This window comes from Amborella trichopoda, chromosome 3, assembly GCF_054954075.1.
Source record: "Amborella trichopoda isolate Santa Cruz 75 chromosome 3, AtrichopodaSantaCruz75HAP2 v2.0, whole genome shotgun sequence".
NCBI lineage: Eukaryota > Viridiplantae > Streptophyta > Magnoliopsida > Amborellales > Amborellaceae > Amborella > Amborella trichopoda.
Window position 1 is genome coordinate 7,766,887 of NC_142338.1, and position 121,896 is coordinate 7,888,782.

Sequence of the window (121,896 nt, forward strand, 5' to 3'; positions counted from 1 at the left end):
TATCTTAGATCCGACGTCTCAAAGTATTTTATTTTTAGGGTTTTTTATACAAATTGTATGAATATGAAATTTGGTACTTGTCATCTTCTCATTCGGACGCATCTATAAAAAATATTAAAAATAATTTTTCGATAAAATATAATGACCAAAATACCTCTTGAAACTTTCAAAAGTACTTTGATCATTTTATTTTATTGAAGATATTTTTTTTATATATTTTTCGCTAGAGTGAGCTTAAATACTAACTTGTTATTCTACAAAATTCAATTTCTTGGAATTTCACCCACCCCTACCTAATTTAGAATTTCGATCATTCGTAACACACACTTTCATCCTATTCTTAACACAAAGGCCCGGTTGTTGACTAGGAAAACATAAGAAAGTGATCTAGTTTCTTAGTTACCACATTTTCCCCTATTTGAGAACAAGAAAAAGTGTGAAAATACAGAGCCAAACAACTCTCCTTGATTTTCCACTTTTCCCCATTTTAGGGAAAACCGCAATGCAACCCAAGGGGTGTATTGCCGATTTCTCAAGAAAATGGGAAAACACAAAACCTCCCCGAGCTTCCTCTGGTTTTCACAGACATGTTACCAAACAAGATTCTCAGCTTCCCGCCAGAGTTTTCTACTTCTACTTTTTTCTCAGGCTTCTAGTTTCTTATAGATTCTCCAGAAAGACAACGTTCTCAATTACCAAACATACCCTAAGTCATTCTCCTGAAAATGTATCGAGCAAAAGATAGCATAAGGGCCATTGTAATAATAAACGGAGAAAATATTACAAAGGGTTTTATTAAAAGTAGGGGTGGCAATGGACCCAAATCAGACCCGAGACCCACCGGGTATACCCAACACGGATCCAGGTATGGGTCCAACATTTGCACCCAACAGAGCAAGTCTAGGCCCAAGTTTTACCCAAACACTATTCAAGTCTGGGTCCGGTTGGACCCGACCCATACCCGTAAACTGTTTGAGATAAAATACTTCAAAGCCTATTCATTTGGATCGTATACAATAAGAACTCTTAATCATCTTTATCTATTAAATGTCAAATCAAACGGTTTGAAATCTAATGGTAGATGATTATGACTTTATTGCCAATAATATGGGTATATGATGATAAAAAAAAAAGGCAAAAAAAAAAACTCATAGTGAGGGTGCCAATGGACTCAACCAAATCCGGAACCTGACTGGTACGAGTATAGGTCCAAGTTTTGGACCCGGCAGGTAGGGTCCAAGTCCAAAACTTAGAGCTGAATGCTATTTGGATACGAGTCCAGATCCAACCAAACCCGACCCATACCCAACCCGTTGCCACTCCTAATTAAAAAGGGTCAAAAGATTACAACTTTCATTTAAAGGTATGCTTTAAAATTTGTATGCTAATCAAATACTTGCTCTAAATCAATTTTGAAAAATTTTCAAATTGCCCTTATTCAACAGTGGGAAAGCTAAAGAATAAAGGTTATTTTTGGTAATTTTACCTTGTTTCATTAGAATTAGGTGCGATTTTAATGAAAAAAACAAAATTACCACAATACCTCTTATCGTTCAGGTTTCCCATTGCTGAACAAAGCAATTTGATAATTTTTCGAAGTTGATTTTGAGGAAGTATTTGATTGATTTAGAACTTTGAGAGCATACCCTTAAATGAAAGTTGTAATCTTTTTTACCACTTTTATGCAATTACAAGGGGTTTCAACCCCTTCTTTCATATTTTCCCTAGTAATAAAGATCAGAGCCACAAGATCAAATAACTTTCTTTTAATTTAGGATTGTTTTTATCCCAAGATGGAGGTGTTCTTCCTTTTCTTTTCTTTTTTTTTTTTTTTTATTTTTTTTCTTTTTAATGTTAACTTATGACTTTTCATTAAAAAAACAAATATATGCATGAGAATGTCCAAAAATCACTATCCAGCAATAATAATTCCAAAAACTCGGAAACTCAAAATCTAACAACAGACAAAATTTTGGGTACACACACCATTGGCCTCTTAAAAAGTACCACTATTGCCAAGACCCAGGGGACTTCGCACCATCTAATAACGTTTAATGAGTCCCCTTCTACAAGAAAGTTTCTTTGGCTGAGAAGGCACTACAACAGCTCCTTAAGTTCAGTTCAGCCGCATTCGCGTAGCTACCCCACATGGACCTGAAAGATAACAGAAGAGCCCTATTGTGATCTTTAACTATGCCCCAAACACCAGCAGGGCCTGGATTACTGGAAGAACACCCGTCAAAGTTTAGCTTGATGGAATCTCGAGTGGTGCAAACCATTTTGCACATCTCTTCGACCTCTTCTTTGAGGTTACATTATATATCTGATCTTGAAATCCCCAAGCATACTACCCGAAACCCATTCCACATATCAGACCAAATTTTTCCTTCGATGTCCAGCAGATTAGAGATTGTTCCTTTAAATCTTCCATGGTTCATTTCCAAGCATAGTAGCCACAAAATAACAAGTATTAAGCAGTTATGTAACAGATATAGGAATAGCCCAACGTACGTCGGCCATAAAAAAAGAGCTACCCAGCCAGCAAGTGGATCACAATATAGAAAAAGATATTCAATATTCTCCTCTTCAATTCATGCAGATCAAACATATATTAGTTGTTATCATACCCCTCCTCAAGCTATCAATAGTACTTTCCCCACATAGGAACCCCTAGAAAAGCCTGGACTTTGTATCGAGCCGGGATTTTCCAAATATGAATTCATGGTAATAAGCTGATTTCAGGGTGAACAGGCCATCTGTGGTGCACCCAAATTAATTCGTCCTCAAAAAGGGCATGCAAATATACACCTTGGAGGTTAGTCAACAAACTCGTGATATTTGCATAATCCATTGATCACTCATTCTTGGGTATCTACAAATAATTTATCTCTCTCCCAAGATGGATGTGTTATACCGGTGCTAAAAAGAGGCGTGACCGTGATTCATTTTGTAATCTCATGATGAGTACATGCTCAATGTCACGAATCCATGACATCACCATTCACAGGTTCAAGGACTACCCATGTACCAAGCACTTTACATTACATGAAAAGTACAACTTAAAGATGAAAATGGTAATCACTTTATCTACATTTTTACAATTTTATTTGGCTGCATATGAATATGTTGGCATTATCTGTCCATCCACTCAAACAGAATCCATGGCTTTAAAAAATTATAGTTTTGGCTAAAATCAATATGTCTGGATCCATGACTAAACGAGTTCAATGAATATCATAAATTTTTGGCGACGCAGGTATTTTTTGGGTAAATTCAGCTGTACAGATCATTAAAAGAAAATATCCATCAAATAACCAAAGAAAAAGAAAAAATAACATGGAAAACAACCGAAGAGCATATGATTTACAACACTTTACGAACTTTCCAAGTGACCACAATTGGTTTGGATGTTTACATGGAGAGGGATATCATAAGCAGTGTGAGACACGAAACATATATAACCCATTATTAGCTCTGGAAAAAAAATATATAGAAAGGACAATTTGCATAATATAAACCATTGAGGAAGAAGGCATAAATTGTGCTCCAGCACCTCATTATAAATGCCCCATAAACTCTACCTAAGAAACCAATATCAAACCAATTTTCACCCCATTAACCAATCTTCTCAGTGTTGCTATCATCGGAGGGCCATTTCACTGTTTCTATGAGCCGTTCCCTCATCAATTCTAAGTTCTGATCAGAGATTGCTTGATACGTTTCAGCATGGTTGTACTTCTGAGAAATAAATAAATCCGGGAAACAAAATGATTGTAGTTATTGAACATACCGAAGGACCATAAGTATTGTAGAAAATGATACTCCTCTGCCAAGTTCACCATCCAAATAAAATGGGTAATGGAATGAGAGTGGACCACATTTGTTTCATGTCCTGTTCCAGTGGACCCACTCTATCTCCACTCCATCACCCTCATTTCATTCGTGGATGGTGATGAGCCCAATAGATAGGTTTCCATAATCCATATGATAAAAGCATACTTCTCATTAGTATCAGAGTAGGGGAAATAAATTGCAAAGTAGTATGCACAAAAAAACTGAAACTAGTATTCAGCAATAAAAATAAATAATTGTTAAATATATTGTAATGAAGAAAATAAGAGAGGGACAGGAAGCAGCTCATTTGCATGTACCTTGACCCATTTACCATAAAGGTGAAGACGTGTAACCATCACTCTTTCTGCCAGCTCTTGTTGCTCCTGCACATGTGACATTCTTAATATAACAGTTTTTAAAAAAAATTTGAGATAGCAGTGTTTTTGGTCAATAAAAGACTACCCTACTCAATAGCAAGATTTGAAACTTTTGATTAAGGAATGACCAGGGTCCAATTCAATGTTTCATATATTGCCCCAAATCAGTTTTATTTCTCAAAAATGTTATGAGTTATGACTAGAAAATTTTGCAGAAATTCAGTTGAATCTCATATTTTAATGTTAAAAAAACACACCATATGTATATTTTTCTTCCGAAAAGAAAAAGAATTAGAAATTCCATTTGAACATCAAAATAAATTGTGCTAAAGAATATCCCCAATTTCAACCAAAAAAAGAAACAAGGGTGAAAGTTACAAAATTGACATGTTGGCTGAGTTTCTACCTATGGCTGTGAAATTGAAAGAGGATAGAGATCATAGACTCTCAAACTTTACCTTTCCAAGGGAACGGATGAAACGCTTTCCATCACCAGGCTTGTTTGTTGCAACAAAACTGAAAAAACATAAACATGGAGATCAGGAAACATGAAAATAAACATTCCACGTGCGTGCAGCTTTTAAAAGATAGAAGTTTTGATGACAGAGAAATGTGTTACTTGCCAAAAAATTAGAGGTAGAAAAATGACGGTACACCTCCAATAACCAGGTGATGAGCACTTAAAAGCTAAAAACTTAGTTATAAATGCTTCTGTGAGAAATCAGGACCAATGGGTGCCTACAGCTAATAACATTGGAAATATTTTTCTTCGATGGATTTCCATATTTAGCATACCATAAATACTTCTACAATATATTTGATCATATTAAGCCTCTGTGCAAAAACCTACAGGCTGTTTTTAATTTTGACCAAGTTCCCTTGACGCATGGATCGTGAAGAAGACAAAAAACCACGTTGAAATCAAATGACGTGAAGAAGACAAAAAACCACGTTGAAATCAAATGGCAAGAGAAAGCATGAGAAAACCTGCAGAAATTTTTATTGATAAAAAATCCATATAACCCCCCCCCCGCCCTCCCTCTCTCTCTCTCTCTCTCTCTCTCTCTCTCTCTCTCTCTCTCTCTCTCTCTCTCTCCCTGCTGATTAAAAATCCATATAACCCCCTCTCTCTCTCTCTCACAAAGAGCCAAAACAAAAAGAAGCACCGCACGTGCCACCCTCCTTTTCTCACTTAAACTGAAGAGCAAAAGGAACAAAACAAGGAAACCCAATGTCTCTCCCATATGGTACAACTCAAGTCCAAAAAGTCCAATCACAATAAAAACCTAAGCAAAACAAGATCTCTCCCAAAAAAGGCTCAAAACCTATTCACCATCAAAATCATTTTAGCGATGGTTTTAATCCAATCTTCATAACGCTGACTACCTTTTGAACATTTGACAGGGAAAGCAACACTGCTTTTTCTCAATGTGCACCGTCGAAGCCATGGACACAAGATCAATAATGGTTCTTTGTCCAACATGTTGCACCAAAATACAACAACAAAGCCCAGAAAAATAGTTGATAATCCCAATCACTGTTCCTTTCAGGACTTGACTTGCTCCATGGCCACACACAATAGACATCCAGATGACACTTATTATATTCAAGGATTGACTTTTGATTTTCCAAGGTTTTTTCTCCCTGCTTTGGCCTCTTGGAATTAGTGTTAATGGCTAGGGCTAAACTGGTCATATTTTCTTATTTGGTTTAGATTTCCTAGAAGAAATTATGTTCCATGTCTTGGGTCGATAATCCATGAGGATTATGTCCCATGTCTTGGGTCAATAATCCATGAGAATGGAGAGATTGAGAAAGATGTCACGCATAGAATTAGAACTAGGTGGACAAAATAGAGATGTGCATCAGGAGCCTTATGTGATTGTCGCACACCAATGAAACTGAATGAGAAGTTCTATAGGACAGCCATAAGACCAGTCATGTTTTACAAAATGAATGTTGGGCGGTCAAGAACAACATATTCATAGGATGAGTGCAACTGAGATGAGGATGAATGACAAGACAAGAAATGATAGAATTCAGAATGAATATATCAGAAGGAACTTAAGGGTGGCTCCAATAGGCGATAAGATGAGGGAAAGTAGACTTCGATGATCTGCCCATATGCAGCGGTGACATAAAATAGCACTAGATAGGAGGGGCGATTTGGTTCAAGTGGAAGGCTCTAAAAAGGTATGGGAAAGGCTAACAAAAAGATAGATGGAAGTAGTGAGAAGATATATGATGACTTATTGTCTGACTGAAACTATGGCCATCGATAGAGCAGAATAGTGGAATAGGATTCGTGTAGCCATCCGCAAATAGTTGGGAGAAAGCTCAATAATGATGATGGTTTAGATTTCCTAATTTCATCGTTGTTGCATATTTATCAACATAAGTTCGTGTCTTCTACACATCTAAAGCATCTAGTAGTACAGAAAAACGTATCCATACAAGCACTATTTAGAAAAACATAGAAATGGCTTTCTATATATATTACAATAAGTAATACATAATTTCTTTGATAGCTACACAAATACTAGGCTGCGGAGTAGTAGTTGCGTCACTCTCATGCAATAGATCCCTAGTTCGAACTCCTTTCAAAGCCTTTCACAACATGTTTTGTTTGTTTTGTTCATTTATTACGTTTAAGACTCCTTTATAAAACAATTTCTTCATTTCATATACCTAACATTATGTGGTGGAGTGGAAGATTCTACCATTCATGTGCATTAGGCCCAAGTTCGAACTCTCTGAGAGACATCCTTATTTTGTCCTTTATCTATGGCCTTAGGCAGAGAAAACGCAGGTGGTACTAGTGGTGATTTAGGCTGAGCTTTTGGTTTGGCTCTTTGGGCTTCGAGAGAGAAAAGTTGTATGTGCTTTTCATGGTAGAGAAAATTTTGAGAAGTTAATAAAATTTTATCATGCTCTTCTCCATTGACTGATTTTCATTTGGCTATTTGCTTTCTTCTTCAACATCCAGGTGTCATGCCAAATCTATCTTACCAAATTGGAAGGTTACTTGATAGATAAAGAAAACAGCTATTGGGTTTTCTGACATGGAATCAAAGCAAAATTTCCTAACCACCCTCACTGCGTTGGCAGGATTCAAACACAAGGGGTTAAATTCCTAACATCCCACCATCAAGACTAAACTACCTTGGGACAAACCAGAAAATAAATTCTCTATTAAATAACTAAACAGATATGCCATTGCAGAAAGCAAACTACCTAACACAAATCAGAAACCAACTTTTTTTTTTTTGGGTGGATAGAAACCAACTTTTTTATAAACAAAATAACTGAAGAAACATCTACCAAGCCGCATCAGAGCTCTGATTACCTCCAGTTATGCTTAAAAGAGCTTAAAATACTCCCCTTGGTATGGTATGGAACAACTTACGAAAAGCTAGACCAGCCAGATTACCAAATAACTAAACCTAATATTGAATTGAACGTAAAATAGAAATCATACTTCTAACAAATTCACTTCAACTTGACTTTTATGAACTCCCATTTCCAACTGTTCTCAAAGCTGTTGGAAGTCTTGATCTTCTGGGCTTCAAATTCTTGGATCTCAATCTCTCGAAATCACTAACGTTTTCACAGCAACTTGTGTATTCCAGAAACTTTGCTTATCACATAGCATGCCTTAGGTGACAAATCTTGCTACACTCTGCAGTACACAAATATTCTGGCCTTTGTTGTGTTATCTTTCAAACTCAGGACTTAGCACTCAACCGATTCTAATTTGAAATTGTGCTATGCTGAATATTGATTAGAATCCCCACCATGAGCATGAACACTTGAAGTAGGGCATATACTGAGTAGCAGCCTTCATGGGGTCCATCGAAATTTCTGCTCTTTTTCAGATCTGTCTATGTAATATCTTTATCAAGCATGAATCTTTCTGGGTGTCGCCCTCAACTTTAGGCAAGTCAATATTCTGCACCAAGCATCCAAACACTAACACATTATTGGCCCACTCCATGCTCAACCTAGACCTTCAACCTTCCACATGCATCAACACACAACCACAGTGATACCGAACATAATCAAATGATTCCCTCCCTGAATCATAGTTCCCAAAAAACCAGTAAAACAAGAACACATGACTTACCAAGAACTAAGACTTAAGGCTATTGGACTCACCATGTTTCTATTGCACATCTCAAACACCAACCAAGACAAACTCCGATAATGGCTGGCTAAGAAAACCACAATATTTCCGGAAAGAAATAAAGATAGGTCCCACTCTTTCACGCCATATCACCAAACAACATCAACAAGCGATCCTTAAGGCAACACAATCGATTAAACAGAAACAACTTCCACAAAACCAATCTTAATCCATACCATATAACTCAGAAACAAAGTAAAACTGAACATCGAATCTTCAAAAAATAATTGTTCTTCAATGACCTTAATCTGGCTTATCGTTTCTAGTTTTGGTACCATGTTACCAACATGCAGCGGAAGCAAACAAACCTAGCTCAAATCATAAACTATTGCCCTAGTAATTAATTAACCAGAAAACAATAATGGGAGTTGCTACGGCATCTATGAAACTGTAGCAGATCTCTGGTTCTCTCCCATGGTGCTCAAAATAGCCAAAAATAGCCTCCCTAGGTATGGTATAGGACCTCCCTTAAGTTGAAGAAAGAAACCTCAAAACAAGGAGAAACTTTCCTCTTATTATAAATGCAGGATTACAATACTTATGTATAGGCATCGGAAGGGACTTTCCTATCTCCTTTAAGTTCTATCTCCTAAACCTATCCCAATCACATATGAACTTCCTAGCTTACCAAAATGTAGACCACCTAGATTACCAAATAACCAAATCTATCCTACTAGATAAGTTTTCCAATAAAAATCAAATCTGCCACATAAATCAAGTTAAATTTCCAACATAAAAATGGGTAGCTATTAAGAAAAATTTGGTAAATGATCTACAGAGAGTTGAGTGTAAGAGTGCCACGAGTAAACACATCAGCACAATTGAAATTTGATATCTGAGAGGATCATACTCAGATATCTAAATCATGCACCATGCTTTTCCACTAAGGCTGGAGCTCTGTTTTACATTTTCTCCTTATTGTTTTGAGTAGGATAAAAGCAAAGTTGTTTTAATCCTTTCTGTTACATCCGTTATAAGTAACCATGTCAATGTTAGTGATAAAACCCCGTGTATGCACCCAAATGAAAGCATAGACTTACTTGTAGAACCACTTGTACTGTGTGGGATTCATCTCGTAAAGTTGATTGAGCACAGTCCTCACTGCCTTGTATGTAAAATAGTTGAGTATTTGCTGAAAGAAGAGAAGGTAGGAAGTCAGAATCTAAAAAGTTGATCTATTGCATAACTAAGCTTTCTAAGGAACAGCATTCCTTAGAAGGTTTCCAGTTGAAACTTTCTCCGAATCTTCTTTTCTTTTTGACCTTGTGTTTATTAAGTGCAGAGAAACTGTCCTAAAGTTATCCATCCAGATTATCAATGGTATTAGCACATGCTATAAGATAATAAGATAACAAGATTTTAGGAAAACAGCAAGTAAATGAATTTGCATCAAATATATATAATCACATCAAAGAAAATCTGCAGTTAAGTGTGTTCTCAAGATCAAGCAATGGTTTTCACTGTTACATTGGCAGAATGAACAATGTTTCTTTTTATACAAATGGATATCTGCACAAGAAAGGAAGCAATCAGGTAGGTTCCAAACACAATCCCAACTATAGTGTCCAGAAGGTATTTGTTTTGGTGATCCCCTAGGGAAAATATGAACTGAAATTGAAGGCAACTAGTTTCGAGTTTCAAATAGTTCTTGGCCAGTCAATACAGTAGGGAATATGGGGTTAGTAGCTCTACGAAAGCATACAATATCAGTTAGTCAAGACAGTTATAGAAGGCGAGGCAAAAAGACATCTCAATAACTGAGGCATGATAAAAAGTGGAAAATCCTATTGAATTGGGAAAGCATACTTGGCTAGTAGGGTTGCAAGGTGTGGACAATGAATTAGGACAAGTTCACAGCAATTGTAAAACTCGGTACTTGCCCTTAGCAAGATCTAGGAAGTAGCTTTCCACAAAAAGACACACCCAAAGCCAAACAATTAAGCAAAGCAATATATCCTCTTTCCTAAGAGTACTTATAATCCGGATTCCCCTTCTAGCGCAACAACCAGCAAGATTTTCTTTTCCAAAAATGACAATCAATTATAACAAGTGTCCTAACACTGGGTATCTCATAATAATTTTGTAACTTGTTAAGACTTTTCCAGGGAGCATTGAACATTCATTCATGTGTGATGTCCAAAAACAAAGTTAAAATTAATTAATGCCCAAAATCATAGAAAGAATCTAAAGAATATCCAAAATAAGAGGCTATCCTAGACAAGTTCTCAACCCTTCAGCAGAACAGGCATGTGAGGTAGGTTCCTCGACCATATGATAAAATATTGCAGGATACATCCTAAAGGCCAACACATATTACACTGTTTCAAATGATTAAAATTTAGCAGTTCAAATGATAAAGCAGATATGGATTGTTAAAGGTTCCAAAGTATGGCAAGGACTCCAAGTCTAAGTTGAAATTACTGATCCATGCAAAATAAAGGGATACTTCAGCCATAAGTAAATTTCGTCCATTTCCAGGATCAAGCCATATGAGATTTGGCGACAACAAAAAAAAGGCACAGAGAGAGAGAGAGGAAAATTGTCAATAAATAATTGCTTGTATCACCAACAATAATCAAACAAAAGCCACCAGTTCCGAATAAAAAGGTAACTTAGCTTGTTTCTAATCAAGTCACATAAGATTCACAAAAGATCATAACAACCGAAAGACAAAAAAAAGAAAAAGAAAGATTTCTTCATTTTCATCCAAACAAACCAAACTACTATAGATACAATCAATTCCTATTGATTATGATAATTTGGAGTGAGAATTGATAAGATGGATGGACTTTTACCTTCTTCACATCGTCGAAATTGTCTTCATACTGGCCTCCTAACTCATCAACAATCAACGGGAACTGGGTTCTTCTCTGCTTTCGAGAATGGCCCCGAACTAGCCCTGAAAGGAACTTGGCATTAAGACGCCACTCTTGCCATGCATCAGTAAAAGAGCTGCTAAGTTCCAATCCTTGCCTCTTGTTAAGCTTCTTCCCCAACAAATTCACCCCATTAATCCCTAATTCCAAAGAACCCCTACTATAGCCTCCACTAACACATGGGCAAATATGCGAATCCAAAGCTGTAGAACCCAGAATTGGTAGCGCCCCAACCATCCTATACACCAAAAAGGGACCCCCAAAAAACCCTAATTCTTCTGAAAATCCCCCAAAACTACAAATAAAGAAAGAAAATAAAGATTACTTGGAAAGAAAAAGAAAAACAATAAGGGGGTTGGATGGTTATTGAATACTGGGTAATCAGATTCAGAGGGGAGGGGGGGGAGAATTGAGAGAAAAATGTGAATTGTGATTTTTATTTGTTTAATGGGGAGGTCTGAAGAAGATGAATTCTAGGGTTTTTTTACTCACTGTTTCTAGGGTTTTGGTTTCTCCAGTATTGCTAGGCTTTCTTCTTCATTTGATGAATACAATTATCAGAGGGTTTTTTTTTGAGGCTTACATTTCTTTGCAGCCTCCACTTCCACCCTTTTGATTTTCAACGGTCCAATTTTTTTGCGGGGAATTTTTTGATGCCACGTTGCCGTCCGACACGGCACGTGCTCCAAGGATCTTGATCTTTTTGCCGCACGTGTTATTCATGGAAGCCCGAAGAAATATGGGGATTTCAAAGTGCCGCCATACAGGAGCAAGAGGCAAACAATCAGTTGACGCCACTTACGTCACCGTTGTTCACGACTATCTAATGCAAAATTTGGTAGCTGGGCTATGTCATAAAGTTTAAACAAAAAAATTTTAAAGTTTGAGCTAAATCAATAGGATAAATCTAACCATCCAATTTCACATCCAAATGTCAAGATTAATGGGCTCATTGCATACTTTTCCATTATTTATAGAAATATTTTGGAAAAGTATAAGAGAGCATTGAATTTTTATAAGAGAGCATTGAATTTTTCAAAAGAAAAAGTTTATACAAGGGTGAGGCTCTAAACAATCAAAGCACCTAAAAAAGTCACTCAAAGAGGTTGTTTCGATGCCCAGGTACCCTCAAAACGATCATCTCAACCTCAAGATGTATAGACATAAAAAAAAAGGATTTCACATCTTGAAAATAATTGATCTTATAATGTATTTTTTGGACCACCAATTTTCAAGATCTAGTGTTCATAAATAAATCAGCTCGATCTAAGCTTTAAATTTTATAATTAGAGTTGAAAATAAATTTTAGAGAAATTTACGTAGAAATCTGTTATAGTTTACGTTATTATGGTTATACCAAATAGTTTCTGTTATTTATTATAGAAGTGTCTGTTTTTTATCTTCCATAACGCGATTTTTTAAAAAGACAAGTTTGCCCTTTTTCGGATGTTCAACATCTGAATTTCTAGGATTTTCGGATGTTTAACATCCGAAATTAGCCGCAACTGAAACAATGTTTTTTCCTATTTTCGGATGTTCAACATCCAAATTTTAACTTCGGCCAGTCTGTTTTCTACGTATTTCAACATTGGTTTAGTGTTCTTGATCTGTGAGTTCTTTTGTTTGCCTATTTGATATCTCATTAGTAAATATTAGTAAATAGTTCATAGATTTTGATTTTCAACCGTGTACGTCTTTGACAGACAGTATTTCTTGGATTTTTAAGCCATTTCACAGAGTGAAGGTATGTGGGTTGATTTTTTATATTTAGATTGCCTCCTAATTTTTTGTTAGGGTTTATACTCAAGCATTGTATTTATTTCTTGTGAATTTAGTATAGACTGAATTAATTTGTGGCTTAGATTTTTAGAATTTGTGGGTTTTGAGAACTTGAAATTTTGTGGTCACTATAGAACTGTAAATATTTTTTAAATTTGGGGGTTTATACTCTTAATAGCACAAAATAATTGGGTCTATGCTTATTGGGTGTGTTTCTTGCAGATTGTGGTTTTGCTCATGTTTTCTGTTATAATTTGGGGGTTTTGCTCCTGTTTATAAGTAGCATGATAGGTGACCATATCATTGGATTTAATCTGTTTCTTGTATTATAAGTAGCATTGTTTTCTGTTATTGCTTGAAATTGTTGCTTGAAATTAAATTGAATTTTTCCTTTTTTGATGGAGTCATTTGTCTATCTGTAAATCGAATTATTCAGTTTTTTATTGAATTGTTTGGTTTTTTTAATGGTTTGGTTACTGAGCTAACATGAATTCTTTGTTTTTGATGAGATGATTTAGTTGCTTATGAAAATTGGATTCTTGTCTTTACAATGAAATGATTAATTGCTTATCAATGTCAAATTCTGTTGAAATGATTTAGTTACTCATTAAAGTTGAATTCTTTAGCTTTTAGACGATGATGATTATTGGGAATGGGACTACAATGTTTTTATATGTTTATCCATCTAGGGTTTGGTTATTGTTTAGCTGAGTTCCATTGAATTAGACTCAGTGTAGTGTTTCATGTGGTTTTGAATTTGTTACTGATAAAAGAAGTAGATGAGGATTGTGCATTTCTGGTTAATTACGGGGTCTGTGTACTAGTTCTTCAAGTAGAGATATTAAATTGGATTTAAGAACTGGATAGAGGACTGCTTTTTCGCTTTAGCTAATTACGGATGTTGTTTAGTGGTTTTTTAAGAACTCTTTGAATTCTTCTTAGTTACCTAGTTTACTCAAAGAATCAATTCATTTTTTGGCAGCCATGTTCATTGATTGATTTCGATTTTCAAGTATATGATCCTGAGTTGGACTTGCATAGCAGTTTCATTTTAGCATTGTTCTTCTTTCATCAATGGATTGTAGCATTGTTCTTCTTCATCAATAGGGATGTTATTATTATTTTTTTGTTATCTTGTTAAGTTTTACATATGTAACCTTATGATTAACATGGTGACCCTAGTTTTGTTATCTGATGGAGGATATCCAGGAGGCCCTCAGGACCCTAGTTTGTTGCAACTTCATCCACATGCGTCATATTTCATATGGGAAGGACATGTATATGCATATATTCATCTGCCCATTCTATTAATTTGTTATTTTGTAATAAATTGTAGTCAGGTTCAAACATCCTATGAGAAGTACATGTATATATATTGGGACTAATATGTTGTCTATTTGTTGTATTTCAAGAGAAACAAGAAATTAGAATTGATGAAAAGACTTATCAATTAAATGAATGGCATCTAACAGAAGAGCAAGTTCAATTAGTAAACGCGCCTGGGTTGGGTGCGCTATCTATTATTTGGTCAGGCCGAATTGATCATCTTTTGGTCGCAGCCAATGTAGAGAAGTGGCATTCTGAGACCAATACATTCCATTACAATATCCATTGGTGAGATGACACCAACGCTTTTTTATGCATATGAGATATTAGGACTAACTGTCGATGGCGAGTCAGTTACTTGTCTTCCTATCAATGACTTGCGACAGTATATATATATATATAAGGTAATTTGGGTATAGTTCCTGATGGCAACATGACAAGCCTGAGGCATACATGGTTGAAGGTAAATTTTAGGGAATTGCCATCTAATGCAACCCTTTTTCAATTTTATAGATATACTAGAGCATATATGCTCTTCCTCGTCAGTATCACCATATTCGCTGAAGCATCAGTTTCAACAACGCCAACAAGGTACTTCTAGTTTTTTGAAGATATTGAGGGAGCCAGCAGATATGCTTGGGATGTTGCTATCCTTGCATTCCTCTATCGCTCACTTGGAAGAACACTTTCAAGCGAAGACATTTTAGTGGTTCAGCCACTCTCATGTAAGTCACCTTTTTTTTTTGTATTTGACATAAGCGTATCAGTTTAGACTGTTTTCTTAAAATATTTAATATTATCATACGTTAATTTATTACAGTGCTGGTCATATAAGCATATTATGCATATGAGGCCCATATCGCATAGTATCTCTCCAAATATGCCTAGGGCCAAAAGATGGGAGCCATCGAAAAAATATCATGCAATCCACATAACCTAATGCCTCCCATCAGACAAGAATTTCATAACCTCCACCCTAATGAGCTTAGTGCATAATTTGATATTAATTACTTTCAAATGTATTTAAGTATTTGTAATTATTTTTATTGATTGATTGCATATCATATAAGAGGTAATATGGAATCATTATTTCAAGTCTGATGAGGTCATTTCATATGATAGGCAACAGGCATATGAAACTGCAATGTGTATAACAACGCTCATATTTGACAATATTGCCGTGCCGTACATGCCAGATCGAGTACACCGACAATTTGGAACTAAACAGGGCATTCCTAAAAATCCCTTGGTTGTTGGTAAGAGGGTTAGCAGATAAGGTGGACAACAAGATTGACGAACTATGAATGCAGACAAAATCCAACACTGGGAAACTCGTCATGACTGCATAATGTTGCTAACCCACCCTCAGAGGAGTATAATGCCTAGTACAACCTAGTGTCTCATCTTCTAGTACATAATGTTGCTAACTCACCCAAAGACATATTGCAACCTCATAACCAAGACGAAGAAGATGTGGTTCATGCTCATGAACCATAGTATATAATGAGACCTCGAGGTTATGAGGACTAGTTGATATGTTTATATTAACCTACAAATTCTTATAGTTTTGTACTTACCTATTAGTTCCATGAAATTGTTTAAACATATTGATTAGGTAATCTTGTTTGTGCAGGTTAGTGCAGTTCAGGCATCTACAATCATATTAGTAGAGGCCCTGAATTGCAATCATGTTAGAAGAGGTACTTACACTTAGACATAAGTGGAATCCTAAAGTGTATAATCGCGTTAACAACGTGTTTGAAACATTGTCTAAGTTTGGGCCTTTGGATATAGATGACATAGAGGCCAGGATGGAAAATTTACAACGTGAATATCATGACATATGTGTACCTGACGAGGCCGAACATGATGGAGTGGGTGAAAGTAGTCGGGTTGTAAAAGACCTAGCTCCATCCACACAACCAACAGTTGATGAACGCAGAAGATATAACACACTAAAGAAACAGTATCAGCTTAAAAGAAGGCGACCAATGTAGTGCTTGACCCTTGTAATTTTGTTCATTTGTTCATTTTGAATGTATTGGAACAGTTAATTTGTTCATTTTGAGCGATGTAATGTATTGGTCATTTTGACCGACCCAATTTGTTCAATGAATTTTGTTAAGTACAATTTGGTTAAGTCTTTCTACTTTCTTACTTGCGAAGTTCAAATGATATTATATGAGGTGCCGATGTTGTAATAATGTTTAAAGATAGAAATAGTAACAATGTTTAACGTACCGAAGTTGTAAAATATGAATTAGTGGCTATTGGTTAAGTCACTACTTTGCATATTGGTTCAAAATTAATAGTCATCCTAGTGATGGTCCTCCCTAGTTCTCACTAAAATTTGCTGCTAAATTAATCTCTCTGCTACTTGCTTGAGTCTAGAGTCGATCATTTAAAAAGGTATGTTTAAGTGACCAGTGAGACCAAACTGAGACCAACTGATACTTCACATGTATTAGTGACCAGTGACATTGAGACCAAAACTTCATAATGAGCATTGAGACCAACTGATCCTTCACATGTATAAATGATCAGTGACATTTTCGAATGTACAACATTCGAAAATGTCAAGTTTTCTGATGTTGGACATCCGAAAATAATTTCGGATGTCCAACATCCGAAATTATAACATTTTCTGATGTTGTACGTCCGAAAATATCATTGCGAACATCCAGGGACTCCCTATGACAGCCCGTCAAGCTTGCATGTAGGAAAGCATGACCCCATTATCACGTTGAACATCCTTTACAATGTCGTTTGCTTAAATTTTTTGTTGGTCAATAAGGCGGCCTTTAATCTTGTTTGTCACCCAATCACTACGAGCTAATGACTGATGGACCCTCCCCATTGGACCACTACATATGTCATCCTTAACCATAGACTTCACTTTAAAGTATGCGGTACTACCAAATCGTAAGCACCGCACTTGCCATGTGCATCCCTCTGCCTTGCAACTTGCCCATACCCCTCCTAATTTACTTTTGTCAAACTTTAGAACAAAATTGTTGTGGATTGCAAAATCAACTAGATGATGTCGGCATTCATTAAAATTTTCAGAAAATTGTCTAACATTCAATTAAACCTCGTTACCAACTCCTCTACATGGACTCTCTAATGGTTCAATATCCTCCATATCACGCTCTGGTACGAGCTCAGGGTTGAGCACCACTTGGATGTTTTGATCTTGCTCAAGTAAAGCGTTACACCGACTGTTCACAAAAGATAGAGTGTAAGATGAAACAATAATTTCTGCACATATAAGATTAAAATAAAGCAATTTACAGATGAAAAAATAAATTGTAGATATACCTATTCCTTGAAGATGGTTTCTCAACAACAAATTCTTGTTGTGGCTCCATTGTAGCGGCAATATATATTACAATTCTCGAAGACTCCCCTCCCAACATTAAAGATACATCTATATCATCACTTACATCAATCAAATTAAGCCTACTAGATAGACTTGTGTTGTGATGCATAATAGCTAATTTGCTTGGATCACACTTGGTTAAATTTCCAAAATGACTTTTTAGTTCCTCCAATGAACTATTCACATTATACTTGGTGACTTTCAATTTTCCTCCTTTATAAATAACATGTCTGTCATCTGCATTCGTCTCAAATGACCCTCTATATCGGAATACCAGTTGCACTCCTCAGTAGTCATCATCAATACTACTGTATATTAAATGAATAGAAAAACTTCTGTTACAAAAAATCAATGCAAAAAAATTACCATAAATTAGGATATTTCTAACGACGTTAGGGTTCATAAAATTTGAGTATTGCATAATAGATTGAAATAGTGTACTACTAAAATTGTAACTAATAAACATTAAACAAAAGAAAACAACAAATACTCACATAAACACAAAAGAAACAACAAATTTTAATACAAACAAACAAATTTAACAATTATTTAGCCAAAACAAAGAATACAATGTATCAATATGATACAAACCACAAATAATTATATAAAACATACAACTTCATCAATATAAAACAAATTTCATTTAATAATAAAAAAATACACAACAAATATTGATAACAAAATATAATATCCTATAAAATAACTGATAATAAACATCAATTAATCAACAGTATAAGGCAAGAGTAAGAACAGTACCAATCGCGTTCAACTAGTGAGTCAATCTCTTCAACTTTGTGGATTACTGTATTAGGGAACAATATTAGGGAACAGTAAAAGGGGTATGATGCGTTTTTCCCAACTTTATAAAAAGGAAATAAATAACTTTCCGCCAATAAGCAGGAAAACTTGGTGCACAAAATTTAGGATGTTCAACATCCTAAAATCCAAAAATTCGGATGTTGTACATCCGAAAATGGGAAAATACACTGTTGGAGCTGCAGCTATTTTCGGATGTTCAACATCCAAAAATTTTAGAAATTCGGATGTTGAACATCGAAAAAGGAGCAAACTTGTCTCTTTTAAAAAAATATAGAAGATAAAAAACAAATATTTTTGTAATAACGAAAACTATTTGGTGTAACTGTAATAACGCAAAATATAACGAATTTCTACATAATTTTCTCTAAATTTTAAGTCCATCTCAAAGATTTTTAGTACTAAAACAACGTCTTTTGATACTATTTGAGGGTGTGCCTCACTTTAATTGTTAGGGCCTTAGCCTTATAGAAACCACACCTTTTTTTTAATTTGAAATTTTGATAACCACCTTAGAAACACTAGATGATTCTTCTTAAAAAAAAATATTGAATTTTTAATATATCTCGCCCTCTAAAATTAGGATGGCTTCCATTCAATCTTGAGACATTATTTTTTTGGGAAAATATCTTCGTACCCCCTATTTTTAGCTTCCATTTTTCAAGAGACCCAAAAATTGAAATTATTTCTTGCGGCATAAAGTCTCTATGTTTTCTATCTTCTTACCCTCTAGACCCCTTTGACCATACATTAATGATCTAAACATTTTATAACATGACTCCATCTATATATCTCTCAAAACCTTGTATCTTTCCCCTCTCTCTCTCTCTCTCTCTCTCTCTCTAAAAACTCCATCTCTCACCTCTCATTCTCTCTTTCTCTATGTTTAATCTTTTTAATACAAAACTAACCAGCACTAAACCTTCCTTCCAATTCAATCCAGTCTCTCTCTCCTGACCGACTATTTTTTTTTCTCTCTTTCTCTGCAACATCCATAAGCCAACGTTGAGGTGGATGGCGCCTGAAATTTTTAAAAGGAGGGAACAGGTCACAACGTCTCATATATGGTCTCATGGAGATGGCCATAGGGAATGTGTTAGAATTACAGAAAAAAATCAGTGGAATTTCATATTCTGGCTTTGATTTTTTATAAGTGTTTCAGGCGAGCGCCATCACAAAGGTTGGTCGACGGCTTCTCAATTGCTTCACCACACCTTTTTGGCTTTACATCCTCCAACCAAACCCTTTTTTCGCCAAGGATTGTCTTCAGCAAATCATCAAATTTTGATTTTTCGAACGACCTTAAGCATGATTCTATCATTCTCAACTCAAATCAGGGGATTAAAACCTTCTCAATTTGCTGAGGCCTTGACGAAAAGCAGTGGACTGAAACCCTGACAAGTTGATGTGCCTTTGACTAACATGTGAGAGAAATAAAATCCTAACAAGTTGCAGTGACTTTGATGAAGAACAAACAATTGACACCCTAAAAAGTCACAGAGCTTCAGAACCAAAGCGGAGGATCAAAACCCTAACAAGTTTCAGAGGTTTCAACCACGAGAGGTGGGAAAGCAACGACTGGATAACAATGAGGTCGTCAATGACAGGAGAACTTCAAACGCTTCATTTTCTTTCTCTGAATTCTCACCACAAAACCCAAATAAAAGCATGTAGTTTTCAGAGAGAGAGAGAGAGAGAGAAAGAGAGAGAGAGGAGAGGAGAGGAGAGAGATACAGAGTTTTGAGAGAGATAGAGATGGAGTGATTTTACAAAATGTTTAGGTCAATAATGTATAGTCAAATAGGTCTAGGGGATAGGAAAATAGAAAAGATAGAGACTTTATGCCATAAGAAATAGCTTAAATCCTTGGGTCTTTTGAGAAATGGAAGCCAAAAATAAGGGATACAGAGATATTTTCCCTATTTTTCCAGCTTAGAAGGTGTAATTAAGATTTTTTTTTTTTTTTTTTGTGGTTAATCTATATGTTAAAGAAGTTATATCCCCAAAATCTGGGAACCTAAAATTATTTCTAGGTTGGATTTTACTTGAGGGAGTAAATGGACAACATCCAAATGGGATTCAATACGTCATTGGACCTATTCCTTTCGAGAATTGCACGTCAGAAACTTAAAACTATACTCTATGAAACCCATTATATCACTTCTACAATATGTTGGATTATTTAAATCGTCACACAAAAGTGTTATAGATGAGGAAGACAATCTCTGCAATTTTTCTTCATTTTTTTTTTTTTCAAAAGCTAGATTCAATCACCAATTTTGGCCAATCTAGTTTGCTCAATACGACATACCATCATTGCTACAGTGGAGCCACTGGGGTGGTAATGGGCCGCGTAGCCTGGTCAACCCGATCCTAAAATACTAGGGCCTAGGCAACAACATGTAACCTAAGGGCACCTGGGCCAAGCCAAGACAGGTCCGGTGCGGCCCAGCCCTTGTTTCTTCATCTTTTTTGCATTGTTTTCTTTGAATTGAAATGATAGTTCCCGTTCGAGAAGGAATAGGATCCAAGGACTAGGATAGCTTGCCCGCATTCTAAATGTGTGTAACTGTGTATCATTTCTACAGAGTCGCCCCCTTTTACTTTACTTTATCTGATCTTAGCTGTACGAAATACTTACCAAGAATATTTTCGGTTTGATGTCAATGTTGCATATCTACCAACAATGTGAGGACAAGGCCATATCGCAAATGATTATGCTTCACCCTTTTCTTGCCACTTGGTTTTAAGAAGACGTACAGTAAATTCAAGATAAATTTCACCATATATCCCATGTAAATACCCTAATTACGAAAATATTTTTTATTTTTTTATATTATGTGCATGTCCACTTTACCTTTTTGATTTTTTCAATTTTACCCTTGGAGTTTGAAAATCCAAAGTCTCGGATGACTTCAAATTTTTTTAAAAAATATTTCAAGGAAAACAAGATGACTATGGATATTGAAAAACCAAAGCCATCAACTGCCGAGATGATGTCAATTTTTTAATCTCTAAGGCTAAGATGAAACTATAATAGAAAATCCAATGACAAAAGGGGTACGTACCTAATATACAAAAATTAGGGAAGATTTTGTAATTATAGTAATAAGGGCACGGTTTCTATGAGTCAATGTAGAAATGAGTCGACTCTTAAAAATCTATTTTTGACCCAATTTTTTGAGGACATGTAATCTTCAACATGGAGATTATAAATATAAATAAATAAATAAATTTTAAGAAATAAAAATAATGATTTTACAAAAAAAACATTGGACCGTTAGTTTCAATTGTTTTTAGATGAGCCACCTATTTGCATCCATCTTTAAAATGGATGCCAGATTGGATATTGTAGAAATGCAATCTATGCCAAATAAAACAATTTTCCTAGTAATAATACGGGGGATAAGTCATTTGTCTAAATTTGAACCTCACTAACTCATATTTTTACCTTTTTAATTGGTTATTCAAAATGCCACTTATTAATCGCATTATATTTGCAACATTTCTTGTTCTTTTTAGTCGTGATCCATGTTTCAAAACCCTTATCGTTCCGTGGATATTCCACCCCATACATCCATGTCTAATTGCAAGTCATTGATTTGGGCCGTTTTAAATTGGAGATCTTAAAAATATTAAAATAAACAAATAAAAAATAGAAAATAAGGATTTATAGGGGGAGATTTAGTGAGGATCTAAAAAAATACTAGAAAAAGGGGCTTTTGCAAAAATATTGTGCCAGGCCATTACCTTTTTAAGACCAACTTGGTCCATATCGGCCATTCCCAATCCAGATTGCTAGGTTTTAAAACACTACTTATGATGCAAAAGTCGGCAACGTAGGCTGGCTAGCCCTAGTCACTTAGATCGAAAAGGTTCCTAGGATGATTAACCTAAAATGGGCCGTACATGAACAATATAAAAAATTTATATCTATACTAAATTATTAAGTCACAATTAAAGAGTAGACAGTCATAACAATTAATACAAATACTGTCACCACAGAAGACATATGAAATTATGATATAAAAAAAGAGGAGTGAGCACTGTGTTAGTTATATCTTTTCTTTATCCTGGTTATTAAGGAGGCTTTAACTAAAAATAGGATAGAGGACTTGCACGCACATATTTTTAGAGTGAAGCAAAACATTCCTCAAAATCTTAGGAGGTAGAAACTAGAGAATAGGAAACTCAATATTCTATATTTAAAACTTCACATTTTAGTTATGGGATTGTATATTATAGTACTTTTTATTTTTTTATACAAAGAGGTCACAACGAGTTTTAGCTATTAAATGTGAAATCGAATAGATGAAATCGTGCCACAATATTCGAGAATTTTTGTTTTAGACTTTGTATCTAAACAATGATACACCCTTAACCACCTAATTTCAAATCTAATAGTCGATGATGATTCAAAAGTAAACTATCCCATTGTGTATATTTTCTTTAGTTATTTAGGGATGCATAAAAAAATTTTCAAGATTTTAGGAGACAGAAACTAAAAAATAGGAAGCCGAAAATTCCTTATGTGTGCTTGACAGAGTTTGTGCACACATATTTGAGTAACCATATGTAAATTGTACATTATCTATTTTCCTATTCATAATTTAAATATTATAAATATAATCTAAAAAGTGAATAAACAAAGGGTGGGGTTTGTATAGAGCCGAGGCTCTATTTGGGACCGAATGTGACAGTTTCACATTATTATTGTTATCATGGTTGTTTACTATCCAAGTATCAACAATGTCTAGGGTGCGGTTTGCATAGAGCCTATGGTCTAAACAATCAAATTAGAGCCTACCTTCAAATAGTATCGAGAAATATGGTTTTAATATTGAAAATTTTTGTGATAGCCTTAGAATATATTTTTATTTTATTTTATAAAGTAGATTGACCGATCTATGAAAACTTGAAAATCTTGAAAATTGACGGTCCAAAAATGTATTACAAAATACACTATTTTCAAAACTTGAAATCCATTTTTTTCTCATGTCCATGCATACCGATGTCGAGATGATCAATTTGAAAATATTTGGGTAGGCTCTAATTTGATTGTTTAGAGCCTCGGCTCCCTATAAACTTTTCCCATCGCCCCACGTTTGAAACTGGGCAGGTGCAACGGCTACATCTCATAATTTGAAAAGAACATCTTCAACGGCTCTATGTATAAGAACCCGATCTTTTTGGCCTGGCGATCAAGCATCTCTCTTTCTCCTGGCAAATAAGCATCTCTCTCTCGCTGCACGCCCACAGAAAATATCCAGGTAAAATGCTTCATCTCCGGATTGGTCCATCTTCTTCCCTTTCTTTTCATCTGTTTTTTTTCAAACTCTTTACTTTTCCATTTTACATTTGTTTCAATAACTTCTTCAAGAGTATGAATTGCTTTTTTTTCCATCCTTCATTTCAGCATGAAATTCTAATACTTGAAATTGAAATTTGAACCTATTTTCTTGGATTAGAAAAACAGACCCTGCTCCAACAAGAAAATATTGAAATCAAGAAATTCAATCGAGCATCTCTCTCTCTGCACGCCACATAACACTCTCTAGGTAAAATGTTTGAACTCTGGATTGTTGGTTCATCTTCTTAATTTTTTTTTTATCTGTTATTTTTTCTTTCTAACTCTTTACTTTTCCATTTTTCATTTGTTCCAACATCTTATTTTAAGAGTATGAATAGCTTTTTTGAAGTTCAAATACTTGGCATTGAAATTTGAGCCTGTTTTGTTGGATTTTGGAATAACAGACCCTGCTACAAAAAGAAAATAAAGGCGACAAAATGAATGATTTGATGACCAAATCGTTCACTAGCTATGTGGACCTCAAGAAAGAGGCCCTCAAAGACCTGGAAGCCGGTCCTGATCTTGAAATGGAAGCTCAATTCAGCAGCACAGATCAAAACCTAATCCCCTTCTTCAAAGAAGTTGGAGCCATCAAGGATGAGATGGAGGCCATCGAGCTTCTCCTGGAGAAGTTGAAGGAATCCAACGAAGAAACAAAGAGAATCCACAAACCAGAAGCCCTCAAATCTCTCAGAAATAGGATCAACAGCGATGTTGTCAATGTTCTAAAGAAGGCAAAAACCATCAAAATCATGCTCGAAGAGCTGGATAGGCAGAACTTGGCAAACAGGAGACTCTCAGGATTCAAAGAGGGTACCCCACTTGACAGGACAAGGAGCTCAGTGACAAATGGCCTAAGAAAGAAGCTGAAAGAGTTGATGATGGATTTTCAGGCTCTCAGGCAAAAGATAATGGTAGAGTACAAAGAGACAGTAGAGAGAAGATATTTTACTGTAACAGGGGACTATGCGAGCGAAGAGATGATAGAGAATATCATATCGAGTGGACAGAGTGAGAGCTTCTTGCAAAAAGCCATTGCAGAACAGGGGAGAGGTAAGATATTAGAGACCGTAAATGAGATACAGGACAGGCATGATGCGGCGAAGGAGATAGAGAGGAGCTTGCTGGAGCTTCATCAGGTGTTTCTGGACATGGCTGTTATGGTGGAGGCTCAGGGTGAGAAGATGGACGACATCGAGCACCATGTTATGAATGCGGCGACCTATGTCAAGGATGGCACCAAGAACCTCAAGGCTGCAAAGGAATACCAGAGGAGCAGTAGGAGGTGGATGTGTATTGGGTTGACTCTGCTCCTTGCTCTCATCTTCTTTGTTATAGTTACTATCATCACCAGCTTGAGCAACTCCTAGAGTTATTTATTTTATTTTTCGTTATTTATTTATTTTTGGGGTGGGGGATAGTTATGTGTGTGAATCTGGTTTGGGGTAAGACTTGGTTTGTAATTTGCTGTAAACTGGGTTTAAGTGGGGATCATGGATTTCATAGGGATTGGAGTTCTGCTCAAGCTCCAGCTTTACGAGGAAATATAAGGGTTTCCTTTTCAACTCCCAGCTTTATGAGGAGATATAAGGGTTTCCTTTTCAGGTGTTATTTCTACTTCATGGTGGTGGTTGAATTTTGTTGCAGATCACTAGCAATGGTTTGATTTCATAATGAAATTATTTGTAAGTTTTATCCTTGTTCATTGAATTTGGAGTACAAATCATTTTCTCGATAATGTAGAAGCACTTTTTTTAGGCCCCTAAATTTTTGAGATGGAACGTCTTCTGCTCAAGGATCAATCACATACTGTGTATGTTAGATAAAAAAAATAGATTTCAAGTCCTAGAAATAGGGCATCTTGTTATGCATTATATGAATCGTCCATTTTCAAAATTTTGAAATGTTTATAGATCTGCTAGATCTATGCTGTTTTTGAAACTTTTCTATGCTGTTTTTGAAACTTTTCTATGCTGTTTTTGAAACTTTAATTTTCATAATTAAAGATGAAAATAGAATTTAGACTATCACACGTATTTTCATCATGGAAACAACATCTTTCAGCATCATTTTGAAGCATGCATTATTATTTAGTCAACCTTATACAAACCTCACCTTTTAAAAAAAAGCTTTCCACACCATGTCCCGTTCTAATTGCCCAATGAAATAATTTATAGGTCATAAGAACATGATAGAAAAACAACTTAACTAGGGTGAATGAGAGAATTCAAACAACTTAACTAGGGTGAATGAGAGAATTCAGTACTTTCTTCAACATATTGGCAATAATTTTACTAATTATTTTATAAAGGATATTACATACACCAATAGGATATAAGTGTTTCGGAAGAGAACTGAGCCGATTTGATGGTCACGACCTCAATCTCCTTGAGAAATTTCCTTTTTTTTTAAAAAGTATGATATGGCCAAAAAAAAAAAAAACAAGTCCTTTGAATAATGTCCCAACCCGATATGAAAAACTCAACGTTGAAACCATTTTTGCGAGAAGCATTCTCCTTTTCATATCCCCTATGGTTTCTTTTAAACTCCTCGAAAGTGACATTTTTTATGAGTAGATCTACTTGGCCCATTGCAAGCCTCTCATGGGGTAGGAAACCATCAACTGGGCGGATGAATAGTTCTTGAGAATCGGGGCCACGAGATCCCCATAAAAATTCAGCTTATCATCCTCCACAGTTACATTAACATGTTCCCGAACTCAGTTTTTCCTATTTATTTTATTAAATGTTTCTATATATATCTATTCTGCATTATCAAGCAACAGTTCAAAGATAGATAGATATCGCAAGAATAAGAAAGGACTCTATGGTGTGAAAAAAAGTAAGAAAGATATCATAGAGTTTAGGGCAAATCTTACAATCCACTTCCTAAATAATAATAAAAAATATCCGCATATGGTTCCAGAAGAGATAGAAAGAAGCGGAATCTTATGCATGCACAAATTTTAAGAGGACCTACATTTTCTAATTTGGTAAGATAAATATGAAAGAGAAGATTGAAAATAAAGCCATATGAACCAAGAAATTACAGCGAGAAGGGAGTTTCAAAGAAAAGTTGTGGAATGAAAGAAAATATAGGATGGTATTAAAGAGAAGATAAATTAATAATAATAGGGTATTTTAAAGTGTTGTGTTCTAAATTTTTAATACAAACTTAAGGGCCCTAAAACGTATGCTCTACAGAGCTATTAGCTAAAGCTAATGGTACTAATAGCTTAGGTGATGGCATATAGCCATTTTCCATAAATTTTTATTTAGATTTAAATTGTAATATTTGATTATTTATTGACAAAATTAAAGTTGGAAATGCTTTTTATGTGACCAACCACATATAAATGATATGTTACCCTATTTCGTAGCCATTCGATCAGAATTGATGGCTAGGATTGCTTCTGTCACAATGCCATAACAAAATATTGTTAGATTTTTAACTTGTTTTCGATAAAACTTTTTTGACTTTTTTGGCTGAAATTTGGGACATCCCATGTACTTCATTAGGAGCACCTAGCAAAAATTTATATATATATATATATATATATGAAAATAATTAAATTCCCTCCAAAAGTTTTACAAGTATTCTAGTAATTTTCATCACAATAAATATTTTTTATTAGTATTTTATCACTAGTGCCTCTCTCATATATATGCATGCCCCAAGTTTTGTTGCAAAATGATTTATAGAATAAAAATAAAAAATAAAATAATTTGAGTCATCATATTAAGGTTTGATGCTCAAGAGCCAGCTTGTGACATTATGACTCAAGTCATCTCAACTATTTACTCAAATCCGACGGTTGAGATCAAGGTCACATATATAACATATGTGGCTGGGGTCACATGAAAAGCTTTCACACTAAAATTTTTATATTTTAACATTTCTTAGTTTCCTATTTTTTAATTTAAATGTCTGGTTTTAAGGATATTGTATGCCTTTAAAATTTATTATTCTCAATTTTCTGAGTTTCAATACCATAATTATTTATTACAACTTTTAAGTCATAAAATAATTAATATTGTAATTAAATCAAAATAATCCTTATTTTCAAAATTTTAAGAATTTTAAATTTTGTTGTATGAAATATTTGTTGTTAATATTCTACCTTAAATTTTATTAGAAGATAATTAATATAAAAAATTAAAAGTAAAACAGTGCTAGACATTAGACATGACATTATGACTGAAGACATCCATATATTTAGACTACTTGTTTAGGAATCACAGTCACATATGTTTTATAAGTAAGCAGCCCCACATGTAAAGGTTTCTTCATATTTAATGGAAGTATTGGGTGGATTATTAAAAAATTGTCTGGCTGCAGAATCTCCTCCCATTGACCGGCTATGAATATTTTTTGAAGTTTCAAAATTTGAAAGCATGCTTTGCATACAAATGACACTTCAGTTTGCTAAATTTTTTTTAGATATTGGCATATTGTCATGAAATTATGCCCTTTTCTTTCTTTCATTTTTTCTTTCTTGTGGTTCTTCAATGTCATGACATATTAATGACATTCAGGTAGTTATATTTTAAGGCTTGTGGCACTTACATGCATTTGCAATGGCTCTCATGAATATGTAGTGAATCCTACATCTAACCTGGTAATATATATTAGTTTCGAGATGAAAATAGTTCATCATATAGTAAAAAAAAATTGAATCAATTAAATTACGGGATTGGAGGAGACTAATTGGAATCGATAAGTGTAAAATTCAGTTTGTATTAAATTAGGGGATCGGAGGAGACTAAATAGGTAATTGGATAGCATTATGCATATATCCATATCATTATAAATTACATTTACTTAAAAAATATATATATAATTATTAGTTGCGTGTATCTATGTCGTTTATAAATTGGAAAAAGTTTATATAAGGTTGCAACCTTAAAATGTAAAAATAAAAATGCACTTCAAAAATTCATTGAAATATATTGTTTTAATGTTGAAAAACAATCTAATTGATCGACTTCAAGAAGTATGAATATGGTATATATATATATATATATATTGAGTCCCAAAAATAGTACGTCTTACAATACTTTGTCTAGACCGTCCATTTTCAAGATTTTTATATATTTATAGATCTATTTAGCTTTAACCATTTTTTAAGTTTAATTTTTTATAATTAGATATGAAAATAGATTTTCAGATAACCTTAATAATTTTTTAAACCAAAATTAGAGAAAAAATTTGGAGGTGCACTTTAATTGGATTGTTTAAGGTTGCAACTTTAAAGAAACCACACTCGTATAAATTACATCTACATACCAAAAATATATAGTTATTACTTCACTGCTCATTAAAATTACCGTTATAATTATTACCTCTCTTAGTGCTCATTAAAACTTATTTATGGCAAAATAAATTCCTAAGGTTAAAGAACCGAACATGCTCACAGAAAGTAGCCTATTCATCGAATCAAATGGCTAATAGTGATTGTGCTTCTCAACCCCTGTTTTCCTTGTTCGGAAAAACAGAGGTACAAATCAGTTTCTCCATTAATAAAATAGAGTAGCTTCATTACATAAGCCTAAAATTCAATTTTTCAGCATGTAGACTAACTACAATGTGCAATTGGAGAGTCCATTATGATCTAAACTAACTACAATATGCAATTAGAAAACTAAATATAATGGAAAGACTGAATGAATGACATGATTACAGTTTTTATAGATTAGTATGCTTTTATTTTATGCTTTGCATCGACGTTTTTTTTTTGTTTTTTATTTTTTATTTTTTATTTTTTTTTTTGTAAATTACAACCATTTTATATGCTAGAATACTATTAAGAACCATGCTTTACATCCAGTTACAACCCTGCTTTGATCCATTATAATTTTAGTAAAATGATTTAAATTATTAGTTCATTGTAAACTTGGTAAAATGAATGATTCAAGTTACTATTTAGGGAGATTTGCATAAAAGCATACTTTATTATAGATATTTATAACTATCCTCTTATGTGGTTTAAGTCCTACTTTTCGAGAGCACATGTAGTTTAAATTTATTTTTTCCATTTATTGGATTCTCAAATTTTGCATAATATTTAATATTATATATTATATATGGAAAAAGTTTATATAAGGTTGTAAACTTAAAATGTAGAATTACATATATGCGCTTCAAAAATCCATCATAAAAGGTTATTTTAATGTTGAAAACCCCTCTAATTGATCATCTAGACATCTAGATTAATGAATATGAAAAAAAAAAAAAGATTTTCAGTTGCATAAATAATGTGTTGCAAGTCATTTTTAATCTTTTCATATGTTTATAGATGTACTTGACTTTAACTATTTTTGAAGTTTAAAATTTTATAATTAGATATGAAAATAGATTTTTTCAGATAATCCTATGAATATTTTACTCCAAAATTATATGTTATGATAAAATTTGGAGGTGTGTTTTAATTGGATTGTTTAAGGTTGCAATCTTATAAAACCCACACCCATTATATATTGATAAGAACTGCCAATAGTTTCACTATGTAATATAATGTTATATATTTCTTATGGAAAAAGTTTATATAAGGTTGCAACTTTAAAATGTAGAATTGCATATGCACCTCAAAAATCCATCAAAAAAGGTTGTTTTAATGTTGAAAAAACCTCTAATTGATCATCTCAACATCGAGATGTATTAATATAAAAAAAAAAAAGATTTTGAGTTCAAGAAATAATACATCTTGCAATACATTATCTAGAATGTTCATTTTCAAGATTTTCTTATGTTTATAGATCTACTTGATTTTAACCATTTTTAGAGTTTAAAATTTTATAATTAAATACGAAGATAATTTTTGAAATAATCCTAAGAATATTTTTCACCAAAATTACATGTTATGATACAATGTGGAGGTGCGTCTTAATTAGATTGTTTAAGGTTGCAACCTTATAGAAACCACACCCATTTACCCATTTCTTATTTATGATAGATCCAAGAGGGATTTGTAATTAAATCTCAAGACCTACTAAATACCTGCTTCAATGCGTTATAACTTTAGTAGAATGATTTAAATTATAATTTTGTGAAGTCGATAAAAATGATTTAAATTAGTACTTAGGGAGATTTAAGGGAAAATTTTCAAGGCTCACTAATTCCTGCTTTGATGCATTATAACTTTAGTAGAATGATTTAAATTATTATTCCATAAACTTGGTAAAAAATGATTTAAATTAGTATTTAGGGAGATTTACAGAAAAATAATATTTTGTTATATATATTTATTAATAGCCAGATATATTTTATATTTTACACTTAAATCCCACTTTTCGAGAGCAAATGTATTTTAATTCTATTTTTCCTATCTGTTGGATCCTCAAATTTTGCATAATATTTAATATCATATATTAATTAAACGATAGTAGTTTCACTCTTATTTATGATAGAGGTAAGATGGAGTTTGAAACTTTAAATCCAAGACCTAATAATACTAGTTTCTATTAAGTTATTGTAATTTAAACTAATTATTGTCCAACTAGATACTTGAAACCATCAGTGAGAAAATTATGGAAATACAGATTTGAAAGAGATTGCCATCCTCCAAGAACCATCACTAGAAAAGTTTGTTGGGCTCAAAGATAGGATAAATGTACTTTTAATTCGGGAAAATTTATAGGTCATTTTAATATTTTTAGTTTCATTAGAATTTAAAACTTTTATATCTTAAATTTTTGTTTTAATTTCTTCTAATCCAAACAAATTATTCTATAAATGCAGATTTGAAACCAGTAGAAAGTATTATCCAAATATAAAGTTGAAAGCAATAGTAGAAAAGTATTGTATAAAATACATATTTGAAATCATCTGCATCAATCAAAAGTGTTATTCAAATACTTATTTAAATCTATTGGGTTTTCCTTCAAAAGGGTGGCCACCTATTTCGGATCCTTCAAAGCGTTGCCGCCTATTTCGGATTATGAAATAAATCCAATGAGCTTATTTCATATTACGAAATATCATATTCATCAGATAAATTTCTTTTTTGCTTTGGAGAAAAATTATTATTTGATTTTTTAATTTGTATATCTTGTTATTTCTTTTAATTTCTTTGAACTTTTTTTTAATATATAGGTTTCTTAAATGTTATACTTTTTATCTCCCACATCTCACCTACCTCTCACCTTATTAATTAATCCTTAGGTTTAATTGAATCACATTAATGATTTTGAGTTCTAATTGGATCACATTAATTTTGTGCATCTTGGTATTGGAGAAAAAAAAAAAGATTTAATGATTTTGGGTTCTAATTTGATCACATTAATGTTTTATTATAAGGAGATTATAATTAACTATCAAGCCTTTGTTTGTGTATAAGTGCTACTTTTTATTTTAATGTGATTTGACTGTTTATTATTCACCTTTGATACAATAATAAAGACTCTTATTGTGTAGAAGTGCTATGCCTTATTTTATTATGACATAAAACTCAACAATCGGAAAACTCAGCTGGTAGTGAAAACTAGGTCAATTTTTTCTTATATCTCTTTTCTTTATTTTTTTTATTTTAAAAAGAATATTGCCATTGTATTCATATAGTTCAATTTATGATAGTGATAAGATTTTCTTCACTTATTTTTATTCGTGTTTTCTTCGTTGATAGATGATGAAACTGGTTTTAGATTTTAGGGTTAAGAGAACGGTTAAGTTTATAGTTAAAAATTAGTAAAAGGTTTTAAGTGGACCTACTTAGCCGTATTTTGGGATAAGATATGTAAATTTCTAGAAACCAAGTTAAAGAAACTTTGATCCCTATCATCTCGTTAGGATACCTGACTTTCAGGTTTCAAATCTCATCAGCGGAAAATTTTATTACTTTTATTTGTGTTTATAATGTGTGTTTACAATATACTTCGTGTTTAAAATACTCTTATTAATGTGTGTTTATAATATGTTTTGTGTTTAAAATACTCTTATTCAATCCAATCCCGATGCATTTTTATCTTGAAACATGATTTTCCTAATTTGTAACAGTCGCTTGTTTTAATATACATTATTTTTTCTCATATATAATTTGCCTTTAGTTGTGTTTAGGATATGGTTTGTACAAGGTTGAGGCCTAAATAAATTAAGGTTATCCCTGAATAGTGTCGAAATATAATTTTTCACTAGCAAAAATCATTATAATAGCTTAAAATTTTATTTTTATATCAAATATAAAATTTAAAGCTTCAAATATTGAAAAAAGTGTAGATCGAGCATATCTATAAACACTTGAAAATATTAAAAATTAACGGCACAAATAATACATTACAAGATGCACTATTTTTCATACTTGAAATCCTTTTTTTTTTTTCACATCTATACTCTCGTGCTTAAGATGATCGATTTGATGGTTTATCGACATCAAAACAACCTTTCTAGTGAATTTTTTAGGTGTACCTTAATTTGATTGCTTCGGTCCTCAACTCTATACAAATTTTTTCCTTGTATTTAAAATGTGCGTATTTAAAGTATGTGAAAATTGCGCAGCACGTATTGGAGTATATATTCTAGCGACTACTCTTAAGAATAAGGGGGACAAAACGGCAAACTCTTTGTCTTTGTTTAATATTAACCATTTACTTCTGTTCAAAAATCACGAGTACAAAGGGGAAAGAACAAAGTAGCAACGCATTAAAGGAGACAGGTAACCACTATATTCTTGCCTCACTTTTGTATAGAAATTTTATACGGTAGAGGAAGCATAAAAGCTTGCCCTTAGTTCCACTCAGTCGAGTTCCGTAATCTTTGGCCGAGGCGAGTTACTCAGATATAACAATACTCATATATTACCTATATTCATATATTACCTATGAGGGGTGTACACTTGTTTTGGGTGAAACTCACATCACCCTAAGGGCTAATTTGAGTAACCCATATGAGTGTCACAAAATACTGAATTCAATTGTCCAAAAAAATTAGACAGTTTTTGTTCAATTTTAGAATATTATTGGTCTTTAGGAAGAGGTTACGTTCCAAAGTGTAAAAACCAGTGATTAAAAGATGTTGGGTCAGCACAGAATCGTCAGGTCCGATCCAAGAATCAGTCATCCCGTATCGATTTTGTCAATTTACGGTTCTAAAAGAGCCAGAAATTTCATACAACAGTAAAAACCTTATTCACCAATTCGGACCGATTTTTGACCAATTCATTATTTTTGTACTTATTTTTTTTGTCAATTCACTATTTTTTTCATATAGTAAAACAACGATCGAGACAGCTGATTCTCCCATCAAAGCTGGTTTTTATGACCCCAATCCCAATCACCGATGTGTTTTTAAAATCCTGGTAACGACCTAAAAGCAAACAACATTGGCTTTCACATTGGAGTGACCAGATAAAATAACCAGCGGGAGCACAAAGCATCACATGTCGTTTTATTTGCGCGAAAGACAGCAATCACGATCTTTGGATTCTAGGCACCAAAAAGACACAAGTAGGATTGCGTAGACTATGATGAGGGTAAAGACAAACGCTACAACAAACGCAGAAAGGCGGTTCGAATCCCTAGCTTACGTGGATGCTTTAGGGACTCCACGTGTTGTCGCCTCTCTTTATTTTATTTTATTTTTCTTTTTTTGTGTTAATATTAGTTCGATTGAAATTAAAAAAGAACATAGAGTATCCAAGGTCATTTAAGTTCAACATTTATCCAAGGATATCATAACTTATTTGGACCATGGATGTGCTCCACCGCCACTGTTCGCAAACTCGATCGGTTTAATTGGTCAGTCAAAATTGAATCGTTAATCAATTTAGTTTAGTTTGTATTAATAATTTAATTAATTATTTAAAATAAAAAAATATATATATATTCAATTCTAAACATATTAAAGATTTATTTATAATATGTTTTTTAATGTTTTTATTATTTTTCTAAATAATAGAAAGTGTTTTAGCTATGAATATTTATTTTTACATATATTTTTAAAAAAAATAAAAAAATACCTTTCGATACAAATCAATTTTTTAAAATCTATTTTTTTACTACTTTTCAACTTCATTTGGATGTGTTGTTTAATCATGCTTAAATATACTGCCCATTTTTTTTTATATTTTTTATTTTTAATACATTTTTTATCAGCCGGGACCTATTCGATTAAGCCGATTGAACCGGCTGGTTTAGCTATTACTCGAACCCAGACATTAGCTGGTTTTGAGGCCGGTTAGATTTTTCGAACACTAGTTCCATCAAGTAGATTAATGGTCAACAAAAACTTATCAAACTTACTTACAATTTAAATTGTTGGATTTTATTTGTTGTCTAAATTTTTTTATTTTAAGATTATTTTTGCCATAAATACATGAAAATGTGGCGTTCTGCATCGAAGTGATATCATTGATCGCATTAAACACTTCTATCCTTTTGGTCCACCAAATCACATTTGAACTGTTCAGTTTTCATGGTCCCTGAGGAGGGTGATTCCTTATAAGAATATTCGAGGCTCTGCTTTATTAGTGGTGAGTTTACCTACCATCAAACTTCACTTTTATTGCGACAAATTAGAGAGAGGTCCATCTGATGTAACCGTGCCCTACGAAATGTGAGTGGACTGTAAAACGAGTTGCAATTGACTCGGGCCGGGCCCAACCCGATTAGGTTTGTGTTAGATCAATAGCCAGTCAGGACAAGCCAATTTAACCAATACTTGACCTGCCGACTTGTTTCCATGTCGAGATATAAAAGAACTAACATATCATATTTACGTAATTATACATACCTTATGGACGTAGTTTCGATAAGGCTTGGGCATTAAAAAGTAAAACCTCATATCAAAATCTCGTTTGGAAAACACTTTAAGGCATAAAAAATCTTTAACATGGCTCTAAAATCTATTTCCACCGTAGATTATAAATTTTTTAGCTCAAAAAATAGTATAGATATTGTGGATTTGTAAACACTTGAAAATAGACGTTCTAGATTAAGTATTTTAATATACAGTCTTTTCAAGAGTTGAAGTCCTTTTTTTTTTTTTCATATCCATAATAATCAAGGTTGATATGATTAATTTGAAGGTTTTCTTATATCCGAGCTATAATTTTCGACGAGCTTTGAGCTGGGGCTCTACGTTTTTCCATACAGCCTTGGCCTTATTTTAACCTTTTCTATGAATATATATGGGTTCACGGTTGATCTACCACTATACTAACCCAAACCTGGCCCGATTTGATCCCAAATAAACTTGAATGACTCAGGTCGAGTTTAGATCAGAGACTCAAGCCCACCAAGTAGACCCAAATTGTTACCACATTCACAATATATTTGTTTAGCATAAGGTATGGCTTCATAAGCCAAACCTTCTAAACTTTTTGGCTCCTGAGAAAAAAACCTTCCATTTTTTTCCCCATTTTTTAATATGGTGGTTCCAAAAGGCTAAGCCCCCCTTCTATGCCTCCCATGCAGCCCAAAAAATTTGGAAGCCAAACCGTCCGTCAAACAAACACACCCGTATGAATGGACAAAATTTTCTATGCCACCCCTCGATAACCCGTTGTGCCTACCTCTTGCCACAAAAGCTAGAGGATAGCGCTTGTATTCCCCACTTAATTACCTTAAAAAAATAAAAAGTGTTATTTTTCTCATAGAAAAAGTTTATATACAGTCGATGCTCAAAACAATCAAATTAGAGCCCATATCAAAAACTTCATTGGAAGAGGTTGTTTTGATGCCCAAATGTCCTCAAATTTATTATATCGACCTCAATATGCATAGACATGAGAAAAAAATATATTTTAAGTTTTGGAAATAGTGCATCTTGTAAACCATTTTTTGACCATCAATTTTCAAGATTTTTTAGTTTTCGTAGATCTACGTGATCTGTACTATTTTAAAACTTTTAAATTTTATAATTAAAGATGAAAATATATTTTAAGGCTATCACAAATATTTCCAATATTTAAACCTTTCTTGACACTATTTGAATGTGCACTTTTGATTGTTTAGAGCCGCGCTCGACACCCATGTTGGAAAAATCAGGCAATCTAATCAGTAACTGCCTGGTTAGATCGGAACTAGTCGGTTCCAATTTTGGGTGGTTTTGATGATCGACAGGTATTTTAACAAAAAAAATTCAAAAAAATGTATATAAAATCCCAAAAATAAGGAATTTAATTTGTAATATATTTTATTTTATTTTTTATATTTTGGTAAAGATTAAAATTTGTTTTTGTCATTAATACTCACTTTTATATTTTTCGATTGTTTCAAAAAAAATAAAAAATACCCCTAAGTATAAATCAAAATCCAATGTTTTCATTAATTTTCAACTTCACTTGGAATGTATTTTGTTTTAATCATTATTGATATTTTAATAAAAAAAAATTACCTTTTTTAATTTTTGCAAGAATTTTTTGTCTGCTTGGAACTTACCCGATTAAAACGATTGAATCAACCAGTTTACCGGTTAAACCGCTTCCGGCCCATGTCCTGTTCGATTTTGCACAAACCCCACCCTTTCCTCATTTGCAGATCATCAAAAGAATTTGTACAAGTTCCGTAACCACAAATCCCACCCTTTCCTCATTTGCGGATCATCAAAAGAATTTGTACAAGTTCCGTAACCATGTGTCTTGAAACAATGAATTTAAGGCATCAAAACCTGCTCAAAATGTTTTCTAAATATTTCCCAAAATGTAAACCTCTTCGTCTTGTTTTCTTGTTTAATTAATGAAAAAATGAACGAATATCGAGGAAGTGTGTCACTTTTCCCTCGTCTATGCTCCACAAAACAAGATCCCCAGTGGACCCACTCCTCATGAAACATTCCACTAGACCGTTGGACCTCTCAAATTGCCAAAGCTAACCTTGCAACGCTGAATGACCAAACTACCCATCATATTTTTGTTAATCTCAAATTGTGCTTGGCTTTCAAATTTCACATTGAGAATCCTCTACACTTGAAATCGCCCAAATGACCCCATTTTCACCTATTTTATTATTTATTATTTTTTAAATTTAAAATGTTTTTTTTAGGGGATAATTGATTCTCACACCTGATAATCAACCTGGTTTGCAAAAGATCATCAATTTGTCAATCTAAACTAGATTTCCAGATGGCCGATTCGCCCAAGCGATCTAGCTTTTGAATTATTGCTTTCGGGTTTTCCCCCTAATAGAGAGTTCAATGGCCAAAAAACTGCTGCAAATTGCTTCCAAAGTTCCAATGTGGCAAGTACTGGATAATTCAAGCAATTTTTGATAGAGATGTGCAGAAAATGTATGAACTATGTTCAAAAGAAACTAAAAAAATTATATTAATATTTCAACATTCGCCTTGGGCCAGGTACTCGGAGTCTGGCCTAAGGCGAGTTACTCGGGCAAGTCGGAGTGGACTCGCCTAAGTATATTGTAAGGGCCCAAAGGCCCATTGATTTTTTATTTAAAAAAACTATCAAAAATTAAATAAATTTATAAAAGGTCAATTAAACCAAAAAATAACCTAAAAAGTCCAAATAAGCTTTATATATATATATATGAAGATGGATTTTTTAAAAAATGTTTTTTGGTTGGGGATTATTCAAGAATCTAAAAAAATATGGAATATGGCAAAAAAAGTCATCAATCTTTGCAAATAACATCTAAAGATGCAACATTAAAAGTGTTTTCGGTTTCTACTTCGATCTAGGCTTCTAAATCTGACTTTCATTTGCTACACAATAGCTAGAATCTACATGTACTTTTTCTTTGAATCTGAACTCCTGTATATAGGTACCAATCATTTATGGAAGAAAGTAGATTATCTAAGGGTAAGGCCCTAAATAATCAAATTAAGACATATCTCAAAAATTCATGGGAAGATGTTGTTTTGATGTTCAAATATCTTCAAATCGATCATCTCAACCCCAAGATAGATTGAGGTGAGAAAAAATGGATTTCAAGCCTTGGAAATAGTGCATCTTGTGATGTATTTTTTAGACCATCAATTTTCAAGGCTTTCAAGTTTTCACATATCCGCTTGATCTACGCTATTTTTTAAGCTTTAAATTTTATAATTAGATATGAAAATAAATTTTCAGGCCAATCACAAAGATTTCTAGTACTAAAACATCTTGTGCCTTGCTTTGATTGTTTAGGGCCTCAACCTTATAAAAACCATACCCTTTATGGAAATGATTAAAATGATAGAAAATATCATTAATATCTATACATTTTGTATTTTTATCGCCATATATATTACCTATTGGTTTTTCATTTCCCACTGTTACATTTGATGCTCAACTCCAGTACCCTAGATATCGTATGAATTTTTATTTTGGGATTATTTGGGAAAAATATCAAATTCCTTTACAGTAACGTAAGGGCTTGAGTTCTCCATTCTCCAAGCTCTTAAAAATTGCCAATCCCAATTGAGAAATGACAATCTGGATTCAGAGACTCATTGGGCCGATTCCTTCCTAAAATTGATAATCAAAATCCCATCTAATTTGTGTTATCCTCTTAAGTGACTTATGCAATTTATTCTATAAAAGTATATAATGAGATCATTTATCTTTGGAGCAAGGTGTCTACAATTAATCTTGATCATTTGATGTGAAATTAGATGGTTGCATTTATTTCTTTGACCAAGTTCAAACTACATAAAAATATTTCTCAAACTTTTCGACACAACCAAGCTGTCAGATTTCACATCAAATAGTTGAAGGTAATTGTGCCCTTCTTTTATCAAAGGTAAATGGAAAAAGTTTATATAAGATTGCAACCTTCAAATATAAAACGACGGATGCACCTCAAAAAACTAATGGAAATAGTTGTTTTAATGTTGAAAAGCTCTTTAATTGATCATCTCAACATCGACAAGTATGATTATGGAAAAAAAAGGATTTTGAGTCCCAAAAGTACTATATCTTACAGCACATTATCTAGACCCTTCATTTTCAAGATTTTCATATATTTAAGATCTACTTGATTTTAACCTTTTGGACTTTAAAATTTCATAATTAGATATAAAAATAGATTTTGAGATAATTATTAAAACATTACATCAAAATTATATGTCATGACAAAATTTGAAAGTGCGCCTGAATTGGATTGTTTAATGTGGCAACCTTATGAAAACCATACCCAAGGTAAATACTCTCATTGTATGGGGTTTCATTTTTGGAAAATTGTTTCATGGGGGCTAGACCGCATTTCTACATATGTGGTCCAAAAAGTGTAAAGCAACCATCGTAAAGACGGATGCAAGTAGGCATTTAATCTAAAAACAATGAAGACTAACAATCTAAATGTTTTCTTATTAGAATTATTATTTTTAATTTTAAAAATTTATTTATTTTTTCATATTCATGATCTCTATATTAGATATTGCATGTCCTTAAACATCAAGTCTTAAAATCCATCTCAAAAATAGATTTATTAAGAGGCCTGCATTTCTACATATGCAGGTTTGGCCGCCTAGAAACTAGGTCCTTCATTTATTTTTATTTTTTGTTATTATTTTTATATTTTGTTATTATTTTTATTTTTTTTTGGAAAGAGTTATATAAGGTTGCAACCCTAAAATGTAAAATTACAAATGCACCTAAAAAATCCATCGGAAAAGGTCGTTTTATTGTTGAAAAACTCTCCAATTGATTATCTGGACATCCATATGTATGAATATGAAAAAAGAAAAAGCTTTTGAATCCAAAAAATAGTGCATTTTACAATATGTCATTCAATTTTCAAGATTTTCATATGTTTATAGATCTACCTAATTTTTACTATTTTTAAAGTTTAAAATTTTATAAGTAGATATGAAAATAGAGTTTTTGGTGATCCTAATAATTTTTTAAATAAAATTACATGTTGTGATAAATTTTGGAGGTACATTTTAATTGGATTGGATTGGATTGTTTAAGGGTACGACTTAATACAAACCGCACCTTTTTTTTAAAAAAAAAAAAATTTATTTTTTAATTTTTTATATCTCTCGAATGGGGGCAAAATAGTCTTTTTATTTGATTGAAAAAATTTGACTGGACTGCTAGGCCTGTCCCTTGCGGATGCCCCTGGGAATAAAAGCCCATAATTTTCGGCCCTGCCCTTTCCCTTCTCACATGACTGCCTAAAATACAGCAAGCTCTCTCTCCCACTCCTTTCCTTTTGCTGAAACAGAGCACTCTTTCTCTATCTCTAGACCCAAAACAGTGCTCTTTCTTTCTCTGGAATCTGCAAATCTTATCTCTCTCCTCAGCAAAGTCTCTGTAAAACAAATCTCTCTCTCAAACCAGAGAAAATCTTCTCTCTCTCCTCAGCAAAGTCTCTGTAAAACAAATCTCTCTCTCAAACCTGAAATAAGTTCATTTTTGCTTCTGCATAATCTGTCTCTCTCTCTCTCTCACTATCAATGTCTAGAGGCTCAGTTTCTTTATGGGAACCACCACCCCCTCCACCACCACAGCCTCCCCATTCGAGTGGCACCACCCATGGCTCCATACAGACGCTGGTGGTGGTGCTGGCTGTCATCACCATTGCCGGCGTCCTGGCCGGGATATTCGCAAGGGTCTGCGGCGGTCGCCATTTGGCCGGAAACTCCGACCACGATTACGAGGGCTGGATCGAGAGGAGGTGCCGAAGTTGCCTAGACAGTGGGGTTGCACTTACCAAAGAGAAAGAAGAGAAGAAAGAGGAGAAGAAGGAGGAGGCGCCACCAGCTAAGGAGGTCGAGAAAGGAGACCAGAAAGTCTGAGCTTCTTGTTTCTCACTCTAAAAATATTCTCTCCCTCTCTCTAAATATATATTATATTGTAAATTTTAGAGCTTTTCTCCTGATTTATGAGGGGAAAAATCGTGTTTTGGGGTTTGGTATGTTGCGAAATGTATGTTCTGTTTGCCTTCGATCAACTTTATTAGTTGATCTGTTATTTATCTCCCACTTTTATGTTGCATTGAAGGCGTTTTAAAATGCCCCAACTCTCTTTGGGTTTTTTATGTTGCATTGAAGAAGGCGATTTAAAATGCCCCAACTCTCTCTCGCTACAGTGGGATTTCTTATTTTTTGGGTTTTTTATGTTGCATTGAAGGCGTTTTAAAATGCCCCAACTCTCTCTCTCTACAGTGGGATTTCTTATTTTTTGGGTTTTTTATGTTGCATTGAAGGCGATTTAAAATGCCCCAACTCTCTCTCTCTACAGTGGGATTTCTTATTTTTTGGGTTTGTTATGTTCATTTTCTACTTATGATTTCCTGATGTTGCTTGGAATGGAAAGCGAGTATAGACTGTCTCTCTCCACTGCGAAATTCAAAGTATTTTTCCGCTTTTTTCGTTTTTGTGGTATGGGGAATTCATTTTATTTTTCTCGTGAAAAATCCATCTGTTATTGTTCTCTGTATATGTTAGTCTCGTTACTGCAGGAGTTACCCTACTACAAAGTATCCGTTAAAAAAGCCCACCAACGGTACGATAACTCTCCCCTCTCTTCTCTCTGCCTCTCTTTGCTTGACTTATGATTCTATAGAAACCTAGAGTAATTCACGTACGGATAAAAAATAAAAAATCAAATAAACCCAAAATGGATTAAGTTTGAGTGAAAATTTCGAGGAAGGTTGTCTGACTCGTGTTTTTTTTTATAAAAAAATTGCCCTTATGACTATTTTTTTAAGTTTTTTTTACAACGAGTTGTCCATCCGAAGTTGGCATTTTCGTACCGTTTTATTTTTTAATAAATTAACCAGTTAATACGGTATCAGGATGCCATCCTCATACCACCTCGAAAAGGCAGTCTAGGAATGGGTTGCTCGAAGCGTCTCTGAGTGCTTAACAAAACCAGTCTTTACTGTTTGAGGCTGCCCGCTTCGGATCGCTTTGAAGAGCAAACCAAAGTGCAGTCCGATAACCTGGTACAGACTGGGTACTGCCCTAAACATTAGGGCACCACCTTACTATTGAAAAAACTCAGAAAAATAATAAAAAACTCTAATTTGTAATTTTAATTCAAAATTAACTCATTTTATATTTTACTTTGCACTATTTTATATTTTATTTTACACTTGCGAGACGCAGGACAACATCCGTTTTTTGTATTATTGTGTTAAGTGCCTGCTCTGAGAAATGTGGTACGGAGAAGAGTGTCGTTTTTTCTAGTGCATTCGCCATTTATTTTACGATTCTTTTCCTTTATAATTTATGAAAGGTTAAGTTTGTATAGAGCCGAGGCTCTAAACAATCAAAATAGAGCGCGCCTTCAAACAGCATCGAAAACTGTGATTTTATTACTGGAAAACTTTGTGATAGCCTTAAAATATGTTTTCATCTCTAATTATAAACTTGAAAGCGTAAAAAACAATGTAGATCGAGTAGATCTATGAAAACTTGAAAATTGACGGTCAAAAAATGCTTTACAAGATGCACTATTTTCAAAACTTGTAATCCATTTTTTTTCTGATGTCAATGCATCTTGATGTCAAGATAATCAATTTGAGAATATTTGAGCATCAAAATAACCTTTTCTAGTAAAACTTTTGTGGTGTGCTCTAATTTGATTGTTTAGGGCCTCCGCTCTATATAAAGTTTTTCCATTTATGAATATTGCAATTTATGCTAGGAGCCCCAGTTTAAAGGTCTAACTTGGGAAACACAGAATTTGAACGAGCATTGTTTGTCCATGGTGAAGCAATAATTCATGTAGAAAATGGTTTGAGAGCAAAATTGTTTATGATCCTAGAAAAAGATTATTAGGTAAATGTTTTTTTAAGGAGATTTGTATCTCTGCCATTTGGATCCCAAATTTGAAAGGAAAATTGATGCAGGAAGAAAATAATAAATAATTAAAAAATAAATAAATAGTCAAGATATTATACTTTTTCGTAAGGTCGGTGAGAGAGTCCACAATCAAATAAAACTTTATTCTCATTCCAAAAAATCCTTAGAGGTTGTCACATGTCATTTGTGTGGAGGCCTTTGGATAGTTTGAGCCTTAGGGTGTATGGATTAGAATTCTTGGGGTTTTAGGTCACTCCAGGGTTTTTGGCCTATGAATTAGGGTTAGGGTTTTGTAGGACTCTGGAAGGCAAAGGAGAGGTTAGGATTAGAGGAAAGGGGGGCCTAAAGTGACGGAGTTTTGATCCTAGACATATCCGTTGAGGGGGTATACATAGACCTGAGAGCTTGTAACTCCTACGGCCAGGTCGTGGCTCAATCTTAGCCGCCCTCTCTATAACGTGATATGCATCATGAGCCATCTTCTGTGGTGTCAACCACATTTGCTCGACATTCGGAGTGTTTTTTATCGGTTTGGGATTTTTGAAGTGTATTTTCTCCTAGTTTTAATGGTTCTATTTAATTTTTATTTTGCATTTATTTAAAATATTTCTTTTTAAAGTTTTATAATGGATTATGGATTACTTGTTTTCAGTGGTCCCTAGTGAGGTTTTAAGTAGGACAAGGGTATCTTGGTGGGATGAAATTTAGGTCTTAGGTTTAGGATTACTTAGCGAAGGTAATTGGAGACATGGGGCCGTACAGTTACAGGGTTTGAGTAGTGGAATTCCCTTAGCTAAAATAGAGTGTCTACAATATGTTATATGAAAAAGTTTAAGATTGTAGTAGCATGTATTTTGATTGGATGCCGTGAATTTTACATTGTTTTAAAAGACATGATAGATTTTGACACTATCTTAAAAGACATGTCAAATCTATACTGTTCCAATAAATTGTGAACGGTGTATAACAATGCAACTTTTACTTTTACAATTAAGATTGCCATCTTTTATAAGCCACACCCTGTGTTATATCTTTTATCTTATGTCAAGTCCTTTTGAACTGGAACATGCCTAAGAACCAAACATAACATAGGTGAAAGACGAGCCTTGGAGTTGTTGGCCCATCTCTCCCCCATACCTTGCACTCTATATAAGTCGATTCCAAAGAAGATGAGGTAGAAGAGAGTTAGGGTGCCTTAGTGATCCCCGACGACACCGATTACTAAATTGGATGAAGAACTGTGCAAAAGTATGCTCTCACATGTAACTGAAATTTCATAGACCCTTAAAAATAGTTTATCTTGAAACACTTTTTCTGGACCATCTGTTATCAAAATCCATGATATCGAACTCAAAATTCCCTATCAAGAGAGAAAATGGAGTTGTTGGTCATCACATCGTTTTCCTCTCCCAATCCATACGGTGTCATCATTGCATGGACATTCTTCTACTCAGACTTAGAGCGAAGCGATCATCAAATCTGATGGCCTAGATAGTGCTTTTGTACTAAATTCAAGTGCTCTCCTACTTATAGCTCTCTTGTAATTCTTTAGGATAAACTATCACATACACTTAGTTTGTACAAGATGCTCACCTTCTACTATACAACTAAGGCACACTTCAAATTTTTGCCGGAAGATGTAGTTTCGGTGTTGGAAACAATATGATATTGAAAATTTATAGTCAACCTTAATTATGAAATTTAAAATTCTAAAACTGGTACAGATCAAGCAGATCTATAAACACCCGAAAATATTGAGAATAGACGGTCAAAATAACTTGTTACAGGATGCACTATTTGTATGACTTGAAATTCTTTTTTCTTTTTATATATTGGTATAAAGTCGTGATGGTCAATTAGGCGGTTTTCTAACTTTAGAACGATATTTTCTACTAAATTTTTGAAATACACCTTACTTTTACAGTATAAGGTTGAAAACTTAGATAAATTTTTTCCTTTAAAATCATGTAGGTAACTAGGTTCAAAATCTATGGCCTGAAATTGGAAAATTGTTTGATAGGATTGCATCCCAATCAAAATAATTAATGCCACACCTCAAAATTCATCGAAAATTGTAGCTCTGACATAAAAAAATATTCAAATCAATCACCTCAGCTTTGATTATAGTTGTGAAATCAAATTAAAAATTTAAACGCTAGAAAATAGTGTATACGTAACACCTTATTTAGACCGTCGATTTCGCCTTAAAGATGAGTCCTCAAGATCTTTATTAGTTTTGAGCATCAAATTTAAAGTACTTTTGGGACGAGGATTCAAGGTGAGGCTTTAGACCTGCGTGACCGCATCCTTTGTGATTTAGTGGTACTTCGAAATTACATAAAAGGCGATGTCTGAGGTGTTAACTAGTCGAACTCGATTCGATAAATTTCAAATTCTCTGGAGTGGTCTTGGGGTTTTGAGGCTCTCGTTTTTTCTGTCTGGCTTTTAAGCATTTGTGACAGGAGGAAAAAAGGCTTTATCCTTCCTGTCTCATTTTGCATGGCTTCTACTCTTCCCATCTTACAATCACACTGTAACTTCTCTAACCCTTCCTTTTCTCATTTATGCTCTCTTTCTCTGGTTTTCCTAGTGATTTTTTTTTTGTCAAATATGTTTTGAAAATATGATTCTCTCATTCTAAGACGCGTTATGCAGATATGACTCTCTCTCTCTCTCTCTCTCTCTCTCTCTAATCCTGCCACATCACCGATGGGCTTTGTTTATAATAGAAATATTTATACTGGGTACATTTTTGTAGGACTAATGATGTATGTAATGTGAGGTTATCGACGTTTTCGTGTATGATGTAAGCCTATCTGAGAAGTTTATGTTCCTTTCTTGGGGTGTGGATGCAGAGACTATATGCGTGTTTCCACTGTAGTTTGATGTGTACCTGATTAGCATGTTCTATATCGATTTTTTTCCGAATTTATGTTTTATTTAACGAGAATGTACGATATTTGATATTTTGTATCCCTTCCATGGACCTGCATTCCAGATTAGTGAAAACCACTGGTTTAAGCTTTGAAATGTGTTCCTTTCGATGAAGAGTTGATATTTATTCAAATTTAAACCTGATGCTTAGTGGAAGGAAAATATTTGCCCATTTGTTTTGTTGTAATTGAACATTTATCCTTCCAATTATTTTTGGCCGGAACTTGGTCTGTGTTCCAATGTTTTGCTTGTGTTCTTTAGGGATACCATTCTGGTATTTGAAATTAGGGAACTACTTTTGAAAATTGTAGGAAGGGCACATTATTGGTTAACTGTGATCACTTCTACTGAGGTGATGCTGTCACTTATGTATCCTTTTGTTTATATCAAAGATTTTAGTTTCCTTTTAACACCTTCCTTATCAAGTCCCTGAGATTCTTGAAATCAACTATTTATTTTGTATGGAAACTTAAAATTTTCTTTGTGGCCAGGCTTCATTTTCTAGATCGATTGAGGACCTTTGGAGACATGATGAAATGTGCTGTCAATGTATTACTTGTTTCATCGACCCCAAGTCATTCTTTTGGGCTTAAAAGACACAGACGATCTTATATCATGCTAAACTGGAAGAGTTTGAAACATGGAATCAGTAGTATCTCAGGAAGGAAATATCTTCCTCCTTGGTTCAGGTGGGCATTTTAAAAGGCTTGATAGATATCAATAACATATATTATAAAAATAGTGGAAAATAAAGATTTACTGATAAAAAGAAAATGTGATAGATGAAGATTATGCCGTGATATGAACTATGAAGCTGGGTCATTTTGCAGCGTCGCTCCGATGATGGACTGGACGGATAATCACTACAGGACGCTTGCACGACTTATCTCAAAACATGCATGGCTCTATACAGAAATGATTGTTGCTGAAACAATTGTCCATCAAAAGGAAAATTTGGTGAGGATGATGCATGCTCCCCCTTTGTTTTGTTGTTGTTCTGATCATCCATAAGTCACATGCATTTATACACACATATACCTGCATATATAAGGTATATAACTTTGAGGCATTGTACATTATGGTGCTGTGAATTCTTTATCTAAACTATGTTACTTTCTTGGAGTTGCATATTTGCGAATCATTATGCTAGTATGGTTTATTTTGGGAATCTCTGCGTATAAACTCCACTAGCACAAATACACATTATCTAAGCTGGTATTTGGCGTTGTGAAGTTTGCCGTAGTGTGCTGTGTTTCATTTTAAAGGAAAGCCTAACATTTATTAGTAAATCTTGAGCTTCCAATGTTAACAGGTTAAGTCTGATAACAAATGTTGATCTGTCAGATTTAACGTGGTCATTTGTCTCTCGCCATGAGTGCTTGAAGGAAACTTGCATTGCTCTACAAATCACATAGTGATGTAGGAGAACTTGAAGAAACCAAGGAAAATCAGCAAGAAGCACACAATTTTGGAGAAACCCTAGGGTTTTCTCCCACGTAGAGCTCAATCCTTAAGCTTCTTTTACGAGGCAAAGTCTTTCTTTTCTTAAAGAGGAATACTTGAATGACTCTCCAGCCCATCCATCTCTCCAGCCCATCCATACCCTTATTTATATTGAAAAATAATTGTTTTGGACAATATTTGTCCATACAATTTAACTTTTGACCAATAGGTCATAACTTAAATATAGTTTGACATTAAACTCCCTAACTTTAATAAAAATAACTCAAAAGTTTCTAACTGGTCCAACAATGAAATAAATAAATAAATAAATCTAAAATAGCCTTAAAAACTAAAAAAAAACCAGAACTATTTCTTGCTCTTCTTGTTCTTCTTGGAAGCCCTCCTAGGGTTTTCATCCTCTAAATATGAGTGAAAATTAGGAGGAATCTTTCGCTCCCATAGAAGATACTCATGGTTACTTATGCTCTAATCTCCATCATTCTCCCCTGGTTGAGGAGAACTCACCTTCGAGTTCACATCTTCATCTTCATGCACTTCCATACCATGATACTCTGACATATCAACAATGTTGAAGATGTCTGAAGTCTCCATGTGTGAAGGCAAAACAACCTTGTAAGCATTGCTGCTCATCTTCTTCAAAATCCCGAATGGTCATGCCTTGCGATCATTTAGCTTGTTGTATTTTCCCACTAGATGTCGTTCTTTCCTGAGATACACCATTACCCCGTCTCCCACATTAAACTCCTTGAAATGGCGATGCTTGTCCGCTGCTTCCTTGTATTTGGGTGTATTGGCTTCTAGACTAGCACGCACTTGTTCATGCACTCCTTTCATTTGTTCAACCAAGTCCTCAACAGTAGCATGACTCTCCCCATTGGCCTGGACAGAAACCAAGTCAAGTGAATGAGTAAGGTTTTTCCCATATACCACCTCAAAAGGACTCTTACCAGTAGATCTACTGCAAACACTATTATAGGCAAACTTAGCTTGAGGCAGTGCTAGGTCCCACTGTTTCTTCTTTTCCCTCACAATACTTCTCAAAAGATTGCTAAGAGTACGGTTTACCACTTCAGTTTGGCCGTCTGTTTGCGGATGATAAGCGTTACTAAACTGTAACTGAGTGCCCAATTACTTCCACAAAGTTCTCCAAAAATGCCTGAGAAACTCTGTATCCCAATCTGAAGTTATCGTCTTTGGAACACCATCCAACCTCACCACCTCTTTGAAGTACAAGTTAGCAACTTGTGTGGCATGAATGACTCTCCAAATTTGTGTTGAACTCTATGGATAAGGGCTGACCTTGTAGCCCGGCTTATGACGTTCTTTGAGTCTCCTTCGATCGGATTTTTTATTTTTTTTTGGAGGGGAGGGGGTGGGGGTTCACCTTCTGTCAATAAGTCTAAGGCCTTCCAGTAGAACTTTTGCATAAGCAAGTGGAGTTTGTGGTACCTACGAAACCAAGTAGCGCAGTAGCAATTTTGCACTATTTCTCGATATGCCTTAGACAACTGGTGGACCAGGGTTGCCAAGGCAGCAGCCATCAAAATTGACTCTGATGACCCTGGGTTTAGGCGGTATCTAGAGATTAGCTTGGGAACAATCATCGCCTTGGTCCTTAAAATGAGACTCTAGTATTGAGCAAGGTTGACTATTGAAAAAGCTGAAACCTCCGTATTGGATTTCAGCCCCAAAAAGTCACAATGGATTTGATACTATCTTTAATGGCTCCTAATGGGGATTCCCAGGCCTCGAATATATGCTTATTGCTTTCCAATTAGATGGCTAGAGTTGAAGCCATAATGGGTGGTCTATGAGTCACCCTTTAAATTACTAACATTTTGATGGAGAAAGGAAAGGTGGGAAATGAAATCCCCCTTCTTTTTGATCCTCAAACAAGCAAATATCAAGAAAGAAGCAGAAGAAGTCCCCCTTTTTAATACAAGATCTCCAAGAATAATAAAATAAATAAACAAAATTTCAAAGATATTCTCCCCCAAACTCATTCACCTCCCTGTAATTTAGGACTTTAGACCCAATAACTTTGGACTCTAAAAGATACCTCTTCTCTCTCTAGTTTCATGCATCTCTGACCCTGGGTTTGCATCAGGGTTCAGCCCATAGCTCTTCATCTTAATTATAGACAACTTAACTAGGCACTTACAAGATGAGGTAGTGAGGTGCATGCTGTTTGCATATGACGGAGTTTTGATTGAGGACACCTGAAGTAACGTCAACACTAAGTTAGAACTTTGGAGGGATGATCTAGAATCTAAAGGTTTTAAAATTAGCCGGACTAAGACAAAGTATATCGAATGCAAGTTTAATAATAATAAAAGTAGAGCCGAGGAAGTAGTTAAGATTGACAGCTAATAAATACAAAAAGAGCGACTTTGATATCTCGGGTCGATAATCCTAGAAAATGGAAAGATTGAGGAAGATGTTGCACTTAGAATTAGCGCTAGGTGGGCGAAGTGGAGATGTACAACTTGAGTTTTATGTGATCGCTGCATACCAATGAAACTGAAGCAAGTTTTCAAAAATGATAGGAGGCCGGCCTAGCGCTCAGTGGCCAACGTCCAAGCGGGCGCCCAGAACCTTGGGCCCCCTGTAGTAGAAGTTCGATATATATATATTTTATATACATATATTTATATCGAATTTGTAATTTATTGCATTTGAAAATGTTTTATTATTGTAACATTGTTTCTTATATACAAGCATATGAAATATCGCATATTGAGAATAAAATTGTTCAAAATTTCAAAATTCAAGCCATAAAAAATTTAAAAGTTTAATAGGATATGTATTATTAATAGTCTCCAACTCTCTATATTACATAATATGTGAAAAAGTTTAGGATGCTTCTTCAAACCACAAAAAATACTTTTGATTCTCAGAAATAGGTATAGCTAAGACATTAAGGATTTATAGAATTGTTCTTTTAACTTTAGGGGTTGAAAATAATCCCCATAAACCGTTTTTGGGGTCAAAATTGCCCCCTTTCCCTTTTGGGTATCTTAAAAAAAAAAAAAAAAAAAAAAAAGCCCACGTTCCAGGGTGCCCCGCCTAGGCACCCGCCTGGACACCCGCTTGGGCGCCTGTCCAGGTACATCCGCCCGTGTTGGGCGGCATGGGTCTGGACTTACGGTATTTTGGTCCAAGGCGGCGAACCGTTTGTTGAAACATGAACTGAAGGGGAAGTTTTATAGGACAGCTATGAAGCCAATTTTGCACCCGACCCCAAATAGTTGGGAAAAGGCTCTGATGATGATGGTGATGATATAATCTATTGTTCTCTTGGGCAATATGCCCTGAAATTGATCTAATCCACATTACATAGATCACATTGCTCAAAATATATTAACTCGAACAAGTTAGTCAATTTGACTAAATAAATTCCATTTACTGTCAACTTTCGAGAATAACAATACTGTGAATTCTTCCTCTTTGATTTTTGTAGCAGTGAGCTGCAAGGTTGATCAGAATATGATCAAAATGTTGAATCTCATATCTAGATTTAAATTAGTGGTAAGATATTGCCAATTTAGATGAAAATTGAAAGAGCTGGACTTGCGGTTTAAATATTCGTAACTGCAGTCAAAAGTCAAAACTGATACTCAGTATGCATCTTGAAATCCAAATTTGATTTTAACGAAATTGAGAAAATATACCTGCTAACATAACCCCTCAATACAAAATGCGTTATGGCACTGGTTCCAATCAAGATATGTGTGAGTAAAAAGGTCATAAATATACATTAAATGCCCATGAAATACAACCTCCTTCTACCTATTTCCAATAAAAAATTGCAGAAGGATTATTTAATAGCTAGCAACAAGTACGTTGTACTGGTCAATAAGCCCATTTAGTGCATTTTCTTTTCTTTTTCTGTGATTTAATCTCCTTCAATGTCAATGTAAATGATTAAATAGAGGTGTTGAATTTCAATCATTGCAATAAGATGTAATTAACATGGTATTTATGGGTACCTGGGACTGATTTTGCCATAAATAAAACAAAATCGCAAAAAATGGGTGAATTTAATTCATTTGATGACATTTTTTCTTTGTTTAATTCTTTAAAGTTAGATTTTACATACCTTCTGAACAAATGGTGGCTTCCTATAGTAACAATGCTAGAAAAGGGTATCGGGGTGAGAAATAGACCACGAAAAGCTGTTGAATAATTTCCGGTGGAACCCAAGCCCACTTGAAATGGTGAAGAATGAAAGACCAAATTTTGACCAGCTATAGGGCAGTGGATAAACATATGATCTATGGTTCCTTGGACTGTTTGCGGACGATGCAGCAATTGGTTGGATGAACTCTTCTCCTGTAGATTTGTTCTACCTTGGGGGTATTTTTTGAAATAACTAACCAATTGTATGCCTGGACCTTAGGCAGGGCCATAGTTATGGGGCTCGGGAGCAGGGGATGTTGCTTCTTAGAAGTTCCTTAGTTTGGAAGCACCCTTTTGGTAGATATTTAAAGTGGCAGTGCTAAAATTTTTAATCTTCTTGATGCCTAATCCTACTAACCTTCTACTTGCACATAGTGAAGTTATGTGTCACTCGAGTTCCTAACAAGAGGAAGTCTTTCACCAGGTGCTTTAGTCTATTGCAGATAGGCACTGGCATCCTGGAGAGGAACATATGAAGCACCGGTATATTGGTAAGACCGAAAAAGTGGCTTTCACTAAGAGTGATTCTGGCCTCAAGAGACATAAATCTGGAATTTCATGCTGCTATTCTACACTCGAACCTTTCGACTACACCATCCCATAGTTCGTTGCTTGGTTTGCCTACTCATAAGTTATGATACTTATTGAATTTTGGATCTAAAAATGACTTGGGCCTGGAACATTTTAACAAAATTCTTCCTTTGATGCTCATGATCCATTCATGTCTAATGGCATTCATGATTATGTTTTCATTTGTGGTTAATTTATTGGTCATACGTCCTTGCTGACTTTTCAGGATAGATTCTTGGCTTTTTCCCCATCTCAACACCCTATCGTACTTCAAATCGGTGGGAGTAACCTCGAAAACCTTGCAAAAGCAACTGAATTGGCAAATTCCTATTCTTACGACGAAATCAACCTCAAGTATGTCTAATTCTATGTTTTCTTCAGGCATTAGGCACGTTTGGTTTGGTAGAATTCTCTCTCTTTTGTAGAGAGATTTCCGAGGAATCAGCTTCATACCCAATGAGGTGGTGAAGCTGCTTTCCCATGTCAGGCCTCCATTTTTTATAGTGGCGTGAACGCAGTTAGATTTCCTACATGCGGCATTCCCACAAAACAACCTTCGGAAAGTGGCTTGATCAGTGGAAATCTCTCTCCTAGAGAGATATCCCACAAACCAAATGTGTCTTTTTTCACTTATCTCTTCACCTGTATATGCCTGAATTTATGTTTTCTTTATTCATTCTTTCTGGCTTTTATATTCCAGTTGTGGTTGCCCCAGTGGTAAAGTAGCCGGCCATGGCTGCTTTGGAGTGCAGCTTATGTATAATCCAAAGGTACTTTGCATGCTTTTTCGCATATTCTCCATGTAACATGTGCAGTTTCATCTTGGGAAAGTTTACTTCAATCCGATGGACTATGGTACGGACATTGTTCATTGGGATCTCAACATTGAATGTAATGATAGATGGTGCTGGAGATAGAGCGAGCCCACCAGAACAGTGCACATTACAAGGGTGGATGCCACTCTCTCTCCATTACCGTTCACCATTTTGTTGAACAATGATGTTTCTGTCCTCCAATGATTTTCCATTGTCCATGGATATAGTTTACTTTCCCTTTCACTTTTCAATGAGAGACCTTGAATGTCATTTCCACATTTAAACTGATATGAACTTTTTGATATCCCCAAGGAAAGTTTGTTGGTGAGGCTATGTCGGCAATTGCTGCAAATTGCAGTGTTCCTGTTAGTGTAAAATGCCGAATTGGGGTTGATGATCGTGATACATACGATGAACTCTGTGAGAGTCCTCTATTTTCTTCTGTGTCTTTTAGGTTACCCCATTATCTCATTCATATGCAGAATCAAGAATATGTGCTAAATATATGTAATGAGTTTAAATATGCATGAAATGTTCTCTTTTCTGTTTTGTTGTATTATGTGTTGTTTGATCTTTTGAATATGCAGTTCTTCTTTGTTACTCTGTGGCATTTTCTTACAATAGCATTTTTCTTACAATATATGTTTTCTTATCTTCTAAGGAAGGTTCTTTGATTATGTGGTTCTTTGTCACTCCTTATGCGATTCTTCTTTGACATAGAAAATTATGTGGCATAGGTTTGAATATACTACGGCATAAGGATGAAAAGGATCTTTATAAGGTTACACCAAGAGAGCATTTTGACTGTGCCTTCGTTTTTCTTCTCATTGGGATCATTAATGTAGTGCATTGATTTCTTTTGTGATTCAAATATGTCCTTCAGAGAGTAATTGAAATAGTGGAGCAAACAATTACAAGAAGGAAAGCAAAAAGGAAAGAAACAGTTGGGAGGAGAAAAGTCATATAAACCTGAACCGCCTTATTATCCTTTGTTGCTCAATTATCTGCCACCATATTTGTGCTTCTAGATACATAAATAATATCAAAAGGGAAAAGATTGTACGTGTGTGAACACACAAACACACATATTAGGACATTCAGTTTAAGTTTTGATGCATTCAATCCCGCTCTCTTGTTGGATTCAGGTAAGCAGAGACCGCCCAGTAAACTGGTAACTAGGTTTCTCCAATCTTCCGCCCCCTGGAATTAATATTGACTCCTTCCCATGAGCTCACTCCAATCTATAACCCAAACTCTTCGGGGCTAAAATCTCTCTCTCTCTCTGTCTCGTCCAAGCAGCTGAACCTTTCTGCCAAATCAATGAATTTAGATTTTCTAATCTTGTAGCCTAAGCAAATAAATCCATGTATTTGGCAAATAAAAAGCTAAATCTACCTTAAAGATCATTAGCAACAAAATAAATTCATATTTTGGCAAATAAAATCCAAAGCTTCATTAGAGGTCTTCAGTTTTTCTATTGCTACGCTTTTCTTTGTCTCTCTCTCTTTGATTAAATTGCATTTTTATTTCCTTTTGATTTTTCTAATTTAAGACAACAAATTATTGAAAATTATTTTCTTTAATCAAAAAAAATTTCTTCATTTTTTAGCAAATGCTAGGCTTCTGCTTCTAGGTCCATAATCTTTGTCACTATTTAGGTCTTAATTGTGATTGTATGCTTTTTGGTCTACTTTTATGCCCCTAATTTTTAATTGTCATTTGTTAGGATTTGAGTTAATTATTTATTTGTTATTGCATCAATAGTTTGTGTTTTATTTTCTTGCCCATTGATGATCTCCCTTAAATGCCAAGATTTTGAAAATTGTTAAATTTTTAATTATTTGATATTTACATACAATATGAATTGTTGCTTTATTGTGATGCATTTCCTTAATGTGTGGGTCAGCATCTAATCTTTCTCTTGTAATTGTTTGTGCAAGTTTATTGTTTTTTGTCTCAGCATTCTGATTGTAAGCATAAATAAAATAAGGGAAAATATCTCCATACCCCCTATTTTTAAGTTTTATATCTCAACAAACTCAAGGTTTCAAAACATATCTTGGGTCATAAAAATTCTAAGTTTTATATCTTTTAACCCCTTAAGCCAACTTTATCCCCTTTAAACCTATTTTTTTGCCCCAAACAAATATAAGAAAGACATTCTTTCTAAACACCATCTTTTCTCTCTCTTCACGTAATTTTCCCCTAAATCTCTCTCTACCTATTTTCCCACTCTCTCTCCCCCCGTGTCTCTCACTCTCTCTCTCCCCCATTAGAGAGACAAAGAGGGTGAATGTTAGAGAGAGAAATTTGGGGGGAATATATCACGTAAAGAGAGGAAGGGTTTAGAATGAGCATGTCTTTTTTATATTTGTTAGGGCTAGAAAAATAGTTAAAAGTGGGTAAAGCTAGTCAGGGGGTTAGGAGATATATTTTGAATCTTTGGGTCTATTGAGATATGAAAACCAAAAATAAGGGGTACGAAGATATTTCCCCATAAAATAATGGGATTACATGGGGGTTTAAAAGGGGATATCCGTGAATATGATATTTTGTAGTGAAATTTTTTACAATTTTACGTCATTGAGTTGCTTTTAAGACTTAAACAAAATCGTCTTGCTACATATATGCATTGTTTCTTTTTCTATGGACATTTTTATATTCAAAGTTGCTGTGGGCTAACTTGTCCCATGTTCTTCATCATTTTATTTTGTCCGAGTAGTATGTGAATTTACATATCATTAATTTGGATTGTCACCCTTGCATGGTGGAAGCCATTAGTTCGAGCCTGATTATCCTAAAACCAATAGAAACCTTTTTCGCTTTGTGGCAGTATAATTATATTTGAAAAATGCGTAATTGCAAAATACTAGAAGTCATTTCGCCAATTTTCTATAATCATATGAGCCAATCATGTTCCTCTAGATTGTTAGGATGTTATAGTAGTGCTTGTGAATACTTGTGAAATTGCTTCTTCCATGGCCTTATGTTGGTATGTGATCATTGCAGCTGCAATAGTTCTTAGACATTATTGTGAGCCATGTCTTTAATAACCAAGCAAAGAAAGCTTCTGATTCATTTTCAAGTACCATTTCAACCAATTAACACTGATTGCCCATGATGGTTTGACTACGGGGAATGGAGTGAATGGCATCCAAAACTTGTTAGTCTTGTATGTTGTATCAAACACAACATCACATAAATTGAAGAGCTGTAATCCAAAGGAAAATTATTGGCTTACATTATGAAAAACCTGAGAAGAATGGGTCCTAGTATTTATTTATGAACAATTGTTTCATGCGGGGTGGACCACATTTGTACGATATGCGGTCCAGAGGTATAAAGCATCCATCTTAAAGATGGATGCAAATAGGTGGTCCATCTAAACACAATTGTAACTAACTATCCAAATGTTTTCGTAATATAATTATTATTTCTAGTTTTCAAAATTTATTTATTTATTCATATTCATGAACTCCATATTAAAGATTGTATATTCTCTAAAAATTACGATCAATTTTTTTTTTTTTGATAAAAGGATCAAAAAATATATTTATTGCCAAACTCGCATTTGTACATGTGCGGCCCTGGCCGCATGCTAACCGCATCCTTTATTTATAGTACAATTTTTGCAGATAATTATGCAACCTAGGGAAGTATAAACTCTTATTTCAAAAGTACGTAAATTCATGAACTATTTGGTAAATTTTTGTACTTGAAATAAAAAAAAGAGAAATGATCCTATAGGACCCTCCCCCACCCATGTGTGTAGGGCCCCAAAGGATCACCATTAAATTTAATGGTGATCCTTTGGGGCCCTACACACGTGGGTGGGGGAGGGTCCTATAGGATCATTACTCTAAAAAAAAGGCACTTGATTATCAAGACAAAAGATATAATGTGATTCATGAGATAGGTTAATTGGCACCAACTCTGAATACACCGCTCCCTAGAAAAACTTAAAAACAAAATAGGAGGCTGATGCAGGAAAATTTGAGCGAATAGAAAAATCAGCAAGAAGCAAAGCCAAACACGAACACAATTCAAAGAACTTAGGGTTTCGCCTCCACACTGTTAGCTAGGGTTCCGAAAGCCTAAGGCCCCACACACGTCTTTTAATTACTAAAAATCATATAGAATTTAACCCCCTCAAGGCCCCACACACCTTTTATATATTATAATTTAATGTTCCAAGTACAAAGTGTCCAAACAAAAAATACATTGACCCTTGTAAACCAACTTAACTTAAAATTCATAATGACATTTTTACCCATATGAATAGTACTCGTGAGTAGTACTTGTGAATAATACTCATGAAATAAATAAAAAAATATAAAACGCTAGAACTCCTAAAAAACTAAAACTCTTAGAAATAAACCTTCAAACTAAAACTATAATATGCATTTTTTAAAATTGAATAAAAATAAAAAATAAAAATAATTCTACCCTCCATCATAGGCATATGTACTCATCAAATTTTCATGTTTTAAAGCAGCTCAATGAAGTAGACAGCAGAGAGTAATGGTAAAGTTTAATGCTTCTGAAATCAAATTGACTTTTCTAGTAAAGGTTCATGGAAATCCCCTTCCAAATCCTTATGTAAGGTCCATGTTTTGGATACACTTTTCTTGGGAATGCTGAAAACATTCACAAATAATAATGAACAAACAATTGAAAAAGAAATAGTGGATACTTTGACAAACAATTTATATCTTTTCTTTTTTCACTAAGTAATAAACGATTTATATCCGCACATCAAGGGAATACATTACAATGAAGCAACATATGTACATGCCAAACATTATATACGTTAATTTGCCTATAAATATTATAAATTTATTTTAATAATCATCAGGACTTATTTAATCAAGGGACAATATTTTGGGTTTCTAAAATATTGCTTTGAAAATTATTAATACTAAATAAACTTCACATAATTAAGAACGAACAATTTCAGGCTTTAAACTACATCGTAGGGCTTGGGGACATCAAACCAGACCAAGAAGCATGCAATCACAGTCTAGACCTAAATTACAAGAAGATGATTGATAGAAATAAACCGAGAAACAAAAGCCTGGGATTTCTAAGAAACTATGAAACATAGATTCGTGTGTCCAGCTCCAGCCATGTATGTGAACAACTTGGACACAAGCATGTGTTTAGAATGCGGAAATATACGCCTTGGACTGTTAAGCATAGTTGTATTAATTTTTTTTCAAAATACGCCTATCTGGAAACATAATAAGAAAGATGTTCCTACCTAATAGACAACATTTCAAAAGCATCCTATCCAAAAACAAAATAAGGAAAAAGGGCTGCTTTTTGAGCAACATGCACCTTAAGATATGTCAAAAAAGAATATAGTAAAAATTCCTAAGACAGCTGGCTTGTATCTAGTTTGGATATTTCATGTCCAAACATACCCTTTTTGCAATTAAAGTTTCCAATGCATGTATCTGTTTTGGAAACTTACACAGGCATCCATATCTGTGAAACATAGCTACGAAATGTCAAAATTCAGAATCAAGGTAATAATTTTTAGGATTAATTTCCTTCTAAAAACTGGAAAAAGAATAAGGGAAAACAGAAGTCCAATTTAAATTAATAGAGAGAAAAAGGTTCAGAGAGGGATAAACTTTGTTCGGGATGTTCTGGTCTAGAACTTAGTTGTTGATTATCTGGCTTTCAATGCCAAATATTTGGATTTTGTTTCAAGAATCTTATGTTTTTACTTTGTTGGGGAATTTGGGAGATCTGAATTTGTTTACTTTTTTTAGAGGACTAGGTTATTTGGGAGATCTAAAGGCCACACTTCGCGAACCTGGACTGGTCAATCCGGACATCCACAAGTCTCCGACTAGATCAAATAAGGTTTTGACCCTATGCTCCTTGACCCACGATGTTGACTTGGCACGCCAAGCTGAGTCAAGTGGTGACTCGTTGGTTCCAACTGGGTCTTGCTGGCTTGCACAAGTTGTGTTTAATAAACATAAAAATTTGGTTAGTCAACTCTTGACAACTTTTCTTCCGGAGTAAAACAACTTCAAAGAACAATTTTTAACTCCTTAACCACTTACCAAATATAACATAAATCAATGTTTGATGGGACCTTTTGTTTTTGTCTTCGTGAAAAAACTTTACAAAATTCAAATTTATTGATATACTTTGATTTTGTATTGCGGAAATGTGTTATTGAATTTTTTATTTTTAGTTTTGAATAAAATGTGTTAGTGTTAGCTTAAAATTGAGGTCATGAATTTAGTTTCCATTAGATGTATGAAATTATCTTCCTTATAGTTGGATATTTATTTTTATGATCTATAAAGAGTTCTAGTTTTTCTACAATAAGAATTCCCTTAAAGATTCTTGAAAACCTATATTGGACCTGCGTGGTCGACCAAGTCCCTGGTTGTCCTGACGCGGCAACTAACAAAATCTGGGTTGGATCGGGGTTTGTGAACTATGCTAAGCGTATTCTGCTTGGGAGAAAGAGTTTAAGGTTTAGCGAGAGACGGTTTTGTGGCTTGGAAAGGCTTCATCTTTGTTTTTTGTGGATGAAAGAAGGTAGACTCACATCAAAATCTATTTAGCTGTTTTCTGAGAATGATGAGATTACCTGATTTTTCCGTTAACCTATCCCAACAACTGGGGGTTTAGGCGATCCAAACTAATACTGTACTAGTGGAGAGACAAGTGAGTTTTTAATGACAATAGGTCAACATCAAAGCTCAGCATTGAGCCCATACCTCTTTGTCTTAGTTATGGACGACTTAACTAGGCATCTACAGGATGGGGTATTGTGGTCCATGTTGTCCACTGATGACATAGTTTTGATTGATGAGACCCGAAACGGCGCCAACATAAAGTTAGAACTTTGGAGGGATGCTTTAGAATCCAAAGGTCTTAAAATTAGTAAGACTAAGACAGAGTATATAGAGTGCAAGTTTAGTAATAATAGGAGTAGAGACGAGGAAGTAGTTAAGATTGATGGCTAGGAAGTACAAACAAGATCGCACTTTCGATATCTTGGGTCGATAATCTAGGAAAATGGAGAGATCGGAGAAGATGTCGCACACAGAATTAGAGTTGGGTGGGCGAAGTGGAGATGTGCAACTAGAATTTTATGTGATCACCTCATACAGATGAGGCTGAAGAGCACATTCTATAGGACAACGGTGAGACCAGCTTTGCCCTATGAGGCGGAGTGTTGGGCGGACAAAATACAACGTACCCATAGAATGAGTGTAGCAGAGATGAGGATGTTAAGATGGATGAGAGGCAAGACAAGAAGGGATAGAATTTGAAATGAATCTATTGGAGAGAATATAGGCGTGGCACCAATAGGCGATAAAATGAGAGAGAGTAGACTTAGGTGGGCTGGCTATGTGTGGCGTCGGCCAAGTACAACACCTGTTAGGAGGTGTGAGTTAGTTTAAGTGGAAGGACTGAAAAGGGCAAGGGGTAGGCCCAAAAGAACGTTTTTGGAAGTAGTCCGAAAAGATATGGTGACTTGTGGTCTCACTGAGGATATGGCCTTTAATAGAGCAGTATGGAGAACTAGGATTCATGTAGTCGACCCCAATTAATTAGGAAAAGGCTATAACGATGATGATGTATTGGAAAAGAAACTCTATCGTTATTTTCACTATTAGAAAAACCAGGTGATCGAACCGCTAACCTCCCGGTTAGAATGGCCGGTTCCGGTTTTGGGCGGTTTTGGTGATCAACCGGTATTTAAAAAACAAATTAAAAAAAAAAAGTATATAAAATCGCAAAAATAAAGAATTTGGTTTATTATTCAAATTTTAATATTCTTTACATTTTGGTAAAGATTAAAAATTGTTTTGGTTATTCATACTCACTTTTATATTGTCCCATCCATTTTAGAAAATTTTAAAAATACTCTTGGGCACAAATCAATTCGTTAAAATCCATTTTTTTCATTAATTTTCAACTTCATTTGAATGTGTTTTGTTTTAATCATTCTTTATATGCTTTCATATTTTAGTAGATTTTTTTTTATATATATCTTTTTTTATTTTTTTCAACATTTTTTGATTGCTCGGGACTTGCCTGGTTAGAATGGTTGAATCGGCCGGTTTATCGGTTAGGCCTGTTCAACCGCTTCCAGGTCCGGTTAACCGTTCCAGTTCGATTTTGCAGACACTGGTTATTTCCCAAACCGAAATTACTAAAAAAATTGTTACAATGTCCTTCATGTAATCCATTGCAAAATGTTTTCTTCATTGAATCTTCAAGAGTGAGCATGTTTACAGATTGCTGTAGAACCGTATACAAAAGCAAGTGGTTTTGTTATTGTTTGAATCTGCGGTGGTTTGAGAAGCCCTGGAGCATACTCCAGGAAAAGAAACAGTGTTTGCAAGTTGATGCTAGTGAAACTTTTCCTGTGGAGAACATCAGTGAATATAGATCTTGAAGGCAAGCAACTTAATAACAATTGAGGGTAATAATTAATCTTATCATAGCAAAAGTATGAGATTGGCAAAAGAAGCTCCAGAGCAATAATGTATCCGGTTGTCCTATATACCCTATATATGAACAAGGGGATGTATTACCAATGATGGCTTATTCCTCTAATTGTCAGTTGGGCTACTGATTTTGCTATGCTAGTTTGTTGTGTTGGGAGATGGGATCTATCATTTGATGAAATCCTCGCACAGTTCTTCATCATGGATATGCTTTTGTACTTATTTTTGCTAGTGCTGTTCATCGTCGATACCTTATTTTTGCTAGAATAAGTGAAGCATCGTACATCTTGAGGAGTATCTCTTATAAAATGATGTCTTAAATGTCCAAAACTACGAAACTACGAATCAAATTATGGGATGCAACGAAATGGTAGCAAATTGGTTTTTTGTTTTGATGATCACATAAGCTTGTTGGTTTGATAGACATTTGAGTTGCATAATGAGCCCTATGAATGTCAGCTTCTCAGCCTTTGCTTTTGCAGGAATTTCTTTGTGGAGCATGTGCAATGGTCAAAGGAGTTCCCCTTATGGCTTTTGAAGATACATTTTAGCTAGTTTTTGATTGGCTAATCGCTCTCAACTTCTTGCTGTACTGAGCTACCATGGATTAATTCATCCCTTTTATAATCTATTCGTACATGATTTACCTTTTCACCGCTTCTAACCCCATTGCAAATTGAAAATAGTTGTTATATTTCATTGTGTACTCCACCAAATGATCTATATTACTATCTAATTAATGGTGAAGTTCTGATATGGTCTGTTTAACAGTTCATGCATTCTGACATATGAAAGTGATCTTTTTCTTGTGTATGGTTTTTCTTTGGAGTTATCATTGATTCTTATTTTTAATCAGGTGATTTTGTCTATACGGTGGCAACTCATTCTCCAACTAGACATTTCATAATACATTCTCGAAAGGCCCTTTTGAAAGGTCTGAGTCCTGCAGAGAATCGGACGGTTCCTCCTTTGAAGTATGCCTTCTGACTTTTGTGTGATAACATGGAATTTTTAGCTTATTATTTAAGCTGTTAGGATGCCAATTAAGGAGTATTATTGTTGGAAGTTTTAACTCTGAAGTTGACCCAAAAATTTAAGCAGATTTGAAACATTTGGTTCTTTAGGGAAATATGTTATTTATAGTTTTTCATGTTTTCAGGAATTACAAACTAGGAATTATGTATGGATTCTGTTTGAACCAATGTTTTACAACACGGACTTGCTCTGGGAATCGGGCAGGGCCCGGGCCAGGTCAACTTGGTAGATCCGAATTGACTCGGCGAGCCTTGCATGGGGCAAAAAGAAAAATCCAGAAAACTAGGAAAGCTAGGGAAAAATTCTGGAAAAAAAACAAAATAAGGAAAATCTGGAAAAAATACAGGAAGTATGTAGTCGTCGTCTTTATCATCATCATCTGAGCTTAACCTACTACTTTGAGCTGGCTACACGATTCCTATTCCACTTTATCAAGAGCCATACCCTTAGTCAAACCATAAGTCACCATATCTTTTCTCACTACTTCTAATATGTAACATTTAATGATGCTTTAGTTCCAGCCAAATTCAGATGACATCCATCAATTTCTAAGTTATAACTTCATGTTAAAAAAGTTATGTATCAAAAAAAAAAAACTTCATATTAAAGAAGTTTGCCTCCAACCAAATACACAAATATAAGAACAAGTCACATGGACAAGGACAGATGCAAAGTTTTCTAGAGACATAAAGGCACACACAATTAAAAGAAGCACTTCACCTAAACTAGATCTACTGCCAATATGAATGTCGTGGAGGGTAAGAATCATCATGGTTGTCTTGGGATGACGAACCCCTAATCCAAAGTCTCCAAGGCTAATCCCATCCTTAGCACATCTTCACAGCCATACTCATGCTGACCTCCCTCTCACTTGCTAACTCAGCCTCTGGAGTTTCCATCACCATCTTCTTCATTGTCATCTGAGCATCATCTTCTTCCCATCTTCATCTGGTTGCCCCTCTTGTTGAGCATCCTCGTTGGGCCCCTCCTCTTCGTAGACCAATCACATCCTCAAATGCCCTAATATTGATGATTGGTTCTTCCCAATCCACTACTCATTCCTTGATAGGATCTCATACAAATATTTAGTCGAGATTTATGGCGTTTTAATCATGCACTTCTTCAACTGCATCTTCTGTATGTTCAAATTATAGTGCGTGTACAATTTGTGGAGCTTCTCTTTTGCCAACTTTCTCCTCGATTTGTTGATCCACTGGAATGTACTCCAGTTTTGCTCACATCTCATTGCCTTTGTTCCTCCTTGCTTTGTTGATCCACTATAATGTACTTCAGTTTTGCTCACACCCCATTGTCTTAGGACCTTGCTTGTTAATTTTTTGCAAGTCGAGGGTGTTTCTCATGGTATCTCCCACTATTCTGCTGACAGGGGGAGGACTAATTAGTCCGAATGTGAGTACAATCACAAAGTAAAATACAATGCCACAATATGATGCTTCAAACCTATGACTACATGATTTGAAACCTATCCTGGCTCTAGCTATGTGGAACTTCTTATTGAGGCTTGTCCCATAATTTTCTTGTGCATCCGTATATAAGGGAAGCTAAAGTAATAAAGTCATGAACCAATATTCCAATGCAATACTTTACCCATCCATGGTCTCAAGTGCTGGTGTTGACCCGGGAGATAGTTGTATGCCAAGTTAAAGAAGAATCCTAAATACGATGATGAATGATTCATGACAATAGAATAGTTTATGAAATAAAGAAACGCCCACAAGACTCAAGACACATAAATCGGAAGTTTACAACTTATGATTTATTGAAAGCTACTCATTGTATGGAATGGGTGGTGCTAGAAGGTCAGTCCACTCCACTTGTCATTAATGTACTACTTGCAATTGACTTTGATGGCATACTTTGCATGGCCCATTGCTTCATATATAAATCCCATGGCGATCTCATAATCAACCATCAGGAATACTAGGCACTAACAATTTGCTCACATTTTTATAAAACCCCCAGCTATTAATAACTACTGTGACTTCACTTGCGGATGGAATCCTTGACATAGTGAAGTAACCTATTTCTCAAAGGCAACTATCATCTTTAACCCTATGTGGTTGCAGATCTGGTAATGGCCAGCCTTATCATCTCTCTTCATATGTATCTCGTCATTGTATTTAGGTTCTTTGAGTGATAGTACATAAGTTTTGTTGCTGTCTCCCTTACTCAACATAGTCCTTCATTTGCTTTAGCTCACTAATGACTTCCAACATAAGGTCAATACATTGAGCTGCACATGGGCTTCCTCTTTCTCATAATTTTTCTTCTTCTCACTCACCTAGTTCTTAGGATTATGTTGTGACTTGAACTATGTGCTCCTCCCAAAAAGTCTCCCCCTCGATAAGCAGAATCCTCCTAGCTCTATGCAATTAGGGGCTCGAAGCCAGGGGCCACATTTGCAATAGTGGACATCATGAGTTCATAGCATTCAGTATTTACTGCATGAATGGGATGACAATATCACAACCACTTAGCAATTCCTTTCAAAATGCACTTCCTATTTCTCTTGGCCCTCATGGAATTTAGGGTCTTTTGGTATGAATGGTTCTTGGGCATAAAGTGGGTTGATTCGACCTTGGATAAGCTCAAAAGCTACTAAGTCTTGGTGTTTGGGTGTAGTTTTTGACTCAAGAAAATCATTCGATGTGGCAAATGGGACAGCTTCCAATAAGTATTTGTTGGGACGGTGATGCAAATCACCCCCATTGGAAATTTCCTCTGTTCTTCTGGGTAATTTCGTCACTGAAAAAGGGCCTTTTATGAAGCCCATAAAAGTCCATTTTTAGAGAGAGAGAACATAAGAAAAAGTGTAGAGAAGTTTGGGGGATTGCAATTGGGGTTTTTGCACAAACCCTATCACCATTGTGACCTCGTATTGGGCCGGTCTGTCATCGACATTTCTTCGTGGCGACGGTCTTGGCCGACGGTGATGAAGAGAGGAGTTGATTGATCGTGGTATTGTGGTAGAAAATATCTATTGAGATTTCTTTGCCATTGTATGAGGTAATCTCTACATAACCCCAAACTTGTAAATTTCTTTCATTGATAGTGAATGTATCCTTACCCCTTGCCTGTGGATGTAGCTCATTTTATGGTGAACCATGTAAATATGTATGTGCCTTCTACTTTTACTTGTGTTGTAGACTTCTCATTTTACTTTTTTTCTTGTTTATATATTTTTTCCAAATATATACACACATTATTGTTCTTGGGTATTTTGTCTGGGTGTTGGATTCATTTTTGTGGGGTGCTCACCACATCAAGTAGGGATTTGGGTTATCCCGATTTTCCAACAAGTGGTATCAAAGAACTCAAGGAAGTGGTGTAGTATTTTTGGGAAAATGAAAACTCACAAGTTTAAGGTGAAGTTTAATGGGAAAGATAATTTTGAAATTAAAAATGCTAGATTTATTAGTACATCAAAGGCAACACAAAGCGTTGCTTGGAGAAGATACGAAACCGGTAAATGTGACTAATGATAATTGGGAGGAGCTTGATATGGAGGCATGGGCTACTATTTGTATGTGTTTGGCGAATGAAGTGTTGTTTAATATTGTTGGGAAAAAACGACAAAAGATTTGTGGAAAAAGTTGAAAAGTTTGTATTAAACAAAATCTATCACAAAATTGATTTTTCATAAAAAGAAAATTGTATTCCTTGAAAGAAGGTGCAAAAGTGTCATAACACTTGAATAGATTTAACAATATCATTTGTCAACTTGAAAGTATTGTTGTGAGAATGGAGGATGACGATAAGGCGGTTGCCGAAATCCTATGATAACCATGTTACTACATTGAGTTGTAGTAAAGAAACTCATCTTGATTTGTGCTCAGTTTGTAGTGCTCTCCTTGTCGATGAACTTCGAAAGAAGGCATATTTGGGAAGTTCGGTAGAATAAAAGCAGAAGCTTTTGTGGCAAGACGTTGATCGAATGAACGGGGAACTTCATTGAGGAATTAGTCGAGAAAATCTCGATCAAAATCAAGAGGGCCTAATAACAAGAATGTATGTTGGTATTGTGGGAAGCCCGGTCGTATAAGGAAGAATTATTATAAAAGAAGGGGTGAATTCTTTTAAAGATCCTAATGCGGGAGGTGAAAGGCAAAGTGAATCTAAGAATGATACAAATCAATTTGAAGAGTCAACATTTGGATTTATAGAAGATGAAGTATTGATGGTGGCATAAAATTTTATATTCTATCAAAATTGGATAATTGATAGTGCAGCCATCCATCAAATGTACCCACATAGATCATGGTATGACTCGTATGAGTCATGTGAAGGAGGATCGGTATCCATGGGTAATAACTCAACTAGCCAAGTGGTTGGAATGGGTTCGGTCTACCTACAAATGTTTGATGGAACGATTCAGGAAAATATGGATATTGGGCATGTGCCAAAACTAAAAAGGAGCTTGATTTCCCTCTCTTCTCTAGATATGGAAGGTTACAAGTTCACCGGTCAAAGTGAAGTAATCAAAATATCAAAAGGAGCTCTAATTGTGATGAAAGGAGTCCTAGTTGGGACCTTGTACAAGTAGTTGGGAAGCACAATAATAAATGATAAAGTGAATTCGGTAATTGAAGGTGAGGAAGTTCCATTTCGCGTATGACATAGAAGATTGAGGCATATGAGTGATTAGGGTATGGAGGTCTTGATGGAGGTGCGTTGTATTTTGTTTCGTTTATCTCAAGTTCAAAAGTGATATATTTTGTGCATTCAAGAATTTTAAAGCCGAAATATACGGGGCATCACATCAAAGTTCTTTGGACGGATAATGGTGGAGAGTTTGTACCAAAGGAGTTCGAAAGTTTTTGCAAGGCTGAGGGAATTACTAGGCATATTACACAAATACCTTCAATCCTCAACAAAATGGTGTGCTCGAGAGTATAAATTATATTTTGATGGAGCATGTGAGGTGCATGTTAAGCAATGCTGGTCTAAAACAAAAATTATTGGTGGAAGCCGTATCAATGGCTTGTTATCTCATTAACCGGTCGACTTCGGTAACATTGGGAAGCAAAACTCCTAATGAGGTATGGTATGGAACTCCTAGTGATTACTTCATTTTAAATTTTTTTTGTTGTGATGCCTATGCACATATTCCAAGTTGCGAAAGGAATAAGTTGGATCTAAGGTCAAAGAAGTACATCTTTGTAGGGTTATAGCAAGGGTGTGAAGGGATACCGGCTATAGGATTCATGTAGCCAAAAAATAATCATTAGTTACGATGTGCATTTTGATGAATCCAAGGTATTGACAAAATGGTCGAAGATGAATGACACACTGGTCAAGAAGTGCAATAAGAGAGCCAAGAGTTTGAAGGCAACCCCGTAATACTTCCATCAAGTGTAACTATGCCTTATGATAATATACTCATTGATCATGGTGAAGAACATGAAGAACTAGGAAATCAAGATGAAGAACCACATGACCGCTATGATGAATTTGTGCCTTTGGCACATCGGTGCTCTATTCGAGAAACGTGTGCACCCAAGTGGTATAAAGATTGTGGATCCAAATACTTTGCATGCTTTAATAGTCGAAAATGAAGAACCAACATCATTTCGTGAAGCCATTGAAAATAATGGTATCGAGCATTGGGAAAGAGCTATAGAAGAAGAGATATTGGTCCTTCAAAGAAACAAGTCTTAGGATTTGGTAGAGCTACCAAAAGGTAGAAAGGCCATTGGTTATAAATGGGTGTTCAAGATAAAGAAGGGACCCGATGGCGAGTTTGAAAATATAGGGCAAGATTGTTGGCAAAGGGTTTGTCACAAAAGCAAGGCATTGACTACGATGAAATTTTTGCACCGGTGGTCAAGTTGGTTTCAATTCGTTTGGTACTTGGATTAATTACTATGTATGATTTAGAATTTGAGCAAACGGATATGAAGACGGCATTTTTTCATGGGGAACTCGTGGAAGTGTACATGGAATAGCCAGAAGGCTTCATAAAGAAGGAAAAAGGAGGACTTGCGTACAAATTGAAGAAGTCCTTGTATGGGCTCAAGCAAGCACTAAGACAATAGTATAAAACATTTGATATATTCATGATGAGCCTTTGGTACACTAGAAGTATGTATAACCATTGCGTTTATTTAAAGATATTTGATGATAGTTGATTTTAGTCTTTTTTGTGGATGACATGCTTTTGGTGTGTAAAGATATGGCTAGAATTAATGAGCTCAAGACATCTTTGAGCAAAAGATTTGAGATGAAGAATCACGGGCCAGCAAGGCAAATTCTTGGGATTGAATTTAATAGGGATAGGCTGAAAGGATTTTTGTCACTATCTCAAATAGGTTACATAGAAAGGGTGCTTGAACAATTTGGCATGAAAAATGCAAAGCTGGTGAAAGCGCCTCTAACGTCTCACATCAAATTGTCTTCAAAGCAAAGCCTGAAGATGGAAGAAGAAAGAAGAAGCATGGCTAAGGTGCCCTATGCTAATGCGATGGGAATTTTAATGCCATGGTATGTACTAAATTGGATATTGTCCATGCAGTTGGGTTTTAAGTTAGTTTATGGTGAACCCTGGAAAGGTTCATTGGGATGCAACAAAATGGATGCTTCAGTATTTAAGAGGATGTACTAGTTATGCAATCACATTTGGAAAGGGCTCAAATCCAATGCAAAGTTTTGTGGATGCAAATTTTGCTAGTGATGTTAATAAATGTATGCCAACTACCGCATTTGTTTTTCGGTTTGCAAATGGACCTGTAAGTTGGATGTCAAGGCTCGAAGACATGGTAGCATTATCTACTATCGAAGGTGAATATATGGCAGCATCAGAGGAATCAAAAGAAGTCGTGGCTTCGAGGATTGATGGGTGAGATAGGCATTGTGTGCAAGACCATGGAACTATTTTGTGACAATATGGGTGTTATTCACTTGGCCAAGAGCAGTTCACCACAAGAGGTCATGACACATATTCGTTCAATATCACTATATCTAATAAGTTGTTGAAGATTGAAGAATTCGATTGGTCAAGATCAAGACCGAAGATAATCTTGTTGATGTGCTTACGAAGCCCATCCAAATAGAGAAGTTAAAGTGGAGTCTAACGTCTCTAGGTTTCAAGAAAGGACAAAAGTGAAGGTTTTGGTAAGGTAACGGTGTGACTTTGCATCAAGGTGAAGATTGTTGGGACGGTGATGCAAATCACCCCCCATTTTGAAATTTCCTCTTTTCTTGAGGGGTAATTTCATCACTGTAAAAGTGAATTTTTGGAGAGAGAAAATATAAAAAAATTTGTAGAGAAGTTTAGGATATTGAAATTGGAGTTTTTACACAAACCCTAGCACCTTTGTGGCCTAGTATTGGGCCGATTTTCCCTCACCATTTCTTTGCGGCGACGGTCTTGGTTGACAGTGACGAAGAGAGGAGTCAATTGTTGGTAGTATTGTGGTAATAAATATTTATTTGAGTTTTTTTTGTCATTGTATGAGGTAATCTCTACAAAACCCCGAACTTCTAAATTTCTTCCATTGATAGTGAATGCATTCTTTCCCTTTGCCCGTGGATGTAGCCCATTTTGGGTGAACCACCTAAATGAGAATGTGCCTTCTACTTTTACTTGTCTTATGGTTTGCTGATTTTTTATTTTACTTGTTTTTCTTATTATATATTTTTATCAAAGATATTGCACACATTATCGTTTTTGGGTATTTGTTTGGGTGTTGGATTCATTGTTGTAAGGTGCTCACCACATCAAGTAGGGATTTGGGTTATCTCGATTTGCCAACAAATGCCGGTTTCCTAAACAAAATACCCAAAAAGAATAATGTGTGCAATATATTTGGGAAAATATATAAACAAGTAAAATGAAAAATTACCAAACCACAACACAAGTAAAAGGCACATACACATTTATGTGATTCACCCAAAACAGGGCTACATCCACGAGCAAGGGGCAATGATGCATTCACTATCAATGGAAGAAATTTACAATTTTGGGGTTTTGTAGCGATTACTCATACAATGGCATCGAAAGCTCAAATAGATATTTCCCACCATAATACCACCATTAATTGACTCGTATCTTTGCCACTATCGACTAAGACCATAGCTACGAAGAAATGCTGATGAAAAAACCAACACAATACAAGGCCACAATGGTACTAGGTTTTTGCAAAAACCCCAATTTCTATCCCCCAAACTTCTCAACACTTTTTCTGTTATCTTTTTATCTCTATAAATGTACTTTTATAAGCCTCTATAAAAGACCTTTTTCTATTATGAAAATACCCCTATAGAGAGAGGGAATATCATATGGGGGTGATCTTTACATCATGTCCCAACAATCTCCACCTTGATGCAAAATCACACCCTTACCTTGCCTTGCCAAAGCCTCACTTCTTTCTTTTCTTGAAACCTAAAGAAGTTAGGCTCCATTTCAACTTCTCTAATTGAATCGGTTTCGTAAACATATCTGCAAGGTTGTCTTCAGTCTTTGACTTGACCAATCGAATTCCTCTATCTTCAACAACTTGCCGGATATAGTGATATTGAAGCAATGTGTCTTCACCGCTTGTGGTGAATCGGTTCTTGGCCAAGTGAATAGCACTCATATTGTCACAAAATAGTTCCATGGGCTTGTATACAATGCCCATCTCACTCATCAATCCTTGAAGGCATGCGACTTCTTTTGATGCCTCTGTTGCCGACATATATTCGGCTTCGGTAGTTGATAATGCTACTGTGTATTGGAGCCTTGACATCCAACTTACCGACCTATTTCCTAACTGAAAAGCAAATGCAGTAGTTGACCTACCTTTGTCAACGTCACCGGCAAAATTTGTATCCACAAAACCTTGCATTAGATTTAAGCCCTTCCCAACTTTGATTGCATAAGTAGTAGTGCCTTATAAATACCAAAGTACCCATTTTGTTGCTAACCTCTTCGAGATTCGCCATAAACCAACTTAAAACACCAACCTCATGGGCAATATCCGGTCTAGTACATGCCATAGCAAACATTAAACTTCCAATCGCATTTGCATTAGGCACCTTAGCCATGCTTCATCTTTCATCTTCTGACTTGCTTTTAAGGCAATTTGAAGTGAGGCGCTAGGGGTGTCTTCACCGGCTTTGCATTTTTCAAGCACTATTTCTATGTAACCCATTTGAGATAGTGACAAAATTTCAGTTTGCATATCCATTTCAATTTCCCTTGCCAGCCCGAGATCCTTCATCTCAAATCTTTTGCTTAAAGATGTCTTGAGCTCATCAATTTTAGCATTATCCTTACACACCAAAAGCATGTTATCCACATGTAAGACTAAACTCAACCATCATCAAAGAACTTTAAATAGATACAATGGTCATACCTACTTCTGGTGTACCCAAGGCTCATCATGAGCATATCAAATTTTCTATACCATTGTCTTGATACTTGCTTGAGCCCATACAAGGACTTCTTCAATTTGCACATAAGTCCTTCTCTATGAGGCCTTCCAGTTGTTGCATGTATACTTCCTCTTCGCATTCCCCATGCAAAAATGCCGTCTTCACATCCATTTGCTCAAGCTCTAAATCATGCCTAGCAACTAACCCAAGCACCAAGCGATTGAGACCAACTTGACTACCGGTGCAAAAATTTCATCGAAGTCAATGCCTGTCTTTTGTGAAAAACCCTTTGCCACCAATCTTGTCCTGTGCTTTTCAAACTTACCATCGGGCCCCTTCTTTATCTTGAACAGCTATTTACAACCAACGGTCTTTTCCAATGTAGAGTCTTGTTTCTTTGAAGAGCCAATATCTATTCTTCCATCGCTCTTTTCCAATACTCGGTACCAATACTTTGAATGGCTTCATGAAATGATGTTAGCTCTTTAGTTTTGACTATCAAAGCATGCAAAATATTTGGATCCACATAATCTTTGTGCCACTTGGGTGCACGAGTTTCTCTAGTAGAGTGCAGATGTGCCAAAGACACAACTTCATCATGATGGCCATGTGTTTCTTCATCTTGATTTCCTAGTTCTTCATGTTTTTCACTATGATCAATAATTCTATTTTCATAAGGCATAATTGCTCTTGATAGAAGTGTTTCAGGGTTGCCTTCAAACTCTTGGCTTTCTTGTTGCACTTCTTGACCATTGTCCTTCATCAACATCCCTTTTGCCAATACCTTGTATTCATCGCAAGGTACATCCCAACTGGTGATTCTTGTTCGGGTACTTGGATCCCTTGACACCCTTGCTATGACCCACAAAGATGCACTTCTTTGATCTTTGATCCTTGATCCAACTTATTCCTTTGGCAACTTGGAATAAGCGCATAAGCATCACAACAATTTGTTTTTGAATCGGAGTAATCACTAGGAGTTTCTTGCCATACCTCATTAGGGGTTTTTGCTTCCTAGTGCTATCGAAGGAGACCGGTTGATGAGATTACAAGTCATTGTTATGGCTTCCGCCCATAATTCTTGTTCTAGGATTGTAGGCATTTGTGTAATGTCTAGTAATTCCCTGGACCTTACAAAAACTTTTGAGCTACTATGATACGAATTCTGCACCGTTATCCGTATGAAAAACTTTGATATATTGCCCCGTAGATATTTCAACTTTGGCTTTAAAATTCTTGAATGCATAAAATACATCACTTTGGGACTTGTGTGTTTTAATCCATACCTTTCTTGAAAAGTCTTCAATAAATGTAATAAAATACAATGCACCTCCATGAAATGTAGTCGGTGAAGGGTCCCATACATCCGAGTGAATATAATCAAGTTTGCACCTACTTGTATTTTTCCTGGCCTTGAAGGGTTGTCTATGTTGTCTCCCATAGACTCAATGCTCACAAAATTCTGATCTATCAAACCGAAGTGTAGGAATAAGATTCCTCTTCATCAAGACCTCCATACCCTTATCACTCATATGTCCCAATCTTCTATGCCATAAGTGAAATGGATTTTTTCACCTTCAACCACCAAATTCAATTCATCATTTATTATTGTGCTTCCCAACAATATGAATCCAACAATATGGAGTACAGAAATGGACTACGGTCGCACTCCTGTCAAATGGTCACAAAGCCTAGTGGTCTGGACATTCAAAAGGGGCTTCACATTGCTCTGTAAATTTGTGGAATATGGTAGCAAATGAAAATGGCAATAGGCGTAGAGTTGATTGGTCATACAGGTTCTCGATGCCATATCTGTTGGAATTGCTGGGAGCCTGGAACTCATGACCAAAATGGCCTCAACCCAACCTCAGCCCATGGGGATCATCATTATATGAGATGTAGGACCCTCCGAGCAAAGATGAAGAAGTTCGGGAGCTGCCACTATGTTAAATTGATGTATGGATGCCCCAAAATGGAGCTTGGTCAAACCTGCCCCAAATAGTCATCTAAGGCCCCCAAATTTTACTCTAAGGTTCCCTAAAGGTGTCATCTTAAAATCAAGTCATTCCAATATCGGATGACCGAGATATGGGCCCACAAAGTTGAAGATTATTGAAGGAGCACAGTTCGGGTCCAAAGAGAAGGCAAAATTACAAAGTAGCCCTTAGAAATCAGTGTCCGAAGGACCTGAAATTTGGGTGATGGTTGAAACTTCCTTAAAACGCTTAAATGCAAAATTTGGGCTCAATCCGACGCCCAAAAATACCATTTTCAAAGTGGTCTTGAGGGCACACTGTAGGACCACCAATTTCTAAAGCATGTGAACCATATTGTGGCCATGGTCTAGCGGCTGGTGAACAAAAATCAGCAACATGGCAGGATGATCACCTCTGCAAGTTTTGCTGATGTCTCCCAAATCCCACACTGAAATGACTTGAAATTTTGATATGTTATTCTTGACTCAACGAGCTTTCCATCAGTATATATATCAAAGGGGTTCTTTTCATGGATCAATACCAAATGGAATAAAAAAGTATGTGATTGAAAAGTTGTTCATGAGTTCCAGTCTACACAACCCATGTCCACTTTTTTTATCAATTTCTCACAATCAATGTGGTGGTTGGAGCTGAAACTTTATAGATATAGTCCTTGCCCAACCCCCTAAACATCAATATGATTTATCGATGGGTTTATAACAAGATTGGGGATCTTGAAGCAAAGCTTTTAAGTGTCCAAAAGAAGAAGAATGCTGAATTTTCGAAAACAAGGCAGTAAAATGATCATTGCTCCCTCAATCTTTGGAGTTTTTTAATCTAAATTTGTTGCAAAATGCTACTACAAGTTGAAATTAAAGTAGAGAAGGAAACAGTTTGGTATGATCTAGAGAGAAGAAAGTAGAGAAGAAAACAGTTCTACGAATATTATGGCCCCCGGCAAGTTAGGGACCCTCTGGGCGAGTTAGGGACCCTCTGGAACCGGCAGCCTGCCAGTTCCAGTTAACTAGCTTGAGTCTGATTTGGACTTGAGCTTTAAAACATTGGTTTGAACCATTTCATTACTGCTTAGTCACATGATTATCCTTTTTCATGTCATGCTAATTTATGGTCTTTTAAATAAATATGCAGATATGAGTATTTCTTTGGCCTGCTACGTGACTTCCCTGAACTTCAATTTACAATCAATGGAGGCATCACTTGCATTGATGAGGTTAGGATAACATTCAACTACTCCTGTATCAGTTTCCTTTTTTTTTTGGCTCAGTTGGATCTCTTGCTTTTATTCGATGGTCTAAATGTTTGTATATCTTGTATTAATTTGAACTGATATTTGTCAAGGATTTGGTTGTTCAATGTCTTGAGTTTGAAAGAAGGCAAAGGTTACTTTAGATGAAAAGGAATGACATCCTAGATATTCTATCCAAATATGTTTTGCATGCCTTTCCATATTGGTACCAAAGATTATCGCTGTCAACTATATTTTGCGAGTGATATTCATTATAATTGCAGCCATCTTTCCCTTTTATACAATTATACTCATCATTTGATTCTCGTTAGCATCATTTTGATGCCTTAAAGTGTCTACACAGACACAAATAAGCTTGAGAATTAAACCAGATAATTATCTGCCAAGAAATGAAAGACGAGTTCTGGGAATTAGGAACAGTACAAATCATGGCACTACGTCTAAAAGGCTTTCCATCATCCTGCATGTGTGTATAAACCCTGGGTAGGTTGTAGACCAAAAATATTTTTTTTTTAACTGCATGTTTTCTAAGAAATACTCTGGATATTTCAAGGTAAAACTAAAAAAAATCGTATCTAAAGTATTAAAAAAGAAAAGGTAAAGCTAAAAGAAGTTGGTATATTTTAACGCTTAGGCCCTGTTGGATTTACCACTAATCACTTCTAATTTTAATTTTTTAACACGCCTCTGTGGGAAATATCCTGCAGTGTGTATGTCTATGTCCAATTTTGGACCTCATTTGTTTGAGAAGTGCTGCAAATAAGCCCCTAATAGTAGCATTTGATGCTAGCAATAATACATCTGCTCAGTGATTCCAAACTTTCTCTAAGTGTTTAGAACCTGACTTGTGGGTGCAAATCCCCCAATTACCTAGAGAAAAAGAAATACTATATGTTGGAGAGATATAATCTGTTACTCACATTATTATGTCATATACAAATTTTTGGATTGGCTATGATGAGATGTCTGTCCCAATGGAAGATATGGTAGTAGTTTGAATCACCATCGCTCTTATAGCATTGATTCAATGTTCTTTGCCTTGGATGCAAATGATGGATGTAGTTGTTCATGATGCTCTACTATTAGAAATAATTGTTTATCTCCTACAATAAAAAAAAGTGACGCACATCCATCCAGATGATACTCAATCACCTTCAAAAGGTTCTCTATAACTCAAATAGAAAAAACTGTGCCGGTTTGAGCAAGTTAGGAATGTTATGGCCACAAAACTGGAGCTTAGAGTTTCATCATGGGAAACTACAACATCCAATACGTGGTATATGGTAGCCAGCTGTGGCATCCATCTCATCTTCCCATCAACAGATAGTGGAGACACTGGTTCATCTCCACCATCCATCACTTAGACAGTATGCCAGTACCGTACGTCATACACAAGTTTCGTAAGGTATATTTTTCCATTCACTCATTATATGGGATTGGTGTACCAAATGTTGGTGATGAATTCCCATAAGCTTTATCCTCATTCTGAATATCAGATTAACAAGTAGGGTCAATAGAGTACTTTTTTGGGATCTAGGTTTCTTGGTTTCGTAGGCTCTTTCTTTCTTAGCTATTTTATGTATGTATAATTTTAGCCTATTGATGCATTTCCAGAATAGGACTGCAACATCAGAGACGAGGGGAATATGCCCCAAATTTTCTCTCTACTTGAAAGGTGCAACAATCTTGTAACACACATATACTAACCTGCATTATGAACCTCATACTCCCCTGTTTCTATTAAATGTTTTCAAAAATAAATAGAAGGCTGATCCTAAATAACTTCCAAACAAATCATATCTGAAAGAAAAATTCCTATTGTACCTTTACCCTGTATAACTAATCCTTATGACACATATTTGAGTACATCCAGGTTTGGGTCTTCTCTTCCCATTTACTTCATATGATGGCCATGCGAATGGAGAAGGATCACATGATTAACACTCTAAATGAGTTACTTGTCTGTTATCTATCATAGAACAGAGTCAACAGACTACATTATCTATATTGTGGAATACAAATTGATGTGTTTGATGAATTTATTGATTGCACGTCTTAAGACTTGGGTGCTCATACTACATCTTCTACACTAAATACGAAAATTGGAGTAATGCCACACATTTCATGAGTATGCAGAACATATTGAGATGGACTGCAGTTACTTGAGAGAGGCTAGTTCCATGCATGGTCTTTGTTGGCATATTTCATCTCAACATAGAATAACAGATCTCCCTGTTAAATGGATTTTTCTATCTTTGTAGTAAGTCATCAATGTTTAAGCTAATATAATCAGTGTATATATCCATGTAATATTTGTTTGTTACTTTTTCTTGAGCATTTTCTGTGCACTGGTTCTTTTTCTTTTCTTTTTGTTTTTGGGTAGGAGTCGTGTACAAAAGTGATGCCACAAGGACCATGAGTCCTGTATATAAGTAAATTCCACTTCTATGAATGTTGAGGATTTCACGGTTAGAAACAATTCATGGTTACTAAGTTATCTCTATGTGTTGCACTTTTCCATAGGTTCATGCAGCACAATTGCAAGGAGCCCATGGTGTGATGGTTGGACGTGCTGCCTATAATAAGTAAGAGAGTTAAAATCGAGTTTCGGCTGTATCTGATATAGGTTGATTAGTGATCTATTTGAGGTGCTGAATTTGTTGAAAGCACATAATTAAATAAAAATATTAATTCGAAAATGCCCCTGAAAGTTGCACCTCAAAATTTTCATCAGGCTAGATAAATTTTGTTCCATGTAGGAGTGAAGATCGAGATTTGCATATCTACTATTCCTTTCTCTTTTGTATGAGATATTTTTGTCCAACTTTTATGGACATCTACATCAGGTTGCATTTGTATTTCATCTAATAGATGATAATAAGGGTTAAGCATGGGGAAGATGTCCTCCATAGAAGATATTGTCATCCTGCTCCTTTGTCAAGGACTGCTGCATCATGATGTCTCTGCAGGGTACTCTTGATGATTCTTTTGCCATCTGTGTTCGAACATTGGATCCTACTTGGTGTGATAGAGACGCATAGTAAATTAGTTTTTACTTTTTTTTTTTTTTTTTGTACTCCAGGTATTTGTTGAGGGCCAAAGAAGTAGAAATTTTTAGCACAAACTTAATTTCTTATTACTTTCGTTATTGTTTTTGATTTAGGACTAGAATTGCCTTATGCATGCCAGAAGTATTTTGGAAAGTACTTAATGAGATCAGCTTATTTTTATATTCTTTTGTATTTTTATGGTTTTGTACATATTTCAATGTTTTTCCAATTTTGGTCTTTTATACCTGTTTGTACTTAATTGCGTTCCTAGAGACTCTTGATTTCTTCTGGAAAAGCAAATCTAACTGTTTTATAGATGAGTTGGTCAATCAGGAGAGGGAGAGAGGGCCTGTACACCAGAGGGAGGGAGAGAGATACTATCCTTGGTGGACACTGCTTTTATTTTTGAACTAGATAAAAAGCAGTAGCTACTTTTCTGAAAATCAATCTGGATAGTCACGCAAGTTACTGTGTTTGACTCAGTGAATGAGTTGGTTGATTGAGCTGCGTTAGCCAAACTCCAAGAGCTTTAAATTAATGACATTTACAAATTTCTTATGCTATTCTATGGATAACAAAGATATCATTGTAGTACACAAATGAGGGCAAAAGAACTTGGTAGGGGAAAAGACAAAAATGGTTTAAATTTGAAATTTCATGGAAGGAGATAATGGGATTTTTATGTATGGCTCTTTATGGAATCTAGAGGAGCAAGCTTTAATTTTGTGAATTTCCTATTGTTGTTACCAAAATGATGAATTTGTTTAATAAGCACCTATTGGCAGTCCTTGGTCAACTCTGGGTCTCGTTGATGCTGCTGTATATGGGATGCCGAATAGCTCTCTCTCGCGCCGCCAGGTTTTCAAACCCATCTTATTTGGCTCTTAATTAGTGTCTAGTGAGTCGTTTTAGGAAAGTCTACTCTATTTCTATGTTCCATGAAAAATCTATAGTTCATTGGAATATGTATGTCCATTACTACTCCATCGATTTGTGTTGAGTGTGATCAGCAGAAAAAAAAAAAAAGATGAATGGTTCTGGAAAGGTTGGGACCTGTAAGAATAGATCATGTCCCCAAGATTGGGTTCCAGTCTCTCCATCACCGTACATTTCATTAAAGGGTGTTGTTCCTAGTGGCAATGGTTTTCTGAGAGCCATAGGATTGTATTATACGTGTCCCCTATTTTGTCCTCTTCATTTATATTATTTTGAATCTGTCTTACTAACACTTTTTAATGCAGATTCTAAAAGAATTTCAAGTCTATGGCGATTCATTTTTGGAGAAATATGGACCAAATAAGCCAAGCATTCGGCAGGTAATTAAGGTGAGATATGAAAACGTGATCTTCTAGTGTTTTTCCTCTTTTACATTCGTTGGTTTTTTTTTTTCACAATAATAAGCAATGAACATTTTCTCCTATGTTCCACAACTTCTGATGGGAGCTTCCGGAAGAAAATTATGTGAAATCATGTTACTTTACTTTTTGTAGGATGTTTAATAGAGCCTTCAGCTTCCAGAAAAACATGAGTCTTTTCTTTCTCCTTTATGTGTATTCGCAAAAGTTCATGACAATTTGGCTCACTTTTAGAGAAAATAAGAGCAAGGGAAGTAATATATTGGAAAATAGAAACTTCTCACAAAATGCTTTTTGTCATATATACTCAATATGAAAAGTAAGATCTCTTCCTTTTCTCCTTTATTAGGGAGGGAACATATGCAGAGCATTGTTTAAAAACCAGGCAAGCTGGATCAGAACGGTGGTGACTGATCTGCTTTCAAGATTCCCGGGTTTTCCCCTGTTCCCATGGGTTTTTAATTTTTATTTTTTAATTATTTCAATAGAAAATCTTGGGTCGATAATTTAGAAAATGGAAGGATTGAAGAAGATGGTGCACATAGAATTAGAGTTGGGTGGGCTAGGTGGAGATGTGCAACCAAAGTTTTATGTGATTGCCGCATACAAATGAAGTTGAAAGGGAAGTTCTATAGGACAACTGTGAGACTAGCTTTGCTTTATGGAGCGGAATGTTGGGTGGTCAATAAACAACATACTCATAGGATAAGTAGCTGAGATGAGGATTTTGAGATGGATGAATGGCATGACAAGAACGGATAGAACTTGAAATGAATACATTCGGGGGAACTTAGGTGTGGTTCCAATAGGTAATGAGATAAAAGAAAATAGACTTAGGTTGGGTGGCCATGTGCAGTGCAGACCCAATACAGTACATGTCAGGTGATGCGAGTTGGTTCAAGTGGAAGGCTCAAAAAGGGCAAGGGGTAGGCCCAAAAAGGCATAGTTGAAAGTAGTGAGAAAAGATATGGCGACTTATGGCCTCACTTGAAGGTATAGCCCTTAATAGAGCAAGAGCAAAATGGAGACGGACCAAGATTTGTGTAGCCAACCCCAAAAGTTGGGAAAATAATCAAATGATGATGATGAATTATTTTAATAGAAAAAAAAAACCGAAGAACATGTGAGCTAGCTCTGCTAGTTCCTTGCCGGCTTGGAACCAGTAAATGGTGATCTTGTTGACCCACTTGACCGGTCTAGTTTTTTTTCAAACATTGATTCAGAATTAAGACTAAGATATCCAACTACATCATCTATTTGTTATGCATGGATAGTGAGTGAAATTAGCATAGCAGTCTTTTCTCCGTGCAGTTTTTTAAGAGATAAATAAATATTTCTGTCTTACATGTTTGTTATGACATGAGTTGTCTAATGTGTTGCTGAACAGTAATGTTAAGTTGCTTCTTTGTTGCAAGAGAAGAATCATGCCTATTAACCTACGAGGGATGAGTATAGGATTATCAATGGACGATGGAAAACCTTAATCTAAGTGTTTCATCACCAACCAGTAAACTGAGGTTGTTGATGGGGCGAGTTAGGCCTACCATTCGATCAGGTCTATGTTTTGGTGGGTCCCACTCTTTCTCCATCACCATCCATCAGATTGGGTTATAATATGTTTCCCTTAACCCGTTTCAAACCCGGGTAGAGGAGTTGGGTTGCATTAGGTAGTGATGTAGGAAAATTTTAGGGAACAGTTAAATCAACAAGAAACAAAGTTCAACACAAGCATAATGCAAAGAAACACAAGGTTTCTTCTCGATACACCAAGCTAGGGTTCCAAAAGCCTAAGCTTTTCGCTCTTTCAATTTTTAAAAATCACTTGGAATTGACCCTCTCAATTTCTCACACACCTCTTATATATTATAATTCAATGTTCAAAGACATTACATGTCTATACAATTATTAAAGTAGCCTATATATCCTAACTTAAACTTAATTTTTGTAATGACAGTTTTACCCCTGTGAACAATACTCGTGAATAGTACTCATGAATGGTATTTGTGAGTAGTTATGAAATAAATAAAAAACTAAAAAAACCTTAGAATGCCTAGAAAACTAAAAATAAATCCTAAAACTAAACTCAAAATATGCATCCTTTAAAATTGAATAAAAATAAAAAATAAATATAATTTTCCCCCCCATCATTCTCCCCTGGTTCGTTCTCAAGTTTTGAAGTGTGCTAAAGATGAAATTGGTGCTTCTAAACTTAAAATATGCATCCTTTAAAATTGAATAAAATAAAAAATAAATAAAAATTTTCCCTCCATCATTCTCCCCTAGTTGGAGAAAACTCGTTCTCGAGTTTTGAAGTGTGCTAAAGATGAAATTGGTGCTATTCTGGCTATATTCTTCAACTCGAATTTTGTAATTCAAGATCTTGAGACTTGTGGGTTATTGCAGTAATCAAAACACAATGATTGTGTATTAGAACTGAGAAACCCTCGAGGAAAGGGTCATTGTATGTCGGTAGAATATTTCTAATCACATAAATTTATTGAAATTGCATCACTTTAGCCATGTAACCCTCTGAATTTGTCCAGACTCAGCTTTAAAGCACACCATGGATGCATCTTTGAGATCAGTGACTAAACCAACAACTTCATCTATCAATTCTCTTATGAGTCCTTCATCCTTTTCCTCGTCAAATACCAATTCAACCACAAAATCTTGATCATCATCGAATCTCCTGCAAGATCTTGTTTTTCATCTATGTATGTCGAAGATTGGTGGCAGATCCCAATCAATATCCTGCTGATTTTTTATACAATCTGTGTCAAAATGAATAATCTCATCCCCAAATCGAAAACCCTTAAGTGATGTTCCCTCCATCAAGGTCTTCTGTCACTATCCTCATCACTCGACTCCTTATGCCAAGCGCCAAAGTGAAAAGGCTTATACTCGAGATCCTCTTGGGCTGAAAGATCATCGTCTTGCCTATTATTGAGGCTCGCGAACTGCTGCACCAGCTGCTGTACTTGCCCTTCAAGTTCCTCAATTCTGTTATCTATAGGATCACGGAGTGGATCTATGAAAATCGCTCTTATACGGACCTTTCTCGCTACCATGGGTACAAACCCTAGGTAAATAATCAACAAAAAAAACTACTTAGACCCCCATTGTAACTTACCCGCTTTATTGTTAACTTAGGGCACCAAAAAATTGATGCTACAATCACTCCGTATAGTGCTACAGTAACTCCATATAATGCTCCAATACTTTTCGAATAGATCACGAGCTCTGATACCAATTTGATGCAAGGAAATTTGAGGGAACAATAAAATCAGCAAGAAACAAAGCTTAACACAAGCATAATGTAAAGAAACCCAAGGTTTCTTCTCCATACCCCAAGCTATTGTTCCAAAAGCCTAAGCTTTTCTCTCTTTCAATTTTTAAAAATCATGTGGAATTGACCCTTTCAAGGCCCCACACATCTTTTATGTATTATAATTTAATGTTCAAAGACATTACATATCCATACAATGATTAAAAGGACCTATATATATCTTAACTTAAACTTAATTTTCATAATGAAAGTTTTACCCCTGTGAACAATACCCATGAACGATACTCGTGAATAGTACTCATTAAATAAATAAAAAGCTATAAATCCTAGAATTCTTAAAAAGCTAAAAATCCTAAAACTTCAATTAAAATATACATCATTTAAAATTGAATAGAAATTAAAAATAAATATAATTTTGCCCTCCATCAGGTCGGCAACCAGCGTAAAACTTTACTACATCTTATTATGAATCCTGAATCTAAATAATTGGGATACGGCTTGAATAATGATGATGAATGAAATGATGGCTTGTTTGTGTTCGCAGTTGTACCTTGTGTGTTCTCCATGTACCTAATGAAAACATTCTTTGCATAATATTTTAGTAGAGATATTCAGTAAAGATATCTCTATTGTATGGTACTTGGTTCTAAATGTCTCTGTAAGCTTATTAGGTTTTGTTCTCATGCTCTCCCATTATTTGGTGCAGCCTTTGCTCAATATTTTCCATTCCGAACCAGGCAATGGTCTATGGAAACGCAAAGCAGATGCCGCCATCCGCCGGTGCACGGTATCAAAAGCTATTTTATGTTTAAACGCATAAACATACATATGTATTGGTGTGTATATATATATGTATGTTAATACATATTTACTTGTGTAAATACATCCATACATATTTGCATACAGACACATTTACATGCATACATGACATAGACATGCATTCATAAACATCTCTACATGCATATATAAATATGCACAAACACCGGCGCTCATATATGCATGTATTGTGTTTTTAGAGCATGGAGTCTTTATCTAAGTCATTTGGTTGTGGATAATCCCACAATTAAGAAATAATGAATTTCTTGCCTCTTTGTTTTTCATTTTACAGATCTTTTATTTGTCAGGCTTCTTCATGTATTTTGCAGACTCTGAATTCTTTTCTTGAAGAGACCCTGGATGCCATACCAGACCATGTCTTGGATGCACCTCCCTTAAACAAGAAGCCATCAGAATCTGATGCCTTTGCGGGAATACATGAACTGCTGCCTTCTCCCTTTGGGAGGAGAGAATTGAAGGTGTCCAATTGCAAAATTATTTTTTAAAAAATTGTTTAAGAGGCATAGTAGAATGGTACCCCGGACATCATGTTGTGGCTTCACCACCCTAACCATCTAGGCCTTGGGCCCATTCCTGCCCATAACTAGTGCTTTCTATAAAACATGGAAATGTATTTTTGGGGAGTGTAATACAGCAACATTGTGTGATGCATGTATAAAGCCCTGTGTTTTGCAAACATGGATTAGAATGTGTTCATGATTTTGCTTTTGCTTGTTTCTTGTGGTCTTACGATAGCTTTGGTTGGTTTTGAATGTGCAGAATGGAATAAATATCCTCTCTCTCTCTCTCTCTCTCTCTCTCTCTCTCATAGCCATATTATTTCATGTATTTCAGCTGGTTTGGATGCATGATTCAAAAAATTTCTCATAAAAAAATTAACAAATTTTTTCATGCTGAATTGAAAAACTTCAGAGTTGGGGGTTGAATTGAGCTAGAGAAAGCAATTTGGGTGTTGATTTGAGCGAGAAAAATAATTCAGTAAATGGGGGTTTTTGAATTGTGATTCTGCTACAGGGGAGTAGAAAAAGGTGAAATTGAAAGAAGGAAATCCGTGCGAATAAGGAATTAGGGCCAGAGAGGACGAAGTTGAGCTGAGAAATGAGGGGTATTAGGGCCAAGGACAACTTGCACCTTTTCTGAAGAATGAATGATTTCAGGGAACAGCTAGGGTATGAATATTGCATGAAGAGATGAATTTGAGCAAGGCAAGTATAACAAATCGACATGAGAGGGAGAGAGAGTTGTATTATAAATGAGAGAGAGAGGGGGATCTAAAATCACCCCAACAAATTGTATGTATGATACCTAGGATCATTTCCCTTTTTCTCTTTTTTTTTTGGGGTGAGGTTTGTATAAGGTACTTATCTTGTATTGTACAAATTGGCACACCACTCAATTTTGCCAAAAGATGTACTTTTGGGGTTAAATACTTTATGACGGCTTGAAAATCTATGTTCAATATCTAATTATAAACTTTAAATTTGAAAGTATTAAATTTTTGAAAAATGAAGGGTCTAAATAACTTGTTAGAAGAATTATTTTTAAGATTGAAATTCTTTTTTTCTTCATGCCATTCATCTGGAGATCAAATTTATCAATTTGAAGGTCTTTTAATTTCAAAACCCTCTTTTCTACTGAATTTTTAAAGTACACGTTATTTCTATAGTATAGAGTTACAACTTTAATTTTTCCTTTTTCGTTTAGGGTTAAAAAAAACTGTGATTTACATCTATTTTAGGAAAATGATATAAGGTCATGGTTACTTTTATCCGTCAAATTTTTAATCGAGTGTTTATGAGTGTGTCATTGACTAGACTCAAAGTTTTTTTTTTTAAAAAAAAAAAAATTGTCTTCCCTAGAAAATTAACAAAAAAAAAAAATTAAAAAAAATCTAAATATTGTGCTGCACCACGAGCCATCTAATTACTAATAACAATTATAACCTCGTTATAACAAAGATAAATACTATACAGTAGTCAGTCTCCTATGAAGCTCGATTGATTTTAACCTCAAAATACTTTTCTAGTTTCTTGATGAGAAACGATTCAGTGTATCAGAGGGTCCACGCTATTGATGTGTAATTGTGCACCTAAATCAACCATGCATTTTGGAGATAAGGAATAAAACCAGAGGCCTCCAAAAAACACTTAGGATGCCATAGCCATGGCATCTTTGAGCTTCACTACTGGTACAGCAAGAAACCCTAAACCCTACTCTGGAACCCCGATTCTCTCCTCCAAAATCCCATTTCAAGGGTTTTGGTTGTGCCCCAGAACAAGGAGAGTCTGCCATAGCTTAAATACAGGCAGAGACCAGTTTGTTACTTCACCACTTGATGATCCCCAATCTGTTTCCTTGGATTTTACGGATGAGGTAAGCTTTCTGGATCCTGATATTGATCCTGAAACTATAACTGAATGGGACCTTGATTTTTGCTCAAGACCCATTCTTGATATAAGGGGCAAGAAATTGTGGGAGCTCGTGGTTTGTGATGGGACGCTTTCACTTCAATTCACAAAGTTTTTCCCTAACAATGTCATAAATAGCATTACACTTAGGGATGCCATTGTTTTGATCTCTGAGACCTTGGGTGTTCCTTTACCAGAGAGGATTCGTTTTTTCAGGTAATTTTTGAATTGTCTTATTGTTGTCCATCTGTGTGAATTGATTCACTTTGTTCTCCTTGCATTTATGTTGATGGGTTTTGTTATTCACTGTATTTTTGGCGAATTTATTGTTTAATTTGGTTTTTGAATGTGAATGGACAAATATTTTATGGCAGTATAGGTGTAGGAATAGCATGCTTGAGTGCACTTGCGCACCTCTGTGTGTGTGTGTTAGAGAGAGAGAGAGAGGTGGTGGCGTGTGTGTAGGTGTAGGAAGCGCATGCTTGTGTGTGCTCGCGTGTGCCTCTGTTTGTATGTGTGTGTGTCGTGAAATTTTGAGAAGTAACCTGAAAAATATTATGGATTCATTCAACACATGAAGGATTTCTATTTTACAGAAACCAAAGTAAGAGCCTTTGTTGTCACTATTACCTCCTTGTATGACTTGCAAGAACAGCACAAGCAAATTTGACAAGCCCTTCTCATGATGTACCAGCTGAAATCTCTGTTTCTTCTTCTGTCTTCTTTCTACTTATCTCCACTTCTCTGCTACTATTATTCACTTGATAGTAGAGCCTCGATAGGTCATTGCAGTGTGGTGAACCGAAATATAAACAAGATAGTGAACTTGATCATCCATCAGTCATACCAAATTCCCGTCTTAATATGCTAAAAAAATAAAAATAAATGAATGTTTTTGACCTTTTCTTATAAATGAAAATGAAACTAACGAAAGAACTTGTACACAATTTACAGCCATTGCTGCATTGTGGAGACCAGTGTTCGCAAAACCGTGCGATCTAACCGCTAACTGCCCGGTTAGATCGAAACTAGCCGGTTTTGGTTTTGGTGATCAACCGGTATTTTTAAAAAAAAAAATCAAAAAAATTTATATAAATTCCCAAAAATAATGATTTGGTTTGTAATGCATTTTTTAATATTCTTTACATTATGGTAAAGATTAAAAATTGTTTTGGTCATTAATACTCACTTTTATATTTTCCCATCTTTTTCAAAAAAATTTAAAAATACCTCTAGGCAAAAATCAATTCGTTAAAATCCATTTCTTTCATTAATTTTCAACTTCATTTGAATATTTTTTGTTTTAATCATTCTTTATATGCTTTTCATATTTTAGTAGATTTTTTTTCTTTTTATATCTTTTTTTTTTTTTGTAACACTTTTTGACCGCCTGGGACTTGCCCGGTTAGAGCGGTTGAATCGGCCGGTTTACTGGTTAGGCCAGTTAAACCGCTTCCGGGCCTATGTCCGGTTAACCGTTCCTGTTCGATTTTGCGAACACTGGTGGAGATTAAAAATTGCATTTTGTTATTCTTAACTGATGTGAGTCTTGTAAATTTGATCAAAGTTTTAGTGAAGTGTCCATATTAAATGAAATGAGTATTTGTAAATGAGTAGGAATCCCATTATTCCTAACCCTTTGTTACCACCAGTGTTCGTAAAATCTAACTGGAACGGATAACCGGACATGGGCCTGGAAGCAGTTTAACTAGCCTAACTAGTAAACCGGCCGATTCAACCGTTCTAACTAGCCAAGTCTCGGGCAGTCAAAAAGTGTAAAATAAAAAGATACAAAAAAAAAAATCTACTAAAATATGAAAAACATATAAAGAATGATTAAAACAAAACATATTCGAATAAAGTTGAAAATTAATAAAAAAAGAGATTTGAACGAATCGATTTTTGAATTAAAGTGGGTGCTAATGACAAAAATAATCTTTACCATAATGTAAAGAATATTAAAAAAGGCATTACAAACCAAATTCTTTATTTTTAGGAATTTATATACTTTTTTTTTTTTTTTAAATACCGGTCGATCACCAAAGCTGCCCAAAACAGGAACCAGTAGTGGCCAGTCCTGACCTAACCAGGCGGTAGCGGTTAGATCGCCCGATTTTTCTAACAATGGTTACCACTAAACTGCTTCGTTTTCAAAATGAACCAATGTTAAATGGATTTTATGTTCTTCATCAACTTGAGATAAATCAAATTGGTTGGATAATCTGTATAGAAACTCGATAAAACAATTTTTGTTGTCCCACATCATGTTTTCAGTCTGTTTGTCTTAACAGTGAGAGTGGGGATTAATGAGACTGGTTGACCGGATCACCCAATTAACCTTTTATTTCGCTGTCGTCAAGGGATCAACTTTTTGTTGCAATTGCAGTAATCATATTATTCGAACTTCATGGATTTACTTCAAATTTTGATTTTTCTGAATCTTTAGCTTTATAGCCTGTGATTTCTTGTCTCTGTTGACATTAAAAGAGCAATGACAGATGTTTTTTTTATAAAACAGTATTGAGGATTGAGATTTAGGAGAAATGTGCAAGTGTGTTGGATAAGAGCCACTGTTCCACACATCATTAGAATACTCTCTTGAGACTTCAGCAATGCAATTTTAACAAAATGAATGGTATCTCTCCTAAGAATTCAGCACTTTGGTTTTAAGAAAAGGGGCAATGAGCAGTATCAACCATGGAATGCATTTAGCCAAGATAATTATTTTTTCATAGATAATTCTCGCAAGATTTGCCAGAAGGACATAACTATCGTCAGACTACCTCCATTGATGGGGTTAGCTCACAGCACAATGAATTTGAACTTATAATTCCCTTGACAAATACAATTTCCCAATTATGGACACTACTTAACAACAAGATTTTAATGATCCATTACTTCCATTAGAATTCTACCACAGACCGCTTTCTTTAACCTTTAATAGATACCCTCCCAAATAATATCAACAAAAAGGTTCTCAACAGTTAACATGAAAATTACATTCCCAAACAATAGATGCACAAATAAATTCTTAAAATGATGCAGGATGAGTACTTTCTCACACAACAGCAGCACAAAATACAAATTTTCCCACTTGTGCCATTTTTACATGCACCCAATCATTCTCTGAAGCCGCGACCCTTTATCACGAGTAATAAGATGCATGTGTTATATAAGTACTGATGACAAAATGGTGTAGGTCCCAGATGCAAACAATCATTGCAAGAGCATGTAAAGAGCTTGGAATTAAGCCGGTGCCTTCTAAAAGGGTGTGTTCCTTTGTGGTCTATTGTATTTGATTTTGTCCTTTTTTCATGCACTGTTTGATTAAGGGATTTTTCCATTCCATTTTCGTGACACGAGTTTTATTTTTTCAGGAATGGTTTTTGAATTACTTTGCAATATTTGTATTAGACTACATTGTTCCAAGAGTGCAATTTTGTCAGCATAGCTGCATTGCATTATATCCTATTGGAACATGCAAGAATTGGTACACAATGTTATCTACTTTTCTACTGAAGAATAGAATACTAATTGATTGAATGTTGAAAAACAATCAAGATTTCCTTGCTGAAATCAACCCAGAGTTGTCATTTATATCTCATGAATGGGGTTGGGACCTTGAATGTCTTGATTGATATGTACATATTTAATCTATTTCTATTATTTTTATGAGCTTTAATGAAAAGAAAATTTCTTTTCTTTTCTTTTACTCTTGCTATAGGTCATGACATTGATTATCATCTCTACCATCTTCACTGTGTATAAAAAACTTTTGATATTTTGAGTGAGTATGAGCATTTCAAATTGCACGCGTGCATGCTGATTGTATTCATCTCACCAGTAGTGCAAATATTATGTTGACCAAAACACACCAAATCACATAATATTTTTTTTATGTGTCATGGATATGTTTTCACTTATCGATGGTGGTTCAAGTTGATCAATATGGATAAATTCTTTGGAAGTAATAAATACCAAAGACTCTTTTTTCTCCCCTTATTGTTTCCATAATCCATTGGATTAGATTGAAGCATGATTACCCTTTCTGAAAGTTGCATCTTCAGCATTGCAGGTTTCTTTTTCTTTATTGGATCTTCAGTATTGCTTGTTAAGATAGCTTTGTTAAGTCTTTCGAGTTAAGGTTGCCTTCTTTGAGATCTAAATTTTAACCTGTACAGTGTCTCAATGTTGAGATCCTACTGTTGGTGAACTACAGGCTATACTTCTAGCAAATTTAGTTGCTGTTAAGGTTGCTAGACCTTAACGTAGGTTTTGTCACTCACTAGTTATATTGTTTGTGGATGCTTGTAACTTTACAAACTGTATGTTAACCGTGTGCTTGCTGAGTCTTGTAAACCTTCTACGTTGCTAGATAGAAAAATGCGTGTGATTTCTCATTGATTTTTATTACTTTGCAATTTACAGTGTATATCATTACTTCTATGGCTTGAGGAGCGATATGAGACTGTGTACATGCAACACCCTGGATTCCAAAAAGGTTCTAAGCCTCTTTTGGCATTAGATAAGCCATTCCCAATGGACCTGCCTGAAAACCTTTTCGGGGAGAAGTGGGCTTTTGTCCAGTTACCGTTCTCAGGTATTTCCCTTGTAAAACCTATTTTCAATTGGACAATTGCATGTTCTCAGGTTAATTTTCTGTCATAACTTTTGATTGGAAATTGCTCAATATATGGAAACCTAAAGGAGAGAGAGAGAGAGAGAGAGAGAGAGAGAGAGAGAGAGAGAGGTTTTCATGAAACATCACCCTGCTAAAACGTATAGCTTTTTTTAAAAAAAAAATTAAATCATCTGCTGTGAAGTGAATTACTCTATGTATCTTTCAATGGTCATTTCATTATTGTTGTTCTCTTATGTTTTAAGCCCTTATTGAAAAGTTCATGTCATGACTCAAATCAATTCTGCAATTTTCTCTAGTCCGTACTGGCTTCAGAAAGGACAACATTTACCCCCTAAGTCAATTGGAGAATTCAACTATCATATAAAACACTTCACCTTTAGCAAATGGGTCATTTTCTTTTTTTTTGTGAAGATTCACTATAATTGCATTACTGAGGTTTTCATGAAACATCACCCTGCTAAAATGTATAGCTTTTTTTCAAAAAAAAATTAAATCGTCTGCTGTGAAGTGAATTACTCTATGTATCTTTTAATGGTCATTTCATTATTGTTGTTCTCCTATGTTTTAAGCCCTTATTGAAAAGTTCATGTCATGTCTCAAATCAATTCTGCAATTTTCTCTAGTCCTTACTGGCTTCAGAAGGACAACATTTACCCCCTAAGTCAATTGGAGAATTCAACTATCATATAAAACACTTCACCTTTAGCAAATGGGTCATTTTCTTTTTTTTTGTGAAGGTTCACTATAATTGCATTACTGAATTATAGATTGTACAAAAAGTATGGTGACCCAAAAGGGTCACTCTATACAGAACCAGATATGTTTATTGCAAATGTTTCTCATAACCTTGCCCCTTGGGTGTTTCGTGGATATTGAACTCTGGTAGTCTTATGCATTTCCTTATCTATACTGCATAAAAACCAGGCATTTACAATCTTATTTTTTCTCTTCACAGCTGTTCAAGAGGAAATCATGACATTAGAAAAAAGATTTGCATTTGGTGCTGGACTTGATCTGGATCTATTAGGAATTGACATTGAAGATAGCACATTAGTGCCAGGACTTGCTGTTGCATCTTCACGCTCCAAACCATTGGCAGGTATATGTTCTGTTACACTGTAGAAGAGAATGCACCCAAACATTGTTCAGTTGTGGTAGAATTTCCATGAAATGTAAAACAATAAAAAGAGAAAGGGAAATTTATCGAACTATTTTAAATTTTACCCGTTTTCAACTATTCCAACTCATGATCATCTGTATTTTGAAGGACTTCTCAAAATTAAATCACAAGAAATTAGTAAAAAGTTAAATAGTTCATCTCTTTGATGCCTTAAAAAAAAATAAAAAAACTAAATTGTACTTGTATATCTGAGTTTGATGTCCAACAATATGGAAAAGAAAAGAAAAAAATAAAATCATAGGGTATATTCTCAATATGAATCTTTTTAGCAGAGTAGAATATTTTTCTTGTATGTGACATCAAGCATGCTTAATGTGTTCTTCGTTTTTTTCAACTATTATATGCATCCTCCCATATTTGCTTATGAAGGACTTCTAAAGTTCAAATTTTTTCTTTGGAGGGTTATACCAACCCAATGGAGTATGGTGTATGGTATTTCAAATGACATCCACCCCGCATTCCTAATGATTGAAAGAGATGTCAACAAAAGTGGTCCGACCAAGATATTGAGCCAGGTTGAGTTTATGTTTGCCGTCCATCATTGGGAACAAATGGTGGATGCTCCTTCAAAGGAACATATATCATACTCCATTTGAGGTTTAGAAGTAGGCAAATATGATGCCTAATGGTTTTCAATTTAAACATCAAAACCACTATAAACCCATCTTCATCAGAATATGCAAACAAGCACTTAATGCATTAGGTGGTATTTCTGCTTTCTTGTCCCATCGACATTTTTATTCACAAGCCCATGAATTTTTCTAGTTCATTATTTTGGCTTAGAAATTCTTCAGAAGAAAATAATTTTGGCATTCATACTATAGTTGTTGGGATCAGGAGCAAGACTAGGTCTAGGATTGGGATTGGGATCAAGATCGGGGGATTGTGAAATGCTTGAAGATCCATATGGTTAGGAGCATTACTCGTGGAATGCATATGTTAGGGATCTAGATCCCCAAATGTCAAGATCAAGATCCCTACCTTTTGGGGATCTTGATCCTAATCTTTTGAGCTATATACTCTTTAAAATAGGGAACGTTTTATTTATAGGCAGCAAGCAATGCAACTATACTTTAGAAATAGGGATCCCTAACAGTGGGGATCTTGATCCACAAATTTTAAAAGCGAGATCCTGTGAAGATCCCTTTTTGCAGAGCGCCAGAACAAAATTGCCACTTATGTTGGGAGATCCCAGCAACTATGATTCATACCAATTCTTTGTCCATTGAAAAAGTACATCTTTTATGTGGTCTGCCATACACATGCAGGCCATCCACTTCTATTGTCAAGATGCACATGGAGATGAACCATGAATGTACACCACACAAAGCTTGAAAGAGAACAAGAATTAAGAAAATGAAAACTAAATATTTGATGAGCGTTTTCGTGTTCTGACTAGTGGGTTTTTGAGTTATGATCAGCTTGGATGAACGGGTTGGAGGTTTGTTCGGTAGAGGCTGATATAGATCGAGGGTGCTTGATTCTCACAGTTGGGGTTTCCACTAGGTATGTGTATGCTTCTTATAAGAAGAATGCGGCCACAAGACAGGAATCTGAAGCTTGGGAAGCAGCAAAGAGGGCTTGTGGAGGCCTACATTTTCTTGCCATTCAGGACAGTTTGGATTCAGAAGATTGTGTTGGGTTTTGGCTTTTGTTGGAATTACCCCCTCCACCTCTATAACAATGTAAAAGAAAAGCAAACTTGCATTTTTTGAGCGCTTATGAGTTGTAATCTGTTAAGTATCAAAGGTAGGTCAAAAATGATAAATGGTAATATCTTTCTTTCCTCACTCTACCATGGATGGTGTAGAATACCGAAATCTCTCTCTCGCTCACCCAACAACCCCTTATTTCAGTTGTCTCCTCTCTAATCAATGTGAGAGTCATTAGGTCTACACGTCAACAAACGTAAATTTAGAAAAGTTTAATTGAGAACTTATTAAATACAATCACCTGCCAAAAATCCATCTTGGACGTGGATTTAAATTATTTAGCGAGGGCACAGTTTCTATAAGGTTGCAACTTTAAACAATTTAATTAAAGCGCACCTCCTAATTTTATCATAACATGTAATTTTATTGTAAAAAATTCTTAAGACTATCTTAAAATCTATTTTCATATCTAATTATAAAAAATTAAATTCAAAAACTGGTTAAAATCAAATAGATATATAAATATATGAAAATCTTGAAAGTTGACAGTTTAAATGATTGTGTTACATGATGTACTATTTTTTAAACTCAAAAACTCTGTTTTTTTTTTATATCCATAGATCTCGATGCGATGTTAAGACGGTCGATTAGAGGATTTTTCAACATTAAAACAACATTTCTGATAAGATTTTCGAAGTGCATTTGTGATTCAGATTTTCGAAGTGCATATGTGATTCTACATTTTAAGCTTGCAACCTTAAACTTTTCCCTTCAGGAACTTATAAGTCTTTCAAGCGTCTCTATTTTGGATGCATGATTTTGCAGCCAAATAAATAGTATAGAACTCGAGATCGGTGACGAAACATGAACAGTGAACAATCCAATAACAATAAAGTAGGTATTGTTTAATGTTCATAATCTATTTTTTTTTTCAAACTCTGATCTGAGTGGTTGAGATTATTGACAGGTAAAATTTCAGGTCTAAAATTCATCTCTATGAGGGACGTTTGAGTCTAAAAGCCATCTCCATGATAGATTTCCTAAAACGACTGCATTTGTATAGGTGCGTTGAGTGACCCACCAAAACCCCAACCATTTAGAAAAGAAAGTCCGACGGACTAGGGCCCCTTGACTTGGTGGCTAAGGCCACAACACAACGTCCAAGGTATCCCAGCTAACTGTCCAGTATTGAGTAACAGGGGTACTTCTTGTAATGGGGGATTACATAATGGGCGAGTACATGGAAACAATTGAGAAGAAGGCAGTTCTGCAGGAGACCCACACCATTCTCTAATATACAAACCAACAGGAGCTCTTAACTTGATTTTACAAAAGAAGGCCCATGAAAGCCCTTGAGGAGCAGCTCTTTGATGCTAAAAAAAAGGCCTAAAAAAATAAAAATTATATCTAAAAATTTAGAAGAGAATACTATCTCAAACGTCTGTGTTTCTGTGAGATGAAACGGATGCCTTGCTTCCCTAAATCCAAAGTCCTGTCCCTCCCATCATCTAGCTGAACAGAGAGAGTTGAAGACCCCTCAATCATGTTTGTCACCACGCCTTCATGCCTGCAACATGCAATGCTCAGCAACCAAGAAAGATTTAAGAGAAAGCAACACCATAAATCTCATGGGTTCTGGGATTCATAGCCCACTAGGGTCATCATCTTTGAAGATGGATGGCGATGGAGAGAGTGTGGGGCCCACCATTTGTGCCACTGCCTATTGTTGTTCCCCTCTCTTGCCATCAACCTTCCATAGGAACCATGATTTTTCACAGCCCGTTTATGCTCCCAAATTAATAATCCACAAGGGATTTTTCACAAGGTGGGTCATAAGAATTCCACATGGGCCCAAATTTATATAACCATCCTTTCAAATAACAACACTAGTTCCCCGAACCACATGTGCGAGGCAGAGTGCAAAAGGACAATTTTATTCTCATTTGTAAATGTAGAAGGAAAAAGAAAAAATGGTCGAGTCTAGCCTGCCATCTAGCTAGATGGTTTAAGCCCCCAAAACAAAAGGGAGTTTCTTTCATATATCAATTTCCTCGTCTCTGAAACACTTCATGAAAACATGGCCAGGAAGAAAAGAAAACTGAGACAGATCTTACCAAGAATTATCTGATGGTTGATGAACTTCAACTCTCTTTCCAACAGCATCTTTACCCAACTTCTTCAATATCCAGTTGGCATCCAAAACTTCATTTATTGGATCACCCACTTCATTTATTGGATCATCCCTAGGCACAAATGACCCATTCTCAGCTAGAGAAATTGGTCGCTTTCTCTTTGACCTCTGCCCTTTGACTGAATTCTTCTCATCTCCATCCCCTTGTGGACCCCATAAACTATGGCTAGGATTCTTTAATTTGAACTTTAATGACAGCTTAGATGAAGATGAATCAACTATGGCAGGTGTATCATTTCTCAAGAAAATATCTTCCTCTGATGTGTTCCCTCTGGTTTTCCTCTTTCCAGTAACTGAAGGAATTCTTTCCTCTGGAATAGACTCGAATGCCCCTTTATCAGTTTCCCCTCCAACATTGGGGCTTCCCAGTCGAGAATCTTCTGGTTTAATGTTGCAATGTTTGATCACGCCCCCTGGCTTGCCTCTCTCCATTAAAGTACTTGGGTGGCTTGAAATATCATCTTTGAATCCTGCAACCCTTATCATACTTAGAAACTTCATTAAATGAGGCAATATCTAAAAATAGTCAACTAGAGAACTTGCTCACCTAAATAGATAATTAACAATCTACCAAACCCAGATCTGAAATTTAATAGAACAAAATAAGAAAAATAGGAAAAAATATCCAGCTTAGTCCTTACAATTTCAAAAAAGATGAAAGGAAACATTATGGAATTTGCAAAGGTGTAAGAACCTAGAAAACTCCAAGATAAAATCCTATAAGCAATGAAGATACTATGTTAAATGAGGAATCTAAAGGGAGCCCTTTGAAGCTAGAATCCTAGAATGGCAAAAAAAGAAGCAAATAATCTATCAAAACCGGACAAGAAAACTAATAGGTAACAAAAGGAAAAAATGAGCCCTATATTTCAAAAATAGGAAGGAGAAGGGTTGTGTTAGGTTGGCAGCCAGCAGAAAACTTTTGCCGCATTCCTATTATGAATCCTGATCCAATTGGCAGAACAGGATTCATGTAGCCAACCCCAAATAGTTGGGTTAAGGTTCGGATGACAATGATTATGATGATGATGTTTCAAAAATAGAAGGATGAACATTAGCAATATGGGAATGGAAGAGATACCAAATGGTTCCAAAATGAATAAATAAAAACCCTTTCAAGAGCAATAGTGATATCATGTCAATGGCAGCTATAGGAGCTGACCCTCTGTATCAGTGCACTGTATTTTTTTGAAGAATTTTTTATTTTTTGAAGATGCATAATAAATCAGTGCACTGTTCAGGAAAAGACCAGCCATAATTCCCAAAGGTCCAAATTCTTTGCAGAGGAATTATCATAAACAGAAAGATGCAGGTCAGACGATTTTTCGAAGCCTCTATAGTGAGCACCTGGTCAACTGCCATACCTTGAAGTTACACATAGTGCTTATGAGGCCAGTTGATCAACGAGTTGAGTGAATAGAATCATAGATATGGGCAAAGGTCGGAGGATGGGAGTAGGCTGGCACGGTGGCAAAGGCAATAACATCCGACCAAAGCAAGATGCAAGGAAAAGCTGCACAGCCATAATGGCTGGGCTCTATGAGTACTCTTTCCATTAAATCAGACCAAGTGGACCAGACCACGTATTGGGTGCTCTTACCCTAGTTAGACAGATCACTAGATATGAAGATGCTGCATACTGAAAGTGGGAGTGATAAATTCATGGAACTGTCTAAATTATTGCACACCAAATTACAAAATGGGCTTTTTGGAAAATTTGTTGACTTGTCATTCTTAAAATGGAACTTTCCCCATTTGATTTTCCTGACTGGTATCCTTCTTAGTACTGGAAAACCCCAAAATGCCATCCAAGACAGATCAACTCATGCCCGTTTTGCAAAAGTTTTCTCAATTGCATTCGTCAGACTCTCTCTCTACAAGGTGGCCCTCACCCCTAGTGCAACCCTCTCTCCCTCCAACCCCTTCCCTCCCTTCCTCTTCCCTCCCCTCCCAGCCCTCCCCTCCTTTCCTCCTCCTCTCCTCTCCCACCCCTCCCCTCCATTCCTCCTTCCCTCCCATTCCACACCAAACCCCCACCAAAAAAAAAGAAAAAAAACTGGGCCAGGGCCTGGGAGTGGAGGAGGAGGAGAGGGGATCTCAAATTCTCTGCAACTCTATTCAATGCTTCGCAAATCTCTTCCTTTTCAAATCGATTTCCCAAATCGTAAGTCCAAATACCGACTTCCACGATTATTTCTGACTTGCAGAGAGCCTTGAGGTTTATATTGATGGAAAGGGAGATGGATACCCATTTCTTTCATTTGAGAACTTATGGACAAGTTTTAATCAATTTTTTGATACAAGAATGTGGAATAGAGAGAATGGATTTGACTGCCAAGTGCGCAATTGAAGTTCCATGAAGTGAAAGGTTCTCAAGGCCTCTAATGGCTTGGGAGCTCGACAATAGGTTCAACCAGTGGTTTAAAAAGCGGATCGGTGCCCCGGATCGGGCACCCTAAAAACCCATCCGGATCGGTGAATCGGCGTTTCGGATCGGAAATCGGTCAAATCGGTCAGATTTGGCCTTAAAAAAATCCAAAAAAAATATTAAAAATCATTATAAATATCGTTTTTTGGGAATCCAATAAGAAATAGGGGTACTACATTAAGAACTTTTAGATGTTCTTTCCCTGTATGAATAAATTTAAATTTTGTCTTATAATATCATCTAATTTTTAAAAAAACTATTTACAGCTATAATAAAAATAATACATTATATAATTTATAACATAAATAAATAAACAAATAAAATAAAAGATTTGGTTATCAATGTATAATTATTAATAATAAACAAAGGTGTGACCCTTACAAATAAATAAATCTACAAAAGTATAGAATTTAGAAACATAAATTTGTAATTATATTATAATAAAATTAGAAAAATATATAACTATCATACTTGTAATGTGGGATAATTGACAAAGCAACTTTAAAATAGATTTTAAAGTGGTTTGGGCTAGTGTTATTTTTTTAGCTTAAAATGTCCCATAAACTAGTAATTTTTTAATGGTCAATAAACTAGTATTAATATTATTTTTTGTTGTTCTAATATCCTATGAGTTAGTACTATTTTTTTCTTTTTAATCTCTATTAATCAATAACCTAATGCCTAATATCTAATAAAAGGGTTACTTTTTATAGTAAAAAGCTTCGTTTAATTTTAACAATGGATGTTAATACAATAGACAAAAAATAATGAGGGAGCACTTCACCATGTAAAAGACAGGGCACAAGGTTTTTGCTAGAGTCATCATGTGCATGGTACAAAAAACATTTGCCCCACATCGAAAAGATGAGGGAGCACTTCACCGTATAAAAGACATGGCACAAGGCATACGTTTGAGTCATCATGCGCATGGTACAGAACTACAGGGGCAAGGCCACTTGGTGTAAAAGATACGGTGGACATGAAAAAAGAAGCCAAGTTTTTACTGTACCATGCAGGCAGATAAAAAGTCAGGTTGTAAGGAAAATGTCAGGTGGACGTGCCAAAAAAGCCTGGTGGACACGAAGCGGTATCACCGATACCCGATTAAAAGCAAGGTTTTTAATTTACTTTCATTAAAAACAGTAAAAAAATAAAAAATGGAACCGCCCAGATCTCCGGATCCTGATTGGAAGCGGTATCACCGATCGGATCGGCAATTTTTCAAACACTAGGTTCAACAAATGGAGAGGAAGGTGTCTTCTGATATGGAACAGTACTCGTCTTTCGTTCTCATGAGCGGAGAGATCGATGTTAACTACTTTGCAGAGCTGAGGCGAGGGATAAGGGAAAATGTTGTGGTCATGTCAATAGGCATTGGAGTACTCTGCAGTTCCTGAGTTGAATATTAGGAGAGATTTTGGATGCTGGGTACAGCTCTGATGAGTTGTAAGACATGAGTCAGGTTAGGTTGTTTGGCTATGGCGGAAGTCCTTCAGTGCCCATTGTTGCTGTACTTTGTGGATTGTTCTCTTCTCTCTCGCTTTTTGTGTTGGTAACATGCCAAATCACAATTTCGAAAAGGACAATCAAACAGATGGTTTAATTTGAACAACTCCCAATTGCAATTCAGCACAGAACAATCAAATACCTCTATAAAACAAATAAGAATACTTCAAACTAGAATAAAGAAAATTGCAATTTAAAATTTTTAATGAACTCTTGAATTTGAGAATCAAATTGTGCCTTAAGCAATAAATAGAAGTTTTAGCTTATACTATGGAAGTTTGAGGTCCTCTATGGAGCACCTTCCATCACATGAATACATTTTGGTCACCTAGAACGAAAAGACAAGAGGCTCTACATCCTGCATATAACAAGGTGAAGGGCTCATAACCATAAACTTTTGGATGTGGAAAAAAAATTACAACGTGAAAAACATCACCAATCTTAACTTTTCGGATACAAGTATGAAAAAAGTATCATAATGACAGAAAGAATAAATGAAATGTTGAGAAGGTATTCTGAACGGAAGAAGGGCTAGCCAGTGCCTTTGTAGAGAAGATCGAGACACACCAGCAAAAGATTTTACTTTCTGGCAAGGATGAAGAATTTTTCTTACAAAAGCCCTCCATCAGTGGGATGGGCATGTGTTAGTGAAGGGCCCCTGCTAGAATCAATCGGGGGGAAGTATAAATTTTGCCAAGGAGGACTAAGAAGAAATTTCAGGACCCAAGAGGCTCTTTCTTGCTTTTCTAGCAAAAGTGGACGAAGGGAAGGACAAGGAGCAAAGGATAATTATTTGGTTTTGGTGGCAGATTTTCCTGAGGGGCTTCTTCGAATATACACACACACACACACACATACAATATATATATATATATATATATATATATATATATATATATAAGCTAAAAAACGCCTATAGGCAAAAATGAACAGTGTTCGCCACAGTCATGGACTTGCTATGTCCGTGGCGGTTTATTGAACAGAGCCGAAATGGACGGCGCGTGGTCGGTGGCGGTTTCCGTGGATTTTTTGACTGTTCCGTGACGGTCGGAAAATCCTCGCCGCCGGAAAAAAAAAGGCGGCAATGGTGCTATGGGCAACATCACTGTAGCATCTCGCCCATAGGCATTATGTGTGTCTATATATATATATATATATATATATATATATGGGAAAAGTTTATATAGAGCCGAGGCTCTAAACAATTAAATTAGAGCCTACCTCAAAAATTTCAATAGAATAGGTTTTGATGCCCAAATATCCTCAAATTGATCATCTTGACATCAAGATGCATGGACAGGAGAAAAAAAATGGATTTCAAGTTTTGGAAATAGTGTATTTTGTAACCTATTTTTGAACCGTCCACTTTCAAGATTTTCATGTTTTCATAGATCTGTCGATCTATACTATTTTTGAAGCTTTAAACTATATAAATAAAGATAAAAATATATTCTAAGGCTATCACAAAGATTGCCAGTATTAAAACCACATTTCTCAACACTATTTGAAGGTAGGCTCTAATTTGATTGTTTAGAGCCTAGGCTCTATACAAACCGCACCCTATAAGTATATACTAGTAGAGAGAAGTGTTTTGCACGTGTGAACAAAACTATTGAACTTATGAAAATACAAATTAGATACAAAATATAAAAAAAAAAATTATGGATAGAGCACAATGATTATCTCAAATCAAAAAACAATTATAGGTTCTCAAATCAATTAACAGTCGTAAACAATCTAAAAGTATAAAATCTTGTAATTAAAAATATGAATTTTTTAAATTCAAAAAAATTATGAAGTTTTATGGCACTTGAGTCTAGTATGACAACATATAAAAATAAAGGCCCACAAATCACATATATAATATTATCAAACATAAACAAAGTAATTTACTATAAAAAATTTAACTATATTACAAATAATTAACAATAAATCAACAATTTAATATATATAATTTTTCTAAAACAGAGAATTTAATAGCTATTCATTTTAATCTAATAAAACTATGAAATATAATTCATAATAACACAAAAAGTTAATAGAAGTTTTCTTCGTTCCATTTTTTTTTATAATGTAAGTGAAAAAAAAAATACAAATTAACTATCCATAATGACCATAAAACAAATACATTAGAAACTAATATGTTTTAGAAACTAAAATAAGATTTCTCAATATCCCTTGTGACCTCCCTCGTGGTCTCCCTTTTTATGTGACCTTATCCCTCTCTCCATGATCTACCAAATCTTGGAAAATTTCTCTCCTAAAATATCTCTACTCATCCTAAAATTTCTTTATCCACATCTTAGCTACTAAATCTTGGAGAGCCTACTAAAATATATCTATCCATATCCCAAAATTTATTTATCTATATCCTATATACACACCTTCCCAACTTTCTCTATTCATCTCCACGCAACTCTCTCCCTCTATTGTATTATAAATATAAAAACTAAATTTTTGATAATCTAACTATTTGCAAAAGTATCTACATCCATGTTCTAAAATTTCTTTAAAGCCCTTTAATAAAAGAACTAATAGAGTTGTGAATGAAATTCAAAAGAATTAAAAATTCATAATTAAAAATATAAAATATTTTAATATTTTTATTGCTAATATAATAATTAGAAATAAAATTATTAAAATATTGGTAAAAAATAGAATGGATATTTATTCTTAAAATATTACATAATTTGTAATTTAAAAGTATAAAAATAATTCATAAGCTATGCAGTTTTTATAATAAATTTTATTTTTAACATTACAATTAGAAAGGGAGATATTAAAATATTGGTAAAACTTAGAATGGATATTTATTCTTAAAAAGATAAAAATTGTAATTAAAAAACTATAAATAAGTGTTGAGCTAATCCTTAGTACTCTAGCACTCCCAACCCTATTGTTTCTCTCACCATAGGGTCCCTTCTTATTTTGGTGACATATGTCCACCCTTAATATACTCTAACTCTATGACTCCCAACCTTATTGTTTCTTTCACCATAGTGCCCCTACTTATTTTTGCGTCATGTGTCCACCTTTTAACTATGGCTTAAAAATGTAGTATAGATTACTCTAGGACTCCCAACCCTATTGTTTCTCTCACCATATGGTCCCTTCTTATTTTTATGACACCCCTTAACTCTAGCTTAATAATGTAGTATAGATAACTCTAGGACACCCAACCCTATTGTTTCTCTCACCATAGGGTCCCTTCTTATTTTTCCGACACATGTCCACCCTTTAACTCTGGCTTAATAATGTAGTGTGTGTGTATGTATATATATATATATATATATATATATATATATATATATATATATATATATATATATATATATATAGAGTAATGATCCTATGAGATCCTCCCACACCCATGTGTGTAGGACCTCAAAGGATCCCATTAAATTTGGCACAGATCTCTAGAAAAATTATTAGATGGGTGTAGGACTTGACTTTTCTAGATCTGTATCAAAATTAATGGTGATCCTTTGGGGTCCTACACACATGGGTGTGGGAGGGTCTCACAAGGTCATTTCCCATATATATATAACTTCATTTATTTTTCATTTTTTTGAGGAAACAGTTGCCTGGGCTTCATGGATATTTCTTTCCAATTTCCAATATGAGGTAGCTATTAGACCTTAGTTGCAAGAACCTCATACTCCCACTCCAAAGCTTGATCTACAATTTCTTTTGAATTTAATTGAGTATACGCTACATTAGAAGTACACCTACTATCTGGTGAACATAAATACCTCTATCATCATCAATCATGGCAATTTGGTCATGCAGCCCAAGTATATGCATCTCCTTCTGACTCACATCTTCACTACCTGTTCATGAACGTCCAAATATACATTTATTTTCATAACTAATAATGCATTTAAACTCAAGACTATTATCCTGAACTAATGGTGCATTTAATAAGAAAGATCAGATCTATAACTTTTAAAGACATCAATACTCAGGAAGCGGCAAATTCGACAGGATAATAAAGAAAACAGATAAAAAGTCCATGAGATGAAATTTCAATTGCCCACAAGAAAAGCACCTTCAATGGAATGCAAGCAGATAATGCAACATATGAACCAAAAATCTTGCTGTTGAATGTATCTACAAATGGTCAAGCTACAAGAAAATAGATTAATCCATAAATAGGATAATATTTTGACCGTATCTGGTAGCTATTTGTTTGTGAAGTTAATTGAAATTAAATTTAAATGCCTTCAGCATTTCATGTGTCATCAAGATCCGCTTCATGCATCTCTAGGGTCACGAGGCTTCCAAGGGTTGACAAAGATTACTCCATGTCAAAATTTATAAACCATTAGAAAAAAGTCAACAATGAGACCATGCTTTCTTGTGTCCTCAATTAGAAATACTAATCCACAAATATTTCTCAGATGGCAGGAACAACAAAGATTCAGAGCTCATTCAGTCATGGCACCAACAAGCTGAAACCCAACCAATTTCAGTCATGACAAATCCAGGGAACTGAGTGTTATTACTTCAAAAAAATGCTTAACATCCTAAACATGAACTGCATATCTCACGCGTAGGTGCCAAACTCAGTATTTCATATTTCCATTCCATTAAATATGTGAAAGGAATCTTGAAACTGTTGTTTTTTGATATAACTGGTAGAGGGATTCAACATTTTTATGGGAACTGCATGAAGTAAGACTCATCAAAATGCATTCAGCATTGGCATGCAGAAAATTTATTTGTCACTATAAACAATATCAATGAAAAGGAAAAATTATAATGTCCAATTGACGCTACCACAATAAAATGGTATTTAGACTCCCAAATGTCCTGTGGGCTCAAAGATCACCCACAATTGATGACACCTTGGAGAGCCAAAGGGCCTTGGCACCCTGCCTAGGCAGGCCCAGCCAGCTTGCCCAAGGTTGGGTCCTAGGTGGGCACCTAGCACCTCGGATAAGGCACCCATCTTGGATAAGGCACCCCTTTGCACGCACGCGCATGCATGTGTGTGCGTGTGAGAGAGAGAGAAAGTGAGAGAGTATGTTATGTATATGCATTGCATGCAAGAAAGACAGAAGAGAGATTCTATCACGTGTGTATTGTTCCACTCTCTCTTTGCAACCATTCGCTCTCCAGTCAACCAGTCATCTGTCCCTTGAAAGAGAATTTCTTTTTTGGTTTTGTGTGCGCATGTATGTGTGAGATGGGGGTGGTGAGTGGAGAGGGAGGGGTTGTGAGTCCATTATTTTTCTACTGACTTCAACAAATAACAAATCATCTCTCTCTTCCTTTCTCTCTCTCCCCCCACCCACTCCCCCTCCCCTCCCCCCCCCCCCACACACACACACACACACAAAAAAAAAAAAAAAATTGTGAAAACTTCCCCTCTTCTTGGCCGCCTCATGTGTGAGGCAGCCACCTAGATGCCACCTAACGCATTTTTATGCACTTGGAGTAAGACTATGAAATGCCACCTAGGTGCTGCATAACACTTAAAGTATATGAAACAAAGAATTTCATTAGACCATTTCAGTGATCAATCACCAAATAAGATTCAGTTTTCCACGTCCAACTGCTCTATGACACCAGGACTGTAGATTAAGAGAATGGTATTTCATTTAATGCATCAAACACATCCATAAAACATGGACCTGCAATCAGCTTGCGCTGAAATGGAGCTTAAAACTGTAATGGATGGAGCCCATATGAGGCATTTTACAAAAAACATTGTAATTGTGAGGAAAGTAAACCATTATCCCTGGTAGTATGGTACATACCACTCCAAAGGGCAATCCACCATTCAATTCTGATGAAGGGACAATATGAATTAATTGGAGTTGGGCCCACAGGGACAACAGCCTAGGTACAGTTAATCTCTACCAACGGTCACAGCAAACAGATGGTGGATGCCCCTCTGGCCTCCAGTATATCATAGCCCAATCAGGAATATGGTATACAACCTTTCACTGATAAGGTAGAGTTCCAAGTAACCTTAAAAGTATTCAAGACAGCCATTGTCATGAAAAAACTGAGTAATAATGCAACATAGGTATCATCAAGTACCTGAAGCCGCTGAAGACTGCTCTCTATGAGAATTTGAAGCATCAGATCTTGAGACATCATTTGCAGTCCCTTTCTTTGATAAATGTATAACTATTTTAGGCCGTTTCCCTCCCTCAGGAGCGCTGGCAAGCTTTCCAGAAGCATCCTCGAGATCCACAACCCGTGATTTGGAGCTCTTAATTTTGACTATTTTAGGGTTTCTTGTATCACTGTGTACTGCTGCTCCTTGAACAAAGACCTTGCTTCCAATACCCGATTGACTGATTGGGGAATTTTCTGATTCATTCCCAATGCTTAAGGTATTTGAAGGCATAGAACCCGCCGCACTAGCAACTTCAAGCCTTGAACCATCAACCTTATGATCTCCCAAACTGTTCTCCGCATGGGCCCCAAGCATTTCATTCAAACCTTCAGTTTTTCCATTTGATTGTGTCTGCGAAGTCTTTTTCTTTGCATATTTTTTGCTCAGTAGTCCATTGTTTGAGTACTTCCCTTGTTCCTTCACACTTTTCAATACTTTCTCAGATATGCCCTTTACAGAAAACTTTAAAGTTCTTCCAAATTCACCTTTCGATACAATATGTGGGTGCTGCTCATCATCTGACGAAGGAGAAAGAGGTACACGGTCTTCATGTGTAATTAAACCAGCAGCAGCTCTAGAGTTGGCAATCTGATCCTGTTCAGCATCATCTCTCCTCCTCCAAAGCTCTTGAACAGCATCATCAAGGTCCCTCACCTGTGTATCACGCAAAAATGTAAATTGTTATCTGCAACAACTGCCACTTTTTTAATGGAAATGATAATGAAATCCAATGGACAATGGAAATCCATAGTCCAATCATTCCAATGAGATTGGTCCACCAAACCGATGACAGGTGATGCTGACAGTAGAAACAATGGGTTATGGCCTGCTCTGATGGGTCCCAGTCTCTCTCCATCACATCCATCATTTCATTGCATGGTGACGACCCAATGGAGTATGGTTTTCATAGTCCACTGTATTGCAGAACACTTTCCATTATTGTAAAAAAGATTATTCCTTCATCCAACATTCACAAAAAGGGAAAATAAGGAACCTCGTAACAGTCACCACGGCAACAAGCACATTTGTAGTACAAGTTTCTATCTGTTTGGAATTCCTGGTATTTTTCATCACTGTAAAACATAAAAACCTTATTAATGAATTCCATAAAGAACAGAAAAGAACAAAGATATGAACAAAAATTTAAAGCTTGACGAGAAAGCCCACATTTCGTGTGGCAGTTCAAGTACTAACAGTAAAAGATTGCAAGAAAACCAATTATCTGAAACAGATTGTTTTTTGAGTGGCCGGAGCAATAAAGAGTCAACATTAGAGCATTTAATAAGTAAAATTCAGTTGACAAGCTTTATGAATGTTGGAGCCTCGTGCAGGTAAATATTCAGCCTTCACTAAGACAATCTAATGCTAATGATAGGGCAGGCTTTCACTTTTAGTGAAGAATAGTAGGGAACGGTAATATTGCTTCAAAAAAAGTAGCATATATATATGTATTTATATGCATGTTAATAAAAGTGCTATGTACAGGCATGTGCATGGGAAGTCAGGTATTTGTATTGTATGCACATGCCAGAGCAAACATGTGTAGGTGAGAAATATTGAAATTTACTGGTTTAACAATAGTTTTAAAATATTATTTCACCAGTATCCATTGGAAATTACGCTACCAGCACTAATAAGGAAAAATGAGAAAAATGTGATTTCATTGAGGCAAACCTGCCCCATTCAAAATCACCCCCCTCAAAAAGTGTCTGGGAGCTCTCCAAACAACTGCAATCTGACAGTAGATAAACATCTAAGAAGAGCAAATCCAACTCGTCTATAATTATTTTTGTTTGTCAAAAAAACTTGAAACCCCAGCACGCATGATGAACTGTCAATTCATCATCACTATTTCAAACAAAAAAATAGTAGATCCGTGAAAGAATGTTCAAACAAGAAGAAATAGTTCGAACATAAGAAACCAAAAAAATGGAAAAATTGGGACAAATGTCAAGAAACCATAATATATATGTATGTATGTATATCAAACAACTGCAACAAAGACCTAAGGTTACAATTAAACCTGATTCCATCACAATGGCAGTGAACCCAACGCCCACAAGCATCACAACAAACCATTGGTGTTGATTCTGAATCCCTGTAAACCTGTAGATCAACAACCAAAAAAAAACAAAACAATTCAGGGAAGTCAAATTACACTGGCTGAAATTACCTCACTATTTTGCGAGGTAGGTGGCAACTACCTTGTGATTGCCAGTATGCATATGTAAATAAACAAAGAAGCACATGAACAAAGGGGGCCAAACTATGTATAAACTTCATATGAGCCCACAAAAAAGAAAAAAATGACCATACAAGTAAAACATAGAAAGATGTGAACATAAAGGGAATCTTGTATGCATAATTCAACAACTTCATAAGTGAATGAATCAAGTGAAGTGTGAACCTGGTCTATAAAACTAATAAAAATAGTTGCGCAGTCATAGAAACCATCAGGAGCATAGTAAACACTACCTTCAAACATACTGGGCAGTACTTTCCCTTAACAAAGAGCCTCCCACATGCATCACAGCAAGTATACCCTAAAAACCACCTGCAGATTGAACATAGAAAAAAAGTTATGTGTGCGGATAGGGAATTTGAAGAAATATAGAGATTAGCAATCAAATAACTAAAAGCTATACAGGAATCATATTCAACCATATAAGCATCAGCTCTCTATGACATCAATAAGGCAAAAAGTCAATCAAGGCTTCCTCAGATTCTCATAGATGTATCCCCAAGTCACTTGGGATTCATGCTACATTTTTCATTACTTCTGAGAGAGGAGGCTAGGATTTGAAGGACTCTGTACTCATTGGGCTAGTTGATGATCTTCGTAAAATTATAGGATGTAAGAAGGCAAACTCTAGGTAGATTAAGTAGGTAATTACAAATCTTATCACTCAGAATTCAAGAGGGGTTTTTTGAAATGAGTTTTGGATGGGACCTTGGTAAACCCCAGTTAGCTAATCCACAGCTACCTAGTTTCAACTAAAACAGGACAACCAGCCATTTTTATAAAGGGAATAAGGAAAGGCATGTAACCACAGTGACTACAATGTTTGGTCTTATAATCCCAAGGAAAGGTCCCATTACCAAGCATACCTAATTGAAAGCCAGAACTCCAAAAGCTGTATCACCAGGCAATAAGTGGGCTAGGGCCATAATGCAAGCATCCTTGGCATTCCATCATAATGGTCGAATCAACAAGCAAGATGCTTAAATGGATGTGGCTTCATCATAGTCGTTTTTATTTCGTGTTTCTCTAAATGGGGATGTCGATGAAGGGCACATTTTAACTTTGGATGAAACAATTGTTTAGAGTGCCGCATTTCTGAATGAGTATTGAATATTATACAGCTGGTTTATTGAGAAGAAGTTGGGCCAAAGAGTGAATTTGAGAAAAACAAAGATTATGTTCTTTATCGGCTCTAAAAGACGTTCACATATTCTTAAGGTGATGAAGGCCTGCCTCATGTTTACCCTTATAACCAATGTTTAAAAAACCGGATCGGTGACCCGAATCGGTCTCACCCATACCCGTGTCCGATCGGTGGATCAGTAGATCGGATCGTAGAATTAGATGAATCGGCAATTTTTGTCCCAAAAAGTTTTCCAAAAATCACTAGAAATCTCTAAAAATAGTCTTCTTTTAGTTTCTAAAATAAATTAGGAGTGGTGCATTATGTACTTTCATTACTTTGAAAAATAAGTGAATACTGAGACGTTATTTTCCTGTTTGGATGTGTGTATAATTATTAATTGTAATATAGTGTTATAATATTGCATCAAAATAATTTAAAAAAATTAAAAAACACTTCCATATTATAAGATAAAAATAATAATTTTCCAAGTGAAATTAGCATCACATCAAAGTATCAAACATTTATTAATTCGCTTGACTCACCCAAAATTATCACAACTTAACTAACTACAATATTATATACTGCTAATGAAATTGTTGGTTTATAATTTTATATTTTATAATTATTTTACTATACAAATAAAAAAAAATCTAAAATGTCTTATAATATCATCTAAATCAAAAATCTTATTTACAACTATAAGAAAAATAATACATTACATAATTTATAATATAAATAAATTGATAAATAAAATACAAGATTTGGTTATCAATGTATAATTATCAATTATAATATTATAATAAACATGATTAAAAATTTATTAGAAAACACTTCCATATCATATTTTGTAAATTATAAATAAATATAGTTAACATAAAAAGAAAAATATTTTTTTTTAGACAATTTCATTTGATGGACGTCCTTCTAAGAGAGAGAGAGAGAGAGAGAGATGTTATTTATAGACCTTGCGCTATTTATAAGCATTTTTGCTATTTATAGAAATGTGCTTTATAGACCAATTCACTTTATACTATAAATGTCCTTATAAGAGAGAGAGTCACAAATATATTAGATGCCCCCCTTTTTTTCTTGAGCAGCAAAATATAATCTAAAATATTTGTGGGCTCAAATATAGAGTAAACGTCCCTTATATGAGAGAGAGAAAGAGAGATAGTGCTTATTTTAGCACACGCTCCTTGCACTAGCATTTCTCACTTAAACCCCACATGCAAAGCGAACAAGTTTTAAGAGCGAATAAGCATAAAACCTATTGGTAGCTTTTTCATATATATGTTAGGTCATTAAGATAGCTTTTTCACATATATATGTATAGATATATATGTTTGGTCATTAAGAGATTAAAGGGGATATGGATCAATCAGAAAGGGATAAATAACCGCTCACAAGCATGAGCGTTATAGCAAATCTCAATTGATTTTGCCCTGAATAAGGGGAAGCCTCACTTCTAAGAAAAAGCGTGGGCATAAAGAAAAGGAGTGATAGATAGACTATGCTCAAAATGTCCCACATCAAAGATTCATGGGGAAAATGAAGTTATAAACCAAAAGTCATGAAGAATTAGGCACGCATGTAGCAAGTGAATGTGAGTGGGCCCGTGAGTGCTGCCGACTGAAAAGCAGTGAAGTACATTGTGGGGCCCACTTTTTAAAACAAATTTAAGAAAGATTTGCATCTCAAAAAAATTCAAAACGATCGATGACGTCATAACTGATTCGATGATGTCGTCATAATCAGTGTTTTGTCTTTAGAACCGGCCTGATCCCATTTTTCTAGTAGATCCAGAGCGGCTCTACCGATACCCCATCTAGATTGCCCAATTCCGAATAGGATCACCAATTTTTCAAACACTGCTTCTAACTACCAAAGCTCTCTTAGGACGGGCAGATCATAGGAATGGTCTTCCGTACGAGGCTTGAAAACGTTTATTGAAGTTCACCTTACTTCTAAGTACAAGGTTTGAAAAGGTTTCTCAAGCTCTAAGGAGGACACAAGGAAAAGTCCGAAAATGAAGTACTGAGAACCCATCAAATAAAGTAAATCACTTGAATCATTGCATAGACATTCGTGTGCCTAGATGTTCACACAGATACTAACTTTTCATTTTACTTTTTTTTTTTAGTCTAAAACAATTCATCCTAACAGATAATTCACACAGTTTATAGCCAACAGTGTATGACCACTATGAGACACATTTCATAACATAAAAGACAGCATTCTTAGTTTCATTATAAGTCATTGCTTTCAAAAGAAAAAAGTAAAGAAGAGCACAAAATTAAAAATCCAATCAATACCTTGTACTTGAGCCACTTCCAGGAACAGTGGACCCACAACTGTGGCACCTCGTATGCTTGGGGCATAAATACGGCCCAGGGGTAACATTCTGTTTCGGTACAAAAGGTGATTTAAGATCCAATTCACAAACTAAATGTAATACTGAAAATATTTTATGAAAAAAATGCCATTCGCACCTTGTGTGGAGGTTGCTGACAATACGAATGGCAGGCAGCATCACATCGTTTACAGAACATTAACTTATTTGGATCTCCAGACCTTCTGCATACCTGGAAATTGGACACAGACAATATAATGAATCATTCATAGCCAAGTCATAAAATTAGTAAAAAACATCATATAGAGAAAAGGCTATAAATTAATGATAGCAGGATTTGAAAATTAATTATTGCAGATGACATCATCTAGATTAATTCTATCAGAAGTTCTATTGAAGTCTAAAGCAAGCATCCAAATGTTATAATTATGTTGTTGGCAGATCATTCTTTATGGGAAATCGACTACATATATTAAAGCAAGAGAGATCTGAAAGTTGCAACTAAATTCTAGCATATTTGAGTAAAATGTACTATATTTGAATGCTCAGACGAGTAATCCAAAATATTCTAGCCCCACCATGGCGCTTTCAAGTTTTGTGCCTTGCAACCAAATCACAGTTTGCAATTGAACTGTGTGTATGTGTGATAGAAAGATAACTCTTGCCCATATCTGAAATGCTAGACACCACCAATGCCACCTTACCAAAAAAAGTATATGATCTTCAAGAAAAAGGACCCTTAGAACTCCTAAGAAGAGACCCAATAATGCAGCGCAATAAGGTCCTGATTGCATAAAGGTTGTCTCCAAGGGTGAAGGGCAGTCGGGATGCATATAATGCCTCGTGAGGCCAAATGAAACCCACAAAATCACAGCATTAATAATTTCTACTTTGTCCTCAGTCATATCTTTTCGAAATATCTTTCCTATTTTCCCTCAAAAAAAATTTGAAGCATTAAAGACAAAGTCCTAAAGCCCCCTAAGAATTCAATCGGACTAATACCCATTTTGCTATGAAAAAGGACAAAACTATGTGGAACATAGGTCATGTAGGCTCTCCAAAACTTGGAAGACAAAGCCTGGACCGGTCATTTTTCTGTGTCTACCCCACTTATTTAACCCAAACATCTGACTTATTAGGTAAGTACCAAACAAAGGGCCAACATCTAGGAAAATATTTGATAGCCAAGGCCCTATCAGGTGTTGCAGATATTGTAATAATATTGTAACCCCTTCTATTGGTGGTGATGACCAAACCAAGTATGGTATTTCAATAGTCCATAGGATAACAGTATAGTTCCCTTTTTTATTTCTTCCTTGTAAAGAAAACTACACCCATGACCTCCTCAGAACAGAACATGACCCCAATGGTAGGTTCCACTCTCTCTGTATCACCATTTTTCATTTCATTTGATGGTGATGACCTAATGGAATATGGTATTTCAACAGTCCATTGGATTATAGTTTCCCTTTTTAGCTGTTCCTCATAAAGAAAAATACACCCACTATAAAGTAATTCACTGAAACTTGACCATGCATCTGCTTGATCAAAAAATACAACTGAATGAAAACCAAAAATTAACTCAAAAGGACAACTTCCTGAAGCGATAAAAACACACCTCACAAATGCGGCAGGAGGCACAAACCCATGAATGCCAATCAAATAAATCTGGAAAAGGCAGATCATAATTGCAGTTTATCAGCAGAGGAACCAAAAGAGAAGTACATGGCAATTTAACGATATAATGATATCTTTATATCCACATAAACTTAGTCTTAACCTCTATGATTTGCCCAAGATTTCAAGCAGTTCCTGTGATACTTCTTGTTACAAGTTTTGCACGATAGCATCCTGGCAGCTCTACTACTCCCTTCACTTTCAGCAGAGAAGCACATCCGACACATAACCTTGACAGCAGAACCATCACGATCATCTCCATTTTGATCTTTGATAGAAGCCCCAGAAACATCCTGACACCCAGGAGACAAAATGTACTTTAATTATAAAGGTCATGCAACTTATCGTGAAGAAACTCAAATAATAAAGCTCTATAAGGAGTAATGAAGTGGTGCCCATGGCACATGGATCTCATCTCACAAGCTTCTTTGAAGTTTCTTTGACAAAATGATCTCATCTCACAAGCTTCTTAGAAGTTTCTTTGACATCTCATCTCACAAGCTTCTTGGAAGTTTCTATGACAAAATGCATGGATCCTCTCTCTCTCTCTCTCTCGACAAAATGCATGGATCCTCTCTCTCTCTCTCTCTCGACAAAATGCATGGATCCTCTCTCTCTCTCTCTCTCTCTCTCTCTCTCTCTCTCTCTCTCTCTCTCTCTCTCTCTCTCTCTCTCTCTCTCACACACACACACACACACACTGCCCAGTCATTAAAAAAGATATCCAGATCACTTCATTGCAGAATTAGATAGCAGATAGAACCAGCCATCCAATCGATGAAAGAAGTTCGTTTCTTGAAATACAGTTCACTTATTCGATGAAAATGACAGAACAACAAAGAAGCAAGTATCATTTATATCACTCATGGGACAGTAACAGGTTGCTTAAGTCACCAATATCAGGATGGATTTTATAAGAATTATAGCATTGGAGAAACTTTTGATGTGGTGTTTCTTCTTTATTATAAAACAAAAAGCACAACCCTGACATGTCATCCTCAAAAAGGATCCCAAATCCCTAACACATTTCTCCTGCACAAAGAATACGAGGTGCCTTTACAAATTCATAGAGATTTGCTTGCAAGTATAGAGTTCAATGGAGGATCAGCTGGGACTGGAGGACTTAGCCTCAAATTCAAAATTACAAATTAGATCATCACACTAGCATGGGAGCCACTTTCTGCAACTCTGCCCTTAAAGAGATCTAAGCCTTTCATAATTTTGGTCAGCATGTCCATTTTCTCTTTTTCAAGGTTTCTAACTGATATTAGGTGTTTTTTATAAATTCATATTACTGGAAAACATACTGCATAGCTCAGCTAGAAACACCTTAGAAAGGCTCTCAAGCATTCAATTCCATCCTCAAGGTCTCATTACAGGCTCGAGCATCAACCATTTTTTTGCCATTCTTCTACACAGGCCAAAGGAGCACTCTGGAGAGTTTGCAGTATCTTGGAACTCCTCTAACACATTGATGAGCCTCCACAAGCTTCAGAAATCGGACACCCAAATACGAATATTACAAGGGCTATACACCATAAATTCCATCTCATCCTTAACATCATAAAGTGGGACTAAAAGCAAGAGAAGCCATGGGGTTCAATTTTTTTAGAAGGAACAAGGTCAAGAGCAGCAAAGGGATGGGAACCACAATGTGGTCACTAGGCCCCTCTCCTAGTGAAGCCTGCAGCCCAACATATCGATGTTGGCTTGTCCCCATGAGAGAGCATGAAAGCCCCATTATGGGGCTGTAACTCTATTTAGGGTCTTTCTTCATAGCTATCTCTACCTAAGGAGCTCATAAGCCCCACTTCCCACATCCAAAACTGGTGTTCTTCTCTTTTACTTTTCATAAAAACGATCTATGAAATATATAAAGGAGATGCACTTACCCCTTTCTAGCAGGTAAACATGGAAAAAAAGGCAACAGATGATGAACGGTTGCACAAAGACAACAGCATAACATATATAAAAGTCAAGTCACTGGCCTATGTAAAGTTTAAGAATTTGACATCAGATATGTTCTGCCTGTGGGTTGAAATGGAAGACATGAACAAATTTTTCGCCCATAAAGATGAAAGAGGAAATAAGATACAATGAGAAGAAAAGAATAAAAAGAAGGATAGGGAACAGCGTTAAAAGAGTAAGATGGCCTGTGCTAATTATCATGTATGTCTTAGCTTTTTATAATTGTATTATGTACCAGCACTAATCACTATGTCACTTCTTTTTGTCTTTGCTGATCTTTTGCTATATGCCAGTTGAACAAATTTAAAAACAGAATTCAGAGTTGTAAGAAAACAAGATATCTCTAGCAAACAAAACAAGGATTTGTAACATAATTGAGAGAATTGAATTCCCTGCAAGGTTGAAATTTGTGGTTCTGTCTTTTGAGAAGAAGGTTTATATCTGTGAACCTTCCATCTTTGAGAAACACATGTTTCCTAGGGACAAACGTGTCCTCTACAGACACGAACGTATCCCATTAGTGGACTTAATCCAGAAACATAGAATCATGAATCATGAGTGAGAGAGTGTGCCTTTCAACTAAGCCCCACCCCTTATGCCCCGAAACTTGTCAAGCATCTTGCTTGCATCCCTCTATTTTCACAATTATGCCAGTGATATAGTCCTTTATGTAACCCCAGAAAAATGGAAGTATCCATCCTCAACGAACATATTGCATCCATTTTAACATTTAGAAATTAGAACTAAAGAATCAATTGAAAACAATAGCTTATCGAAATATCTGTTAAGAAACAAGTATGTGTGCATTTTATGATGCACTAAACCAACAAAATGCAATGTTTATCGTACTAGGCCCTTGGTTAGTCAATGAACTTTACAAGTTTGAGTGTCTTTGACATACTACACTCATGCTTGGGAGTATACCTTAAGTTTATCATGCCAAAAAGAAAACAAAAGCAGATGATCAAAGGTGCCAAGGATTGAGACCTATGGCCTTGGAGCATGTAACTTGGTCTCATTTTGCTCTCAAAGAAACACCCAGATCATAAAAGTAGAATAAATGAACTCCACCAAAAAGCTCTCACACACACACACACGTAAACAAAGGAACAAGAATAGTTTTAACTTATAAGTTAATGAAAACGTAATATGAATTAACTATTAACACACAACACAGACATAAACAAAGGAGCAAGAACAGCTGTACTTATAATGAAAACATATATACAAGTTAACTATTCACACATGCACACACACGTCGACAAAGACACACATAGGGGTGAGAGAGAGAGAGAGAGAGAGAGCTGTGAAGAAATACCTTCCAATTGCCGCAAATGCTAAATAATGACAGTATAAACAAATAGAAAGTGTTTACACGATGACATTATCAATCTAAAACAACATACACACTTTGATATAGACAATGACAAGAATGACAAAAAGAAAAAATAATGACATACAGAGAAAAGGAAAAAAGGACAGCAATGACCAACATAACATTGCAAAATCCATTTGTTTGAGGAGGATAAAAGACCAATTGCCCAATCAAACTTCTTCTAAAAAAAATAGTCACATCAAAAACAATTTTGCAAACTGTATGATACTGACATGTAGCCAACAGACCATAAGAGTTAAAAATTCAAATGGTTAACATCTCAAAAAAGAATCACTGTAAAATAATTGGTTGAACCATGGTAAACCATCTGGAGATCCTAACGGACTATACTGGCATACATAGTGATCTCCAAAGAAGATAATGTTCAGAGCCAAAGACCATGGCAATCAGAGACCCAAACATATTCTGAAACATTGAATAGTACCATTTCAATAAGGGATCCCGCATGTCCCTCGATGATCAATTTCTCAATATTCATCGAAATAGAACCCCTTTGCAAGATTAAGGACAGAAACTTACGCACAAATACAATTCATATTCTTACTTGATAAAAGGAGAAAAAAATGCAACCACAAATATCGTCAAATTAGTAATTTCACATTATAAAACCATAACACATTCCAATCAACAAGAAATATAAGACTGCCAAATCGCTCTCGTACAATATGAAAAATCATAGGCATTGCTCAATCTATTAATTTGAAAGAGTTTTTCTTTGAGGCAAACGAAGAATTAAACAATTCCACCAATGTGTACAGATCCATAAGTAAACCCAACATGTGAGAACTCAGAGCCTGGGCCTCAGAACCCATATTCAAGACTATCAAGACAAGCATCAAAAACTAGGAAAGCCAAATGTATCAGTCAATCCATATATATTGCACAATAGTTTTAAAAATTCAAAACCAGGCAAAAATTGTGAAAAAAATAAAGTCATAAATATGAAATAGAAAGTGCTTGAATAAGCACCTATGTCTCCCTAGAGATCAGTCCAAATAATCACCCTAAAAACCTAATTTCAAATAGTTCAAAAATACTAACCAAAAAAGACAACCATAGTTCCCAACGCACCAGTCCAAATAATCACCCAGAAAAAACAATCAACACTCAATAACACTAATCAGAAGTTCAGAACAAACATCTAAAAGAACCCACACACCACTCTAAATGACCAAACAAATTCTCTTCTTCCATAATTTACCAATATTAATCAAAACCAGCATGCATAATTCCCAACAAGGCAGTCCAAATAATCCCCAAAAAAACTCTTGCTTCTTTTTCCGAACAATCCAAAATATATCCTTGCATCAAGTTTAAGATTAAAAATTCACCATTGCTTCAATATTTAATTTTATTTAGCTTAAATTTTGGAACAAATAAAAGAGAAAGAAAAACCCATGGAAAAAACTTACTGCAAAATTGCCGGTTTCAAACCTCCGGGCAAGATCTTCAGCAGCCAATGAAGCAGCAATGGCCTTCTTTTGCAACGAAACACGCTTTGTCTGAACGGACTGAAGCTCCTCACCTTCTCCATCAACACCCGTAACCGAATCCCCTTGTTTCTTGGATAACCCATCGCCTTTTTCAACATGAGGAACTTGAACCTGCAAGGTTTTTCGCCCACCAGCTCTGAGAAACCAAGGATCCTTCAAAATATCCTCAAGAACATTGACTTCATCCACAAAAGCTCTCCTCCCTTTCTCACTCTGCAAATTCTCAGGGAACCCAAGAGTGCAAAAGCAAATTCTCTGGCTGAAACAACACATCAAAACAAACCCATAGTAAGAATAGATAAATAAAAATTCCACAAGATAGGGTCGAAAAGAGAGTGGGTAGACACAAAGGGGCAAATAGAGAGAGAAAGAGGGCTAAAGAGAAGATGGGGTGGAGAGAAAGACACAAAGGGGAAAACAGAGAGAGAGAGAGAGAGGGTTCAAGAGAAGATGAGGTGGAGAGAAAGACACAAAGGGCGAAATAGAGAGAGACAGAGGGCTAAAGAGAAGATGGGGTGGAGAGAAAGAGGGAAAATTCAGAGGGAAAAGCGCTAATGAGATAATGGGTAGAGAGAGGAAGGAGACAGAGTGAGAGAGAGAATGGGGCAGAGAGAACAAGAGATACAAAGAGGGGAAGAGGGCTAGAGAGAGAAAGGGGTCAGACGAGGCCTGAGATGTGGAGGGTTAGAGAGGGAGAGAATTAGAGAGAGAGAGAGAGAGAGAGAGCGGGGAGACGAAAATGGGGTGTTAACGAAACAAACCATGTAATTGGGCAAGCGACATGAAAGGCCATTGAGATGGGAGGGGAGGTGGGGTTTATAAGAGTGTTTAGATTTGATGCGGATTTTTTAGCGGTAGTGTTGGACTGGTAATCGATTCAATTCAAAAAAAGAGGGGGGAGATTAGGAATAGAAGAGAGAGAGAGAGAGAGAGAGAGAGAGAGAGAGAGGACGGAAAAACAAGTTCAGGGTAGCTGCTGCTCTGGTTCTCTAAACGCGATAATATTTTTATCGGTGCTCCTTGTTTGCCCACTTTTAATGCACACGGGGGTGAATATGAGATAGAGAGAGAGAGAGAGGGGGGAAGAGAGAGAAAGATAGGCGGCTTGGTAGAGGGGGGTATATTGTAGAGAGACAAGAGGCTAGCGGTTAGTGGGTTTGTTTCAACCTTCAATACCGCAAGAGCATTTCTCTCTCTACTTTTTTAGGGTTTTCTAGAGAGAGAGAGAGAGGTGTTAGGTTTAGCATGTTTTGGTTTTCCAATTTCTAGAGGGGGTAGGGATTCAAGGGCAGTGGAAGGGAAAACAATTTACAAAATTCTTTATTTGTGAGATAGATGAGAAAGAATTAAGTTTGATATTTTAAAAATAATAATAATAATTTAGGTTTTAACTGTAGAGTACGGTTGTCCCGTGAAGTCAAAAAAACCTGTCACATCCGATGTTTAAAAATTAAAGTAATTTTTTATCCAGATTGCTGGTTTCGATGGGAATATGTTGCGATTAAACTGGTTCTAAATTAATATACATTTTGGCCCTTTAATTTTTTTTTTTAAGTTTATATAATATTTATAAAATTATTATAAATCTCCAATACATAAATCATTATTTTAATTTTAGTTTTATTGTATATATTTTTAATAATTTTTTAATCACTAATTCTGACTTATCAAGACCCGGTCTAGATTGCCGATCCAATAATCTGCCACAGATATATAGGTTATTCTTCCCCACCAATCAAGGTTTTAAAACATAAACCACATCTTTTACTTCAATAGGGTTGAAGGGAGATGATTTTATGAGCGGCCTGGACATGCAAGATTGAGAAGAACCAAATAAATTACCATTAATAAATACTTTTTTTACCTAAATTTTATCCAATTATATTTTTAGTATATAAATTAGGCCCGCATGTTTTGGGATTCTATCGGACCCTTATTTTGCTCAAAATCTTAATTTAACGCACAAAAATTAGGTTGCTCATTGTTTCCTCCTCCAATTTTAGCCATCCAATTTACAAAGCATTGTACGCCAATTGGCTCATATAATAATTATGTTTCTTAAAAACATAAAAGCCTTCAAATATCTTTAAAGGGCTTATATACAATGAAACGATTTACTTTTGGTACAAAGAAGTCACAATTATTTATAAACATACAATTTGAAATTTGATAGCTTAGATGAAGTATAAAGTTCTAAAAATTTCCTTTAGAACTTTAAGCTTGGTCAATGAAGTAAATGCATCCACCTAGTTTCACATCCAATAGTCAAGATTAATTGTGACAACCTTGTAATAAAGGTAAATAATTCAGTTTCACATCCAATAGTCAAGATTAATTGTGACAACATTGTAATAAAGGTAAATGATTTCATTACATACCTTCCATTTTGAGAATTATGTGAAGACTACTAAGTGCCAACAAATGCTTCAGGTGTTGAATAAATGTTCATAGTATTTCAACAATAACGAATTTATGTAAGGTGAAATATCTTTGTACACCAAATGTTAGTATATCATTTTTCAATAGACCTAAGGTTTCAAAAACTTTTTAAAGGCATAAGGATTTGAAATAATATATGTTCGAACCCCCTGGACTCCGTTAACCTCTTTTGATAATATATTATTGGCCCAAACAAAATTTTAAATGATATCTCTATCTATTTTTTTCCCTTCTACATAAACCTCTCTCCCCCCTGTGAATCTCTCTCTAGACCTTTCTCTCTCCTAAATATATTATGTCATATATAAGGTAATGAAAATATACAATGAGATCATCTACTTTTGGTATTAGGTTGGGAAATAGTACACGTGTATGGAGATATTTTCTCTCATTGCAAAACAATAATAAGCTATGATTATAGAATCTACCATTTCTTTTATTTTTCTCCTTTCTTTTTTTGGCTTCGAAATCAGTTTCTTAAAATATGGATCAATGAGCTGGATCATCTACCCCCAATTCAAGTCTAGATTGGTGATCCATATCGTCCTGAGTTATATGGTTAGTAATCCAAAAATAATAAAATAAATCAAATAAAATAAAAAGTAAAATAGACGTTTATAGGGAGGTGATATAGGGGGGATCACATACAATATTTGATAAACTTAAAGAAAAAGGAAAAAAAAAGGATGAAAATGGGGGTTTAAGGGGGAACCAAGCTAGGACCCATACCATCTTATAACTATTCAGTCCTGACCGATTTCACATTTGGATTAAAAATCACTGGGTTTAAAATATTATTTGAAATACTTGACATTGTGTTAAAAGATAATATG

At 35.3% G+C, this 121,896-nt stretch overlaps 5 protein-coding genes across 20 annotated transcripts; 3 read left to right on the forward strand and 2 right to left on the reverse strand.

Moving 5' to 3' along the window:
- Positions 1-3,339: 3,339 nt before the first annotated feature.
- Positions 3,340-11,816, reverse strand: RBCX2 (Chaperonin-like RbcX protein). The gene is made up of 6 exons (XM_006838239.4): positions 11,763-11,816; positions 11,190-11,565; positions 9,435-9,526; positions 4,670-4,727; positions 4,152-4,217; positions 3,340-3,738 (listed from the first exon to the last, which is right to left on the reverse strand). The coding sequence occupies exons 2-6, from the start codon at positions 11,505-11,507 to the stop codon at positions 3,616-3,618; spliced, it is 657 nt and encodes a 218-aa protein (XP_006838302.1). The 5' UTR covers positions 11,508-11,565; positions 11,763-11,816; the 3' UTR covers positions 3,340-3,615.
- Positions 11,817-23,742: 11,926 nt separating this feature from the next.
- Positions 23,743-25,640, forward strand: SYP111 (syntaxin of plants 111). Of its 3 annotated transcripts, none has more exons than XM_020664049.2 (3): positions 23,743-23,840; positions 24,039-24,128; positions 24,325-25,640. In XM_020664049.2, the coding sequence occupies exon 3, from the start codon at positions 24,358-24,360 to the stop codon at positions 25,288-25,290; it is 933 nt and encodes a 310-aa protein (XP_020519708.2). In that variant the 5' UTR covers positions 23,743-23,840; positions 24,039-24,128; positions 24,325-24,357; the 3' UTR covers positions 25,291-25,640. The 3 variants fall into 3 exon arrangements, with proteins under 3 accessions (XP_020519708.2, XP_006838301.2, XP_020519709.2); XM_020664050.2 differs by having other exon boundaries at positions 23,757-23,840; positions 24,047-24,128; XM_006838238.3 differs by lacking the exon at positions 24,039-24,128.
- Positions 25,641-45,814: 20,174 nt separating this feature from the next.
- Positions 45,815-84,911, forward strand: LOC18428940 (uncharacterized). Of its 10 annotated transcripts, none has more exons than XM_088863192.1 (13): positions 45,815-46,136; positions 47,029-47,226; positions 47,368-47,494; positions 52,977-53,104; positions 53,451-53,520; positions 53,878-53,985; positions 62,911-63,028; positions 75,590-75,671; positions 78,231-78,292; positions 79,543-79,615; positions 79,999-80,082; positions 84,105-84,185; positions 84,544-84,911. In XM_088863192.1, the coding sequence occupies exons 6-13, from the start codon at positions 53,898-53,900 to the stop codon at positions 84,718-84,720; spliced, it is 765 nt and encodes a 254-aa protein (XP_088719318.1). In that variant the 5' UTR covers positions 45,815-46,136; positions 47,029-47,226; positions 47,368-47,494; positions 52,977-53,104; positions 53,451-53,520; positions 53,878-53,897; the 3' UTR covers positions 84,721-84,911. The 10 variants fall into 10 exon arrangements, 9 of the variants coding, with proteins under 9 accessions (XP_088719318.1, XP_088719323.1, XP_006838299.1 ...); XM_088863197.1 differs by having other exon boundaries at positions 79,999-80,073; XM_006838236.4 differs by having other exon boundaries at positions 45,818-46,136; positions 53,883-53,985.
- A 1,311-nt stretch (positions 84,912-86,222) lies between these two features.
- On the forward strand, positions 86,223-94,258 carry ATAB2 (RNA binding protein). Of its 2 annotated transcripts, XM_006838235.4 has the most exons (5): positions 86,223-86,859; positions 89,843-89,912; positions 91,072-91,243; positions 92,241-92,384; positions 93,887-94,258. In XM_006838235.4, the coding sequence occupies exons 1-5, from the start codon at positions 86,399-86,401 to the stop codon at positions 94,144-94,146; spliced, it is 1,107 nt and encodes a 368-aa protein (XP_006838298.1). In that variant the 5' UTR covers positions 86,223-86,398; the 3' UTR covers positions 94,147-94,258. The 2 variants fall into 2 exon arrangements, with proteins under 2 accessions (XP_006838298.1, XP_088719324.1); XM_088863198.1 differs by lacking the exon at positions 89,843-89,912 and having other exon boundaries at positions 86,241-86,859.
- A 1,047-nt stretch (positions 94,259-95,305) lies between these two features.
- LOC18428938 (PHD finger family protein) lies at positions 95,306-119,860 on the reverse strand. 4 transcript variants are annotated; one of them, XR_016052923.1, is made up of 13 exons: positions 119,386-119,860; positions 118,544-118,883; positions 113,871-114,060; positions 113,709-113,758; positions 112,230-112,322; positions 112,053-112,141; positions 108,848-108,926; positions 108,396-108,478; positions 107,367-107,445; positions 106,291-107,286; positions 103,995-104,072; positions 96,232-96,778; positions 95,306-95,684 (listed from the first exon to the last, which is right to left on the reverse strand). XR_016052923.1 is itself a non-coding variant. In XM_006838234.4 (13 exons), exons 1-13 carry the CDS (start codon positions 119,415-119,417, stop codon positions 95,546-95,548), a joined length of 2,535 nt encoding a protein of 844 aa, XP_006838297.1. In that variant the 5' UTR covers positions 119,418-119,860; the 3' UTR covers positions 95,306-95,545. The 4 variants fall into 4 exon arrangements, 2 of the variants coding, with proteins under 2 accessions (XP_006838297.1, XP_088719325.1); XM_006838234.4 differs by having other exon boundaries at positions 106,291-107,026; XR_016052924.1 differs by lacking the exon at positions 103,995-104,072.
- Between the last annotated feature and the right edge of the window lie 2,036 nt (positions 119,861-121,896).

Excerpts from the sequence above, each read along its gene's own strand:
- SYP111 (XM_020664049.2), top strand. The coding sequence starts at position 24,358 with ATGAATGATTTGATGACCAAATCGTTCACTAGCTATGTGGACCTCAAG.
- LOC18428940 (XM_006838236.4), top strand. The coding sequence starts at position 47,066 with ATGATGAAATGTGCTGTCAATGTATTACTTGTTTCATCGACCCCAAGT. Across the intron at positions 47,227-47,367 it reads TATCTTCCTCCTTGGTTCAG|CGTCGCTCCGATGATGGACT; the intron begins GTGGGCATTTTA and ends GTCATTTTGCAG. Across the intron at positions 75,672-78,230 it reads GCATCACTTGCATTGATGAG|GTTCATGCAGCACAATTGCA; the intron begins GTTAGGATAACA and ends ACTTTTCCATAG.
- ATAB2 (XM_006838235.4), top strand. The coding sequence starts at position 86,399 with ATGGCATCTTTGAGCTTCACTACTGGTACAGCAAGAAACCCTAAACCC. Across the intron at positions 86,860-89,842 it reads GAGAGGATTCGTTTTTTCAG|GTCCCAGATGCAAACAATCA; the intron begins GTAATTTTTGAA and ends AAAATGGTGTAG. Across the intron at positions 92,385-93,886 it reads ACGCTCCAAACCATTGGCAG|CTTGGATGAACGGGTTGGAG; the intron begins GTATATGTTCTG and ends AGTTATGATCAG.
- LOC18428938 (XM_006838234.4), bottom strand. The coding sequence starts at position 119,417 with ATGGCCTTTCATGTCGCTTGCCCAATTACATG. Across the intron at positions 118,884-119,385 it reads GTCGCTTGCCCAATTACATG|CCAGAGAATTTGCTTTTGCA; the intron begins GTTTGTTTCGTT and ends GTGTTGTTTCAG. Across the intron at positions 95,685-96,231 it reads CAACCATCAGATAATTCTTG|GCATGAAGGCGTGGTGACAA; the intron begins GTAAGATCTGTC and ends TGCATGTTGCAG.
- RBCX2 (XM_006838239.4), bottom strand. The coding sequence starts at position 11,507 with ATGGTTGGGGCGCTACCAATTCTGGGTTCTACAGCTTTGGATTCGCAT. Across the intron at positions 9,527-11,189 it reads ATTTCGACGATGTGAAGAAG|CAAATACTCAACTATTTTAC; the intron begins GTAAAAGTCCAT and ends CTCTTCTTTCAG. Across the intron at positions 4,218-4,669 it reads TCATCCGTTCCCTTGGAAAG|GAGCAACAAGAGCTGGCAGA; the intron begins GTAAAGTTTGAG and ends TCACATGTGCAG.